The sequence below is a fragment of the Eubalaena glacialis genome, chromosome 3 (assembly GCF_028564815.1).
Source record: "Eubalaena glacialis isolate mEubGla1 chromosome 3, mEubGla1.1.hap2.+ XY, whole genome shotgun sequence".
Classification (NCBI taxonomy): Eukaryota; Metazoa; Chordata; class Mammalia; order Artiodactyla; family Balaenidae; genus Eubalaena; species Eubalaena glacialis.
The window spans coordinates 140,693,087-140,801,408 of record NC_083718.1 but is presented as its reverse complement, the minus strand read 5'-3'; the positions used below and the strand labels follow the sequence as shown (position 1 = coordinate 140,801,408).

At 39.4% G+C, this 108,322-nt stretch overlaps 2 protein-coding genes across 2 annotated transcripts; both read left to right on the top strand.

Moving 5' to 3' along the window:
* Positions 1–16,468: 16,468 nt before the first annotated feature.
* On the top strand, positions 16,469–17,924 carry FOXD3 (forkhead box D3). Its single transcript, XM_061186490.1, has one exon. It carries the CDS (start codon positions 16,469–16,471, stop codon positions 17,912–17,914), a length of 1,446 nt encoding a protein of 481 aa, XP_061042473.1. The 3' UTR covers positions 17,915–17,924.
* A 30,423-nt stretch (positions 17,925–48,347) lies between these two features.
* Positions 48,348–106,506, top strand: ALG6 (ALG6 alpha-1,3-glucosyltransferase). Its single transcript, XM_061186488.1, has 15 exons — positions 48,348–48,458; positions 52,426–52,697; positions 68,644–68,728; positions 73,867–73,956; positions 75,104–75,192; positions 76,977–77,059; positions 78,036–78,100; positions 81,357–81,542; positions 82,114–82,249; positions 84,988–85,073; positions 86,489–86,573; positions 89,767–89,837; positions 98,931–98,999; positions 99,132–99,330; positions 105,557–106,506. Exons 2-15 carry the CDS (start codon positions 52,616–52,618, stop codon positions 105,752–105,754), a joined length of 1,524 nt encoding a protein of 507 aa, XP_061042471.1. The 5' UTR covers positions 48,348–48,458; positions 52,426–52,615; the 3' UTR covers positions 105,755–106,506.
* Positions 106,507–108,322: the final 1,816 nt, after the last annotated feature.

Below are 108,322 nucleotides of genomic sequence, written 5' to 3'. Positions count from 1 at the left end.
GCTCATGCAGCTCAATATTTAAAAAAAAACAACCCAATCCAAAAATGGGCAGAAGACCTAAATAGACATTTCTCCAAAGAAGACATACAGATGGCCAAGAGGCAAATGAAAAGCTGCTCAACATCACTAATTATTAGAGAAATGCAAATCAAAACTACACCAATTAGAATGGGCATCATCAGAAAATCTACAAACAACAAATGCTGGAGAGGGTGTGGAGAAAAGGGAACCCTCTTGCACTGTTGGTGGGAATGTAAGTTGATACAGCCACTATGGAGAACAGTATGGAGGTTCCTTAAAAAACTAAAAATAGAATTACCATATGACCCAGCAATCGCACTACTGGGCATATACCCAGAGAAAACCATAATTCAAAAAGACAAATGCACCCCAATGTTCATTGAAGCACTATATACAGTAGCCAGGTCATGGAAGCAACCTAAATGCCCACTGACAGACAAATGGATAAAGAAGATGTGGTATGTATGTATACAATGGAATATTACTCAGCCATAAAAAGGAACGAAATTGGGTCATTTGTAGAGACGTGGATGGACCTAGAGACTGTCATACAGTGAAGTAAGTCAGAAAGAGAAAAACAAATATCGTCTATTAACGCATATATGTGGAATCTAGAAAAATGGTACAAATGAACCTGTTTGCAAGGCAGAAATAGAGACACAGATGTAGAGAACAAATGTATGGACACCAAGAAAAGTAAAAAAAAAAAAAGAATGTGCTTCTTCAATTCAATTACTTCTCTAGAGTCTAGATAGTGTTTTATCAAACTCCTGGTTGCAACTCATTAATGGGCCATGAAATCGATTTTGTGGGTTATATCAAGCATCTTTTTTCCCAGAATAGGAAAAAAAAAAATCATAGTACAATACACATAGTGTGAATTTTATTCTATGAAACGTGTGTTTCATGTATGTATATGAATCTAGTTACATGTATTTATATACGAGGACATGTATTTCTTACCATGAGTCAAAGATAAAAATACCAAGGAATCTTCATATGTTGGGGAGGAGTAAGGGGAGGTGTCACTTGTAGGTGCAAAAGTGAGAGAATAAGCTGAAATTTATAAATCAAAAAAAGTTCAATACTAAAACTTTTCCAAAATGGTAATCAGCTTATAGATTTTTGTTTTAATCATTTAAGGGGAGAGTGAGAAGCACTATGATGAGAATGCACTCACTTTTAATTCAGAAAACTGGTGCTCATTTAAAACAAACCTTAACTTCTCTCTCTTAGACCTAAAATGTTCTGTTCAGAAATAAAACTAAAGGCATGCTGAGTTCATCTTCAGGTTCAATTCCTAGCTTTAAAGTACTGTAATAACCATGAAGATTTAGCAATCCAAGATCCTTTGTCCCCTCCCAGGGAGAGTTGATCCTTCCTTCCTTTATAAAATAACAAGTGAATACCTAGGGCAAAGATTAACCTCATTGTAAAACAAAACAAACAAATGTTCCTACCTTAACAGTTGGTAAATTCAGGTTTCCCAACCTCAGGCTTCTTAATTCTGGACTGAAAAATTATTTGTAGTGCCTTATAAATATTATTTGAAATAGGAGCCCCTGTATCAGGAAAGTCATTTCTTAGGATATTAATTCACATCCTTTGAATGTTATTTATTTACATGGCTTTAAAAGCAATTAAGACATTTAGGGAACACATTAAACCACAGATTAATGTACATTTTTCTCTTGGACAATCTATCATTCAAAGGCTTACCCCTACCCTTTTCCACCCAGGGAGATAAATGTTTCAGAACCACAGAGGCATATTTCCTTTCTGTCTGGTTTCTTAAAATTCATTTAAACATGCTTATTGAAATTTCCTGTCATGCAATATTTTAGCAAGATTCCCCCAATATATACAGCAATGCAGACTGTAAATACTGCATGACAAAATTGCTACCAAGTTTTCTTCCTTAGGCAAACAATACCACAGTCAAAATCCCCTACATAAACAATTCCAGTCAGTATGTAAATTAGATTAACATAATAAAAGAGTAAGTATGGCTGTTTTTCTCTAAGTCTTTTAAATACATAGGAGTGAATATTCAAAAACTGTAAATGCCCTGGGGGCATCAGGGCTCTTTGTGAGTTATCACCACAGATCTATAGGAGGACAAGAGGACCGCCCATCTCCAAACTAAAGATGACTTTCTCCATACAACACCCAAATCACAGCTCAAAGAAAACTGTTTTCTCTTTAAGGTACTGTGTTCAAAAATTTTTGAATTCCTAAGAAGTCCCAAGGAGTTACAGACTGATAAGACTACCAGAGACAAATTTTAGGGCTTTTCTGAGACCAATTTCCTATTCCTGAAAAAGAAAGAGACATGTCAAAACTAAATATGACTCCCTTTAAACAACTGTAAAATCAAGACACTAAAAGTAAAGTTATCTAGGGACTTCCCTGGTGGTGCAGTGGTTAAGAATCCGCCTGCCAAAGCAGGGGACATGGGTTCGATCCCTGGTCGGGGAAGATCCCACATGCCGCGGAACAACTAAGCCTGTGTGTCACAACTACTGAAGCCCACGCGCCTGTAGCCCGTGCTTCGCAACAAGAGAAACCCCCGCTAGACGGAATTAGAGAAAGCCTGCGCGCAGCAACAAATACCAAACGCTGCCATTAATTAATTAATTAATTAATTTTAAAAAAGCAATTGCCCTCAATTTAAAAAAAAAAAAAGAATGTGAATTCTCAAAAATAAAAACGTAAAGTTATCTAAGCGAATACACAAAGATTCATTTCCTTAGGCCTCATAGAATGATCTCTTGGCCATGGTTTGGTATAAAATACTCTGGAAAAATAGATAAATATCAGAAGTAGTTGCCACCCTTTTAGCAGCTCATTATAGGTAAGGGTGGGTGAGAGGCTCTAGACTGACATTTTCCTCCTGTCTAGCTACCGAAAAGTGGCAAAGTAATCAGGCGTCTGGGGAACCAGCTCATTTCGTAGGCTGGAACTAGTTAGAGAAATTAGAATCTTGATCTTGTTTTAAACTTTGAGGTTTAACCTCCTTTGTTTTAAAGGAAAATAAACACTGAAATTTTGATTAAACTTACAATATTGGCTCCCACAAGAATTAGAGGCCTTGACCACCGTTTTCTGTTTATCTATATCCACTGGGTAGATATATGAACTCAACTAGTTTAACACTGAGAGCTAGTGAATGGTCTTTCTTTAGAAGAGTTCCTTTTACTCCTGCATACTGGTTAAAACACAGACTTTGGAATCATATAGGCTTGAGCTGGACGCCAGCTATATGGCCATGAACAAGTTGCTTAATCTAATCCCTCGATTAGAAAATGGGAATATTAATCAGTACCTGCTAGACAGGGTTGTTATGAGGATTGAGTAAGACAATTCATACATGTAACTGGTAGCTCAAAGAAGACTGAGAATCAGGAAGGTACCTATGCAGGAGGAAGAGGAGGAGAAAGGAGGAGGGAAAATAGGAAGAGGAAAAGGAAAAAGATAGGAGAGAGTATGGGGGCTAGTAAAAGGGTAAAGGGAGTAAAAGGGAAAGAGAGAGAGCCATAATTATACAGTCACTCCTTTGAAGAGTACACACACTGTACTTAGCAAACACATAATCACCAAAACCTTTTCTCCAGCCTTCACCTGAGCAATTGGTCCAAAAAACAAAACCAACAAAGCCCGTGTGTAGCAACGAAGACCCAACGCAACCAAAAATAAAAAAATAAATAAATACATTTATTTTAAAAAAAGTGGATGTATTTTTAAAAAACCAAAAAGGTCCTACTGTATAGCACAGGGAACTATATTCAATATCCTGTGATAAACCATAATGGCAAAGAATATGAAAAAGAATGTATATAAATGTATGACTGAGTCACTTTCCTGTACAGCAGTAATTAACACAACACTGTAATTCTACTATATGTCAATAAAAAATAAAAAAATTTAAAAAATAAAAAAAAACAAACAAACAAACAACCACACAGCCATGCTGATTGGGTTTCACTTTAAATTCATGACCACAACTAGCAACTGGTTTAAAAATAAAGAAAATTTGTTTTTCTGTCCTTGATTAATTCAGTTGCTCAATTATATAATGAAGAATCTAAGTGCTTCTCATTGTTTTCTTCTGCCAAACTCAAGAATAAAAGATGACAACTGCAAGTATCATGCAGACATACGCCTAGTAGAAGAAGAGGAACATTTCCTTCCTTAGAGATCGTTTTGTCAGCAAAGAAAACCTTTCCTGGAAGCCCCTAAACAATCTTCCCCTTCTTTTTCATTGGACAGAATGGTATCACTTTACCATGTCTTCATCAGTCTTTGGCAAGGTGGATGAAACCATCATAGCTGGATTAAGTCAATCAAGTTTCACCCCCTGGAATGGGGTTCATTTTTATCAATATACATGGCCGGGAGGATGATAGAGATACCTGGAGAATTATATTAGCAGAAGAGTCTATGGCCATACCACCCTGAACGTGCCCAACCTCATCAGAAGAGAAATATATTGTCAGAAACATCACTAGATTGGATGAAGCAAACAGTACAAAATGAAAAGAGGTCTTTGGATCCCCCCAAATTCTACAAGCAGCAAGCAGGTTAAGAAAACTACTTCAGCTGCAAACGTGTACTATCATCCTTCATGAGAAAGGAAAGATAACTTGGAGGGTGGAAATAAGAACCCAGAAGGTGGAGCCAAGAGCCACAAAGGATTATTTTCAGACATTGAGCCCTAATCTAGGAAACGTCAACCTGTGCATAACTGTATATCAGAATTGCTCTAGACCAGTGACTCTTGTGTGACTCCCTATTCCCCCTTTTTGAAGAAGAATGTCTGTATAGCAGTTATCCTATGCTTATCCTACATTGAGTGTATGTGGAGGAAGATAATTTGTCTCTTTGGTTCACAAGTGTTCTGAGAAAGAGGAACTGTACTCAAGGAGCTTATGGAACTACATCTGAGAAGTCATCTACACCTGACTTATATGATGAGATTCTGAATTCTGTGGTGATGCTGTAATGGAATGAGACTTTTAGGAACTTTGGGAGGAAGAAAGTACATTTTACATATGGGAGCAACATGAATCAGGGAGCAGAGAGTGAATTGTGGTAGCAGACCTCCGAGATGGTCCCCAACGATCCCCACATTCTGGTATTCACTCCTTATATAGTGCACTCCTATGCTGAATCAGCGTTGCTCTGTGTGACCAATAGACTCAGCAGAAGTGATAGCATGTGATGAGGCTAGATCATAAAAGACCTTGTGGCTCTTGCCTTTCTTTTTCTCTTATATCACTTGCTCTGGTGACCCACCTGCCATGACATAAGCAGTCCTATGAAGAGGTTTCTATGGCAAGGAACTGAGGCCTCCTGCAAACAGCCATGTGAGTAAGCCCCAGTCAAGTCTTCATATGAATGCAGCCCAGTCAACAGCTTATCTGCAGCCTCACGGCAGATACAGAACACAAATCACCAAGCTATGCCCCTTCTGAATTCCTGATCCACAGAAACTATGAGAAAATAAGTATTTACTATTTTAAACTTCTAAATTTTGGGATAATGTAGTGATAGATAATAATTCATGGTGTTGTTATTAAAAGTGCTATAATATTTTTTTCTTAAAGACTGTCTGTTCTGAGACATTCTCAAAACCAGTTACCAAGAAAGTATTAGGGTCCCTTCCCTTTTAAAAGAAAATAGCACAAAATGGTTGATACATATCTTCATCCCAGAAAAGAGCAAAATATCAAACTCTGCAGTAACGACTAGACAATAAAGATCTCTGTTCTTTGTGCATCGTCTTCCATAATTCAAATGATTAATAATAATATTATAGAGGCATCTAATCGATATGCCCCCATTGAAAGGTTTAATTCAGTTGTGTGTGACAGTAAGAAAACCATTGGGGATGAGGAAAGGAAAGAAGGGCAGATGAAAAGAAAGATGATATTAGAGGGCAGTGCAGTGTAGTGGTTAAGAGCCAAACTGCCTTCAAATCCTGTCTGAGTGACCTTCCTCATTTGTAAAATGGGAATAATTACTGTTCGTCCTCACAAGATTGTTATAAGGATTAAATAAATACATGTAAAGTACATAAGAGAGCACCTAGCACATAGCAAGTACTTAATAAAATCACTTACATCATCCTGGAGGTGTGGATGGGATGGGAATGTATAGATTTATTTTGGGTCACAAAGAAAATTCAGTCACAGTCTTACTTGTCAGGTTATGCTGCTTTAGTTTCCTTTCAGAAAACCTCAGGAGAGTGCAAAGAGAAGCCCTGATCTAACTGGGAGGCAATTAAAACTATAGTTAGTGGCACCTATATTTGTTTTAAGCGCCTCTCTATCCATCAGTAGAAAACCTCCTGGACAGCTTGAGTATACTCTAAGTGTTGAAAGTTACGTCTACCATGTATGGGGTGACCAAATACTTTATTATCCAAACTGGGACACTTCTGAGAATAAAATAGGCCCTAGATATAATTATACGTGAAAAGTAGGCTTAAACTGGAACCGTTCCAGGCAAGGAGCAATGAACATTTTGGTCATTGTGACTGTGGCACAAGTTCATAGAAAGAGGCAATATGCATGTTTTAATGAAATCAAACAATAACATTTTGCAACTATGCACAGAATGAAGAAATGGTATCTACTTTCAATAACTGCCTTGCCGGAATTTGAATAATTCCTTTCAGAGAAGGCCAAACACTTATAATAATATCCATATAACAATTACACATAATAAAAATACATCTCAGAAACACTTGACCTTGTTGACAACTTTTATCTTCTCAAAAGTCCCTCTTCCTTGCTTCCCATGATCATACTTGCTCCCGATTTAAGCTCTATTTATTTTCTCACTTTCTTTTATGGGCTCTTCTTCCTTCTCCCCTCTCTGATATTCCCTTGGCCTTTTTCTCATTGCACACACTCCCATTTGCTGAGCTTACACACTCTTATTGCCTGAACTATCACACGTGAACGCTGATGACTCCTAAGTCTTTATTTGTAATCCCAACTTCTCTCTTAAGCTCTAGACCTGAGCTATCCAGTATGATAGCCATTAACTACTTGTGGCCATGGAGCACTTGAAATGTGGCTAGTTCAAATTGAGATGGCTGTAAGGATAAAATACACATCATACTTGAAAGACTTAGAAAAAAATGAATAGAAAATATCTCATAACTTTTATATACATTGTATGCTTAAATGACAATATTTTCAGGTACACTGGGTTAAACAAAATGTATCATTAAAATCAACTTACCTGTTTCTGTTTACTTTTTTAAATGTAGCTCTTAGACATACCTAACTAACATATATAAAAGTACATACATAACTCACATTTGTAGCTCACATTATATTTCTGTTAGACAGCACTGCTCTAGATTCCTATCTCCTACTAATTATCTCAACTCTGAAATTCCACCAGCACCTCAAATTCAGTATGTGCAAAACTGAACTCATCAACTTCTGTGTTCAGTCCATTCTCCACATCAATGATAGAGTGATATTGCTAAAACACATATCCAGTCACATCATTTCCTTGCTCAAAGTTCTACAATAGTCACTTTCAAGATCAAAAAATAATAATCTAAGCCTCTCAATCTCTACCTTCAAGGGCTTACAATGTCTCCTCCCTTACTTTTCACAACTAAACTGAAAGCTCCAAGAAGGCTGGGACTACGTCTCTCAATCAGAAAACAGGAAAAGGCAGACTTCCCTGGTGGCGCAGCGGTTAAGAATCCGCCTACCAATGCAGGGAACACGGGTTCAGTCCCTACCGGGAAGATCCCACATCCTGTGGAGCAACTAAGCCCGTGCACCACAACTACTGAGCCTACGCTCTAGAGCCCGCGAGCCACAGCTACTGAGCCCGTGTGCCACAACTACTGAAACCCGCGTGCCTAGAGCCCGTGCTCCGCAACAAGAAGCCTGCGCACCACAAAGAAGACCCAACGAAGCCAAAAATAAATTAATTTTAAAAAAAAAGAAAAAGAAAACAGGAAAATGCATCACAAAGACAAAATTCATTTTAAAAAAAATTTTTTGGAGTGATTCTTAAAACTATGGGTCAAACCCAGTTCTAAGTGTTTTGGGTATACTTAATCCTTACAACAATCCCATAAAGAAGGTACTATAATCTCCATTTTACAGATGAAGAAATAAGGCACAAAGAAGCCTAAGGGATATGCTTAAGGTCACACAACTGGTATATAATGGAGTTCATAGTATGTCCTGGGAATGGAATACAGTCCCATGGGGCTACAGCATGGAGTGCAAATGAAACTAGAAGCTAAGTTGGAGCCAGATCATGGCACGCCTGAAATGCTTTCCTAAAGACTTTGAATTTTCTTGTATAAACAATGAGGTTTTTGATCTGGGAAGTGATTGGCATGCTCTGACTGATATTTAAGGAGGTAACTTGGGTAATCATGTGGATGGCTGAGGAGCAAGAGACTAGAGTGTTCCTCCATCTGTATTCTCCCTCTCCGTACCGACATTTCCTCCAGACGCCCAAATTTCCTATGTGAGAGTTACTGTGAACTCCTTCTCCCTTATTAATCAGACACTTAGTACTATCAAGTTTACTTTCTAAATTTTTCTCCAATTCATCCCCTCTTCTCTAGTCCCACTGCCTTTAAGTCACATCTTCATCACCTTTTACTGAGATAACTGAAATAGCCTCTTTACTACCTCCAGTCTTACTCCCTCTAGTTTATCCTTCACATGGCCCCAAAAGATTGTTGCAAAATTTTACTCTGATCGTGCCAATCATAACGTTAAAACCCTTCAGTGGCTCCTTATCAACTTCAGGCTCTTTAGCACAATATTCAGGAATCTTCATGATTTCACTCTTGTCTGCCTCTACAGCATCAACTCCAGCTACCCGCCCCCTCCAATTATTAAACGATTAGCTCCTCCTCTTGTATTGCATACCCCTGTGTCTTGGCTCGCTGGGTTCTCTGCCAAGAACTCGGTTCCTCCCTTCATCCACCTAACAGCAGTTAACTCATCATTCAAGACAGCTCAGGCTTTATTTCCTTTGGGAAACCTTCCTACACACCCCTCTTTTCCAGGCAGAGTTAGGTGTGTCTACTCTGAACTCCTGTAACATTCTATGATAAATATTTATACAATTAATTATACCACATTTTAACTATAAACTTTCTTTAATAAGTCACTCATCAGAGTGAGGCTGTGTCTTACTGATTTCAGTTACTGAACCAATATTTATTGAGTGCTGCCAGCACGCCCCCCCCTCGCCCCCCGCCAACCCCACCCCCCACCCCCCACGCCAGACGGAGAGTGCTTGGCTAGAGCATCCTCTCCCGCTAAATTCAGCTGTATGACTTCCATCCTTCTCCGGTGCATTGTAGGGAGATCTACAAAAAGAGGTAGCCAGAAATATCTGCTTTGGACCCAAGGTTAAGAAAGTCCTTTCTTTAAAAGCGTTAGAAGGAGAAGAATTTAAATTTTAAAAGTGCATTTAATATCCCAGGTCTTGTCACATCTGTATGTGTACCTTTAGTATGTAACTTTTACTTTTTTTTTTTCTTGTAAATTCAGTTTGCCCTTCTGAGAGAAAAAGTATGTATTATGATGGTGTTTCTATATGTTATCCAAATGGGTCCCTTCCCTGGGATGTGACTGGGCCAGTGGCATAGTCTTCTTGAGATTTTGCCGAGGGAAGACTGGGCTGAAACTGAGGAGCCAGTTTAAATGTAAGTATCCTGTTGCCCTTGTTCAGGAGTAGAGAGGAGAGAGGATTCCTGCATGAATACAAAAATCATAACCTTTCTGAAGGGCAGAGTTGTAAGGCGTCTTCCAGGTCACCTGGGTGCTCTGGCTCATGCATAAGTAGGAAATGGACCCAATACTCCCCGCAGAGAATCCTTCCCTTGGGACCGAATCCTCCTCCACACTCCCCTCCCCCACCCAAGACTGACCCTCTTCGCAGTGTGTGTGCAGGCGCGGTGGCGACTGCTTCTAGAACCAGCCCTCTCAACCTCCCTCTCCTAGCCAAGCTCCAGAGATGTCAAAGATTCTTAAGCAGGGGTTTTCCAACCTGCCACTGAGGCTAGGCAGGCGGGCCCAAGCTGCGATGTAGAGAATTCGATGTCCTAGCGACCTCCTCGGAGGAGTGGATCGAGTTAAATATAACCGCGCGAATGGAATGGCTCTAAAAATAAGGCAACAGCTGGCCAGTCCACAGCCCAGTCCCGGGAAGGGCGGGGGCCTGAGTGGTCTTGCGCAGGAAGGCCGCTCCGGGGCCGGGGCGAGGAGGCAGCAGCGTCCGCGGGCCCGGGCCGGAAGGCCAGCGGGGTGGGCGCGAGCTGCCCAGGGCCTGAGAACCTCCACCCGGCGCGGACCCCGGGGACTGGACTCAGGGTCGCTCGGTGGCCTGAGGGGGAACTTTTGAAGGACTCAGAACCCCGGCGAACTTGCCTGGACGTGACGAGGTGTAAAGGCTGGGCGCTGAACTCCCGCTCGCCCCGCCGCCAGGGGGAGCTGAGCGCGAGCGGAGGAAGCCGAACCCTCGAGGAGGCCGGGGCGTCGCCGGAGATCCAAGTGTGGGGGACGTGCGGCGGCGGCCGCGCGCGCACACACGAGGCTCCTGCGGCGAGTGGCGCTCGGCCTTCGCGCCCCCCACGTTCCCAGAAGGACCTTCCCGCGCGCGCCCCTCGGCCCTGCGCGCCCTCCCGCGTCAGCGCCCCAACCATCAAGGCAACAATTGAAACGTTTCCAAAACGGGCTATTTATTTGCTCCCAATAAATCGATCCGCAGTGATTGAGAAATCGATGTGGCCTGGGTGGGCGAGTCGCTCTCGGGGAGGGAAAGGCGCTTCCGCCCGGCGCCCGCGGGGAGGCTGAGGGCGGGTGCCGGCCCGGGAGAGGTCCCGCCCGGGCCACGCCCGAGGACCCGCCACCTGGGCGCGCGGGCCCTGCCAAGCCGCGTTCCCTCGGGCGGCGAAGGGCGCGCGCCCGCTGCCCGCTCTCCTCGGCCCCTCTCGCCTTTCTCCCCCGCGCGCCCGGGAGGCTGTGGTCGCCAGCAGCCGCCTCGCCGCTCCAAGGCTTTTGTTGCTCCTCGTTGGGCTGAATGGGGGTTTTGTAAAGCGGGACAGATAAAAATAAGCGGCATCATATTGTTTGACAGAATGATCCCATATGATGAAGTGTCGGCTCCGAAGGGGGTGAAAATGGTGAATTCCTAAAAACCCAGCCCTCGGCTCCTCCGCGAGCTGCCGGTAGCCTGGAGGGACCCAGCGGACAGCCGGGCCCGGCCGCATCGCACCAAACCGCGTCGAGAAGACTCGAGCTTTCAATGCCAAGTCATTTTTAAACCCCAATCCTGCCCAGGACCTTTCTCCTCGCGGATGAAAAGAACAATTTTCGAGAGAAAGGCTCGTTTTGATTAAATCTGACATGCTGCTGATAACTCCATGCTAATGTGAAATAATTAACATAATAGCCATAATTAAAAGCACGCTAACAATGCCATAAATTTATCACACAATTTTACTAGCTTTCTGCCCCTAACTGCTCTCTCATCGTTAATTAAACGTGTTGCCTTTTACAGAATGGATGTTTATACATTTCCAATATAAATAAATTCGAAGCCGTCCTCTCTCTCTCCCTCTCTCTGTTCCTTTCCCTTTGGTCTCTCTCGCCATTACAAGGCACTTCTTGGCACGGGCCTTGAGTGGCGGACACCTTGTAAATAAATGAAGTTTTGAGATGCAAATCCAAACATGTACATTAAATTAATCTTTTCCCCCCATCCCAAAGAGATCTGGAAAGGTATACAAGGGTGGAAATAGAAATAACTTGGATGCGTTGGGGACCCGGATATCATCTCAGCCCTTCCCACCTCCCTTGGTGGCGGCCATCCAGGCAGAGGCTGATAATAGTTTAACACATCTGTGAAGATTGTCAAGAAAGAGCCGACTTTGTTTTTTGCGGGGTGGAGAGAGGGGTATATTCCAGATGGGCTCCACCCACGTTTTGTTTCCCCTGCAGCAGAGGGAGGGTGGCTGCTCTCTGTGGGAGTCGCGCCCCTCACTGCGCTGAACGTGGTCCTTTCTCCCCGTATTGCAAGAAAAGCGCACACGCGCCCGGGCGTAAAGATTTATCTCACCTCGGGCCAACGATTTATTCAAACCATTGGCATAGTCTCTGACTTAAAGGAGGAGGAAGAGGGCACCTGGGTTCGGTTGGGCCTGGCGAGGGGTAGGTGGGCCATTCCAGCCTTCCGCACGCACACTCTGACCGTGCCCCTCGTCCTGTGTTGACTACTTAAGAACCCAAATTGAATTGTAATTAATTTCCCCTTCTCCGTCATAAACTGTTCCATCCACTCTGTCTCCCCCACCCCCATCTCACCCCCCAGGACACACACTCTAAATCTCCCCTCCCCCGAGACGTCTCAATTTCCTTCCAATCGATCCGAACTCCACTTTTCCTGTTTCCTGTTGCTAGAACCTCGGTCCGCTCCACCACCACTACCAACCCCCGCCCCCAACGGCCCCGGTCCCGGCGGCTTCCGCAGCTGGGTACCACGGACTCTGCCCGCCCCAGGAGAAACGGAGGGAGCCTCATTACATTCTCTTTGGCTGAAACGTTTCAAACATTTGAACAGGTGAGACAGCTGGCTGCCATCTTCTTTAAATCCCTCCGGGGAAGTTTGCTTGTTGTGACCCAAGTAGTCACTCTCACTCATAGTAATTGTTTGTGCGTGTGTGTGTTTTCATTCTCCCTCTTTCTACCTCCCCAGTAACCCTCTGAGACTCAGAAAATGTTTATCCACATTTCTCTTTCCTTCCCCCCCCCACTAATATTTCCGTTCCCTCTATCACATCTTTCTTCCCCCCACAAATGTGTCCCTGTCTTTCTGTATCCGTCTCACATCTCCCATCTCTGTCTGTTCTAAAGTTTGGCGGTAACTGACGACCTGTGGGCTTTTGGCTGCAAGCTGAGATTACGCGGCAAACAGGATTCACTTAGCCCGGAATCCAGTCGGCCTAGGACAGGACCCTGCACCTCGTCGGGCTCGGGCCCTTCCGCCCTGGCGGCGTCCCGCGGCGATGGCAGCGGGAACCTTCCTGCCTCCCACCTGGGCTGCCGCTTAGCCTCCTTCCAACCTCGGGAGGTTGCGCGGCGCTACTGTCCGCCCGGAAGGAGGAAAGGGCGGCCGGCTTCCTAGCCTAGAGAGGTCGCGGGAAAATCCGCCGCCTCCGCTGGAAATCGATATTCAGCCGTTGGGCCCGCACGGGTGCAGGACGTCGGGGCCACAGCCAGTAGGTCCCGCACGTCTCATCATTTAGCTAATCGAGTCGAAAAGTTTCTGTAAGGGCCAGACCCGGCATCAGATGGTAACACTGATTGAACAAGAGATTAGCACAATAGATCGCTAACCGAGGGGAAGCGTTGCTTTTCACGCTACGCCCCGTAATTAATGGTATGAATCAATTAATTTGACTTTTATTGTGTCGAAGGATAAAAGCGCAACAAATGGAACTGGCGGCTGGGAGTTGTTCACCTCCCACCCCTTCCCCCAGGGAGGTTCCAGAGACACCGGGGAATGGACGGATTGGGCCAGGTCTTGGCCGAGGGAGGCTGAGAGGCAGAGACAGCGGCGCCGAGGGAGTCCTGAGAGCCATCCCTGGCGGGCAGAGAAATCGAAATTAGGCTCATTTGGAGGATACTTCAAGAACACTGCGGAGGGCAGCCCCTGGAGCCGCCACCCTCCCGCACGCACACACACACACACGCGCGCGCGCGCGCGCGCACGCGTCCACGCGGGCCCAGCCGCCTAGGCTGCGTTAGGGCTCCTGCTGCGGCCCGCGCCTGCCTCTGGGGCTGTACAACCGAAGCTGAGCAAAAGGGATTTGTGAATTTGCGAATTTCGGTCTCTTTTTCGTGTCCTTTCGACCTTCCTTTTGTAATTATTGGTTTACTGGGACAGTTGCTGCCGGGACCTCCGCTGCCGGGGGGGTCGGTGGGCAGCCAGCTCGCCGCTCCGGTCGGTTTCGCTGGAAGCTGTCTAGGTGGTATTGTAAACGGTTCGGAGCCTGCGGGCCACAAAGCGGTGCAGCTGCGGAAATGAACCCAGATGCATTTTAGGGTCAGGTGCAATCGGGGTTTCATTTAGATACAGAAAAACCTTGGAGTTTCGTGGGCGTCTCAAGTTGGAGTAACTGCCCCAGCTTCAACCAGGAACATCCTGCGAAGTGGGGATCCAACGTGCTAGTGTTTTAACCGGGAAATTATCTAATGAAAATTAAAGTCAATCTGTGTGTCGCACTGCCTATAATGAAGCGAGTTTACGTGTGTGTCTAGGCTAAGGAAAGAGGGGGGTCGTAGGTGAGAGACACAGGGAATCAGAAGTACTACTGTCCGCCAGGAAATGTATCAGTTTCTTAGTGTCTTCTGTAAGTATTTCACTATTTTCTCTCGGACCATCCGCCCTTGTGCTCCTTCTTCTGGTGAGGCCCGCACTTCCCTCGCAGGCCTCAGCGGCCAGACTGGGCTTGGATTCCAAGAGCCCGCCACACCCGGTAGGCACTCGCGGCTCGCAAGGAGGCTGCCGAAAAATGCGGGAGGGGAAGAGGCGGCGCATCGCGGATTCACCCGATCAGGAGCACTATTCTGAAGCGCGAGGTCCACGCGCCCCAGCAATGCAACGCACCCGGGTAGGTTTGCGCCCCCGCCACATCCCAGTTAAATGCCCACAGTCTTTCCTACCATCACTGACTTTCCTTGCCAAAGAAACTCGGTGCTCACTGGCCGCATCCTCGCCTCCTCCTCCACCTCCTCTGTTGCTGGTTTCTGAGGAAGTTAAATCTTGGAGGGTTTGTCTATGCCCTAAGAGGAAAAAGAATCCACGTTAGTTAGCACCAGTGAGAGCCTAGCCCGCTGGCAAGCTCGGGGCCGGCCCTGCTCCCAGGAGGCTGGGCCTGGGCGCCTGCGAAGTCACACCGCCCGCTCCCCGCGTTGTCTGCCATCGCAGCCTGGGCGCGGCGTCTAACCTAGAGGCCCGAAGCCTCTTCCCGGCCCCACTCGACTTACCCAGGCCGCTGACAATCCCGGCTCCTTCCCCAGCGCCTCATTTCCGACTTTTTCACATGCTAAATCGTTTAACAACTCCGAGCAGCTAGTTAGGCTTCTTTATTTATAGGTTCCCTGTTATTTTACGTCTTTTTTATTTCTCTCGGCAACTATTCTAATAGATTAATCAATAGCCATTTTCTGACCTTCGGGAACCCCAACTGATGCTGCTGTGGCCGAGCGGGAAAAATATATATACATATAAACACGCCCACATCGAGCCAGGAAAGCGAAGGCAGGACCGGGTGGTTTGACTTTAGGGGGAGGAGGAGCGCCTCCCCTCAGTAGGTGTCTCCGCCGACTAAGCACTGAGGCAGGAGGGGCTCTTAAGTCTAATTAGCAAGACAGAGCCGGGGCGCAGCCCTTACTCTTTAGAGCTAAAAAGAATCAAACAAAAAACAAAACAGAGACTACTAAGTTTTTCTTTAAAAAAATAAATAACAACGGGATGGGAATCTTGTCCTACGTTCTACGCCCAGTCCTTGCCTAGGGAGTGTTGGCGAAGGGGGGGAGAAGGGAGAGGGGGCGGGGAGGGCAGGGCAGCGGAGCCTCGGGGTTCGGCGGACGCTCACAGGCCCACACCCTCACTCGTTCACACGCACCCATCCGCACTCACACCCACAGGCTCCCTCGACCCCCCGCGCCGGGCTCCAGCCCAAGGTGGGGTCTCGGGGAGGACCAGGGCGCCCTCGGGACCCGCGGGATGCTGGCGCACGGTGCGGCGCAGAGTTGCGCGTCCCTCGTCCCTTTGTTGACAATTCTCTCAACCAACTTGAGTTTGGCCGGCTCAGCGGCGGCCCTGACGTCACGCACGGTCACGTGGCCCCGCCTCCCGCTGGATCTTTAAGTAGAAAGTAATCTATCAGGCCAGTCCTTAAAACGCGACTTTCGACTACGGGGGCTTCAGCGTCCCTGACACCCCCCTCCCCCCGTTGCCCCTGCCCGCGCCCTCGCGAGCTGCTCGGCGCCCGGCGTCCCGCGCCCGCCAGCACTGCTCCTGCTCCCCACGCCCGGGCCAGAGGCCGAGGAAGGCGGGCGAAGTGAGGGGGCGCGGCGTGGAGAAGCCGCCGGGGCCGGCAGCGGCAGCGAGCGCCTAGTACCGAGCGCCAGGGACAGCTGGAGTTTGCGGAGCGCTGCCACTGGGGGCGGACGGCAGAGCTCGCTCCGCGCGATGCCGGGCCGCCGAGTGTGAGCCAAGCCCGGAGGGCCCCGAACCACCTACGCCCCCCTCCCCTCTCCCAATCCCCCATCTTTCGGGGGCGCCCCAAACCCCTTTCCTGAGGTTGGCGGCAGCCCCTGAAGACGCCCATCGCGCACCGCTCCTTCCCCGCCGCCGCCACCAACCCCGAGGAGGGATGACCCTCTCCGGCGGCGGCAGCGCCAGCGACATGTCCGGCCAGACGGTGCTGACGGCCGAGGACGTGGACATCGATGTGGTGGGCGAGGGCGATGACGGGCTGGAGGAGAAGGACAGCGACGCGGGCTGCGATAGCCCCGCGGGGCCGCCCGAGCTGCGCCTGGACGAGGCGGACGAGGTGACGCTGGCGGTCCCCCACCATGGGCAGCCTCAGCCGCCGCACCAGCAGCCCCTGGCACTGCCCAAGGAGGCCGCTGGAGCCGGGGCCGGGCCAGGGGGCGAGGCGGGCGCGTCCGAGGCCGACGGCTGCAAGGGCGGCGTTGGCGGCGAGGAGAGCGGCGGGAGCGGTGGCGGGCCTGGCTCGGGCAGCGGTGCGGCGGGAGGCCTGGCTCCGAACAAGCCCAAGAACAGCTTGGTGAAGCCGCCCTACTCGTACATCGCGCTCATCACTATGGCTATCCTGCAGAGCCCGCAGAAGAAGCTGACCCTGAGTGGCATCTGCGAGTTCATCAGCAACCGCTTCCCCTACTACCGGGAGAAGTTCCCCGCCTGGCAGAACAGCATCCGCCACAATCTCTCGCTCAACGACTGCTTCGTCAAGATCCCCCGTGAACCGGGCAACCCGGGCAAGGGCAACTACTGGACCCTGGACCCGCAGTCCGAGGACATGTTCGACAACGGCAGCTTCCTGCGGCGCCGGAAACGCTTCAAGCGCCACCAGCAGGAGCACCTGCGTGAGCAGACGGCGCTCATGATGCAGAGCTTCGGCGCCTACAGCCTGGCGGCGGCGGCCGGCGCCGCGGGGCCCTACGGCCGCCCCTACGGTCTGCACCCTGCGGCCGCGGCCGGCGCCTACTCGCACCCTGCTGCCGCGGCAGCCGCGGCGGCGGCCGCGGCGCTCCAGTACCCGTACGCTCTGCCGCCGGTGGCACCCGTGCTGCCGCCCGCCGTGCCGCTGCTGCCCTCGGGCGAGTTGGGCCGCAAAGCGGCCGCCTTCGGCTCGCAGCTCGGCCCGGGCCTGCAGCTGCAGCTCAACAGCTTGGGCGCCGCCGCGGCCGCCGCGGGCACGGCGGGCGCCGCGGGCACCACGGCGTCGCTCATTAAGTCCGAGCCGAGTGCGCGACCGTCGTTCAGCATCGAGAACATCATCGGTGGGGGCCCCGCGGCGCCCGGGGGCTCGGCGGCGGGCGCTGGGGGCGCCGGGGTAACTGGGGGCACCGGGGGTAGCGGGGGCGGCGGGGCGGCGCAGTCCTTCCTGCGGCCGCCCGGGACCGTGCAGTCGGCAGCGCTCATGGCCACGCACCAGCCTCTCTCGCTGAGTCGGACGACGGCGACCATCGCGCCCATCCTGAGCGTGCCGCTCTCTGGACAGTTTCTGCAGCCTGCAGCCTCGGCCGCCGCCGCTGCCGCCGCCGCAGCGCAGGCCAAGTGGCCCGCTCAATAGGGACGTGCCGGTGGCCGGGATGCAGGGCCCGGCGGCGGCCTCGAGCGTCGGCTGCATTTGCAAGCTGCGCGCCCCGCCCCGCTCCTGGCCCCCCTGCCCAATCCTGGACTTTGCCTCTCTTCCATTTCCTCCCTCCAACCCGTCGACACCGACCCTCGGCGGCCTTCACCCGGTCCTGCACACCTAGGCTGGCGGAGCAAACTCTCACCGCGCACCCGCGGGGAATAGCTTTCCGTACAGGTAAAACCGAAAACCGAATTTCCGAAAATGTACCCCGACGGCGCCTGCTCTCAGTACCTTGGGGATGGGAGGGAAATTCTTTGTATATATTTGTATAAAAATTATTGACTTTCCTTTTGGGGTTTTTATTTTTTTAAGAAAAAAACAAATTCAGTAGATTTAGAGCTCTGAACTTTCATTTTTTCTGAAGGTTCACTCTCCGCAGTTTTATGTGAGAAAAAAATGTATAGAGATGTTGGGAGATTTTAAATATTAAAAGATTTTCACAAGGCGAATAGTGTCATTCTATTATAAAAGTCTGTTTATATATGAATGAATATATATGGTATTCTAAATGTTATTCCATCGTGTTGTACACAACTTTGTAAATAAAATTTTTAAAGGCTCAGCCTAGTGTTTTATTTAGGTGTCTGAGATAAATGACAAGATTTTAAAATAGTATTTGCATTTTATTTTTCCCAGATATTAGAGGAGTTTCAAGGACTGACCTTTTCAAACTTTGCTAATTCATAATTTGAGTGTAAGAAGTTTAATTAGAGAAAGAATATGCCTAATTTAAATTGTATTAATATTTTCTTTTAGTTTTCATATAAAATCGGGATGGTGGTGGTGATCTCCTTCCTATCAATTCATTAAATCTAGATGACTAGATATTTCTGAAGATTAAGTAAGCTGCCATTTAAAAAACCAACCTAATTCTAAACATCAGCACAATTTTAATATTTTTTAAATACAAGACTTTATCTTTCACAATGAAAACTTCCCAAATGAGAGTTCTTAGTCGTTTCAATTATCCTTTCAAAAGAATGTTAATTCCAAACATCTCCCTCATTTTAGCATTTAAAGCCTTGATTTTTCAAACTGTTTATTTTCATCCCCTAAGTGGAAGTGGTAATAAACCCAGTTAACTTTTTAAATATATGTATGGCATTTTAAATTTTGCAGTGGAGTTGTATTACCTATATTAACCTGATAGATGATACATAGTTGTTTTATTCTTTCATAATATTTTCAAATAAGATACCTCTTTTCTATGGCAGTAATCCACAACATAATTTCGATTTCTGAAGGATTCCTGTAGATGCCTCCTCCAACCCGCAGCTTTTCCGAAGGCCAAGAAATAGTGGCCTTAATATCCTTTTAAAAACAGATGCACATCACCCCGTTTTTTAACCTTTTTAAAAATACCTTAGGCTAGTTTAGTGTGAAATGCGAGATCACAGAGCAGGAATGGGGAGATGTCCTTGCGGATTATTTTTAATGTGCATTTCAGCTGTTGCAACCTTAAGTATTAAGGTAGAAATGAAACATCTAGACGCGGGAAGCCGGTTCCCATCACCAATAACATATCCTCAAATGGCATCAATTCTAATTATTTCGTAATTAATTTAGCTGTTACAATTACGTATGCGAAATCGGTTTTTAAAACTGGAGCGGGTAGCAGTACTGTCAGCTCGGCCCTATGCGCGTGCTGTTTGCAAAACACCGCCAGTCTCTGGCGCTGGCGTCCACCTCGCCTCCCTGGTCGCGGAGATGCCTCCCGGCTGCTGATCCGAGCCTTATTTCCCTGCTGTCGGCGTGGGCTAGGGAGTCGCTTCAAAAGACCCTTCCTCGCAAAAACCGAATCGGTCTTCCTGGTAAACAGTAAACATTATTGTGTCCTGAGTAAACATTCCTTCTGGATCAGAGTCCTAAAATAAAACAAGCTGCCGGGGGTGAGATCGTTTAACTTGATAAACAAGAACTTGATAATCAACCGCCACCGAGAGGAGCAACAGTTAACCTTCACGGAGAAGAGATTATGGACCACACAGTCTCCGGGCGGGTCCCTTCTAATCTCTTTTTACAAGGAAAAATAAACGGATCTAAATTTGTTTGTGTGTTGCAGCTATAAAAGTAACAAGTTGTTTCACAGTTGTGTCTGGCTAATCGGTTTTTACACAAACAGCAAATGGTACATGATTTGTGCAAACACATAGAGGTTATTTCTAAATTTAGCTGACACCCCTGGGAAAAGGGAAAGGCAGGGCTTCTTGAATTCACTTTTAGCCTCAAGAAGCTGCTGATCCAAGGCTTCTAAATGACATTGGATAACAGGGGCCTCATTCCATCCCTGATCCTTTGTTACTTATAAAATTACTCGCTCATATTTCCGCGCATAGCAGCAATACCGGCCGAGCCTGCGCCCGCAGCGTGACACTCGGCCACAAGCTGCCGCTTGAGATTCGCAGGGCTTCCCACCCCCCTCCCCCGATGCATTAGGCGTTGGAGTGTAGAGGAGAGATCCCCCGGCAACTTTCCTTCCAGACACTTATCAACCTTGAACTAGAGCCTGAAGATGGTCCCCTTCCTTTATTTCTTGGAGGGTAGGAGACTCTTAAACGCAGACCCCAAACCGACCAGCGGCTGTTTAAAGTCCCGGCAGATGTCAGGGAGATAGGCCTGGCCATACCTCAGCTGAAAAGCTCTTTTTGGTTTAAGCTTGCTAAACCACGAAGGCTTAGACCAGAAGGGAAAAATGCAAATATCGAATATAATGAACGCAAGCACTTGGGGAAGGGAGGGCTGGAAACCCACATTTGATATGAGCGGACGCGAGCAGCAGCGAGGAAAGGCGCTGGAATCTCCTTTTACACTGAGATTTAAAGGCAACACGACAGATATCGGCTTTTTATTTCACTTAGGCAGATTTATTTGTAATAAAAAGAAGAAGGGGTTTTTTTTTATGGGGAGGATTTTAGCTTTCGGCTACACACGAATTTAAACTGGTTTCCACTTCTTCCGGCACTCATTTCTAGAAAGTCCATCCAGTTCCAAGGCCTGTGGCTCTTAGAGTATCCCCTGGACGAAGTCCCTGAGTGGGGTCCCGGTACTCAGTTCCTCCGGGAATGGAGGGTGGATTCGGAGGTCCAGGGAAATGCGAACGAAGGCTAGAATACATGCACGGGCTCTGCAGGGCTCTTGTTGCGATGGCGGACGTGGCCTGTAGGGGGCGACGAGCAGATGGAAAACTTCCGCGTTTTGTCTCTGAGGGTCCACTCCCAACCCTGAGAGACCTCTGCTTCCCTCCCAGGCTCTGAGCACACTGACACCCTTCCTGTGCTCATCCTCCCGGCCTGGGACACCCAGGTCGAATCTCTGAAAAACTGTTTTTCTCGGCCTCTCTCCTGGAAGGGACAAAGTCCCGAGGGAAGTTTGCCCTAAAGATTGGGAAGCAATAAAGTTTAGTGATGAGGAAACATGGACTTGGAAGCAATTAAGAGTTATATTTGAGGTTATTTATTTTATATGGTTTATAGGAAGAGTCTTGGCAGTGAGGGGACTATGAAAGGCTGGTGTGTGTGTGTGTGTGTGTGTATGCATGTTTTAACGTGGGTTCCTTGAAGAACTGTACTGAAGAGACTATAATCTGAAGGAAAGCCAGTTCCAGAGCCATGTGTCTATTAGACACATGCTGCAAACTGCAGCATAATTAGTAAATGAATGCCTCTCTGGGAGGTGGATGGGGAGGTTGGAAGGTGTTCTCAGAATGCCCAGGTCGCGTGGTGGTGGGGGCGGTTGTGTGTGTGTCTATTTCATGGGAGGGAATGACAGGAAGCAGTGGAGTGAGACATGCCTTCCAGAGGGGGGAGGGCGTCCCAATCAGGGAATAGGTACTTCCTGACTGTGACCTTGGACAAACTGCTTGGTTTCTTTCTCTCCATTCCCTTGCCTCTACAATGAGAATGAGGAGTCTATTTGTCGCTTGGGCTTGCAGGATTAGGTGAGTTGGTGTCAGTGAAAAATGTTTTATAAACTGTAAAGACCTAAGGGGATGTAAGGAGTTTATTTGTTTGTTAATGGCCTCTAGAAAGACAAACAACTCTGTTACAAACACTTGCAGTGTTTGGCTTGTTTTTGAACAACTAGATTTTAGGTGTAAAAACATGGGTTTTTCTATGAGGGGTTGCATAACCTATTCCAGTCCCTTGCTATCTGAAAGGATGAAGCAAAAGAGAGGCAAGTCAGAAGGAGCTTTTCAAAGGTGGGGTCTCCCCCTGGTCTTGAGTCCTTCGGCCCGCCCTGGGCCTGAGGAGAAGCCCGCGGTGCCCACTCACTCTCAGTCTGCACTCCCTGCTCCAGAGGCCTGGCATATTTCTTTCTGGTTGAGCGGTCTCCTTTGCTTTTTGCCCCTTTGCTTCCACTGTCCGAGGCAAGTGGGGAAACCTGAGCCCTCCGCTGACAGACGCCCATTAACGCAACACGCAGTCTCGGGGCGAATTAAAAGCAACCAGATCTCAGACCCGCGTAAAAGACCACCCTCCCTTTGCCTCCCTCCAGCAGTTGGCATAGTTACACCCAGAGCCAACTTCTCTCTTAACCATCACTACACCCGCCCCTTGCCCTCTCAGGAATGTACCAGCCATTCTTTGCTCCCCGAGGGCAGCACCAGCCAAGGGGGGCGAGTACGCAGAACAAAATTTGAAAAGAAATGTTGCAAAATCAGCGAAGGAGTAGTAGAAAGCATCATCTTATTTTTATTTCCCGATGGGGTGTCTTACATCCGAATTTTTCAAAATAAGAATTAAGTTAGTCACCTCCCTTATTTTAATATAAACACTCGTACCAAAAGCCCTCCTTTTTCAGATGATTTTGTGCTTATGCACACAGCTCCGTCCTATCAGTGGTGAGGTGGGGAGGGAGAGCGAACACCTTCATTCCCTTGAGTCCTCTGGGGCTAAATTTCGGAAGCATCTTCAGAAAAACAGCCCTAGAGAGCACCCTTCCCTCTTTTCACACAGTTCCTGAAAGTTCAGTGACTTCCCCAAGGTCACTCAGCGGCCCAAGGGTAAGCCATGGAAATACTCAGCGGAGGAGAAATTGTTCTCTACCCAGGAAGGATGCCCCCCTTGAGGAAAGGAAAAAAAGCGAACAGTGGGGCAAAGAAGGTTGGGAAGAGTGGAGAGAAAAAAAAAAGACAAACGCAGAGAAACACTGGGTCGAGCGGGACTCAGCTCGCCGAAGACCAAGACCTAGACCCTGGGTGGCCCCGCGGCCCTGGGCGCCCGATCCGCCCCAACCCGCCCGGGCCTCGCCGCTCTGCTCGCCCAGGGCTGAGCGGTTCTCCGGGGACCGACGGCTAGATCTCCTTCTTGCCTCGGGATTTGGTAGGGGAAGAACGAAGGCGGGAACTCCAGGCCCGAAGCTCCGCTCACCCCGAGGGTGAGAGGTCCAGCCTCATCGCCCGGGTGTCGGGAGTCGGCCTCCATGGGCGTCCCCACCCCCTCCCACGCCAGGTCCACCTTTGCGCCAGCCACTAGGGCTCGGCCTGCGGGACTCCAGCTCCCTTTGCCTGGGGGTGAGGGAGGGGGCCAGGGTGGGGGGAGAGAGAATTTGAATTGATTAGGGAGGAAACCCATCCGTAAAACGACACCCGCCCCCGCGGCGCCCCGCTGGCCCGCGCTGTGTAAGCTCGCGACTGGAACAAATCTCCGCTGTGTGAACCAGGGCGGCCGAGACGCCCCAACCCAGGATCTCTGGGGAACCAGGGACAGCGCTACTAGGTTCTAGTTAAGCCACAGCCTTAAGGAGGGTCGTGAGAACTCGGGCGACAAGGCCAGGGTCTTGGGACGGGAGTGCCTCTCGACTTGGGCCTGTTCGCCCAGCCGCCAGCGCGTGGCAAGAAGTCTCCTCTCCGCCATCACCGCCCAGCTGCTCCCGCTTCAGCGGAGTGGGCATTTGGAACGCTCCTTCCCGGGATCCGGCAATAGGAGCTGCAGTGCACGTCTTATCGAAGAGGGGAGCTTTGGTTCTTTTCCTCCCTCCATTCCTTCCACTCTCTCCTCTCGACAGATGGTAAGCGAGACTCAGTTTTCTCCAAAAGACCAACAACACATTTTCGCCGTTACCCTTGCAAGAGGCGCATGCCGGGGATCGCAGCGACCTACCAACCCCAAACCTTAAATTTTCTCTTTGCTTTCAAGCTCCATCTGGGAGGCACCGCCTTCTCCGGGAAGCCTTCCTGAGCCTCCCAGCTCAGGTCGCTTGCGCCTTCTTGGAGCCCACGGTGCCAACTAGTGAACCGTTGTCTACGATGCCCTGTGAGCTCCTTACCGTCTAACATTGCTGAGCACAAAGGGGACGATCAAAAGTAATTGTCTAATAAAAGACAGACTAGGACCATGGGAGTGGGGATGAGGAATCTTGAAGGGTGCTTATTGATCGAATGAGGTTTCTGTCGAGTTTGGGGGACTGTTTCCTTCCCATTCCTTTCCTTCAGTCCCCCCTTTTTATAATAAATGCTTTTATAAACACCGTGTTAATTTTTTTAATGAAGGAATTTAAAAAGCATTTATTAGAGATTTAAAAAGTATAACACATTTCAACGTTCATAATATAATTGGATTTTCTGCGATATTTTTTCTGCCACTGTGAAATTAGTTGAAAACTCCTTGGCCTAGCCTAAAGTACCAGCAGACAGTTCCACCTCCAGCCTAATGAGGAAAACTCCTCTAGAGTACCTCGGGGTTTTCAGCCAGCCTCTGCTTCAGTTCTCCCAGTAGAAAAGGAATCGCTACCTCACAAAACATCCATTGCACACAGGGGCAGCTTTATTTGTTAGAATGTCTTTCTTTTATAGAACTTTTATTTCCTTAGTAAAATATAGAGAATTTGAGAGTCATTTGCTTAGATTTCAATACTAAAGATGTTATATTGTCGTGTGTTGGGTTTCTTTATCTTGACACACAAGGAATTCAACGTGGTTTGGCCTCTATGTTAAGACTACTGTTTGTGGAGAAAACTGAGCAAAAGCTATAGCTTTGAGAAAGTATCAGGATTCTGTATTCAGTATACATGTTCCAGGGCTGTCTATGGGGCCTGCTCTGAGATCTATTTGGAGATCCCTAGTTATTTACCACCTCTCCCAGGGTTGGGTTCAGACTATACTGGTGGTAAAATTTTTGTGGGATAGTTGTCAGAATCTCATTCTTTTTTTTAACGAGAAAAAAAAAAGGCATTTTTAAAAGCTTAAACAGTTATATAATTTACCCTTCATTGCTGTGAACATTGGCATAAACGTTAATCTCTCACCTGTCAGAGAGAGATTATCCAAACCCTTATCCAAACCATTCACCATACGAAACTAGGACCTTAGATGGCTTCCCTGAAAGATATTCATACAGATTCTAGTATTTAATATAGAGAAGAAGAAAGAAAATCCCAGATTATTTGGTCATTGCCCTCCAATTGGGATCAAGATAATATGCTCTTTAGTGTTATACACTTAATGCATTTTTTTTTTTGCAAATTTATATCTAGTTTGTGTGGTCCCTATTGATTTAGGTGTTTTTTTTTTATTACTGAAGTATAGTTGATTTACTGATTTAGTTTTTATATAGCTCAGTTAGCTTCTTTCTTTGCCATTGTTACAGATTATATCAGTAAACCATCTTTCAAATTCTACCATTTTACAAATGTAAATGTTGGTTACAAGAGCAAGGTGGTATCAAGATCAACACAAATTAATCACAACCACTGTGAAACATCTGCTTTATTGATGGTGCTTCAACAGCATCACCTTTCCACATACATCAGGAATTATGATTTTATGATAAAAGTTGCTCTTGCTGCTGGAGGGAATCGAGTATAAGAGTTAACAGATTGGATTAAAGGACAAGACTAGTTCTTAGTCCTAGGCCTGACATTGAACTTGGAAGTATCTGATGGAGTCTGCCCACATAAAGACCACTATTTTTTTTTATTATAGAATATTGGCTATATTTCCTGTGTTATACAATATATCCTTGTAGCTTTTTTTTTCTTTTCTTTTCTTTTTTTTAATTTGGCTGAGCTGGGTCTTAGTTGTGGCATGCGGATCTTTTAGTTGCGGCATGTGGGATCTAGTTAGCTGACCAGGGATGGAACCCGGGCCCCCTGTATTGGGAACAAGGAGTCAGCCACTGGACTACCAGGGAAGTCCCCTTGGGTTTTTTTGGATTTCTTTTTAAGATTTTTTTGATATGGACCATTTTTAAAGTCTTTATTGAATTTGTTACAATTTTGCTTCTGTTTTATGTGTTTTGGTTTTTTGGCCTCAAGGCATGTGGGATCTTAGCTCCCCGACCAGGGTTCAAACCCACACCCTCTGCATTGGAAAGGGAAGTCTTAACCACTGGACCACCAGGGAAGTCCCTCCTTGTAGATTATTTTATACATAATAGTTTGTACTTAATCTTGTACTCCTGTATTGCCCCCCCTTCCCTCTCCCCACTGGTAACCACTAATTTGTTCTCTTTATCTGTGAGTCTGTTTCTTTTTTGTTATATTCACTAGTTTGTTGTATTTTTTAGATTCCACATATAAGTGATATAATACAGTATTTGTCTTTCTCTGTAAAGACCACTATTGAAAATTTAGCTGAGAGAAAGAAAGGAAACGGAGGAATTATACTATTATAACTATCATTTCAACATTTCTGGTAACAGATCTTTTTGAGTACCTATTTAAACATTTAGAGATTTTTTTTAAACCTTAATTTCACTTTTGTCTTGATTTAAGATAGCTGATATTCCAAGATATCTGTCATTCAAGCCTCTGGCAGTTTGATGACTCCTTCCCTCTGATATTGATAGTGTATATTGTAGTTCAGGGGAGGAGACTGAATCACCCTCCTCTACCACCACCACCCATGGGGCCCCATGAATAAAGTGAAGAAGCCCCACAGGAGACTGAGCGAATCTGCTCTCTACTTTGGGAACCATCATTCTAGTACAGAATATTCAATACATATACTTAATGGGCTACTTTTTTTTTTTTTTGGCCACACAGTGTGTCACTTGGGATCTTATTTTCCCGACCAGGGATCGAACCCGTGCCCCCTGCAGTGGAAGTGCAGAGTCTTAAGTACTGGACCACCAGGGAAGTCTTAATGGGTTACATTTATTTATCTATTGCTTTTAAATATTCTTACATAAATGAGATGAAGTGTGAGAAAAAATATTAAATTATGAGAGCTAAAAACTTACTGTGTAAGAGATAGCTATACTGTATTTTCAAAATTCTAGGGAGGGTTTGAGACGCAGAATGATTATCTGGAAAGAGCATGGGCTTTGGATCTGATAGTCCTACAGTCAATCAAATCCTGGCTCTGTCATTTCTGAAATGTGATTTTGATCAAAGGTATTTGGTCTCTCTGAATCTCAATTTTCTTATCTATGAAATGGGAAACGTAATATGAAGATTTACTATGATAATGTATTTGGAGTGCTCCATAATGGTGGCTATTATTACTTTACAGTTTTGCTGATTTAATAGCAGTCATATTTTCATGAGGCTAGCTTTTTTTTCTCTCTGATATTATATACCCATGGTTGTCACATTTCATATTTTAAAATGACATTGCTGATACCACTGTCCCTTCCATCTGTTTGAGCTAGGTATCATTTTTGTGTTCTCACAACTTAACAAATGTGAAACAATTTACTCTGTAGTGCCACTTGGTAAATCACTTTTTCACTTTCAGGGTATTTTTCAGCCTTGTGGATGAGAGGTCTTGACAATAGTCATTAAAGATATGATAGCACTTTCACAAGAACAAGGACATGTGCCTTATGTCTTTGCTGAGCTCTGGTCTAGGTAGACTAATTTTAACATTTTTCTAGATCTACACTAAGATTATACTAAAAGAAGTTACTATCTGCCTAGATTGTATCTGATCAGGCAAATACCTAAATTTCAGCTTGTAAAGACTACTCAGTTATACTATCTGGTTAATGGGAGGATGTGATGTTGTATAGTTAAAAGAAGATAGGGTAGAAGTCAGCCGATTGACTTTTGCTGCTTGATGATTTTGGCTAAGTAACTTGAAACTGTAAACCTCAGATTATGATAATCTAGTGGGGACATTCTATGTCTATTTAGCTTAAGTTAAACCAAACATCACTTTAAAAGTATGAGAAAGAAACAGAGACAGAGAGAAAAAAGACAAAAGAGAGAATGAAAAATCATTTAAATGTGAAGTTGCCATGAATTCCATTCAATGGGCATGGACAGAGGGAAATGAAGAAAGGGTGACATGAAGTTGCTAGATGCAGTTAGTCTCCATTCCCTTATGCATTTTACAATGTAAGCATCTTGCTACAGAAAATGGGATGACATCTCGATGGTTAAATATACTGCCCTTATATTTTTGTACAACATGGACTCTAAACGCAAGCCAGCTCTTACATCTAGAGTTCAACCAAAGAGGTATCAACCTGTTCCAACAGTGGAAAAGCTGACAATTAGATTAAGGGAGCGATGGTATGCTTCTATACTGTAAGGGCAAATTTAAGGGAGTTTATGACTAATTTTTATTATATTTGATTTTTTTTTTTACCTTACATGTTACTTTAGTTCCTGGACAAAATGCAATTTCCATTGTAATATCTGCCTTACCGGGGTTGTTCTGGGAATCAAATGAGATAATATATGTTAAAGTGCTTTGCAAAATTCACAGTGCTATAAAATGTAAAATGTTTCTGTCCTCTGGACAAGACTTGGCCAGGAATCCACTTAAATGGTTTTATTCTGTGTTGCATACAGAAAGTGAATTGTGGTTGAGTACAGAACAATAAGCACAATAGTAATAATAATAAGGATAGGAGCTAAGAAGATGAGTTGACCACTTACCACCTGCCAGGAAATGTGTTTCCTTCTTCAAGTAGATTATCTCAATTAGATACTGCTTTGGGAGGAGTTTTTCCTCTTAGATTTCTATCCTTCTAGGCTCTCCTAAGGCTCTGCAATTTCAAGTATTTTGTACACTTTCCGGGAAGCCTCCACATTACTTGTGTGTGTGTGTGTATGTGTGTGTATAACCAGTTTTTTTTTTTCCTTCTTATATTGCTGAATTTAATAACTAAGAAGTGCTAGGTGAGAAAATACTTATTTCCTATTCAATATGTTTCCATGGGAAGGACTTTTTACTAGAGGACATGTGAGCCTTTCCCTCTTACTCCCTCCTCTCCTGAGGGAGGGAGGATGACTTCTCTCTTCGGTGAGTTTAGAAGAATGAACCAGGCATTTGTGGATCAGCCACTCCTGCACATTTTGGACTTGCCTGCTCACAGAGAGGATGCCTTCTGGCTTTCAGCGTCTGCCATGCCATGATCTTAGCAGAACATGGAACATGCTCTGTACTTGTGGTTGAGGTCTGCAACTGTTTAGTACTTCCTATGACTGGGTAGGAAAGTCTGACTAGTTCAGCAACTATAAGCAAGTCCATTTGGTTGCACATCATTTAATTTAGATTTCATTAGAAATAAAGCTAATACATCTTATCTCTGATTCCTGTGTCTACTTCTCAGTTGGTTTTAAATTTATGTAGGAAAGAGAAGGGTTATGAATTAACTGCTTAAAACCCTAACAAGAGACAGTATAAGGGAGTGAGTGGTTAAGGCCACAAGTGTAGAAATGAGATTGCCTAATTTCAAATTCTGGCTGCATTACTTTTCAGCTGTGTTACCTTGTGCAGGTTACTTAAACTCTCTGTGCCTTAGTTACCTTATCTGTAAATCAGGGACAATAATAGTACCTACCCTCATAGAGTTGGTGAGAGGATTAAATAAGTTAATACATGTAAAATGTTTAGAATTGTCCTTGGTATACAATAAGCATTCAACAAATGTTAGCTTTTCTTCTTATTATATTAATACTAGTAACCCAAAGATACAATCTAAAATTTGCAAATATTTTGCATTCAGCTTCTAACTTCCCACCTTAAAGATGTTGATTTACTGATTGTCTTCACAGGGGCTTTCTACTGGTTAATTCTCTAGGCTAAACATAATAATTTAGTCTTTTATCTCTACTTGTCACAATCTATAGCAATGTGACTCACAGTGACATTCCTTAGGGACACTTTTAGACTTCTTCCTTGAGGTCTTCAGGCTAGCCTGCTGTGCTTGCTCTTATTTCAGAGTCACTTTGCCTATCCTATACAATATAGCAATAAAATATGTGCTGTCATATGTAATGGGGTGCTGGATAGAGTAGAATTTTAAAAAAAGACAGAAGCACCTGAGTTGCCCTTCTTAGGGTACAAATGTGCTGCAGCTATTTGGGGGAGATGTTCAACATTTTGTCATGGAAAATTTCAAACATACAGAAAAGTTGAAAGACTTTTGCAATAAACACCTGTGTACCCATCATTTTACCATTAACATTTTAATACACTTGCTCTATCATGTAGTTGATCCAGCCATTCATTCTTGATCCATCCATCATTCCATTTTACTTTTCTGATGCATATCAAGGAGAGTGTTGCAGCAATATTCTGAAATGCTAACCATTGATTCTTTCCTTGAAATTTCCTGCAACTCCTCTATTTCCTCTCAGAGGCAGAAGCAGTGTGGCATAGAGAATGGATCTGAAGCCTGACTGCTTGAAATACATCCCTGCCACTTACTAGTCATGTGACTGTGTAACCTTACTGTTACTTAGTGTCTTCATCTGGAGTAAGAGGATAATAATAGTACCTACCTCATGAAGTTGTTGTGAGAATACATGTCAAGTGCTTACAACAGTGCTTGGCCAGCAAACACTTGTAGAGTACTAACTCCTGTTAGGCAATGTCTGCATTTAATTCTCTTCCATTTTGGTACCACCTAAAGTCCATGGGGTAGTACCATTATTATTAAATATATGGCATATTAGCTGTTATTATTTGTTATAGCAGAAAAAAATTCAGAGGGAAAAAGTTTCTGCTTAGTTTTGAGTTTTAAAACAGACATTTTGAAGTTGATGGCAAAAAGGAAGGAAGGCTTTCGGAAAGAAACTGGGCTCCTTGCCTGTCAAAAACCAAAGTACTGGGGGGGAGGGGGAAGTTTACATCATTAACAGTTGATTTTGGAACAATAGGTAAAGACTCACAGCTGGCCAAATGGTATAAATTTTCTTAGCCTTGGAGAGGAGAGAGGAGAAGCAACCAGGGAGAAGCTGATGGGGGTAAATGGGACCTTCCCCAAGCCAGGCTGATTCCAGAGTTGGGATAAATGTCCCTGTGGATGAATTTGGGGATTTGATAGCAGAGAATTTTGCTTCCTGTTAATATTTTGGACTCCTGAGATGTAATCTTTTATTTTTAAATCCCATCCCTCTCTCCAGTTCAAACTAGGATATCATCCACTGCCACAGGAAAAGGAAACCATAAGAAACAAAATGTTAAATATTTAGCTTTTGAGCACCAAAACCCAAAGACATGGCAAAACAAAAAAAAACGAAAAACATGTTTGGATGAGTACAGTTGTTTCTGGTTGCAGAGGAGATGCAAATTTTCTGGACTAGAAGAGAACTCAAGGACAGCCCCAGGCAAACTGGGACAGTTGGTCATTCTAGTTGGGGGGGAGTGAATCTTCTATTTTCAATTATACTTGATATTTAAATAATGAATTACAAATTTCCTGGACTAGAAGAGAGGAACAGTCCTAGGCAAACTGGGAGAGTTGGTCATCCTAGTTGGGGGTGGTCTTCTGTTTCCAATTATACTTGATATTTACAAAAAAAATTAAGTGTTGTTAGGGTACATTGAGGACTCTAATTTAGTATTCTACTAATAAAGGCAAGACTTGGCAATATTTCAGTGTTTCCATTATATATGACATAAGTAGATAGCTGGAACTCCCCAAATTTTTAGGAGGGATGCTTTATTCATGCATTACTGACTTGAGTTGGCTATAATTTTCAATTATTCCTATTTTTCCTTTTTAATTGAGAATTAGTTCTAAGCACTTTACGTGAATAAGGTATACAAATATAATTCATACATATTATTTTCCAATTGTTTTTGTATAACCATGTTTATTTACAACATAAATAAATTGGAAATGACTATAATAAGTAATAAGCTATGTTGAGTTAGAATTAAGAGCACAGGCTTAGAGCCAGACTATTTGAGTTTGAATCGTAGCCTTGCCTCTTACTAGCTGTGTGATATTGGGCAGGTTCCATTTCTTCATCTGCAAAACGGGAATTGAAATAGTATCTACCTAATAAGGTGGTGTGAGGATGAATTTAGTTAATACATGTAAGGTGTTTGTAACAGTGCCTGGCACATACTAGGCACTCAAGGATTGTTAGGTGATTTGCAAGTTCTTTTGCCCTATTAATGAAAACTTAAGAGTTTATTTATCGCTAATTATTTTCATAATTAAGACTTCACTAAGAGTTGAGAAGGCAGGTGAAATTGTTTTTCTGAGATGACATATTGTTTTTTGGGGTTTTTTTTGAATTTTTGAATTTTATTTTATTTATTTTTTATACAGCAGGTTCTTATTAGTTATCTATTTTATACATATTAGTGTATACATGTCAATCCCAATCTCCCAATTCATCCCACCATCACCACCACCCCCCCGCCACTTTCCCCCCTTGGTGTCCATACATTTGTTCTCTACATCTGTGTCTCTATTTCTGCCCTGCAAACCAGTTCATCTGTACCATTTTTCTAGGTTCCACATACACACATTAATATACAATATTTGTTTTTCTGACTTCACTCTGTATGACAGTCTCTAGATCCATCCACGTCTCTACAAATGACCCAATTTCGTTCCTTTTTATGGCTGACGCATTGTTTTTTTCCTAACTTTTCATGAGGTTGTGCTGTGGACTGCACTGTGTCCCATTCAAAATTCATGTGTTAAGTTGTAACCTCAAAATGACTGTATTTGGAGACAGGGTCTCTGGGAGATAAAGTTACATGAGGTCATAAGGGCGAGGCAACAGTCACCCAAGTTTTCTTTCCCCATTCTGCCCTACACAAAGGTGCCTGATGGAGCAGAATGATGAAGTAGAAAGAAGGCCTGACATCTTGGCCCAGGCCTGCCCCTCATCAACTGAGTGATTTGGTGTTAAGTCTTTTAACCTCTTCATGTCTCAGTTTTTTCCTTAATATAAAATGAGGTGCAGGAGATTAGTGTATTAATTGGGTTGAATTACACATCTGAATTGATGACAAGGCTGCGATGAAGGAGAAGCAACAATATAGAGACCAACAACTTGGAAGACAAAGTAATTAGAGCCAGAAGCAGCTTCCATGAGGACAAGTACATAGGTTTTTTCAGTAATGTTGGAAAGGGCATTGGATATTCCATAGCAGGTGGAGTGGAAGTTTGAGTCAATTTTGCTTGGTCTTAAGAGGCAGGGAGACATTGGCTGCCATCTGGGTTATGAAGAGCTTTTGACTAGAAGCTCTATAACTCGTCTTCCAACTCTTGGGTTCTATTAGTTAATGACTATAGGGGGTGAAAATGGAGCAAAGAGCGAGGATGAGGTCTCATTTATGTAAAAAATGAAATGAAATATATAATTGGTCCCCAAGTTCCCTTTCACTCCTGCAGGCTACAGGGGTCTGTCTTCCTTCTTTCACATATGTTTTTCTCTACCAGCCCTTGATATCCATTTTAACTTGACTGAAGTATCTTGTCTGGGTCCTCAGCATTCCCTGGAACAGCCCTGGTCCTGTAGGTCACTAGGGGCAGTGCTATCCCCTTTCACCTCACTTCTCATCTATACTTGCAGCGTGTATATTAGATTAGGGCTAGACTTCCCAGATAAACCTTGAATTCCAGCTCTGCCACTCACTACCATGAGCAAGTCACTTAAGCACTCTATGCTATATGGCATTTTATGTTTTAATCTATTAGGTAGGGATAAATAAAATACCTATGTCATATCGTGGTTGAAAGGATTAAATGAGATAATACTTGTAAACTCTTCAAATATTAACTGCCTTGGGAACAGGAACCGTATCTTTCTTTTTCTCCTGCCTAGCATATAGTAGGCGCTCAGTAACTGTTTTTTGAATGAATAAAAATGGCTTAGCCTGGTGTCTGGAACATAGTAAGTGCTCAAGAAAAGAACGCTTTATGTATCACCTTCTCTAGTAATCTTCAGTTGCTTTTGCTGCCCAGCATCTATTTGCTGATTTTCTAGTAGCAAAGCCCCAGTTCTCCTTTGTGAAACTTCCCCTCCCTTATTCTCAGTTCTTGAGGTTCTGGTGGGGCTGACCCCATATCTCTGCTCCACGAGTTGGTATGTGGCCCAGGCCTGGCCCAATTTAGGACAGTGAGAGTCAGGCCAGATCTTTTTCTGGACCTAATGTGAGAGAGATTCTCTCTTTCCATCTAGGCTGCAAAGTTGGTAAAAGGTAATCTTGAAGCTGCTGGTGGCCATCTTGTTCTATGTGGAAGAATCTGCCGAGGAATCATGTTAAATCTTGCACAATGAAAACAATGTACCAGTTAGAATGTGTTCAGTTGCAAGAAAATGAAAACCCAGTTAATGGTGACTTAAGCAATGAAGATATTTTACTACGTAGAGGTATACAGCCCAGGACTGGTACTGTGATTCTGTAATGTCATCAAGCATGCGGGCTCTTCTATCTTTCTGTTTTATCATCCTCAGCTTTTGGTCATTATGCATATTACTTTCGGTAGAGAGAATAAAACTCCCCAAAGATGTCCACATCCATATACTCAAAACCTATGAATATATAACTTTTAATGGCCAAAGGGACTTTGTAGATGTGATTTAGTTAAGAATCTTGAGATGGGAAGAGTAATCTGGTTTATCCAGGTAGGTCTAATGTAAACAATGGTCCTTATAAGAGGGAGGCAAGAGAGTCAGAGTCAGAGAAGGAAATGTGTTGAAAGAAGCAGAGGTCAGAGAAACAGAGAGATTTGAAGATATTATGCTGCTGATTTTGAAGATGGAGGAAGGGGCCGTGAGCCAAGGAATGCAGGCAGCTTTTAAAAGGTGGCAAAGATCTAACTTCCAGAACTGTAATATAATAAATTTGTCTTTTTTTTAAGCTACTAAGTTTGTGGGGGACTTCCCTGGCGGGCCAGTGGTTAAGACTCTGCGCTTCCAATGCAGGGGGTGTGGGTTCAATCCCTGGTCAGGAAACTAAGATCCCACATGCTGCACGGCGCGGCCTTAAGACAAAAAAAAAAAAAAAAAAGTTTGTGGTAATTTGGCAATAGAAAATTAATACATCACCCATGGTTGCAAAATGGCTGTCAGAGCTCCAGGTATTTTTGTATTTAATGCAGGAAGAAGAGATAGGAGCTAGAAGGGCAGAACAAACTGCATTTATCCCTTTTGTTAGAACAGGAAAAAACATTCACAGACGCCCTACCAGCTGACTTCCCCATACACATCACTGACCAGAACTTGGACACAATGGTTACTTGTACCTGCAAGGGAGGGTAGGAAAGTATCTCACTTTCCAGCTTCATTTGTTTTGTAGATGGGTTCAGTTCATTATTAATGAAAGCATAAGAGGTTATGTTGGGGTGTAGAACCTGGGAGTATATGATTGAAGGTGCCTTTCATCTGGGAGCAAGGGCCGTGGGAACATCTTGGTCCTATGTGCTGTGTGTCATTCACCCACAGCAGCCTGAGGCACAGTGATGGAGTGTCTCAGAAACTGGGCTTCTCATAATCCGGGGTTCAAGTATTTTTGCAAAATGATAATGGAGAGCATTTGAGAGCCTTTGGTTGGGGAGTACTGGTGTGTGCCTTGAACCAGAGCACGGGAAGCCTGTGTTCTTCATAAGTAGATTCTTCCCATCAGGCATTTGTGGAGAGGGTCAAGCCTGCTCCAAAACTGTAAGAAAGAGTGAAAGCTGAAAACTTAGAGTCAGAAGAAGGGCCCTAGAAAGCACAAAAGAAGGTGAGAGCTGGAGTGGAGAGGGGAAAGAGAGGTAAAATCAAGTATCCTATTAGGGATATAATGCAGAGAAATCTAGGTATGATTTTTATCAGTGTTTACCTGCTTGATAGTTCTCTTGTGGGGACAGGCTTTCCTCAGTGAGAGGCAGTGATGAGACTGGTGATCATAGTCAGAAGCTTAGATAGACTCCCTGGCATACAATGGATGTCTGGGCAAAGGATATGGCAACTGCAGCTTTTGACAAAAGTTCAGAAGCCTGCTGTGGTATACCAGAAGAAACACACAGCACTGAGAACAACAGAGTGACTTTGACAGGGAGATAAAAGCTAAAAAAAAAATTAAGTTGGCTTTAGTAGGGATCACCCTCATTGGCATTGACCGGACAGTAGGATTGCCTTACTAGTCCTGCCTGTTGGATAGAATTTTGTTTGTTGGTGTGGACTTTCCATGTATCTGAGTGAGGGAGTACCATCCTCGATCCCCATCCCCACCTCCTAAAGAAATATAGGTATACCTGTATGCATAGATGCATATGTACAAAGATGATCATTGTATCAATGTTTGTAAATAACAAAAAAGCAGAAACTGCCTAAACGTCCATCTGAAGGGGACTGGTTAAATGAATTATGCTATATTATCCATATAATGGAATGCTCCAATGCTATTTATATGGCTGGTATAAATTCCATATTATATTAAAGGAATCAAGCAAGATGCAGAGCAGTGTGCAGAATATGCTCCCATTGTGGGGACTTTGTCTCTGGGGATGGGGACTCAGGCTTTTGGGAGGAAGGAAGACATATTTTTGCTTGTTCTGATTTTTTTTTAACTGGAGGTATTATACCAGTTATCTATTGCTATATATAACAAATCACTTCAAAACTTAGTGACTAAACAACCATTTTCTTTGGTAACAATTCTAAGGGTGAGCAGTTAGGGCTGGGCTCACCAGGTAGTTCTCCTGGTCTTCTCTTGGTCATGTGGCTGCAGGCGTCTGGTGACTGGACAAGAGCTGGGTGATTTAACGTGGACTCATTTAGGTGTCTGGCTGTGGATGCTGGCTGTCATGTGTGCCATCTGCCTCTAGCAGGTCAGCCTCAGCTTCTAGATATGATGCCTGTGTTCAAGGAGCACAAGAGCTGAAGTTGCAAGGCCTCTTGGGGCCTAGACTCACAGGAACTCACACAACACTTCTGCCATATTCTGTTAGTCAAAGAAAGTCACATGGCCAGCCCAGCTTCAAGGACTGAGGAAATAGACTCTATCTCTTACAGGGAGGAGCATCAAAGAATTTGTGGCCAATTTTAATCTACCACACACACATATTACTCTTTCCAATAAAAGGCTACTTAATCAAAAAAAATAAGTATGTAAACAAGTGGGACCTAATCAAATGTGTAAGCTTTTGCACAGCAAAGGAAACCATAAACAAAATGAAAAGACAACCTACAGACTGGAAGAAAATAATTGCAAACGATGTGACTGACAAGGGATTAATTTCCAAAATATACAAACAGCTCATGCAACTCAATATCAAAAAAGCAAACAACCCAATCAAAAAAATGGGCAGAAGACCTAAATAGACATTTCTCCAAAGAAGACACACAGATGGCTAACAAATACATGAAAAGATGCTCAGCATCACTAATTGTTAGAGAAATGCAAATCAAAACTACAATGAGGTATCACCTCACACCACTCAGAATGGCCACCATCAAAAAGTCTACAAATAGTAAATGCTGGAGAGCATGTGGAGAAAAGGGAGCCCTCCTACACTGTTGGTGGGAATGTAAATTGGTGCAGCCACTATGGAAAACAGTATGGAGGTTCCTTAAAAAACTAAAAATAGAGTTACCATATGATCTAGCAATCCCACTCCTGGGCATATATCCGGAGAAAACTCTAATTCAGAAAGATACATGGACCCCAATGTTCATAGCAGCACTACTTACAATAGCCAAGACATGGAAGAAACCTAAGTGTCCATCAACAGATGAATGGATAAAGAAGATGTGGTACATATATATAATGGAATATTACTCAGCCATAAAAAGAATGAAATAATGCCATTTGTAGCAATATGGATGGACCTAGAGGTTATCATACTAAGTGAAGTAAGTCAGAAAGAGAAAGACAAATATCATATGATATCACTCACATATGGAATCTAAAACATAGTACGAATGAACTTTTCTGCAAAACAGAAAGAGACTCATAGACATAGAAAACAAACTTATGGTTACCACAGGGGAAGCGGGGGAAGGGATAAATTGAGAGTATAGGATTAACAGATACACACTACCGTATATGAAATAGACAACAAGGATTTACTATATAGCACAGGGGACTATATATATATATAGTCACTTTGCTGTACAACCTGAAACTAACACAATATTGTAAATCAACTACACTTCAATAAAAAAAATAAGTATCAATGCTATTTGTAGTAAATTTATGGTATTTTAATAATTTGGTGGAACTTTGGAGATTAGTATAAAAACCGTCTAATTGTATAAAAAAGGAAACTGGTCAGAAAGGTAAAGTATTTTGGATAAGATAACATAGTAACAGCATCAGGATTAGAACCAGGTCTCTGACTTCCAGCCGTGTACTCTTAATTCCACAATAGGATTTCGTTTTGCAAACAAAGCTTATTAGTGATCTTTGCTCTAGAGAACCTGACAACATAGCTCTACTGCTTTTATACTTAAGAACTTTAAAGGTTATACCTCAACAAAGCAAAGGAAAAGACTAAAGAAAGAATCCAAGAAACAATTCTGAGAAAAGTAAAATGGGAATTTGAATTATCTAGGTTATCTAGTCTCATTGCTCCATTTTTTTTTTTTTTAAGAAACATAACCTTAGTGTATCTGTAGAATAAATAATTCACCAAGTCATAAATAACTTGGTTAAAATTGCTTTATGAAATGTTCAAATGGGTCTAGATGATTTTTCCTCTTGGGATATTTTTAAAAACAAATATACTGGGACTTCCCTGGTGGCACAGTGGTTAAGAATCCACCTGCCAATGCAGGGGACACAGGTTCGAGCCCTGGTCCAGGAAGATCCCACATGCCACGGAGCTACTAAGTCCCAGCACCACCACTACTGAGCCTGAGCTCTAGAGCCCGTGAGCCACAACTACTGAGCCCGCGTGCCACAACTACTGAAGCCCGCGTGCCTAGAGCCCATGCTCTGCAACAAAGAGAAGCCACCACAATGAGAAGCCCATGCACCGCAAGAAAGAGTAGCCCCCACTCGCCACAACTAGAGAAAGCCCACGCACAGCAACGAAGACCCAGCGCAGCCAAAAATAAATAAATAAATTAATTAATTAATTTTAAAACAAACAAACAAAAAAACAAATGTACTGTCAAGTATATTCAAGTTATTCTTGTTGATTCCACTGGGAATTTAAGCATTCTCTAACAGCTCTGCTTAGTCTTTAATTAACGTAATCTTTATTATTAATTGGTTGGTTAATGAATTTTTTAATTAATTCAGCAAAATGTTTATTGTGAACCCACTAATTCAAAATATTGTGCTGACAATTGTAAAGAATATAAAATAGAATAAGGTATTTACTCTCCTCTTAAGAAGCTTAACTTCTTGTTGGGGGCAAACATGTATATAGTTCACTATAACACAAAGAGGAATGAATTAGATGCTGTAAGGGAGATATTAGCAAAGTGGAATGAGAATACAGCAGAACAATTGTAGTAATGCCAGTTGGGCAGAGTGGTAAAGGCTATATCATTTGTGGCAGAAAGGAAGAAGAACCAAAGGCAACTTTTTCTATATATAGAGTGGTTAATAGAATTTCTTCACAGGAAGTGGAAGTTGGGGAATTTAAAAGGTTTAAATGCTTAAGATGCATGTCTGGGTTACTGGGAACCCTCAGAACAGATAGTCATTTTTCCCCTATAAGGGGATTTTTTGGGTACATAAAGTTCTGAATTGAAGAATCCCTGTAATCATTATTACGTATGGATATCTGGATTAGATGGAGTCTACCGAACAATTAAAATCAAAGTTCTGGCATGCCAAGGAAGCAAAAGCAGGTAAGTAGCCTTTCTAACAGAATTCTCCATTAACAGACTTACTTCTTTTTGGGTTTGCTAACACAGTACAATAGATTGTAAACTTTGATGAAAGAGGGGAAGACACATGAAGATAACTTCTTAATTTATGTAAGTATTTTTAATTTTTATATTAAAGGTTTATCTTATGTTCATTCATTGACATTTTCTTTTGTGTTCAAAGATCACCTAAATAAAAAGGTAAACAGCCAGGCAGAAGTTCCTTAAAAGACAACAACAAGAGAAAAATGCTCAAGTTGGCCCAAGTTGCAGTAAGAATGAGTGGTAAAATATTTCTGTTCATTAGAAGCCCATAAACTACTCCTTTCAGAGCCTTGAAATCCTGAGAACAAGTTGAGTTGATGTAAGGATGCAGTTTTAATCAGTTATTGTTGCTTTTTTGGTTTAAATAAGACTTGGAGTCTCATTTTAGGAGTGCCTGTGTTATTTTTTCAACATCTGGTCACTTTATGATATGCAGCAGCTAATGGAGCACAGGATGTATATCATTGGATAAATAAGAACACTGTATTTTTCTTGAGGGACAACACATATTCTTGGGACTTTTATTGAGTTATGTTTTACTAGTCCTAAAATATTTAGTTATATACTTAAAGATACAGAGCATAGGTATTACATCCACAGAAAGTATTTTAGTCAGTGAATGTTCAATGTAGCAGGTAGAGATGAACTTAGCACGTCTTGTAGACTGAACCGGGAACAGACTCTTCAGCCATAAAATGCACTTAACAGTCTATTTAATAGTGGTGAGGTCCTTGAAAATGCAATATCCATGCTAATCTCACCTTTTTCTAAATCACAGATGAAAAATAGCTCAGTTAGGCAGAGCCTTCTCTTTCTATTTAAAGTGTGACATTTAATCTATTTAAACAACTACCAAAACTTTATTAATTCAATGTAAGATAAGCGTGCTGAGAAAGTAGAGAAGTTTATTAAGAACACAAGGTTTTCCAAAATTTGATCTGGATGTCTTAGGTTTTAGGACTCAATAAAAGTCTCTACTTGGTGGTTTTGATCAAATCGGTAACACCAAGGAGAGACCAGGAAAAAAGCAAACCAGAATGTAATTAAATCTTGCGCTGTGAAATGGCTTAAAGGAACTGAGTATTTTACAAAAAGTAAGAGGCAAAAATTAAAAAAGGAGCCTCCAGAGAAAGACTTTCCACTTCCCTGATGCCTCTAGGGAAAATTCATTTGGGAAGAGAAGTATACACAGACAGAAAAGCTTCCAGCAGAGAACAAACCAAGGAGTCAAATTAGGGCTTAATGTAACTAGAAACCAGCCTTGGTGCATTTCATTTAAACCACAGTGTTCTGTAGAAGTGTATGGAGAGGAAAATGCAGGGTATCTGATAAATCGTAATTGCACTTCACTGGGGTCTATTTTGGAGAATGACTGTTCACACTTTTCTTCTCCAGCCCCCTCATTTATTTGAATAGAATTTAGTACTCTGGCCCCAACGTCGCAATCAGCCCAAATGCATACCTAGGGTAATGCAATAGTTCCAATCTTTCCCAAGAACAATTATAAAGAACAAGAGCTCCATTATTTGGATAGTAAACACAATGATACTCTACTACAGCTTTGTATAGGGGTTTTGGGAAAAACTTGCGGCTGTTTTTTGTTTGTTTGTTTTTAATTTTTCTTATCATATGTTCTTGGGTTGCAGGTGTCAACTGAAGGGAGAGGATGTTTTCCTTTTCCTCGCCCTCTTCTCCAGATTCTGAAAGAAATCCTAGAGGAGAAAGGGCACCCAGAGGTTATGAACTGACTACTGTGGATTCAATAATAGTTTAGTTCTGTTCAGTTCAGCTCTTATTCCAGAAAACTAACTCCATCAATTATGGAAAATAACTTTTTATAGATAGTTTTTTCCAAACCTGCCTTCACTGCATATCCAGAAAAGATTATTTTCCTTCACACCATCAAAGCACCTAGGTTCTTCCCTTCATTTTATGAGAATCATTCAGGTGATATGTAGTAGCTACTATTATTGGGCACATGTGGTATCTCATTTAGATTTTTAAATCCAAGTTCCTAGAGGCAGAGTGCTACTACTGACGATATCTGCCATCTCCTTTCTCATTAAAACCAAACCCAAAACCCACTGTAAAACAAAATGGTGATAAAAAAAAAAAAATCACACCCTACGTATTTTGTGTCCTGCCCCTCTCCTCAGAGCTCTTTTTTAGTTTGGTAATCTTTTTTAAAAATTGGTGAGCAAAAGCTAGGAAGCAAAGGCTTTATTTTGTGACTTACCTGTTTTTCTGGTATGGACTTTCATTCTTTACTACAAATAAAAATTTACTTAAAAATCTGACTTTAAATCTTGATGTATTTACTGTAAAATTTACAAGTTGGAACTTCCTACCATCTTGATTTATATGATTTTAAAACGGAGTTCTTATCATTTTCCTCGGGGAGACTTTTTGGTTTGAATAGTTCTTACTGGCAGGTTGCCTCCTTTATATTTAGTCCAAATTTTCATTTTCAAAGACCATTTTAGACAAGTACCATTATAGCTCTAGCCAATGGATCTGTGGGCCACATAATAGAGTGTGACAATCCACTCAGTTGTGAAAGACACTGAAGATAAAGTAATAAAGTTGCATTTGTGTTATCACATTGGCTTTACAAATCTACTTAAACATTGGCCCATCAGTGTTTCTCATTATTGGAAATTATAGATGTTTATAATTCTCCAAAATATGTTGGGCTAAGTTATATCATATATTTAAATTTAAATTCAAAGTCCTGGACTGAGAGAGATGTAGATTTGTGACACTCCTTGGAGGTTTGGGGGTCCATGAACCAATGAATATATTGCATTGCCACATTAAAGATCTCTTTTTATCTGTAAAGATATAAGCACCATCCTATATTTTAATAACTTTTAAAAACAGAATTTTAAAATCTTATGAGTTTATAAAGCTTAGACTTCCATACCAAATTATATCTGTAGACCTTTATATATTTATATTTCTTCTGACTTATTTAAATAACATCTGGATAAAAATAAAGATATAAAAATGATGTTCTTAGAATTGTTCCTAGATTCTGTGACAATAACACCTTTCCAACTATATGGCAGGAACATGTATTATTTCTTTTATGGTCCAAATTGACAAAATTATATGTATGATTATGTACATATACACAGTTGAAAAATCTGTATTTGTATGAGAGTAATTCCAAGTGGCATCTGAAAGTGACAGCAAAAATAACAATAATTTATATTCTCCTGGGCTGTATACAATACTGGTCTATAAACACCTTAAAGGCAGGTTATTTATTCAAAAACTATTTGTTGAATAAATGAATATATCCATAAGTAATTATAAATGAACTTGATTAGCTTCATTTAAGCAGTAAAGAAATTTAAATAATTATACTTTCACAGTAAATAATGCAGTTTTATGTTGATTCCACTTTGGTCTCTTTCAAATAGGGGCTTAGTTTCTGAAGTTCCCAAAACAGTTCATCTCATCTATAAGGCAATTTGGTGGTTTGAAACAAGGGTGATTCTGTGCGTGTGTGTGTGTGTGTGTGTGTGTGTGTGTGTGTGTGTGTGTGTGTGTGTAAAAAGGGAGAGGGAAGGGGAGGGAGAGGAAGGAAGAGGGGGAGAGGGAAGAGAAACGTAAGTTGAATACTCTATAAAGAGAATCTTTCCCGTATCAACTATTTGGCTACCCACCGGAATAATTTATATAACAAAGACAGAATAACTACTTGACTCTTTTTCTTTATTTACCAGTTTTCAAAATAATGAGTGGTTTGCTAGCTTCCTCCATTGGTGACCTTTTCTTTTTTTTAAAGTATCTTTACGAGTGCATGGACAATGTGACAGACAATTCACGTTTGATGTGTTTCAATCCATTGTAGTTATTATACTTACTGATGCTCAATGTGTCCCATCCGTGGCCCTCGGGAGTCTCTTCAAGATGGCTCTGGAGTCTTTCTGACATTGACCCTAGTAGTCTTTGATAGTTTCCTTGATACCTGGTGAACAAAAGTTTCCAGATTTATTTTTATGTATTTCTTTTCCAAACCTGTAATTAGCTACTTCTCCTGTGATCTCCCTTTCCTTTTTAGTAGAAATGGTGTTTCAAGACTACAGTCTGTATGCTAAGGATGCTCATTGTTATTGAATTGGTCTTTGTTTTTAGTCCTTTCAGTAAAAAGAGCTAGGAAATATTTCCTCCCTCCTTCCCTCCCTCCCTTTCCCTCCCTCCTTCCCTCCCCTTCTCTCTCCCTCCCTTTTTTCTCTTCAGTAATTAGGTAAAATAAATCATAAGTTCATATTGATACTTAACTTCTATCTTACACCTTTTACTCCTTTCCCACACCAAGAATCCTGGTATCAAAGTACCGGGATGGTAGAATCTGAATATCACATAAATCTTCATTTTCTTTACCCCACTTTACACATACAGTAGTCTTAGAATAATAACACTAATCCTAATGCCAACAGCATGAGTTACTAACAACAATTATTTAATTTTTTTTAACAGATCTTTTTTTTCTTAGGGTATATTGCACTTGGGATACATCATTAAATTACAGTGTTTTAAAGTCACTTGGGGGAATTCCCCAGTGGTCCAGTGGGTAGGACTCCACACTTCCACTGCTGGGGGCCCGTGTTCGATCTCTGGTTGGGAAACTAAGATCCCTCAAGCCACGCAGCATGGCCAAAAAAGAAATAATAAAGTCACTTGGAACATTTATTCTCTGTGTAGTTGAGCCACCAATTGGGTACACATTGTATCCAAATTTCTTTTGTTTCATTCTATTTCTGGTTTTGGGGGATTTATTTTTTTCCACTTAATTTTGTTTTATAATTAACTTAATTTTCAAAGTTCATAATCATACTAAGGACAGTCTTCATCAATATTTTGTCTTTTTTTCGGGGTGCAAAAAATGAAAATGACTTGAAAATGAATGAAAGTAACTAAGATTCATGTTTAATTATAGTCCTGACATCTATTTGCTGTATTCCTTAGGGAAATTACACAATGTCTCAAACTAGCGTTTCCAGCAAGTGTGTTTTATGAACCACTCTGTAGGGTGGGCTGTCAGAGTTGGGTTGGGGTGTGGGGATAGGATTTCATGGTTAATGTCTGAAAATTCTGTATTCTCTTGGAGAGTCATGACTTATAACACACAAAAGCCTCTGAGAAAACCTGGAGTAAAGAATCCTTTTTTAGATTTGTGTACCCCATTGTTTTCAAACTTATCTCTGTATCAAGAGATCGTCCCCATACTTTTCTTTTACCTTTTTTTTTTTCTTTGACAATAGGTATCACACTGAATGACAGTTCTGTGGAACATACTTTGGGAAATGTTGATCTCAAGTTTTCTTGTATGTCCAAAGAGGATAATAATACCTGTTCTACCATTCTCAGGGTTATTGTGAGGATCAAGTGAATTGGATATGAACAACTTTTAGCATATAAAAGAGAACACTATTTTGCCAATGGCTATATGGAAATTTGGAGGTTCACGCTGCTTAGGTGGACTTATTCCCCGGAGGAGGCAAAGGTATGATGAAACCTGGAGATTTCAGAAGAATGGCAAATGACATATAAGGGTCAATTGAGGAAGATGTACAGAGAAGAAAAATTATTTCAGAAAACAGCTATGATCAGATAAATGGTTTTCACCTAGAATCAGGGAAGTCCTGGGCTTGATATAGAAAAGGGCTTGTTTTCTTAATAAGTGGAAGTGATCTAGGGACAGGACTAGAAACTACTATAAAAGTATGATTTGTGTGAGGAAGTTTGCCTAGTACACTGAGTATTCAGAGTACCTTTGATAAGGTATGTACTAGTTTATTAGGGCTGCCATACAGAAAACCAGAGACTGGGTGGCTTAAACAACAGAAATGTATACTCATACTTCTGGAGGCTAGAAGTCCGAGATCAAGGTGTTAGTGGGGTTGGTTTCTTCTGAGACTTCTCTCCTTGGCTTGTAGACTGCCATCTTCTCCATGTCTTCACATTGTCCTCTGCACGTGGGCATGTCCGTTGCCAAATTTCCTCATCTTATAAGGATACCAGTCATAATGAATTCGGTTCTACCCTAATGACCTCATTCAAAATGCATTTACTGAGCATCTGTTATATATAGGCACTGGACATTCAGAGGTGATAGTACCTAGTGGAGGGAAAGAGCAGGAGTAGGTATATAGATGTAGTGGTGGGGCAGTTCAGGTATGAATTAGAGGCTTTGACGTTCCTTCCACTATTTATTCAATGAACATTTTAAGCATCAACTTTGTTCTAAATACTGTGTCAGAAGCTATTGGGTTGGGAGGCAGAAAGGAGAGACTGATACCAACTGTCATCATTTGAAGATATATCTTTTAACACGTATTGATATTTCTGAAATTATATGTGTTTTACAATCATAGTAAGTTTAGATGGTAACTTTTGTTTCTCTCTCAGTGGTGCATAAAATAGTGGTGCTTCTTACAACTGACAGAGCCAATTAGATTTAATAAAACATGATTTTTGGTCTGCCAAACACAGTTCTTATTCACAAGATGCTTAATATTTATGATCCTGTGATGTACTGGATTTCCTCCTACCCACGTAATATCCTTCATCAGCTTGCCTTTTTCCTCTTGGCCTTAAATATGTGTGTACTCAAGTATGGTTGTCTATTTTCTTTTTGTGCTGTCTCCATGTTTCTTCAGCCAAATGAAAGGTGTTCATATCTCTATCTTCAGCCCCAATTTCTTTCCTGGGCTCTGATTCAAAACTGGTACTTGAATATTACTACTTTGTTGTCTTGATGTCACCTTGAACTTAATACAATCCATCGTATTTCCCTCCAAGCCAGTTTCTCCTTCAGGCTTCTCTAGATCTTTCAGTTCTTCTGGTAATTCAGACTTGACACCATGGGAGCCATGCTTGACTTTCCCCTCTCCTTTGTTTCACTTTTACATATCTACGGTGTTACCAAGATCTGTATATTCCTCCTCTGGCATTGATCTCTTCCTTTCCAGTTCCACTATTACCATCTCAGTTCTGGCTCTTGTCTAATCATGCATGGACTACTAAAAAGATTTCTACTTCTCCCTCTGATTTATCTTATCCCTTATTACTACTTTAAATTTTCTCTAACACTTTACTGTACACTTGCTAAAAGTCATTACATGCTAAGTCATTCAATGGTCCCTTACTGATCACTGAATAAATTCTGAACACCACAGCCTAGTATTCAAAACTCTCCACAATTAGTCCTTTCCAGCTTCATCACCCACCATCTCAACTGGAGGAAATGTTCTGCACTTTTCAACTGCTACAACTTTGGCTTGAACCATTTCCTTTGTCTAGAGTCCTACTCCCATCCTCCTGGCTTATGAAGGCCCAGGCTTTCCTTCAAAGCTCAGCTGACTTCTCCAGGGAAAGCATTTCCTGATAGTTCTTAGTTTACAGTGAACCCTCTTCTCTGAACTCCTACAGTACTTAATGCATATACCAGTAATCTGACATTTAGCATCTGTTCTTCTATCCTTTTATGCATGAAAATGACTTTCCAATGAGAATTAAATCTCTTGAGGTCAGGGACTTGGCCATATTTCTTCATATTTCCAGGGCCGATGGTCTTTTAAATATTGTAGGATGAAATTTTATTTTTGGAAGTTTACCTAGCCCACTCACTCATTTCATAGATGAAGAAACCGAGATCCAGAGAGCTGTTCAGATCCACTTAGTATAAAGCCATAGCCAAAGCCAAATATTTGCTGGTAGTTAACGGATTACAGAGGGGTTGGCTTTTACAGAATGGCAAGATTCAGAAGGGGGATATGAGGGCATTCTTTGACTAAAGGAAGGGAATGTGGTTATTATTTGCAAGTTTGGGCTTAGGTGATCCAAGCTGACTGATGGGGATTGTGTGGTGGCTACTAGAGGGCAGGGCTGCTCTTCTGCATCACCAACAGTCTCTCAAAAATGGCTGGACGTTCAGTACTCTTTCTTCCATGAAGTGACTTCCCAGCCTTAATACCTTCTTCTTGGCAGGCATGTAGCTTGAAGAAAGTAAAGCAGGTTGGCTTTCTGGCTCCTCGAGGGCACAGGTCCAGAGGAAGATCTCCTGCCCGCTGGTGAGGACTAGCCATGGGGCTGTCCACTGTGGGAAGCAAGCCAGGACGCGCCCCTGACAGGAATCCGTGGACTAAGCAGCCGCTCAGGCCTTGGCCGCGATCCCAGGAAAGAAGAGCAAGGGGCTTTCCACCTGCCCCAAGCCTCACCCGGACGCCGGGCCTCTCGGGTTCCAGCCGCTGGTGCTCCGCCTCCGAAACCGGCCTCCTCCTCTCCGCGCCTTTCCCCCGCCCCTCCCCTCACGCTCGACGGGCTCGCTCCCGCGCAGGGCACGCGGGCGGACCGCGAGCACGCGGACGCGGAAGGAAGGCCGGCGGGGCACTCTGCCGCGGGGGCGAGCGCGCAGGCGCCTTCCTGGGACTCGCTGCGGCGCGAATCCCCACGTTACGCGGGCGGCGGGGTAAGGGGTCGGGCCCCTGCCGTTCTGGGGCGCCTGGCCGGGGTGGGGGGAGACTGGGGCTGGCGGCCCGGCTCCCGGTACCGCTTCGCTCAGAGGAACGGCACGCGAGGCCTCCGCAGACCAGCCCGCAGGCTCGCTTGGGAGTCGGCTGGGGGACGCGGTGACGGTGGGGGGACCCTGGGCTGGAGCGGCTTGGCACCCTTGTTCCTGCGGTCCTGAGGGTCTGGCCCGCCGGAGAAAGGGAGAGACACATCAGGAGGGGTCCCTTTGGCGAGACGTGCTCACCTGGGATAGCAGTAGTCCCTGGCTGTGGTGTCCACCTGGGGGAGGGACCTTTCAGACTGAAAGGAGCAAGTTCGGCCCTGGGACGTGGACGGCAGACTTTTTTTTCTGTCCAGACGCACCCTCGGGGCAAAGTAGGACGGAAAACTCCTCTGCTGCCCGCGTGGCAACTTCGTGGCGCGAGGATGGGTTAGGAAGTTACTGTGCTTTGCTTTACAGATGGGAAAAGTAATAAACCTTTTTACTATTCAAGGAGAAGAGATCGGTTAAAAGTCTCACATAATATCTTTAACCATAAAGGACTCAGTAAAATTAGGTACCTCCCTTCACACACGAAGATCTCCATTCAGCAAATATAATACTTTATGAGTACCTGCTTTCTGCCAACATTGTTCTAAGCGCAGGGAACCGAGCCACGACTAAGGTAGGAGGATCCCTACTTGCCTGGAGCTTATATTCTAGTTGGCAAATAAATGTAATTTCCTTTATACTTTTTAATTGGAATATAACATGTACAAGAAAATACTGTACACAAATCATAAATTGTAACTAGTTGATTTATCATTAAGTAAACACATCTTTTAACTACCACTCAAATCAGGAAGCAACATTCACAGCATCTTCTCAGAAGACCTTCCTGGAGACCTCTCCCAATCGCCATCCCCTTTCCTCCCTCTTTCCTGATTTTTAACACCACAGATTAGTTTTGCCTATTTATGAGCCTTTTGTAAATGGAACCATATGGTGTGTATTCTTTGGTGTCTAGCTTTTTAAACTCAAGATTATGTTTGTGAGATTGTTTCATGTGTGAAAATATAATTTCTGATAGTGAAAAGAATTAGGAAGAAAATAAAAGAAGGTAACGGTACAAACAGTAAGAAGTGGACCTTAGTAAGGGTGGTCAGGGATGAACTTTCTGAGGGGATGACTTGAGGTATAAGATGAATGACAAAAGATTGGCCAGTGAGCTGGATTAAGAGCATTCAAAGCAAAGGGAATAGAATTGGAAAGGAACTGAGGTATGAATGAAATGGGCAGGTTCTAGAAAGAGGGAAGACCTTGTGGGAAAGTGGAGGAGATGAAATTGGAGAGGTAGGCAGGATCTTATGGCTGAGGTATTTGGATCTTATTCTAAGCGTAATAGATGCCAGGAAGAGTTGTTTTTGATGTCCTTCAGTTTCTAACATGAGCCACTTGTGGAGGATGCGAAGGCCTACCCATTTTACTCATTGAAGAAACCCTACAAAAGTGGCAATACTTGTCACTTACTGGGGATTAGGACACGTTGGGAGACGAAATCATCTTTTGTATTGTCAGGATTTATATTAATTTAGACACATAATATGCATCCAAAATCAGATTTAAAACACAGTTTAGAAATCAGTTATCTGTTCTCCACTCTAAAAATATTCTTTTCAAGTTGTTGCTTAGCTTCTGCTTGAACCTTTCAAAGAGGAACTCCTTTCTCAAGAAGAAGCTTATTTAATTTTTGGACGGCTCTAGTTGTTAGAAAAGTTTTTCTAGTATTTAATCTAACATTGGTCATCAGTTCTGGGTCCATACAGAACTGTAATTATCATCTGTTATCTGTTGCTTCCCTTTAAATACTTAAGCAGTTGATTTTTGTTGGTTTTTTTCACATTTAAGTGCAGAACTTTGAATTTATTTGAATTTATCCCTGTAATGATTTCTGGAGTTAGATTTGGTCCATCATAGATGTTGTCCAAATCTTTTTGGATATGATTCTTTCATCTGTCAGCTGTTCCACCTTTGTGCTTCTTTTTTTAAAATTTTTTAATTTTTTAATTTATTTGTTTACTTTTGGCTGCGTTGGGTCTTTGTTGCTGTGCGCGGGCTTCCTCTACTTGGGGCTACTCTTTTTTTGTTGTTGTGGTGCGCGGGCTTCTCACTGAGGTGGCTTCTCTTGTTGCGGAGCACGGGCTCTAGGCACACAGGCTTCAGTCATTGTGGTTCGCGGGCTCTAGAATGCAGGCTCAGTAGTTGTGGCGCACGGGCTCAGCCGCTCCGCGCCATGTGGGATCTTCCCGGACCAGGGCTCGAACCCATGTCCCCTGCATTGGTAGGTGGACTCCTAACCACTGTGCCACCAGGGAAGCCCCACCTTTGTGCTTTTAACAAACTTGATCAGAAAAGTACCCTGGTGGCCTAGTGGTTAGGATTCCTTGCTTTCACTGCCGGGGGCCTGGGTTCAATCCCTGGTTGGGGAACTGAGATCCCGCAAGCCACGCGGTGCAGCCAAAAAACAAAAAAACTTGATCAGCATATTATTAGTTAAGCATTATGTTTTTTTAAAGTTTATTATGATTATTAAATGTCATTGGTTGTCTTATTTTTGTTACTTAAGGTTCCTGGGGAAGTACTTAAATATGATTATCTGGAGCTGTGGATTATTGATTTAACTTGTTTGTATTAGTGATTTAAATTTCCAAGATGGAATATTAGTTAAGCTGTATTTTTAAATCCAGGAATTAGCATTTGTAAAGTCAATTTTAAACTTGATATCTCAGCAGAAAATAGAGTGTTGTATTGCAATTCTGAAATATATAGTGCAATGCGTTGTTAAAAGGGGCTTTTCGAGTTAGACTAAAAAAGGATTTGAAAAGTTTATGATGGCCTATAAACTGTGTCAAACCTGAAATCAACATCGGAAAGTGATTTAATTTTAATTTCTCCTCCTACCTTGCCTCTGTGGTAGAATTTCTAATGAACAGTGGAATGATCAAAGGTGGATGCAGTAGGAGGGAAGAAAGAAAAAGGGAATTTATATAAACCAAATTTGAATAATATATTCACATAGCCTTATTAAATGCTTTGAGTCATTCTACCTGATTGAGATGCTAGACTTATTAGTTCTAGAGTTGTCCCTTGCTATTTTTAAGTAAGAAAATACTTTTTTGACCTGTAGGTAGAATATGCCAATTTTTCCCTAAAATTTTCATTTATGTATTAATTGCATTTTTCTGAATATATGTAAATTAAATTATATCCTGTGGTTAAAACGGCCCATGATTCTTCAAATCTTTGAACTTTTAGAACCCCGACCCAATAGGGAAAAAGTAAAAAAAAAGAAACATGTAAGTGGTTAATTGTATTTTACTGCTTTTGTATTTTCTCTTAAGAGTTGGGGCTATTCTTATTGCTTCTTACAAAGGTTCATTCTCTAGAACGGAAAGTTGGTGTAGTTAGTTCAAGTATATTTTGGAAGAAAAGAAAAGTCAAACTACGTAAATTACTTTAGTGGAAGATTTTCTCAAGCTGAATAGAAAGATAAAAGTCCTCTTTCTGTCTACACCAAAGGTAAAATCACCCCTTTGTTTATCTTTGTGATCTTGTTTTTACCTGTAGGTGAAAATTCTCTGTTTAGAACTGACCTACTATCTACATATCTCTGCTGTTTTTCTTCACTCAGAAATATTTCCTTGTGAGAGCAGATCCTTACTATATCTTTAGATATATTGAGTCACATTTAATAGGGAGAGCTACCTTTTGAGGTACATTTCCCAACTAGAGGACTAGGGGATAAGGAACTTAAAATTATCCCCTTTCCTCGATTCCCTGCCTCCGCTTCTCCCACTTCTCCATCACTCTACTTGGTTTAATGGGTTTGTTGTTGTAGGTACTATGCTCAGCTAAATCTTGGTATCTTTTTTCTTTTTTCCTGCAGACTACTTCTTCATAGACATAAAAATCAATATTTAACTGGAAACGAAGCATCACTTAAAATCCTCTCAAATTCCTAATTCCAAAGAATTGATAACATTTCTCTGATCAAGAAAAGAAGTGATTGACTGCGTGTTAAAAGTATTCCGGCATTGGTCCTGTTATTTTTCCTCTCCCTAAATTTGAGAAGAAATATGGAGAAATGCTACTTGATGACAGCTGTTGTCTTACTAGGACTAACAGTACGGTGGACAGTTTCTCTTAATTCTTACTCAGGTAATGCATTTTTCTTTTAAGATAGGTAAATAATTTTTTGAATCATTTTTCTTGTTTGTTTTTTGAGGTTTTTAGTTTTTGGTAATAGTTTATAGTCTTCTGACTGGGACAGAGAAGAATTTTAGGTTTTATTGGTGTAGTCAAGAAAGTACACTTAAGCATCTAATTCTAATAAGTAGAATTTGTATAAGAGCTAAATAGAAGCATGGGCTTTGTGATAATGATAAAACAAAGATGTGTTTTAACTGGGAAGATGACAGGTTGAGAAACAATTATCTATTAGGCATTGAAGAGAGAAATGAGCTAGTACTTCAAAGGGGGAGCAGAATCTAAAGAGGCTTTTTTGTTTGTTTAGGGTAGAGAAGGCATGTTACTACATTGAAAAGGAAGAGACCAGTGGAGAATAAGATTGGGAACGATGTGAGAGAAAGGGAGGAGGAATGGATGGAGTGTGGTCCTGGAGGCTGGGGATGGGATTAAATTTAACCTTGTGAGTATTTATTTAATACTTGTCATGTTCCAGGCATTATGCTAAGTGCTAGAAATTCCAGGTGAATACTTAAATACTTAATGGCTCCAGTACTTAAAGAGTCCACATTTTAGTAGATAAGTAGTCACAATACAATGTGATAATTATAATGTTGAAGTATGTGTGAGGTTCAAAGGTAACATAGAGAAATGAGTGATCAGGATGCATTGGAAAAAACTTTTCAGAGAAGATGATTTTTGAGTTCAAGATTTGAAGGATGAGTTGGAATTTGCTAGGCAAATGAAATGGGGAAGATATTCTAGACAGCAGAACATGTGCAAAGACATGGTAGATGGCATGAGAGCATGGTTAGAAGTGTTTGGTATTGGATAGCATAAAAAGAAGGAACGAAAAGGGTGGGGAGGGATGGCTAGAGGTTTGGCTATACAGTTAGCTCGGGAAATTATTTGTGTCTTAGAAAAATAACTTTCATTGTAATTAAAAATGATTGTAGCAAGAAGGTTGGGTGTAAAGAGACAAATGAGACAATCTTAATAATAGAAGTAAGAGCTACTCTTTAAGTATTTACCAAATGCTAGACACTGAGCATTTTACTTAATACCACACCACTGAAGATAGGTATTATCTCTAATTTACAAGTGGAAAATGAGACAACCAATAAATGACAACTGGGACTCAAATATAGTTATATTTTATTCCAGAGTCAGTGCTTTAACTCTGCTCTGTGGCCTCTGAGAAAGAAGTCTTGAGCTAAGGGAGTTAGTTGAAAGATGGAGAAAAGAATTTAAGGAATATTGAGGAAGTAAAATCACTTGAATGCAGCCATAGACTTGGGTTCAAATCTTAGTTCTTTCACCTGTTGGCTGCCTGATCTTGGAGAAGGTTCTTAATCTTCATGAACCTTATGTACTTCTTCTACAAAGTATGAATATTAATATGTACTTTAACAGAGTTGTTGTGAGGATTGAGATAATATGTATGGATTGTGCTTTATTTTTAGTAATGTAGGAATATAATCAGCACATTAGTGGTTCATAACTGTTTTCTCATTTCATCCTGACATCAGTTCATTTAACTCCAGAATATTTATTGAGTGTCTGCTGTGCAGCAAAAATAGGTCTTGCTGGTGATCATATCTTTAGGTCTGGTCTTTAGGGTGACCAAGAATAATACATGGTATGTACCTGTGATATTGTGATTCATAATAAGACATATATTTGGTCTTCATCTGTGGTTTTGGCACAGAGCTCCTAAAACCGCTGGAATTTTCTAAGTGAGATGATAAAGTTGTCTTTTGTTATGTTAATGAGGTGGCTTTGGGTCCCCCACTTAAGGATGGAGCCTGGTTGCCAGGCGAACCAACCTTATGCTTAGAGGGTGGGAACTTTCAGTCCCACCCCCTGATTTCTGGTGAGGGGAGGGGAAGGGTTAGAGATTGAATCATTGCCTATGGCCAGTGATTTAATTAGTCATGCCTATGTAATGAAGCCTCTATTAAAACCCAAAAGGACTGGATTTGGAGAGCTTCTGGGTTGGTGAACACGTGGAGATGCGGGTAGAGTGGCATGCCTGGAGAGGGCATGGAAGCTCTGCACTCCTTTCCCCACACCTTGCCCTATGCATCTCTTCCATCTGGCTGTTCCCAACTTACATCCTTTTATAATAAACCAGTAATCTAGTTAAGAAAAATGTTTCTCTGAGTTCTGTGGGCCACTCTAGCAAATTGATCGAACCTAAAAAGGAGATTGTGGGTACCTCTGATCTATAGCCTGACAGTCAGAAGTATGTGTGATAACCTGGATTTGCCATTGACACCCTGAGTTGGAGGGGGCAACCTGCAACCTGTAGGCAGTAGGTCTTGACACTGGTGTCTGAAGTGGGGGTGGGGTGTGGGATGCAGTCTTGTAGGACTGAACCCATAACTTATGGGATCTAATGCTATCTCCAGGTAGATAGTGTCAGAATTTAGTTGAGATATAGGATACCCAGGTGGTGTCCAGAGAATTGCTTGCTGGATGTGTGTGGGAAACCCCCCCCAAAATGTTGTAATTGGGTCTTAGAATCACACTTTTACTTCCCTAGAGAAGTTCACAGTCTAGTGGGTAGGGCAGACATGTAGATATATATTACATTAAAATATAGTGTGGTATAAAAGTAGACTGGGAGCACAAGGGACTTCTAATTCAGATGAGAAAGGCTTAGAATGCAGTAAGTTCCCTACATACGAACCTTCAAATTGCGAACTTTCAAAGATGCGGACATGTGTTCGCCTGTCCAATCACATAAATTAGTTCACGTGACTGGCGTACCTTGTCACGTGTGTGCATCCTCTACAAGTGGTTGTGCTTTTGTGTACTTTACTGTACAGTACTGTATAGAGTACAGTAGTACAGTATCTTTATTTCAAGCCCAGTATGTCCAGAAGCAAGCGTAAAAGCAGCAGTGACATAGCTGGTACTGCTAAGAAGTGCCAGGAATTGGAGGCCCAGAGAAAGGACGAAGAGAGACAAGAGGAAGAAGAAGTAACTGAAGAACCGAAGAGATTCACGACGCAGGAAATGGCAAGGGGATTTTCTTTATTTGAGGAGGCACTGTTAGTTTTGAGGCACAGGACCGGAACGTAGAATGGTACACGAAGGTTGCAACAGCCGTTCAGAATGCAATTCAGTGCTACTGTGTCATCTATGACGAGAAAAAAAGAGCTACTGCCCAGACATCACTGGATTGTTTTTTCAAGAGAGTAGGTAGAATTGAATCCAGCAAGGAACCAGAACCTGTGCCGTCAATGTCAGGCCTGAGTGAAATTGCAGCTTGCCCTCTGTCTCCTATCGCTGACGATCCTTCAGCTCTACCATCTCCCACCTCCTCTTCGTCCTCCAGTCAGTAACTCTTCTTGCCTGTTCACTTGATGCCAGCCCCTGTATGCCGGCTGTTGTACTGTACTACTGTACTTTTCAAGGTACTGTACTGTAAGATTAAAAACGTTTTCTTTATTTTTTGTGTTCGTTTGCTTTTTATGTATTATTTGTGTGAAAAGTATTATACCTATTACAGTACAGTACTATATAGCCGATTGTGTTAGTTGGGTACCTAGGCTAACTTTGTTGGACTTACCGAACGTGCTCTCGGAATGGAACTCGTTAGTGTGTAGGGGATTTGCTGTATAACATTAAAGTTTGTTCTAAAAGGGAGGGAAGAATTTTACTAGGCAGAAAAGGAGGTGAGGAGAGTATTCCAGTAAGAGGAAATAGCATGACCAAGGGATGAGAGTTCTTTGAGGTTTGGTGAGGATGTAAGTGTGACTGGAATACAGGGTGCATGGTAAGTGGAACAGTAAGAGATGGGGTGGCAGAAATAAATTTGAGGCAGACTGTGAGCCAAAGTAACGTGTGAGGGATTTATCTTTTGGGCAATAGAGGTTTTTAAGCTGGGAATTCACATAATCAGATTTGTTTTTTAAGAAGACAGCTGTAGAGGCAGCATGGCGTTTGGAGTAGAACGTGTAGAGACTGATGGTAGCATCTATGTGCAGTGGCCTCATGTATGTTTATAATGCTTATTTGAAGTTGTTACGCATAGCTGGTTTCAATGGTCTTGGAAAAGGATGATGAGGGCCTGGACTAAGTGACTAAATTTGAAAGCCATATTAGGTAAAAATGTGACTAAATTTGAGGGCCACATTAGGTAAAAATCAGCAGAATTTAATGACTAATTGTATTCTAGGATAAATAAGAAGGAAGAGTTTGAGAATGGTCTGGTTTCTAAGTTTAGAGATACTGAGACTGAAAACTGAGAGGTAGGGCAGATTCAGTGGGGTAAGGTAATGAATTCTCTTTTGGTTATGTTAAGATTTGGGTGCATTTTAGTCATATAAAAAAGCGGGAATTTTGGGAGATGCAATTTGGCTGGGGGCACAGGAACACATAAATCCATCTTCAGCTGGTCACAGAGAACACTTTGTTATTAGAGTTAGTTTCTAGCTTCATACTCCAGTGCAGCCTGGTGGTGACCTTAGCAGGGCCAATAGCAGGACTTCTTTTTTCTTGGCTAGAATCAAAGTAGGCAGATCCTATTTTGTCCAATTTCTCTTTAAGCTCGTGCCTAACCTCAGAGCTAGAACAAAGCAAGTGCAAGAGATGAACCAGAAATCATTTGTGCCAATTCCTAGAGCCAATTTTATGTAGGTGGTCCATTCTGAGCCTTTCTAGTATTGAGGCACTTCCCAAGTGGGAGGGTTCCTATTACTCCACATTCTTCACAGCATTTGGTAGTGTTAAACTTCTGAATTTTTGCCAGGCTGGAGTGTGTGAAATGATATTTTATTGTGATTTTAATTTTAATTTCCTTCATTGCTGAATTCATTTATTTATTTTGAATTTCATTTCTAAAAGATTGAGCATACTTTTGTGTTTATTAGTCATTTGCATTTCCTTCTCTGTGATATTTGCTTATGTCATTTGTACATTTATATTAGTTTTTTTCTTATGTATTCTATATTTTGGCTTTTGGTTTTTTCCTATGTGTTCTGTATTCTGGAAGCTAACCTTTGTACAAGTTGCAGATATCTTCTCCCACGTAATGGCTTATCTTTTCACACTTTAAGGTGTCTTTTGGTGAACAAGAGTTTTTGACTTTAAAATAATGAAATTTATCAATCTTTTTCCTTTACAATTTGTGCTTTTGTATCTTTAAGAAATCCTTCCCTACTTCTGGGTCACAAAGATATTTTTCTAAAATTTTCTTCTAAAAATTGTAAGATTTGGGAATTCTCTGGTGGTCCAGTGGTTAGGACTCTGCGCTTTCAATGCCGAGGGCGCGAGTTCAATGCCTGATCAGGGAACTAAGATCCTGCAAGCCGCGTTGCGTGGCCCACAAAAAAAAAAAAAAAAAAAAAAAAAAATTGTAAGATTTGTCCTTCCTGTTTAAGTCTTTATCTCCTTAGAACTGAACTTTATGTATAACATGTGAGTTAGGGAGCCATTAAAAATTTTTTTTTTCACATGGATAAAAACAGTTGTTTCAGCTCATTTATTGAATAGTCCATCCTTTCCCATAAATCTGTAGTACCAGCTCTGTCTATATCAGGTTTTCATACACACAAGGGTCTGTTTCTGGCTCTCCATTCTGATCCATTGGTTCATCACTGCCATGTCTTATTACTATAATTTTACCTTGTCTTGATATGTTGTGAGGCAAGTTCTCCTACCTGATAGTTCCACTTCACTGGTGTCTGAGCTATTCTGGGCTTTGCTCTTTCATATTGTAGTAGGAAGAATTTCTTAAATGGTCCCCCAAAGATGTCCTGCCTTAATCCCCAGAACCTGTGAAAATGATGAGATCTATTTGGGAGTGATTATGTTATGTCATATGACATAATTGACTTTAAGATAGAGAGATTGCATTGGATTATCCAGGTTTGTCCACTGTAATCACATGAGACCTTAAAAGCAGAGAACTTTCTCCAGCTGACAGTAGAAGGGAACCCTGGAGAGATTTAGATCATAAGGACTCAGCACTTTTGCTGGTTTGACAATGGAGGGGGCCATGTGAGAAGGAATAGGAGTGGCCTCTAGTTGCAGAGAGTGGCCCCCAGCTGATCGTCAGCAAGGTACAGCGACCTCAGACCTGCAGCCAATCGCCTGAATGAACTTGGAACTGAATTCTTTCCCCAGGCCTCCAGGTAAGCATCTAGACTGGCTGACACCTTATTTTGGCCTTGTGAGCCCTGAACAGCGAACCAAGTTATGCCCACCCAGACTTCTGACCTGTAGAACTATTAGATTACAAAAGAGTATTGTTTTAAGCTGCTAATTTTGTAATAATTGTTATGCAGCAATAGAAAGCTAATACACACATGTGTCTTTTTTTTTTTTTGGCTGGTGGGATCTTAGTTCCCTGACCAGGGATTGAATGGCAGTGAAAGCGCCGAGTCTCAACCACTGGACCATCAGGGAATTCCCCATATATGTCTTTTTTAAAAATCAGATTGTTAAAGTCCTATGGAAAACCCTGTTGGGATTTTGCCTGGAATTATATTCTATACTATTGATTAATTTGGGTGGAATTGACAATCATTACCATAGTAGGTAGGGCTTCTGATTCATTAAGATGGTATGCTTCTCCATTTATTTGTCTTCTTTAATGTCTTTCAACAAAATTTTATAGTTTTCTACATGAAAGTCTTATACATCCTTTCTTAGATGTATTCCTAGGTGTCTTAAATATCTTTTCTTCCTCACCATTGTAGATGGTATCTTTTAAAAAGTTGCTTTTCTAAATGCTTTTTCCAGGGGTATAAAAATGTGGTTTATTTTTTAATATTTGGTAACTTTCCTAAACTTGTAATTCTAATAATTTCTCTGAAGTATTTTTTGGATCTTCTGTGTAAAATAAAGTGATCCATGAATAATGACAGTATTATTTCTTCTTTTCTACTTCCTACCCTTTTTATTTCTTTTTTCTTGTCTTCTTAATTCTAGGACCTTATTACAGTGTTGAATAGAAGTAGTGATTCAGGCTTCTTTCTCTTGTTCCTAATTTTAATAGATGCTTTTAATTTACCATTGAGTATGTTTTTGTTCTTTCTAGCACTGCACCAACTTTGCATTCCTAGAATAACTCTATTTGTGATATATTATCTTTTTTTAAGGTATATTGATAAATTTGGCTTATTAATTTTTTATTTATGATTTTAGCATCCATGCTTACAAATAAAATTGGCCTGCAGTTTTACTTCCTTAAAATGCCTTTGTCAGATTTGTTATCAAGGATGTGCTAGCCACATAAAATGAATTAGGGAGTATACCGTCTTTTCCTAAAATCTGGAATAGTACTCAAGACTGGAATTGTTTTTGGTTTAAAATATATGTTCTCCAGTTTAATAGTCTGCATATATCCATTTACTTAATATCAGTTGTTTTGATTCAAATTTTTTATATTCTTACTGATTTTTGCCCAGTTGATCTACCAGTTATTGAGAGAGCTGCAGTTTCTTTTTGTAGTTCTGTCAATTTTTGTTTGAATATTTTAAATCTATATTATTAGGTGATTTAGAATTTTTTTCCTTGTGACTTGAATTTCATGACATTATTGTCATGTCCCTGTTTATTTACAGTAATGCTTTTGTCTTAAAGTCTATTTCCTCTAAAATTAATATAGCTTTACTAGTTTTCTTTAGGTTAATTTTTGCTTGGTATATCTTCTTCTATTCTTTTACCCTCTACCTCTGAATCCCTATGATTTAAATATGTCTAACCAATTCCCCTCCCTAATACCATTTTCTCTCCCCTACTGATTTGGAAGCTATACTTTATTTTGTTCTTTCAGGGCTTACTCTGGAGATTTTCACATACATATTTAACTTAACAAAACCTAAAATTCATATTTATATCCTCTTTTTGAACAGCACTAGGACCTTAGAATGTTTTAACTCTAGTTACAAATCTTCACCTCCTGCCCCAAATTAAAATGGTATTATTGCCTAGGATTTCAGTTCTTTCATGATTTTAGATGTTAGTCACTGTTATTTTATACAATTTATAGTTATCCAGTTTTACCCTCATTTTCTTTGTTTACCCTTCCTTCTTACATAGTACATCTTCCTTTGAGATCATTTTCTTTCTTCCTGAAGTACATCTTTGGGAGGGTTTTTTTTTTTTTTTAGTGAGAGTCTGTTGCTGGCAAACTCCATTTTTGTCTGAAAATACCTTTATTTTGCTCTTTGTTGTAAAGTTTTTCTGGGTATGGAATTCTGTATTGACAGTTATTTTCTCTTAATACTTTGAAAATCTTCTCTCATTGTTTTTTAGTTTCTGTTGCTTATGTTCAGACATCAGCTGTCATTTTAATTGTTACTCCTTAGTAGGTGATTTGTCTTTTCTCTCTTGCTGCAGTTTCACTATGGTATATCTACATGTGAATATTAAAAATTTTATCTTAGGATTTTTTGGGATTTCTGACTCTAAGGAATGGTACCTTGTGTCTGTTTAGAAACTGCTCAGCCAACTGTCTCTTCTCATACTTTTTCTTCCTTGTAGAACTCTGGTTAGATATATATTATATCTTTGTTCTTTTAATCATTCAGCAGGTGTGTGTAGGACACTCACTTTATGCCAAGGGTAGGTGATATAGCAGAGAATAAAATAGACAACAGTTTCTTCACCTCATAATTTTGTTATCTCTTCAAATATTGCATCTCTCTCATTTCTATTCTCCTCGTGCAGACTATGTTGGGTCTTTTCATTCTCTCTATACCTCATAATTGCTTGTATTTCCCTTCTCATAGTTTCTTCATACTGCTTTCTTTATAATCATCAGATCTGTCTTCCTGTTCATTACTTTTCTCTTTAGCTGTGTTTAATCTGTTTTTTTTACCCGTCTATTGAGTTTTCAAATTTCAACTATTACATTTTTAATTTCCAGAACTTCTACTTGTTTCCTTTTCAGATCTTTTTGATCATTTCTGATGATCTCTTGTTCTTCAACATACTCTTAATGTCTTCTTTTATATCTTTAAACATACTAAACATGCTTATTTTATATTACCTATCAGAAAATTCTAATACCTGCAGTCTGATTTCATAGTTAGTTGTTTGTTGTTGACTCTTGCTTATGTTATTTTGTTTCTTCATGAGTTTAGTGATTTTTTAAAATTGTGAGCTCATGTTACTTAGAACTTTTATCTGTGGGAATTCTTTGAGACCTCAGTTTACTGTGTATTTGTCCACAGAGGGTTTGGGTTGCCTCCTCCCAGGCACCTGGGGCACTTTTAACAAAAGTCAAACTAAATTCTCATCTTAAGATTCCTTTGGCAAATACTTGATGTGAATTCAGGCCCCAAACTGGGTGAGTGCAGACTTATGGTTAGGAATTTTTGGGAGACTTCTTTTTTCCTGTACTACCAAGAGCCAAGGCAGAGATAAATACTATCTTCACCATCTCCTCAAAGGCTTTGTATTTTTAATCCTAGTAGAGATTTTTCTGACATTGAATTCCTACTTGTTCAAGTACTAAGGCTTTGCCTCCTTACTTATGGCATAGAGCTTTTCAGTACCTAGGGTATAGGCCACCGAAGATCATTGGATTCCCTCAGGACAAATGCTTACTCTTCTGGGTCTACGCTTTTTTTGTTGTTTCTGGCCTCTAAGGAATTCTCTTATTTTGCTGCTGCTTCAGCCATATATTAAAATTGTACATGTATAATATATAAAATAAATAATTAAAAAATATATACTTTTCCTGTATTGGAGGTGTTTTTCTGACCTTCTGAGTCTGCCATGTTGCTGGAAAATAGTTTCATCTGTATTTTTTAAAGCTCCACAGGTTATTCTGATTTTTACAAAAGGTTGATAGAGATGATGGTTGAAGCCACAGAGTTGGGAGCATCTGTAGTACAGAAGAAAACGGATTTAACCACTGATCATCTTCACAGAGAAGGGGTAATGATTAAAGGAGACTGAGAAGAAATCATGTAAGATTAGAGCCTGGAGAAGTTATTATCCTGGAAGCCGGGGAATTAGAGAATTTTAAGAAATAAGGACTGGCCAACAGTGTGAAGTTCTAGACATGTCAAGTAGAATGAAAATTTAAAATAGACAAAGGATCACTAGGAGGCCATTGTGAGCTTCCTAACTACCAGACCATAATGGACTAAATGGGAGTTAGTAAGTGGACATAGCAACTTTTAGGAAGTTTGTTAGTGAATGGAAGGAGGGAGTTAATTGGTAGCTGGAATGGGATAAAGAAGGGCTGAGGAAAAGCCCAGTTAAAAGTTGTCATATGAAATATGTAATTTGTGTTACCTTTGCTTTCAATCCATAACTGGTCCTTTGGATAGTCATTCCCTTTTCTTACTTCAGGCTGTATTACTCCTGATCATTATTTAGTTTGCAATCCTATGTCTTCTAATTTTCCTTTAGTCTTCTAATTTTGACAGATATATTATTTTCTTTGCACTCTTTATGTCAAGAGAAAGTTAAATTAATATCAGGGTATAGGGTTAAATAATTTTTAAAAATCACACCATTTCAGTATTACTAGTGTACATAATCAAATGCTTAATGGGAATCAAGTAGAGGACAACACGCATATATAATACTTTTCTATTCCTGTGGCTTACATACATTACTTATTCTAACATTTCTCTCCTAAAATCTGAGTTTGCTCAGTTACTTCCCTCATCTGAAAACAGGACTCCTGTTACTTATTTATTTATTTTTAAAAATTATTTATTTATTTATTTATTTTTGGCTGTGTTGGGTCTTCGTTGCTGCTGTGGGCTTTCTCTAGTTGCAGCGAGCGGGGGCTACTCTTCGTTGTGGTGCGTGGGCTTCTCCTTGCGGTGGCTTCTCTTGTTGCAGAGCATGGGCTCTAGGTGCACGGGCTTCAGTAGTTGTGACACGCAGGCTCAGTAGTCGTGGCTCGCAGACTCTAGAGCGCAGGCTCAGTAGTTGTGGCACACGGGCTTAGTTGCTCCGTGGCATGTAAGATCTTCCCGGAGCAGGGCTCAAACCTGTGTACCCTGCATTGGCAGGCGGATTCTTAACCACTGCGCCACCAGGAAAGTCCTGTTACTTATTTTAGACCTTACTCTTAACAGTATAGAGTTTACTTAAAAAACTAAAAATAGAGTTACTGTATGATCCAGTGATCCCACTCCTGGGCATATATCTGGCGAAAACTATAATTTGAAAAGATACATGCACCCCAGTGTTCATTGCAGCAGTATATACAATGGAAGGAACCTAAATGTCCATTGACAGATGAATGGTTAAAGAATATGTACAATAGACTATTACTCAGTCATAAAAAAGAATGAAATAATGCTGTTTGCAGCAATATGGATGGACCTAGAGATTATCGTACTAAGTGAAGTAAGCCTGACAGACATATATCATATCGCTTGTATGTGGAATCTAAAAAAATGATACAAATGAACTTACTTATAAAACAGAAATAGACTCACAGACATAGAAAACAAATTTATGGTTACCAAAGGGGAAAGGGAGAGGAGGGATAAATTAGGAGTTTGGGATTAACATATACACACTACTATATATATATAAAATAGAAAACCAACAAGGACCTACTGTATAGCACAGGGAACTATACTAAATATCTTGTAATAATCTATAAGGGAAAAGAATTTTAAAAAGAATAGATACATATGTATGTATAACTGAATCACTTTGCTGTATACCTGAAACTAACACCGCATTGTAGATCAACTATACTTCAAAAACAAAAAAGTTAAACCTTACTCTTAAATTGTCTTCTAAGAAAGTCAACAGAACAAGAGTATTTTTGGATTACTATGTAAGAAGAGTATTGTTATTGCATATTAAAATATTTGTAGCATCTTTTGTAGGTGGTTGTTACATATTTTTGTCATTTTTCAGATGAGAAAAATAAAAATGCTAAATACTAAGAAAAATGGTGATTCTGTCAGAGTTCTCAACTCCATCGTAAACAGTGTGACATTTAGTGTTCACGTGTGACGAACTTCTATATCATAGGAGGCTGGGAGGATTACTGAATGAGTGTAACATCTGTGATTCCGTTGAGATTTTTTTCCCTCTATTAATTAAAATACTTATTTTGGTTATAATTTGTTTTTAACATGCTTATTTTAGTTTGCTTTTTGTTTTTCTTGTTTTAAGATCGTAATTAGGAAGCACTGGCGTGAGGAAGCTCAGGTGAGCTTGCTTAGTATTAGTCCGTTATTTCTTCTTTGGAAATGCACATACTGTATAGTTTCTCTCAGCTTACCCATTGTTATTTGTAATGTTTCTTCTCACTCACTAAGAATATATAAAAGGGGGATTATTATGGAAAATTTTAACCAAATTCTCTTCCCTTAGAATGTTTAAAGTTTCAATGTAAAGGCAATTAGTATGTATTGTTATCAAAGAAACTACTTGTTTTTTAAATTCTAACATAATTCTGAATAGTTCAGCAATTAATAAAATGAACATTTAAGTGGTGCTTAAGCCCATTTTCCTAAGAATGAGACAAAATTGAAGCTTTGTAAATGTACATTAATACGTTTTCTTTACGTAATTCTGAATCTCATGTAAATGAATTTGTAGAATTAATCACAGTAGAAAGAATCCATTTTGCCCTTCCCAAGTGAAGCTCCCATAGGTACAGTTGGGTTGCTCTTCTGGGTTGCTTTAAGGGCACTTTAGCAGTTTTAAAAACTTAAGTACTAACTTCATAGCCAGTGTCAGCTGAATTTATTGAAGTAGGTCAGACTCTGGATAGAAACTTGTTTCTCAACCCTGAAGAGAGTCATTATCCATTCTTCTGTTTGTTAGAGAACGGTAATAAATTCTTCCACACTGACCCCAAGTCTAGAGCAATTTCAGAAAATCTAGATAGCTGGATTTTTTCAGGTGTAGGAAACTACTTAAGATCCTCTATGACTTAAGTAGTTTCCTATGCCCACTGTATAGGTATTATCCCAGTGGGCCAAAAACAAGCAAACAAAAGCAAAAGAAAAAAAATAAAAATCAATTCCTTTCTCCCTGTAGACAGCAGCTGTATCACCAAAAAGAGAAACTGCCCCCACAGCACACACACATCTATAAAGTGCACGCGTAAAGATGCAGTTAATTCAGTGGGAAATTATTTTCCTTCTTTAAAAGAATTGTAAGTTAATCTCCCCCTTCTGTTCAGTTAACTGAGCAAGTTTTAACTGAAAGTATGTACTATATGCCTAGCAATATGTTTCCTGTGAACTCTGGAAAAATCACATTCTATGTCCACTGGAATTAAAATTCTTATTTGGGTAGCTATTAGAAAATAGTATAATCATGTGACAAAATATATGATACTGAAAATATAAGTATTATGAGAAGTCAATAATTTTTTTTTTCCTTTTTAAAACCTACTTGACTTACCTATTTTGATTTCTACGTTTTTTCATATGCTGTTTATTAAACAGAAGGAGGAGATATAGCTCTGAGATACTGTGGTAATGGGTTTTCAATTCACTAAACAATTGATATACTTCAAGTTTGGTATTTATTTTTTGTTATGGCTATTGTCTTCTATTTCCTATTCAAATCGTGGCTCTACTGTTTACTCTCTGACAAGGACACAGGTATTGAGATTAAACGCCAGTGGGTTTGAATGTTACTAGCTGTGTCTTATTGGCTGTGTGACACTGGGCAAGTTATTTTAAAATTTCAGTCTCAGTCTCCTCATCAGTAAAATGTTGGTAAAATCACAGGTTGCAGATCAAATGAGTTACATCTAAAACTCTTGGCATTTTATTTTGCTCTTAAGTACTTAATGAAGTTTTCACTACTGCAGTTGCTAATAATTCTTTTTCCTTAATCACTCTGACAATCCCTAGCCTAATATGAAGAAAATAAGTATTTTAACACTTGCTTGTTAGACTTACGGTAATGAATAATAAAATAATATATATAAGTATGATGTCTATAGTTTGCCCGTAATAAATATTAGTTCTAAGAAGTCAATAATTAATGATCAGTATGTTTTTAATTTATAAGGGAAGGTTTTGTGGAGAATTTGGCAGTTGGGATGGTTCTTAAAGGTTGGATACGAGTTGATAAAAGAGGTGTATGAATAGGGAGAGGAAGTAAGCAGCATGAGCAGAGGCTTGGAATTTCAAAATGCCAGATAGTAACTTAAAGATGTTTTGAGACAAGAACCAGTATATGGGCATTGTGTTAAAGTAGCCTTCGCATAATTAATTGGTCTGCCATCACAAACTGCTTAGTGTTGCACAGTCAGTAAGTGGAAAATAAGGGACTCAAAAATTCAAATCTTTTTGAACTTAAAATCCTTGCTATATCATACTGATAATATTGACATCCTTCCTACATCATCATTCACTGAGAATCTGCTAGGTGCAATTACATACTGAGAATGCAAAAATGAATAAGATACGGTACTTTCTAAGAGAGAGACAGGGGTAGGTTTGTGTGTATACATGTGCCTGTACTGTGGGTAATTTTTTGCGGCAATCACTCAATGTGTATATGCTTTGGAGATGTTAATCTGCTTTTCCCATGATTATCTCATACTGGGAGTATCTCCTTGGGTGGAGATGCTAGCATTTAAAGAATAGTGGTATAATACAGCTGTTAAATGCAGAAAATCTACTTAATGTAGTGTTCCAAAGCTGGAGAACGTCTGGGTTAGAGTTCAGTGATTGATAACATATCATTCACCAATGTGGCACACCTTCCCAATGGATTAATAAATATATTTGACTATATGTGATTTTCACTTGCTGATTAAGAAACCTGTGTCTGTACTGTACCTATTTGGGCCTTCTCACAGTTTTGTAGTCAACTGTTAGCTAAACAGTGGTTGGTTACTATTTACTAAATGGAATTACCTTTATATCATTTAAAATGATTTAAGGTTAACAACCTACCTTAACCAAGTTGTGAGGCAATACACAGTAGGAGCCAAGAACATGGATTATGGAGCCAGTCTGCCTGGGTTCCAGTCCAGACTCTGCTATTCATTACCTGGGTGACCATTGCCTCTGTTTTGCTAGCTGTCAAGTGGGGATGATAATAATACCTGCTCCATTGTTGTATTTGGCATGTAGTAGACACTGTCAATTGTTAGTTATTAAAGATCCATTATCCCTTATTTGCAATTTTGAAGTAAAAAAAAAACTATAAAGTGGCAGTTTTTATATAACTCATTTGACATCAAAGCCTGACCTAACCAATGTCTTTGCAATATATAGTCCGTTTTTGGTTCTATACTTGACCTTAAGTTATTTATATTTAGTTTGTAAAAGCCCTTGGTAAAATATAGACATTTGTTATTATTATTGTTTTATGATACTTATTGGACAGTATAGTTGACAGTCTTTCTCATGAAGTAAAAATAAACTTGGATATCTTATGATTAGTATTATCAACTAATTAATTAAAAACTAATTAAGGGACTTCCCTGGTGGTCCAGTGGTTAAGACTCCGTGCTTCCAATGCAGGGGGTGCAGGTCTGATCCCTGGTTGGGGAACTAAGATCCCACATGCCGCGTGGCATGGCCAAAAAAAAACCAAAAAAAACTAATGTTAATAACTAATTAATGTTAACAATATTTATTGAATGTTTATGTGTGCCAGGTACTATACAGGTTATTTTATGTTCATTATTTTCTTTATTCCAACAGTCCTTGAGGTGACAGTATTGATTCTGTTTTTAATGTACTGAGGCTTAGGGAGGTTAAGTCATTTGCTCAGGGTTACACAGTCACTCAGTGTGCTAGCAGTGCCAGGATTCAGACCTCATCTCTCTGACTTTTTGGGTAACTTCTGTGTTCTTTTCCTCCTCCTATACTATCTCTATAATTTAGAAAATTTTCATAAGGAAATTTTCATAAGGATTTTATTTCATAAGGAAATAAAATCACTGATATACTAAAGTGTATTTTTATTTTGCTTTTTTTACCTTTCATCTTAGGTGCTGGAAAGCCCCCTATGTTTGGCGATTATGAAGCTCAGAGACACTGGCAAGAGATTACTATTAATTTACCGATCAAACAATGGTATGGATAATTTTAACTTGATTTTATTGTTTATCGGTCAGTTAATGTAGATTATTTGAAGACACTTAAAAGGAAAATATGCTATTTCTTCATCTTCAGAATCCTCATCTTCCTGTATACTGATGTCACATATATTACCCTGCATATTGTTGGCTCATTTTGAACTTTCATCCTCCTGAAAGTTACCCATATATTTAGTTACCAGCTGGAATATGGTACTGAACTAGAACTTTGAGGATAGGACACTGTATGCCATGGAAGCTCCTCAGGACATAAACTGTGGAAGTTTATGGACTAAGAGTATTTCTTGTGGAGGTTTCGCAAAATTTCTCCTGTAAGGAACATATGAGATGAAAAAAAAGCAGTAGCTTAGTGGTGAAGAGTGTAGGGCTAGAGTCAAACTGCCAGACTTCAGATCAAGGCTTGTACTCTTTACTAGCAGTGTGAGCTTTTGCAAGTTATTTAACTATCTCTGCCACAGTTTTATCACTCATAGAATGGAAATAATAGAATACATATTTCACTGGGTTATTGTGAGGATTGAATAAAATGATTCATTTAAAGCACTTTAGACCAGTGCCTGAAGTGTAATGAGTTCTCAATAAATGTTAGCTGTAGTTATATCTCACAGAAATCCATGCACTGTCATTTTTGTTGAACACATTCTGATAACAATTGATGACAGTATTATTTTACTTATTAGATGCCTGGTAGATTACTTGATTAAACCTGGCTATGCAAACTGTTTATATTGTTCTGTTGATTGCTTTGGTCACTGCTTTTATATAACTCCTTTCTGAGAGAGTTACATACAAGAACTTCATATTGAACTCTCTATTAATAGGTTGGCTGTACCCTAGTCCCAGTTTGGAGTATTTAAAATAGAGGTCAGCTAAATATTTGATACTGTTCTTTTTTTTTAATAGGTGTGTGCATGTTTGTTTATTTATTTATTTGACCTCACTGTGCAGCTTGTGGGGTCTTAGTTCCCTGACCCGGGACTGAACCTAGGCCATGGCAGTGAAAGTGCCGAGTTCTAATGTTTAAATGGTGTGATTTCTTTCTTTTCCCCTAGTTTGAAGTTTGTTGCTGTATGATTCATAATGACTATCATTGAAAAAGGTATATCTCAGTGGCACAGTTTATAAAAGAGAAAATATATCCTTGGGACAGGTTCACTATTATCAACAGTGGATATAAATCTATATTGGAAATAACATTTCTAATATTCTGAATTTTTTGGCTAATTTTGTCAAATTTGATTAGTTTGCCATTATTGTTACCTAGCAATGTGGCTGAGGAATGGTTTCTCATTTTTTAACTTCAGTTTTCCAAGAGTGGGGACTTCCCTGGTGGTCCAGTGGTTAAGACTCTGCGCTCCCAATGCAGGGGGCCCCTGGTTCAATCCCTGGTCAGGGAACTAGATCCCACGTGATGCAACTAAGAGCCCACATGCCGCAACTAAAAATCCTGCATGCCACAACTAAAGATACCGCATGCGGCAACTTAAAACGCCGCACAGCCAAACAAACAAACAAACAAACAAATAAATAAATAAATATTAAAAAAACATTTTTTTTCCAAGAGTGAAATCTTTCTGCCTTCATCTAGAAAGTTAGCTGTAGTGTAGTCAAAACTTTCAAGTGACAAAGTTGTCTAAAATGTGAAATCAGGATCTGTGAGGTAAACTTTAAAAATGTCAGTTTTGGGACTTCCCTGGTGGCGCAGTGGTTAAGAATCCGCCTGCCAACGCAGGGGACACAGGTTCGAGCCCTGGTCCGGGAAGATCCCACATGCTGCGGAGCAACTAAGCCCATGCACCACAACTATTGAGCCTGCACTCTAGAGCCTGAGAACGACAACTACTGAAGCCCAGGTGCCTAGAGCCTGTGCTCCACAACAAGAGAAGCCACTTCAGTGAGAAGCCCGCGTACCGCAACGAAGACCCAATGCAGCCAAAGATAAATAAATACATAAATTTGTTAAAAAAAAAGTCAGTTTTATAATTCTAAATTGAAACACTTATTTATTCCATTTCAATATACATAATTGTAAGTAATAGAGGAAAATTGAACTTTTTTTCTTTAATTTTATAATGACAATTCCTTATGTGTGAAGTCAGGAGTACTTTTGGCATCAAGTAGTAGAAAACCTAAGTAATAGTAGTTTAAGCAATAAAATAATTGTCTCAATAAGTAGGTCTTTGCAGGGCTGGTAAACTGGCTCAATGATAGCAATCAAGGGACTTCCCTGGTGGTCCAGCGGTCAAGACTCCGCACTCCCAATGCAGGGGGCCTGGGTTTGATCCCTGGTCAGGGAACTAGAGCCCACATGCCTCAACGAAGATCCTGTGTGCCGCAACTAAGACCCAGCACAGCCAAATAAATAAATAAATATTAAAAAAATAATAATAGCAATCAAGGACTCAGGCTTTTCCATTTTTCTTCTCTTTCATTCATTCTTCTTGGCATGTTGGCTTTCCATCCTGAGGCTTTTCACCCCATGATCAATAGATGACTGCCAGGGCTACCAGCACTGTGACTTTGTACAACCATGTTCAAGGCAGGAATAATAGGAATACCTTATTTTTTACCTCTCTTTTTGTTCAGGAGCAAAATCTTTCCTACCCTTAAAGCAATCATTAATAGAAAGAAACGCCTGGCTCAGTGCAGGCATGGTTTATACCAGGGCTAGGAGAAGAGTCCACCTACCCTGAGCATGTTGCTTTTTAAAAAAAAATCACAGGTTTATAAGTCAGGAATTGTGGGAATGACTTTATTTCAGCATTGTTTATAATTATGAGAAGCCTGAAACACTCTAAATATCTTTTAGTAGGTGAATGATTAAATAAAGTACATTTCTCCTGTGTACATGTGTACATGTTTTTCCTAGGTAGATTCCTAGAAGTGGAATCTCTAAAGTAGCCAGTTTTAATGGATACCAACACAAGAATATCTCTTTCCATATACCCTTACCAATATTTAATAATAACAACTAACACCAGACTTCTAAAATTTCCATTTCCTTGAGTACTTGTGTTGTTGAGTATCTTTTAATATATTTACTGACCATCATATTTTTTCTCAAATTTGCATATTTATATATTTCCCCCATGTTTCTGATGGATTGCTGATCTTTTTTGTAATGATTTATATGATTTTAAAATAAACAATTATGTTAATTTTCTATGTTGTGTTTACAAGTGACCATAAATGGTACTTACTTAAACACACATTTATTATTGTAGTTTCTTTAGGTTAGAAGTCTGGGCACAGCTTAGTTCAATATTATGATCAGGGAGGGTCTCAGGAGGTTGCAATCCAGTTGTCATCTGAGGCTGCAGTCTAATCAGAGGCTCAACTGGGGAAGGAACCATTTCCAAGTTCCCTCAAGTTATTGGCAGAATTAATTTCCTTGCATTTACAAGACTAAGGGCTTTGGTTTCTTGTTGGTAGCTACCCTTATTTCCTAGGGTCTACTTGCAGTTTCTTGCCATGTGGCTTCTCCAGTATGCCCACTTACTAAAACATGACAGCTTGATTCTTCCAAGTCAGTGAAAGGGAGTCTCTGTAGCTTAGCCAGCAAGATGGAATCTTACATATACATAAAACATAAGCACAGGAGTGACCATCCTATCACCTTTGTCGTATTTTGTTGTTTACAAGCAAGTCACAGGTCTTGCCCACACTTGAGGGGAGGAGATTGATTGTACACACTTAAGGCAGGAACACCAGGAGATGGGTTCATGGGGATGACCTTAAAGTCTGTCTGCCACAGTATTCAACAGTATACAATAGTATTCTATATTTTAATCAGTTTTTGGTGTGTGTATATGTATATATGTATATATATATGTGTGTATATTATATATGTATAAATATCTTCTTCCTGTTCTTGTCTTTGAATTTTTCTTATGGTGTCTTTTGTTAAATAAATTTTTACATTTGATGTACAGAAGCTCTTTGAACTGTTCTTGAAACTTTTAAGTTTGGAACTATTTTATTTATTTATTTTAAAATTTTATTTATTTATTATTAAAAAATTTTTTGTTTGGCTGTGTTGGGTCTTCGTTGCTGTGCACGGGCTTTCTCTAGTTGTAGCGGGCGAGGGCTTCTCTTCGTTGCAGTGTGTGGGCTTCTGATTGCAGTGGCTTCTCTTGTTGCAGAGCACGGTCTCTAGGCGTGCAGGCTTCAGTAGTTGTGGCACGCAGGCTCAGTAGTTGTGGCTCGTGGGCTCTAGAGTGCAGGCTCAGCAGTTATGGCGCACGGGCTTAGTTGCTCTGTGGCATGTGGGATCTTCCTGGACCAGGGCTCAAACCTGTGTCCCCTGCATTGGGGACTATTTTCATAATTTAACCACTGTGCCACCAGGGAAGTCCTGGAACTATTTTAAATTATAGTATTTTTTTGTAAAAAGCAAAAATACCCATGATATGTTAGAAAAATTACATTTTGAAGTTAATGATAACACTCTTGAATATAATTTCGTTCCTTCCCATTCTGACCAGTTAGAGGAGCCTGTTAAGTTATGAACATTAGATCTAGTTTTCTTCCTTAATTCACAGAATTTTGCATGTAATAGGCTCTCATTACATGTTGGTTGAATTGTGTTCAAAGTGTTATTAATAAAAGTATACCTGTTTCATGCAATATTTCTTTCTTTGTAAACCAAATCTTTATGTGGTCTTTGACATTCATTTTTTATTTATTTAAATTGTGATTTCATATTGTTTCTTTAATTTTTTAGACTGTCAGAAGCAAATTCTCTTTTTGTTGCATATTTTCTTTTGTATAAGTGTTGGTCATTAAGTTTACTAATAGTAGAGGGATAACAAATTCGGTTTGCCTGTGAGAATCTTGGTTTGCCTCTATTGTTATGGCTTAATTATTTATAGCTTCTTTCACTCTTAAGAGTACCTTGGTTTAGACAATAAATTATTTAGTCACACTACTCAATAACAACTTTTGTGAGTTCACAAAAATTTTTAGGAGGGGGGAGAAAAGTTTAGATGAATTTCTTTTTTAACCTTGTATAACATTTTTTCATGTTAATTAAGTTAAATGAAGTGAGACGTTAAATATAAGTATTTCTTGAATATTGATTGTTGGAATGGCGCTTTCTTTTTCCTTTTTCTTCAGGTATTTTAACGGCAGTGATAACAACTTACAGTATTGGGGATTGGACTATCCACCTCTTACAGCTTACCATAGTCTTTTATGTGCATATGTGTAAGTTTTTCTTCCTTAACATAACTTTAAATATTTATGCCCTTAGCAGATGTAGTAAGGAAGAGTTTGTTGAATAGAGGAGAGCTCGTTTGTAGCTACTATTGTATTATGGTTTGTAGAGCACCATACCTTTATAATTGGATTGTAGGAAAGTTTATCAGAGTTTGACTATTTTCATAATTTTTTTGGAGGAAAGTCTAGAAAGAGATGCAAAAATCTAGCTTTGTTTTGAAGTAGAGATGTTACCAATTACGCATGGATTACTGAGAAATATATCTAATACGGTTAGTTGTGCATAGAAAAGCTTTTTTCCTGGAATGGCCCAAAGTAAATGAGAAATAAAGGTCTAAATGGTTTTCTGACTAACCTGTCAAGTAAGAAACTAGAAGTACCATAGTGTTTCACTTATGATTTAAGATCGGGATTGGAATTCCTTTTTCTTTTACAGAAATGGAATGGTTTATAGAAGATTAGGTGCTTCTATTTAGTGGAGAACCAGTTCTACTCTGTCCTGGTATTCCATTTCAGATTTGAAGTGTATCAGCAGAAATTTGAGGAACTTCTTCACATTATCTTCTGACCTCATTTTATTTGTTCTATTTCATATTTTGTAAAAATTAGCTTCCTAGATTAAAAATAAGTTTCCAAACTTCAGGATAATCAGATATACTTTGCAGTGTTCTGGAGAATGTAATATGATTGAAAACTTAATTTATCTTTAATAATTATGTTCAGTTTTATGCAATGATTTACGATTAATAGCTATTTATTGTAGCCTATTATGATAACTGAAAAGATTATAAATTATAAAACTATGATCCTCTTGTCAATATTAGTGTATTGCTCTTTACAAAGTATATGTTTAATAAATGAAATGTGACATCAGATTGTTTTCACACTGGAAGAATCATGAAGGTAGGGCTTTTAGTTAACACGCTACATGGGTTTGTTGGAAGATAAGCATGGCAGATTCTGATAGCGTTAGTCAGTTTCACATGGTTAAATACAAAGAGTAAAGCTTAAGCCTTAACTCCATTGCTTTATAGGAGCAGTGGCCACTTCTCAAAATAGATTCATATGTCCTCAGATGTCCTTATTGCTAAAAGTAATGGGGAATAAAGTGCATGTATATATGTTTGATTTGCAGGGCAAAGTTTATAAATCCAGACTGGATTGCTCTCCATACATCACGAGGATATGAGAGTCAGGCACATAAGCTCTTCATGCGTGCAACAGGTAAAAGAGCAATAGGCATTGAGTGTAAAATTTGATTAAAATTTTTTTTGAACTGATGACAGGTTCTATTATTGTCCTTACTTTTATAGTTGTGTAACTATAAATATGCATATATATGTATAATATGTGAGCAAATGTATATGTAAGCTAAAAAACAGAAGAGTAGAAACTAATAATTCTGGGTGCTTTACATTTACTATTATCTCCCTTAATAATTTGGACACCCAAATGAGGTAAATACTGTTGTTATCCTTATTTTAAGCTGAGGAAACCGAGGCCTAGTAAAGTGAGGCTAATATTAATAGCTCACCTGAAGTTGGTTAGCTCTAAATTGAAGTTTTATTTGTTTAGGCTGTTGCTTTAATAAATCCCTTTCACTTTTACAGTGAATTACAGCTGTATGTCATATATTGTATTGCTGTGCAGTGTTGCTAAATTAATCTTTACAACAAATGTTTATTGAGCATTTATTGTGTGCTGTTTAAAAGTTGAAAGTAATAAGCTTAAATTTCTTTAAAAGCTTTATAAGACTTAGGCTTTAATGCTAACCTGGGTCTTTTCCTTAATTAGTCTAAATCTAGTCAGGGTTTGTTCTCTTTACTATTCATCCAGTCATGGAATATCAGGCCCAAGAGATAACCTGTATTGCCTGTCTTTCCCTCTCCCACACCACTCCCTCTTCCCAAACACTTTAATGCTTTAATCCTTTTTGAACCACATACTCACCACATGATATTTAGCTTCTGAGCCAATACCTGCATCTGCAGGGAACTTACAACTTTTAGAGACTCTATTCTATTTTCAGAGAGCCCCAATCATTAGAAATTTCCTTCTTATATTGAACCTTCACTAGTCATTTTAGGTTCTGTTTCCTTGGGCTACATAGAACAAGTCCGATCCTTTATATACCTAACACCCTTCAGACATTTGAAGTCATCTCCTCTCGAGGTTAAACATTCGTAAATAATTTAGCTGTTTCTTAGATGACCAGTTTCTTGAATGTGATTATGGTTTTGAGGCCTCTGGTTGTGCTCCTTCAAATATGTTCCAGTTTGTCAGTGTCATCTAAAATGTGGCATCTGGAGCTGAAAATATGATTGCATGCATCTAACACTGACAGTTTACTATCATTTATCTTATTCTGGACACAAATATATGTGTGGTACAAGAAAAAAATAGGCTTTTTGGATAGCTATGTTGTACTGTTGAAGAACTTAATATATTAGTTTTTATTTGTTCTAAAAGGACTGAACATTCAGAATTATGAATTGCTTTATTTTTTTTCCCACTTTTTTTCAGTTTCCTCCTCACCTGGGCCTCTCAAGCTCTTTGTAGGCATTAATTAGCAAAAATTTATGAATTTTTATAAATATTCACATTAACAAAGATTCTCCTATGCATCTCCACATTTGAGGTATTGTTCACATCAGAAAATTCGGAGTATACAGATATTGAGGGGAAAATAAAAGTTTCCTTCCCTTGCTTTAAGTATTCTTAATTTTTAAGTCCAAGTCAGAGCAAAGAGAGAACTGGTTTTAGATACAGCTAATTGATTTAATGTGTGAATTTGTTAGAGAAAATTAAGAGACTCTGTAGTACTGTATCAGTTGAAATTAGGCACAGGTGAAGGGAATGGAAAGGGCTCAACGTGCAAAGGACTTGTCCAGAGTGGGTAGGAACCTCGTGTTAATAGAATTCCCACTCGGGGTTGGAGGAAGGCTGTTAATAGGTTATAGTAGATCCTGATGGACTCAACGCTTAAAATCATTTGCTTGTTTTTTCAGTGTTAATTGCTGATTTGCTGATTTACATACCTGCAGTGGTTTTGTACTGTTGTTGTTTAAAAGAAATCTCAACTAAGAAAAAGGTAAGTTTTGAAGTAACCTGACATTTCATCTCTGAAATGTTTTATTACCTTAACTATTAAGTATAGAGCTTAAGGAAGTCATGCTTTTGGGAATAGATAATAGGGAACAGTATATCTTCTGTCAATTAATTTTCATTTAGAAACATTAACTTAGAGTAATTATTTTAATGTCCAAATATAGTAATAAGATGCACTGAATTTTAGAAGTTATATACTGCTGAATTGCACAGCATGCTAAATTTATTGCTTAACTGGTAAATCTGAATTTTGAGTTGGCTTGTGAGAATGACAACTGAAAGTCAGTTTGAAAAGTTGCTATATATTCTCATATTCACAGTTAACGAATATGCTCTTTTTTTAAAAAAAATCAAATGGTTTGTGTTAGAATTTTATTTATTATTTATTGGCTGCGTTGGGTCTTCGTTGCTTTGTGCAGGCTTTCTCTAGTTGCGGCGAGCGGGGGCTACTCTTCGTTGCAGTGTGCGGGCTTCTCATTGCGGTGGCTTCACTTTGTTGCAGAGCACGGGCTCTAGGTGTGCAGGCTCAGTAGTTGTGGCTCGTGGGCTCTAGAGCGCAGGCTCAGTAGTTGTGGCTCACGGGCTCAGTAGTTGTGGCTTGTGGGCTCTAGGGCATAAGCTCAGGAGTTGTGGCGCACGGGCTTAGTCGCTCCGCAGCATGTGGGATCTTCCCAGACCAGGGCTCAAACCCGTGTCCCCTGCATTGGCAGGCCGATTCTCAACCACTGCGCCACCAGGGAAGCCCGCTTTTAGGGATGTTTTTCCTTTTTACTGAAGTATACTATGTTACCTCCATGAAGACTTTAGTGTTTAAAGAGTTGCTTTATAAAAATGGAGTATTTCGATAAATAGAAGGTAAGAGGGGAACATTTGCTACTGTGTTAAATGAAACTACACTTTTACCAGGTTTGATTCAAGTAACAGATTACTTTCTTATTTCACAATAATTTTCTTTACAGATTGCTAATGCATTATGCATATTGCTGTATCCAGGCCTTATTCTTATCGACTATGGACATTTTCAGTATCCTTTACTAATTTAGAAATGAAGTCAGATGCATATCATGAAATCTAGGCTCAGTTTGTATAATGTCATCTAGTAACGTCTTATTTACTAGGGTTCTTGCTTATATAAACTATTTTTAAAATGGTAAAAGAATCTCTTCAGCAAGTGTTTAGTTGAAGGGTAAAGTACAAATTAAAAGTAACAATGTTTTTTCACAAGTATTTGGATTGGGAACAGGATGTTGGTAACTGATTAGCTGTTCTGGAGCTAATTCTGAAAAGGTGAAACATTTTCTATCTTTTGTAAATGTTATCTGACACTGACAAAAACAATCTTCCAGTTTTTGAGTTTTAAAACAAAATGTTTCTCTAACAGATAGTGGTAGCTGGGAGCTTCAGGAAACTGAATTGAATAAATCTATGTGGATTTTATGTGTGTAATTTTTGATACCTAAAATAAGGAACATTCAAATAAACAAATTATAGAGGAAAGTTGATAAAATCTGTACATGGCTCTCCAGTTTGTCTTGTAATGTACTAAATATTACTGTCTGTCCCAAAGGAAAAAAAATAATCCACACCATGATTGCTTAATTAATATTTTTTCCTTTTGGTGCCAATCTGTTTTAGTTATAAAATTAAAATGTGTATCTGTCAAAAGACTTGCAAAAGATATTCAAATAGGTAGTTACTTCCATCATATTTTTTATTCAGTCCTCTTTCCTAATTGAGCCCTTTTTTTTGGCATTATAGGATCATGGCTTTTAGATAGTTTGATAATATCAAGAACACTGATAATAAAGAAAAGAAAAAAGTTGTTTACAAGATTTTTTAATACTATATTTACTTTGAAACATTAACACTTATACAGAGAAGTACACAAAACGTAAATGAACTGGCTAACTATTATCCATGTCGAGAAATAGAACATTGCCAGTATCCAAACCCACACCTGTACGCATCCCAAGTAGTTCTCCCTCCTCCTTTCTCAAAGATAGCCACTTACTGACTGCTAGTACTATAGTTTGGTTCTCCCCCTTTTTTGAACATTCTATAAAAAAGACAACACAGTAGGTATTCCTTTGTGCTTGGTGTTTTTGGTTCAACATTCTGTTTGTGAGAGTTATTCGTGTAGTTGTATGTAGCTGTAGCTCGTTCTCTTTCATTGCTTTATAATATTCCATTGCATGAATACACATGATTTTATTACTGATAGACATTGGAGTGTTTCCAGGTTTTGGCTATGATGACTATGTTGCTTTGACCTTTCTTATAAATATCTCTTTGTACACATGTAAATATATTTCTTATGAGTGGAATTGCTGAATTATAGGGTGTGCACTGCTTAATTTTAGATATTCCCATATGGTTTTTAAGCGTGATCCACCAGTTAATACTCCTGTTAACAATGGTGTAGGAGTTCCAGGTGCTCACCTTCACCAGTTGTCAGTTATTTTCCTTTTAACCATTCTGGTAAATTCGTAGTGGTATCTTCTCTGTGATTTGAATCAAACTCTTGAAGTTTTGGGGATTATGTCAGTTTGTAGGGACACCTTTTTTTAACCACTATTTACTTTACTTTCCTCATTTGTAAAATGGGGATGATAATAACCCTTACTTTTTAAGCTTTTTGAGAATTAAATGAATTCATATTTGTAAAGCATTTAAAGCAGTACTTGGGAGGTACTAAGCACTACGTTAAGTATTTATTGCTATTATTATGTGTTACTGCTGCTGCTTTTGTTGTTCCTGTTTGTTACTTTTCGGGCTCTGAAATTTTATGATGATTTGTTTGGGCAAAGGTATTTTTGACAGTTGTTTTGGACACTATGGGTCATTCATTTTGAAGACTCATGTTCTTCAGTTCTGGGAAATTCTCATAAATTATTTTTTTTAATTCTCTCCCTTCTTTCTTGAGCTTATTAGACAGATATTAGATCTTTCAGCTCCATCTTGAGCATCTCTTTGTCATTTTGTTTTACAGTTTTGAAGACTGTCTTGCTTTATGAGTAACACTTCTATTAAATTTCATTTGTTCTGTTAAGCATTTAATATCTTAAATTTCAGTTTACTCTTTTTTTTCCCGCACTGTTCCCTGAATTATTTCCATTCTCCTATGGTCAGTCTTTTCTCCTCTTCACTTTGGTCCTTTTTCTGTCATAGGTGTTCCTTATATGTCTATTTGATCCTGGTGTATTTATTCTAAGAATAAGGCAGAAGAGAAAGCTGCATGTGAGCTTTCTATACATTTGGTCCACTATAGGGTACATGGCAGGATTCTGGCCAGTACTCTGGGATCCTTAAATGTTACAATGTGGAGGAATTTGCACTATAGTGTTGACTTCGACACTAGTTGCCCAGATAGTTTATTCCATTTCTTTGGAGAAATATGCCTTCTTTTGTTGCCTGGTAGTAAATGTTTTGGCTGCCAGATAATCTTTGCAAAGGAGTGAGGTGGGATTTGACATCTCCATCTAGGAATTTTCAGTGAATCCTCTTGTTTTCTCTTCAACATACTCAAGCACTCCAACCTGATTGTTTCCAGAATTCTCTGGGGGCCTGCAGGGTGGATTGGCTCCTTGCTAGCCTGAGCTTCCTCTGTGCATTCACTAAGCTGTGGCTCCTTCTAGTTTATTTTATTTGTTGCCACTTCTCTGTCCTCTTTCCATCTTCTAGAAATGTGTTGAAATCTTCATCTCTTGTAATGCATCTTCCTGTTCTCTTTATGGCTGTGAATTTATACTTTAAAAAATTCCCTATCATTTTAAGGGGGTCTCAGGAAGGAGAGGAGGTAAACATGAGTACTCAGCTCACCGTTTTCAACTGCAAATCTAGTTGTGGTATTGTTTTCATATAACAGTGTTATTAGTTTCTAATCAAGCACATATATTAATTTATATTATTGATGCATATTATAGAGGAAAAATAGTGATATCAGTAAGTTTGGTGTTTTTTTTTAACTTTTGGAGCATCGATTTTGGTATGTGTTATAGTAATATTGTGAAATAGCCTAGCAGAAAACAAAGCTATGTGTTAACTATTTAGAGCTCTTTTAAACCTAAACAAATCAGTTGCTCTGTTTAGTAGTAGATTTAATATATTTGAAGCCACTATATATAATTTCAAATTTGTTTATCAATTCAATACTTTCAGCTTTTATTTAGAAATCGTTTTCATTATAATATATTATTACAAAATCACATAAGAAAAATGTTCTACAAAATGCAAAATCCATCTCTTTTAATTATTGAGATAATTCCTTGACACAGGAACATATATAATTCTGTGAGTCTCGGCTTTGCCTTGTGGGGTGTTCTTGGAGTATCTTACGACTGGGACCTGCTGGGGTCCCTGGCGTTTTGCTTAGCTATAAATTATAAGCAGATGGAACTTTACCACTCCTTGCCATTTTTTTGTTTTTTACTTGGCAAGTGTTTTAAGAAAGGCCTCAAAGGAAAGGGGTGAGTAGCTTTTAAACAACAGAATTCAAAAAATTACTTCAGATAATTTATTTGGCATACTTACCTTTGCCTTTTGGTGATTTCTTATTAATGTGTTGGTGGCTATGGAGTAAATGGAAAGAGAGATCAAGTCATGTTCTATATTATTGTATTTTAAATCTTCCTAACTAGAGAAATATTTTGATTGATGTATATTTACTGGAGGTAATGTGAATTAGCTTGTTAGAACATTGCTGTAGGATTTCATCCCTTTAGAGCATATTACATTATATACTTATTAGAAATACATCCCAATTTGACATTTTTCTTCATAGCTGCATAGGAATGGCATCTAAGTTAAATGTTAAGAAGGATGGTGATAGTCTTCTTGTTGGGGAATTGCACATCTTAATAGTTGTGAATGTCTTAACTCTGATTTAAGTAGACTCTCATCTTAAACCTGTATTGGTGGCATAGATTTATCATTGCTATACATTTGCATTTATTATATTTATAGTAATGAGACGCAGATTGATTTCTCAGAATTACTAACCTCTCCCTATCTTACCGGTTCCCTTTGTTTTTGTTCTAGGCTTGTGTTGTTGATTAAACTGGCTTGTACTGTTGTGGCTTCCTTCATTCTCTGCTGGCTGCCATTCTTTACAGAAAGGGAACAAACCCTGCAAGTTCTAAGAAGACTCTTTCCAGTTGATCGTGGATTATTTGAGGCATGTTTAAAAACTTTTCTCTCGCTCCTTTCTGTTACAGTGCCTTCCCTGTGACCTTTGGGGATTTCATGTAGAAGCACTTCAGCTGCTCTCCTCCTGCAGTCATTCCTTGCCAGTTATTTAATCCGGTACATAAGCTATAGCTTATCTGGCATTTTCCAGTACATTGTACAAATAGGTAATATTTATGCCATCATGAGATCCATAATTCAGTTATACATTTTTCTAATGAAATAGGGTTCATAATGAAAGACAGCATGAGAAGTTGCAGCTACAAAGGTAACAGCTTTGTGGTTTTTTTGGTTTATATTCTCTTTTTAGTCCTAGGAAATTATTTATTAAACTAATAATCATGTTTGCTTCAGAAAGATCTCATAATTCCTTATGAGGTATATAGCTTTCATCCATAGTAATTTTTAATGAGAATCATTCATTTCATTTCATTTAATGCCAGCTTAATCACTCTTGTTAAATTTTTATTGCATGGATAATTTGATTTAGAGTTAGTAATTAAATTAAACAAACCATTTTTCGGAAACAAAAAGGTCTTTTAATAAAGTTAGACAGAGACAACATATTTATAGATAATTTGCTTTTGAATAAACATTTCTTTTAAAAAGAATTAGAAAAGCATATATGTCTTTTTGAGTATATGAAATGCTATAGAGTATCTTTCAGTGGATCTGTGGGAGGATGGAACCAGCATTTTGAAAGAGACTAAGAAAGAATTTGGTGTTGCGAAGGAACAGAAATGTGTGCCCTGTATGTCAGTGGGGATGATGATAGTGATAGTACTGATAATCATAAATAATCACTCTTGATATCACCACCACTTTCTTACTAGGTACCAGGCACTTCACATGTAATTTTATTTGATCGTTAACCATAGTGCTGAAGTAGCTGTTATACCCACTTTACAGATCAGAAAACTGAGGTCAGAGAGTCATATAGCTTTTGCATGGCAGAGCTGTAATTTGTACTTTGATGATTGTGCTCCTAACTTCTTTATATATCCTCTAACCTTAATACCTATATAAAGAAAAGTTTAGTTCTCCATGTAAGCTGCCTGGTTATCTGCCTTGCCTTCTATTGGGTTGGCCAAAAAGTTTGTTCGGGGTTTTCCATAATATTTTACAGAAAACCTAAATGAACTTTTTGGCTAACCCAATATTTCAGAAATGGTATTTATCATGATAATTATAAAAATGAGTGTCATACACTTTTGATGGTGCTGTTGGTTACCTACATTCACTTGTTGCCCTCAAAATCTGAAGAGCAGTTTCATTGGCCCGGCAGAGGGAGGTAGGATGGTACAGTTGCCGATGATAGTTACTTTCTTTTTATTTATTTATTTATTTTTAATTGGAGTATAATTGCTTTACAATGTTGTGTTAGTTTCTGTTGTACAGTGAAGTGAATCAGCTATATGTATACCTATATCCCCTCCCCCTTGAACCTCTTTCCCACAATCCCACCCATCTAGGTCATCACAGAGCACTGAGCTGAGCTTCCTGTGCTTTATAGCATATTCCCACTAGCCATCTGTTTTACACATGGTAGTGTATATATGTCAATCCTAATCTCCCAATTCGTCCCACCCTCCCCTTCCCCCCCTGTGTCCACATGTCCGTTCTCTATGTCTATGTCTCTATTCCTGCCCTGCAAATAGGTTCATCTGTACCATTTTTCTAGATTCCACATATATGTGTTAACATACAGTATTTGTTTTTCTCTTTCTGGCTTACTTCACTCTGTATGACAGACTCTAGGTCCATCCACATCTTTACAAATGACCCAATTTCATTCCTTTTTATAGCTGAGTAATATTCCATTGTATATATGTATCTTCTTTATCCATTCATCTGTCGTTGGATATTTAGGTTGTTTCCATGTCTTGGCTACTGTAAATAGTGCTGCAATGAACATTGGGGTACATGTGTTCTTCTGAATTATGGTCTTCTCTGGGTATATGCCCAGTAGTGGGATTGATGGGTCATATGGTAGTTCTACTTTTAGTTTTTTAAGGAACCTCTATACTGTTCTCCACAGTGGCTGTATCAATTTACATTCCCACCAACAGTGCAAGAGGTGTCCCTTTTCTCCACACCCTCTCTAGCATTTACTGTTTGTAGGTTTTTTGATGATGGCCATTCTGACTGGTGTGAGGTGATACCTCATTGTAGTTTTGATTTGCATTTCTGTGATAATTAGTGATGTTGAGCATCTTTTCATGTGCCTCTTGGCCATCTGTATGTCTTCTTCGGTGAAATGTCTATTTAGGTCTTCTGCCCATTTTTTAATTGGGTTGTTTGTTTTTTTGATATTGAGCTCCATGAGCTGTTTGTATATTTTGGAGATTAGCTAACAGATTACTCTGATTTCAGGTGTGTGGTAAAATGGGTCAAACAATATGTGTTCTACATTAGAGGAAGTAAAGATTTCTTAGAAAAATTTCCAAAGATGAATAACTTCAGTATTTAGGAATAATGTGCTGCTCTTTGAAAAATAGTAAGCATTTCTTGGGCGCATCTAAATTATGGTTGGCTAGATCACCTCCTATTACGAAAAATGTGTGTGCGTATGTGTTCCTTAGAGAGTTTAATCAACTTAGTTATGAAATTGTGAACAAGCGCTTCTCATGACCCAAAAGTTTATTTAGAGATTATGGGCTGTACTTCATGGAGTTTAATATTTCTTTTAATTATACTAGAATGTAAAACTAACAAATTTCTTTTAAGGATAAAGTAGCCAATATTTGGTGCACCTTCAGTGTCTTTCTGAAGATCAGGGATATTTTGCCACATCACATCCAGATAATGATCAGGTAAGAGACACCAAGTTTGTATATAGTGTTTTATAAGCTACTCTAAAAGTGTCATGGCAATACCTCATTTATCTGGCACCATAGGGAGTAAGGTGGTCTTCATTAGTGAATATTCCACATAATGTAAACTCATTGCTCTGTATAACAGAACTCTTTTATTTGAAACATTTTATGTGAAAGTTATTGTTACCTACTTCTGTCTACCTTAAACAGTATATTAAACATGATTTAACATAACCTTGAAGAGTCATGATTTTCAGAGGTGTATCAGTCAGGGGCGACCAGAGAAGGAGAATGAGTAGGAGATCACTGTGTGTGTGTATGTGTGTGTGAATTTATTATGAGGAATTGGCTTATACAGTTGTGGGGGGCTGGCTAAGCAAACTGAATGCCAGTCCACAAGACAGACATTCAGGAGGGGCTATCTAGAGGGAAGGAAGAGCTGTACTGACCCCACTGCTGTTTGGAGTCTGATCTCAGGGAAGGCCTAAGCCTTCTTTTAAAGGGCTTCCAAGTGATTCAGGCCCCACCCAAGGCCGCACCCTTTTGATTAACTTAAAATCAATTGAATAGGGACTTTAATTACATCTGCAGATCTCTTCACAGCAGCACCAACATTAGTGTTTGAATAACTGGGAGGTGTGTGTGTGTGTGTGTGTGCTGCCTTTCTCTTTCCTCCAGTTCTTTTGGTTGGAGAGTATCCTTTGTAGCCCACCATAACAGGAAGCAGACTAGTCAAGCTGAAGCCACAAAGCCACCGCAAGTGGGAAAATTATTGTTTTGCATTATAATACTTGTTTTCAGGGCTTTGAAAGACTGTTTGCCCTGGTACTAAGTGGCTCCAGACTGCTCTGCTTGTTGAGTTCTTTTTTCCTCCTTGCCCATTAACCATCACAAGGAGAAGCACTAGCAACTTCCCACTCCCTTTCTAGCTTGTTCTTTCTGATTTACCGTGAGCTTGAAAATCAGATAATCAACTTTTGTGAAATTGAGGGCCAAAGAGGTTCTCTTGTGAGTAACTTTTGTGAATGTTTGTGTTACAAATACAGCATTGTCTCTTTATACCTGGTTATGTTTTCTTGTTTGAGTGTTTGATAATTGACTTTTAGCTATCTTTGTATCTTTTCCATAATTGATACTAAATACTAAAAAAAATAAGCAATATTTAGTTCTATAATATTTTGTTCTATTTTATATAATCATGTATATTATTAAAGTGTGTACATATTTCAGTGTATGGATTTTATTAAAATGTTATTTGGTCTTGAATTTATTATTTAATACATAAAAAACTTTAATTTGAAATCAACTTAAGTTGATAAGTAATGTGATCCTTACATTAAAAAATTGTTTCTTTGTTTTAGCTATATACGTTTATAAAGAAAACAAATGTTTAATTTTTATTAATTTTTTAGCTTTTGTTTTACATTTTTGAGCCTGCTTCCTGCATGTATAAAATTGACACTTCACCCCTCTCCCAAAGGATTCAAATTTACTCTGGTAAGTTTCTCATTACTTTAGATACTTAATTCTTGCTGCAATTGATCTTTTAAAAATACAGATAATTATTTTCCTGCTTTGAACAGGATTTATTGGATTGAGACATAAGACATTCATTTATTTGGCAAACACTTACTGAGTGTCTGACATACTTAGGTGCTGTTTTGCACTAGGCTGAGCAATCAGAATCTTTCAGTTTAATTCAACAACTATTTAATTTCTTTGTGGTGGTCAGTGAGGGAATACAAAGAAGAAAACAGTGGTGATACACATGTTTAAATTATTACGCTATAAAGCAGATGGTATTAAGTTCTGTCAGGTACAATGGAGTGCTGTGATAGTGTGGGAAAAGGAGATATTACTTTGAGGGCAGATTTTAGACTATTTCTTAAAGCAAGTGGAATCAGAGCCAAATTTTGAAAGCTGGGCAAGATTTGGAATAGGTGGTTATATAACAGGAGAGTTCGAGACAGGAGGAAGCGCTTGAAGGTACAGATGTGGGAAAGGATAGGGAATGATCTGGGAACAGCTATTAACCAATGAAATTTGTGTAACTTTTATGTGGGTATGTGTGTGTTGAGGTTAGGAGAGGATATAGTGAGAGAGAAGAGTCAGAAAGAATCAAATTATGTAAGAGCTTGAATGCTGGGCTGAAAAATTTGGAGTCTGATTTGTGTGCAAGAGGAGCAAAAAAGATTTTGGACAAGGAGAGGGAACAGATCTCTGTTTTAGGAACATGACTTGTATCAGTTGGAACATGGATTGGGTATATATTTTATATTTTAGCGTTTCTCTGCGTGGGTTTACAGATTCCTCCTGGTTGTATTTCTGTGGTATTTAGAATTTGTTCCTGTGTACCTTGGTCTATAAAATGACATTTAAAGAATATCCTTTTAAAATATCAAGAAGAGTTAGTTTATGAAAACAGTCAGTCTTAGTGGACTTATAAAGGGACAACCTTTTATTTTTTATTATTTTAAAAAAATTTTTGGCCATGCCACGCAGCTTGCGAGGTCTTAGGTCCCTGACCAGGGATTGAACCCAGGCCCTCGGCAGTGAAAGTATGGAGTCCTAACCACTGGACTGCCAGGAAATTCCCTAAAGGGACAACATTTTAGAAATTGGGGTTTCAATTCTGGGACTGCCACTTATTTATATTGCATTCTAAAAACAAGCCAGAACAGAGCATGTCAGTCAAATATTTCAAAAGTGCTTATTGGTTCCACAGTGCAAAAAGATTCATGTTCCTCTTTTTTAAAGTTACCTTTTTATTGGTGATGTCTGTTGTTTCATTCTGTGAATGAACTCTGAGCATAGTAAGTCCTCTATAGTTAATATTCTATAGAATGTTTAGGATAGGAGAGGTGTGGTTAGTAATATTCTGATGTCTTCAGTAGCCCTAACTTGAAATATTTGCAAGCTTATGTAAAATGGTTATTTATCATGCTAAATAAAGGTATATTTCAAAGATGATGGAATGGAATTTCAGAGTTTCGGTAACTAGCAGTGTTAGAGATGATTACTTTTAGGATTATAAAGCAGAAAAAGCGTTTTCTTTCTCTTAATTTCCTTATTTTATTTTGTTTGTTGTGGTTTAATACCAGACATTGTGTTTAAAAAATAAAAAAGACATATTAATGACTTATTTTATTTTTGTTGATAATGTTTTAAATTCTTATTGAATACTTCTGAGAGCTTTAAAACATTTCCCGTTATAATTATTTTAAAGTGTTTTTTCCTTTCAATTTAGATTGAATTATTTCTTAATATAGGTCTATAATTAAGGTAATTGATAGTATGAATACTAATATATCTATAGCAGCAAAGTTACTTTTATCTGTATCTTTTCAAGTAGTATTTGTTAAGTGCCCTCTAATGTGTCAGGTCCTCTTCTAGGAATTGGCATATAAATGAATGACAGCTAATATCCCTGCTCTCTTAATTGGGGGACATTCATGCTAGTGGCAGGAGAAGAACAATAAACAAAATAAATCAGTTAACAGGAAAATATCTGGGAGTGATGAGGACTATGAAGAAAATAGTATTATGTGAAAAGAGGGCTGGTGGGGTTTGGTTAGGGGGGTACTACTTCAGATTGAGTAAGGGAAGGCTTCTCTAGGGAAGTGACATTTCATCCTGGAACTGAATGATTGATTGATCAGAAGGAACCAATTACAAGAAGATCTGGGCTCTGACTTGACAAAAGCAAGTTTTTCCTCAAGGCAGGAACACATTTGGCATGTTCGAAGCATTAAAGGGACAAATATGAAGTGGCTGGTGTGAAATGAGTGAGGGAGACAGTAAGAAAGACTGGAAGAGGAAGGCAGGACCCAGATTATGTAGGAGTTTGGATTTTATTCTAAGTGTAATGGGAAGCTATTGGAGGATTTTAAACAGGGAAATTACATGATCTGATATGGTGGCTAAATGGAGAATGGATTGTCGGGGGCAGGAGCATTACCAATTAGGAGGTTATTGCAGTGGTCCAACAGAAAGATGGGCATGGCTTAGACCACTCCTCTGCCACCATCAGCAGAGGGGAGTGGAGAGAAGACAGTGGATATTGTATTTGGGAGATGGTGTAGATAGGATTTGCTGATGGATTGGATGTATAGCATGTACAAGATAGTGATCCAGGTTTTTTGCTTGAGCAACTAGATTGGATGTATATAGATAAATGTCTAATATGCAGAATATAAACTCCTGAAAATAGATCTAAGTAATTATTAATTTAAAATCCCAAGTAGCAAATGATTACTTTATAGAACATTGAATATATTTTATTGAAGTGCACGTTTTAAAAACACTAAAATGGATTTACTTTGCCAGTTTTAGATTTTGACTTTCTTGTCCTTCATGCTTTTTAATTTAAATTGTCAGAGATTCCAAGGGAGGATGAAGGTATGATTGTTGTGTCTGGATTATTTAGTAGTTTTGTTATTAATAACTGAGACTCAATGAACTTGTAGATGGTTAGGTATAGCTTTATAATAATTATTTTTCAAAATATTTTGATTATTAAATTTGAATAAAATATTATGCACATTAGAGTTGTGTATATATTTTCCTTCTAGCTACAAGCTATATTAAACTTTAAAATTTTACTTGAAGTGATTTTTAGTCAGATTCATAATTAAATTAATATTATATTTTGTAAGTTGTTGTATCTGATTTTGTCCCCTTTTTCCTTAAGGTTAGCTGTGCACTGTCATTCTTTCTATTTTCTTTCCAAGTACATGAAAAGTCCATTCTTCTGGTATCATTGTAAGTAAAAATGTTTCAAGTATGTTTTATTTGTTTATTTATTATGATGTGTTTATAATATATAAATAAATTTATTACTTACATTTAATCACCTAAGTGCAAATCAAAACTATGCAAATGTTACATAACTGCATAAAATTATTTCATAAAATCACATTTTTTCCAGAATGATGATCTCTTACAATTTTACTTCTTTATGATATATTTTAAACTGATAAAATTTTATAGAATTTCTGACATCTTATTTCTTCCTATTTTTTTCATTTATATTTTCTATATGCTAATAAAAACTGTCTTCCAAAGAGGCTCTACTTAGGTTGGAGCCTGTTTGTCTTCTTTGCCTTTTTCATTTCATTCATTTCCACATCTATTCAATAGCCTGTTCTCTCCATCAACCTCTTTAGAGGCTTTTATATGTTGCCTCCTTTCTAGTTCTTCTGTCAAAACCTTTGTTTAGACCCTATTGGCAATCCCTAACCAGACTCCTTTTTTTTAGGAGCATTAAAATTTTTTCTGTTCTTCATAGAAATTGAGTGGCAGTTGGGGGTATATTATCCCAATATTAAAATAGTATTTGCCCAGAACACATTGGAATACTTGAATCCTGCCCAAGATCAATCCCACCCATGCCTGCCGCACCCCTCACCCTGTGTTTGCTAGGTTCCTGTGGAAGATGCATGTATGAAATGACTAATGACAAATGGAAGGGTGTATTGCTTTTATTAGGTGGAGCTTTGAACTAAAACCTTAGTGCAGAGCTTTATAGTAGGTGGGGCTGGCCTATGGGGAAGCCTTCTTTCCTCCGAAAAAAATAGTCTCGTACCATTGCAGACTGGGAGGGCAGCTTAATTTCATCCCCTAAAGTCTAAACTTGAGTTAGATCTGACCACTGTTATGTGAGGCTAGGCTGACCCTATGCAAATCCCTAGTGCCAGGGGATGGAACTATGGAGAGGTATTGCTTTCAAACATGTATAATTTTCCCCAGGATTCCTACTCCAGAGAAAGGAGCTCGATCAGTGAGTGACCTATTATCTGACCATTCAGATTAGCTCTTGGGCCCTGAATTTCTGGAAGTTCATACTCTACAACTGTACCTAGATTATTCATAACAGTGCATGACTTTAATATAATTTTGATCAAATATTTTAAAGTTCCTCTTGATCTGGTTCCAGCTAAGCTATCGTTAAACAAATATTTCACCCAATAAATATTTATTGAGGGCCTACTATTTGCCAGATACTGTTCTGTGCACCTGGGATATATCTGTGAACAAAACAGACAAAAATCCCTACTTTCTTAGCTTTCATTCTCAAGGACAGACACTAATAATTAAATAAAAATAAGAAATTAAATAATGCGTTAGCAGGTAATAAAAGTCACGAAGGATACATAAAAGAGGATAAGGGAAGTTGGGAGTACTGGAGCTGGGGGTACAGGAGTAAGTGCAGGTTGCAGTTTTAAACAAGGATGTCAAGGTAGGCCTTGTCGAGGAGATACTTGAGTGGACTGGAGGAGGTGAGGGTTAGCCAAGTGGACATCTGGGAGAATAACATTCTAGACAGCCAGTGCCAAGGCCCTAAGATGGGAGTATGCCTGATATGTTTAGGGAACAACAGAATGGCCGGTGTGGCCAGAGTGCAGTGGTCAATGTAGGAAGTAATAGGAGGTGAAGTTAAAGAGGTAACAGGCATGTAAATTATATAGGATCTTGTAGGCCATATTGGGAACTTTGGCTTTTATTCTGAAGGAAACGGGGAGCCATGGAAGGATTTTGAGGAAGACGCGTGATCTGACTTGATGTGTTTCTTTTGTTTTGTTTTGTTTATTTATTTATTTTTTATTTTTGGCTGCGTTGGGTCTTTGTTGCTGCACACGGGCTTTCTCTCTAGTTGCAGCGCGCAGGGGCTACTCTTTGTTGCGATGCATGGGCTTCTCATTGCGGTGGCTTCTCTTTGTTGCAGAGCACGGGCCCCAGGGTGCGTGGGCTTCAGTAGTTGTGTCACGCGGGCTCAGTAGTTGTGGCGCGTGGGCTTTGTAGCTCCGCAGCATGTGGGATCTTCCTGGACCAGGGATCGAAACCCGTGTCCCCTGCATTGGCAGGCGGATTCTGAACCACTGCGCCACCAGGGAAGTCCCCTGACTTGATGTTTTAAAAGGATCACTTTGCTTATCAAATTATACATGTTAAATATGTACAGTTAATTGTATATCAGTTATACCTCAATAAAGCTGTTAAAAAATAAAATGATCATTCTGGTGGCAGGTCAAGAACAGATTGTACAGAGCAAGGGTAGAAAACACAGAGACAATTTAGAAGGCAGTCACCATTATCCAGGTTGAGAGATGGTGGTGATTGGGACCAAGATCGTAATAGTGGAAGAGGTGAGAAGTGGTCAGTAGAGCCTGAAGGTTTCCCGATGATTTGGATGTAGCATGTGAGAGAAAGAGAAAAATCAAAGGTGTGTTCATGGTTTTTGGCCTGGAAGGGGAAGGATGGAGTGGCCATTGACTGAAATGGGGAAGATTGCAAGTGGAGCAGGATTACACTAGATGTGAACAAGGTGGGAGGTTCCCAAGATCAGTGTTGGACGTGTCTTTGGACATCAAATGGAGGTGTTGAGTTAGTATTTAAATACAAGTCTGGGTTGGATATATGAGTGGAGTCCAGAGAGAGACTGAGCCAGAGACATAAATTTAGTGATTTCTCAGTAGAGATGACATTTAAAGTCATGAGACTGGATGAGATAACCAAGGAAGTGAGTATAGACAGAGAAGAATACCAGAGACTGAGTCCTGGGCCACACAATATTAAGAGGTCTGGGAGAAGAGGCAAATGGGAATGGCCAACTAGGTAGGATGCAAACCACAAGAGTTGGTGTCCTGGAAGCTGAGTGAAGAAGGTATTTTAAGGATACAAGGTCCCCTGTCTTACACCACTCACAAAAATTAACTTGAAATGGCTTAGACTTAAATGTAAGGCCTGAAACTGTAAAACTTGTAGAAGAAAACATAAGGGAGAAGCTCCTTGACATTGTTCTTGGCAATGATTTTTTCGATATGACACCAAAAGCAGAAGGAACAAAAGCAAAAATAAATAATTGGGACAGCATCACACTAAAAAGTTTCGGCACAGCAAAAGAAATATCAAAGTGAAAAGGCAACCTGTGGAATGGCAGAAAATATTTGTAAATCATGTATCTGATAAAGGGTTAATTATCCAAAATATATAATGAACTTATACAACTCAGTAGTAGAAAAAACAAATAATCCAAAGGACCTGAATAGATATTTTTCTAAAGAAGACATACAGATGGCCAACAGGTACATGAGAAGGTGCTCAACATCACTAATCATCGGGGAAATGCAAATCAAAACCACAGTGAGATATCACCTCACACCTGTTAGAATGGCTCTTATCAAAAAGACAAGAAAAAAAAAAAAAAAAAAAAAAAGACAAGAGATAACAATTGCTGATGAGGATGTGGAGAAAAGAGAACCCTGTGCACTACTGGTGGGAATGTAAATTGGTGCAGTCACTATGGAAAACAGTATGGAGGTTTTTCAGAAAATTAAAAATAGAGCTACCATATGACCCAGCAATATTTCTGAAGTAAATGAAATTACTGTCTTGAAGAGGCATCTTTACCCCCGAGTTCTTCGCAGCATTACTTGCAACAGCCGAGACATGGAAACATGGAAGTGGCTGTTAACAGATGAATAAATACAGGAAGTGGCGTATTACTCCCCACTCCAACACACACAGAGGAATATTATTCAGCCATAGAAAAGGAAGGAAATCCTGGGGACTTCCTCCAGTGGTTAAGACCCCATGTTTCCACTGCAGGGGGCACAGTTTCGATCCCTGGTTGGGGAACCAAGATCCCACTGCCATGCCGTGGCGCGGCCAAAGAAAAAAAAATGGAAGGACATTTGCAACAACATGGATGAACCTTGAGGGCATTATGCTAAATGAAGTAAGTCAGACAGAGAAAGACAAATACCGTATGAGCTCACTTAAATGAGGAATGTTAAGACATAGAAGCATCGAAACTAAACTCACAGAAACAGAGTAAGTTGGTGGTTGCCTGAGTTGGGGTGGGGGGGAAATGGGTGAAAGTGGTTAAAGAGTACAAACTTACAGTTATGAGATGAATAAGTTCTGGGGATCTAATGTACAGCATACACTGTAGCTGGCTGTAGTTAGCAAAAGTTAACAAGTCCCCTACATACGAACCTTCAAGTTGCGAACTTTCAAGGATGTGAATGTGCGTTCCTTCAGCGTCACGTGTGAGTGAAATTGCAGCTTGCCCTCCGTCTCCTATTGCTGACGATCCTTCAGCTCTACCATCTCCCACCTTTTCTCCGTCCTCCAGTCAGTAACTCTTCTTGCCTGTTCACTCGATGCCAGCCCCTGGATGCCGGCTGTTGTACTGTACTACTGTACTTTTCAAGGTACTGTACTATAAGATTAAAAATGTTTTCTTTATTTTTTTTGTGTTTTTTTTAATGTATTATTTGTGTGAAAAGTATTATAAACCTATTACAGTACGGTACTATATAGCCGATTATGTTAGTTGGGTACCTAGGCTAACTTTGTTGGACTTACAAACAAATCAGACTACAAACGTGCTCTCACTATGGAACTTGTTCGTATGTAGGGGACTTACTGTATTGTATACTTGAAAGTTGCCAGGAGAGTAGATATTAAAAGCTGTCACCACAGACACACACAAGGGCACACACACACACACAAAAGATAACTTTAAGTTGATGAATGTGTTAATGAACCTTATTGTGGTAATCATTTTGCAACATATACCTATATCATCACATTGTACACTTTGTTCACATTGTGCAATGTTATACGTCAGTTACATCTCAATAAAACTGGGGAAAAAAGGACATGACATGATCAGTTGTATCAGATGCTGTTAATAGGTCAAATAAGATGAGGGTTAAGAATAGACTGTTTGCCATAGTGAAATGGAAGTCACTGATGAAAAGTGTTTTCTAAGTCACTTAGAAAAGGCTAGTGTTGGTAGAGTGATGCAGGGAAGAGCCTGATTGGGGTGGGTTTAAGACATAATGAGAAGAGAAGAATTGAAGATAAGTATAGATGATTCTTTTTAAAAAAAAAATATATATATTTAAGCATATATTATATATATGTATATATATATAATGGTGAAATACACTATTAGTACATTCACAATGTTGTATAACCACCACCACTGTCTACTTACAGAATATCTTCATCACCCTAGAAGGAAACCCCATACCCAGTAAGCAGTCATTCCCCATTCTCCCCTTCCCCTAATCCTTGTAACCACTAATCTACTTTGTCTCTGTGGATTTGCCTGTTTTGGATATTTCATATAAATGGAATCATAAAATATGTGGCCTTTGTTTCTGACCTGTTTCACTTAGCATAATATTTTCAAAGTTCATCCATGTTGTACCATGTATCGGTACTTCATTTTTATGCCTGAATAATATTGCATCATATGGATATACTACATTTTGTTTGTCCATGCATCAGTTGATGGACATTTTGAGTTGTTTTCACCTTTTGGCTATTGGGAATAGTGCCACTATGAACATTCATGTATAAGTTTTTGTTTGAACACTTGTTTTCAGTTCTCTTGGGTCTCCAGGAGTGGAATTTCTGGGTCATATAATAATTCTGTAAACTTACTGTGGAACCACCAAACTAATTTCCACAGTAGCTATACCATTTTACATTGCCACCAGTAATTATAAGTGTTCCAATTTCTCTACATCCTTGTCAGCACTTGTTATTGTCTGTTCTTGTTTTTGCCATCCTAGTAGGTATGAAGTGGTATCTCATTCTGGTTCTCATTTGCGTTTCTCTAAAGACTAATGATGTTGAGCATCTTTTTATGTCCTTGTTGGCAATATGTATATCTTCTTCAGAGAAATGCCTACTACTTAAATCCTTTGTCCAATTTTTAAGTGGTTGTTTCTCTTTCTTGTTGAGTTTTAGAAGTTCTTTTTATATTCTGGATATTAAACCTTTATCAGATATATGATTAACAAATACTTTCTTCCATTCTTTGGATTTTCTTGATAGTGTTCTTTGATGCACAGAATTTTTAATTTGATGAAATCCAATTTATCTATTCTTTCTTTTGTTGCTTGTGCTTTTGATGTTGTATCTAACAAACCATTGCCAAATCCAAGGTAATGTTTACCCTCATATTTCTTCTAAGAACTTATGGATTTAGCTCTTATATTTAGGTCATTGATCCATTTTGAGTTCATTTTTGTATATGGTGTGAGATAGGTAGGCAGTTCTTTAGATGAGTTTTGCCAAAAAGGAGAGCAGAGAAATTAAGCAATAACTGGTAGAGAAAGTGGGGTCAAAAGAGGTTTGTTATTTGTTTTAAGATAGGAGAGATAATGGCATGGGAATGGTCAGTAAGAGGGAACATTGATGATACAGGAGACGTAAGAGTTGCTGGAGCAGTGTCCTTCAGAGACAGAGGTGGGAGTAGGGTCTAGAGCACAAATGGAAGGATTGGCTGTGGACAGATGCATGAATCGTTCATCTTAATAAAAAGAGGGAACACACTGTATCAGTACAGATGCTGGGAAGAGAGTAGATGTGATGGTGACATCTGTGAAAGTTCTCTTTTAATTGCTTTAGTTTTCTTATTGAAATGGAAGGCAAAGTCATTAGGGAAGAGTGGGTTAGAGCTGTTGGGAATATGAGAAGAGAGGAGAAGGTGGAATTATCTTTCTAAGGAGACACAGAGTATGAACAGACTAGGGAAATATATACTAATTGCTGGACACTTGAATATCATGATCATGTATTTAAAGTGAGAATAGTTAGTGTGGGTAAATGTTTTCCTCCAGAGCAGTTGCTCAGTAAGGCCAGAGTAAGTGCAGGTGGAGAGTTGGGTATTTCCAGGTTTATGGTTTTGTCTAGTGAGGATAACTCACTTGCTTGGGATTTGAGATTGAATACATGGGAGTGATTATAATGATTGATCTTAGAATTTAACCTGGGTAAGAAGGGAAAAGGCCATTAAAATAGCGAGGCAAAGTGAAAATGTGCTAGGAACAATGGATCGAAGGTCTTGGTGGAGATTGTTGGAGTACTGAAAAGGTAGGAGATAGTAGTCAGAGTGCAACTGATGAGTTGTGATTATGGAGGGCTTACAGTCTAGCATATGACCCTAAGTGTAGGACTGAAGATGAGATCACTAGAAGAGAAGAGTTCCAGCAAATGAGAGGTCTGGGTGTTGGAAGATCATCTATGTGTATGTTAAAATTGCCAAGAATTGAGATGAGTAGGGTTGTAGACAGTGATAGTGTGTAAGAAGTTGAAATTATTGAGTAATGAGTGAAGTGATCCTTGAGGCTGGCGGATGATAACAAAGATGAGGAATAATAGGGGATACACAGCCAGACGACAGGAGATTCAAAGCTGGAAATTGTTAAGGTGGGGAGAGGGAGAGTAGTGTGGAAGTAGTGATGAAGAGCAAAGAGGTTATCTCCCTTCTCAGGGCCTTTAAATTGTTTGAAGGCTGTGGAAACAACAACAATAACAAAACAGGCACAATTGACAGGGCAGAGGGGCAGCATTTTCCGTAGTGGGAGAGAACCAGGATTTGTTTTGAACAAGGTGGTGAAAGGAAGGGTTCAGAGAAGAGGTTGAGGTTGTAGGCGATTTTGCAGCTTGATTATAAATATTAAGTACCTAGAAGTTAAGGGCTGAGTTACATTCATCACTGCATTCCTTTCAGAGCAGTGCTTTTACATACTACATTTTCAATAAATGCTTATGTTCAGTAAATGAATACCGAATGATTAAGTGGGAAAGAATTAAGACCTAGAAAGAGAAAATAATGTTTATTGAACACCTACTGTGTGCTTGTAATGAACAAAAATACATTCCAATTATAAAAGCATAAAGCAATGAAATTGAAAGTCCTCTAGTATTTTCTTTTAGTGCAGTAGTTTTCAATCAGTTTATAAACCCAGGCCTCCCATCTCATATTCTAGCTGACATGAGGAAGAGTCATCCTTCTAAGAAAGGAGAATACTTAAACCTTTTAAAATAAGGAGACCAATAATAATAACAACAAAAATAATTATTCAACAACTACCACCATTAGTAAAAAGTTATTTTATTTTTGTTTTACTAAAAAATAAACACTAGATAATACTTGCAGAAGAGTTCTTTCAACTACTTAACAATCCAAGGTATTGTTATTATTTCCATTTACACATAAGAAAAAGGTTAAATTAATCACTTGTTCAAAGTCAAACAGTAAGTAAGTGGCAGGGATGGGACTAGGTAGGACTTAAGTCTTCTGACTAGACCCTTCTTTTGGAGCATTGCCACAGTTGAATCCAGAAGGTAATGCAACCAGGGGTGGTGCTAAGGAGGTCACAGAGCTTGGACCTATGACCCTACACAGCTTTCTGATAAAGCCAGTGGTTCCATCTACTGGTGTTACGCTTCCTCTTCCTATACTATTGCTCTTTTCATGTAGCCTCTTCCTACTCATTTTGTCCTTTTTTCTTTTATTCTACCATCATCAACCCTTTATAATTCTTCCTTGCCTCTGTTGTCCTCTCTGCAGTGGCAGATGACGATCCTGTCTTTTAGTTTTTAACTTAGCTGAGCATCATGTCACATGGAAGATCATAAAAAAGAAGTTTGAAAACCAGTGTACCAAGTAGGATATTCATGTTTACCAAGTAGGATGAAATATGTGAAAAAGCTCTTTTTCTCTGAATGTTCAGTTCTGTTTGATCCTTTCTTTAAGCTACTGTTTGTATGATAGGGAAAAAATGTTTCATTAATGGATACTGGAAGAAGCAGTTTTCCAGTTATTATGAGGAGTTGACACCTTCTCTGTGTCTAGATTCATTTAGTTTGGATTGATAGTTATAAAAAAATGAATCAGTAGTCCCTATGGAGTATTTTGTGTGTGTGTGTGTGTGTGTGTTTTTTAACTACCTCAAAAATCAGACAGGTAAAATGTATTCATATTTTTACATGTAAGCATTGAAATTATATTCTCTAAGATTAACATATTTTTCTTTGTCATTTTAGACCAGTCTGCTTAGTTTTAAGGGAAATTCCTTTTATGTCTACTTGGTTTTTACTTGTGTCAACATTTAGGTGAGTCAAACCAATTTCCAGTATAATATTTTCAGTATCGTACTTATAAACTCATTTAAAACTTTTTTACAAAGTGATTATGGTTTGAATTGACAATTCTCTTTTTAACGTTTTTTCTGTTTTCCCATATAGTATGCTGCCACTTCTATTGAAGGATGAACTCCTAATGCCCTCAGTTGTGACGGTGATGGCATTTTTCATAGCTTGTGCAACCTCCTTTTCAATATTTGAAAAGACTTCTGAAGAAGAACTGCAGTTGAAATCCTTTTCCATTTCTGTTAGGAAATATTTTCCATGTTTTACATTTCTTCCCAGAATTATACAACATTTGGTAAGTTGTTTCGTTTTTAAGGTACTATTTAAAAAAAAAAAGTTATTATAATATCTTTTTTCTTTTATAGCATTTTTGAGATATAATTCCCATAAAATCCACCCATTTAAAGCATGCAACTCAGTGTTTTAAGTATGTACACAGAGTTTTACAACCATCGCCCTAACCTAGTTTTAGATTATTTTCCATCACCCCAAAAAGAAACCCTGTGCCCTTTAGTAGTCATTCCCCATTCCACCCTCACCCCTAACCTCAGCCTTGGACAGCCACCCAGTTACTTTCAGTCTCGATAGATTTGCCCATCTGGACATTTCATATAAATGGAATGTATTAGTCCCTTAGGGCTGATATAGCAAAATACCACATCAGGTAGCTTAAACAACAGAAATTTATTTTCTCACAATTCTGGAGGCTAGAAGTCCAAGATCAAGGTGACATCAGCATTGGTTTCTGGTGAAGCCTCTCTTCCTGATTTGTAGGTGATCTTGCTGTCTCCTCATGTAGCCTCTTCTGTGTGTGTGTGTGTGTATGTGTGGAGAGACAGAGAATTCTTTGGTGTCTTTTTCTCTTCTTATAAGGACATCAGTCCTATCAGATTAGGGCCCCAGCCTTAGGACTTCATTTAACCTTAATTTAATCTCATCTCTAAATGCAGTCACACTGGGGCTTAGGGCTTCAACATATGAATTTTGTGGGGACATAGTTCAGTCTATAACATGGAATCATACAAAATGTTGTCTTTGATGACTGGCTTCTTTCACTTAGCACATTTTTTATTTTCATCTGTGTGGTAGCACGTATCAATACTTCATTCCTTTTTATTGCCAATTCCATTATATGGATATATCACATTTTGTTTATCTATTCTTCAGTAGATGCTTGCTTCCACTTTTTGGCTGTTATAAATAATGCTGCCCTGAAGATTTGTGTATTAAGTTTACCAGTGCACATATGTTTTCATTTCCTTCAAGTATATACCTAGGAGTGGTAATTCTGTGTTTAACATTTCGAGAAACTGCCTGTCTTCCAAAGTGCTGCATGATTCTACATTCCCCCCAGCAATATATGAGGATTCCAGTTTCTCCACATCCTTGACAGCACTGGTTATTGGCTTTTTTTATTATACCCCTCCATTATTATAGCCGTACAAAGTGGGTGTGAAATGGTATCTCACTGTGGTTTTTGCATTTCCCTAGTGACTAATGATGTTGAGTATCTTTTTGTAATTTCTTTGCAGAAATGCCTATTCAAATCCTTCTCCCATTTTTTTTTTTTTGGCCACACTGCATGGCTTGTGGCATCTTAGCTCCCTAACCAGGGATTGAACCCAGGCCCTTGGCATGAGAGCACGGAGTCCTAACCACTGGGCCACCACGGAATTCCCATCCTTTGTTCATTTTTAGTTGAGTTGTCTTTTTTTTTTTTTTGAATTGTAAGAGTTCTCTATACATTCTTGATACAGGTCTCTTACTAAATTGCAAATATTGTTCCCCATTCTGTGGGTTGCTCTTTGACTTTCTTGATGGTATTATTTGTAGCACAAAAGTTTTCATTTTTATGAGGTTTAACATATCTAGTTTTTCTTTTGTTGTTTGTGCTTTTGGTGTCATATCTCAGAATCTATATATAACCAAAGGTCATGAAGATTTACTCTTATGTTTTCTTTAAGAGTTTTATAATTTTAATTCTCTTTAGGACATTGATTCATTTTGAATTAATTTTTGTGTATGGTATGAGGTAGGAGTCCAACTTTATTCAGTTGTTCCAGCACCAATGAATTGTGTTTGCACCCTTGTAGAAAATCAACAGATCCTAAACATAAGGGTTTATTTCTGGACTCTCAATTCTATTTCACTGATCTATATTATCCTTATGCTGCTACCACACTGTCTTGATTACTGTGGTTTTATAGTTAGTTTTGAGATTGAAAATTGAGTCCTCTAACTTTGTTATTCATTTTCAAGATTGTTTTAGCTATTCTGTGTCCCTTGCATTTCCATATTCTTTTTAGGGTCAGCTCATCAATTTCTCCGAAAACCCAGCTGAAATTTTGATAGGGGTTGCTTTGAATATGTATTTAAATTTGTGGAGTATTGCCATCTTAGCAAGATTTAGTCTTCCAAACCTATGAACATTGGATGTATTTCCATTTATTTATTCTTTAATTTCCTTCAACAATGTTCTGTAGTTTTCAATGTACAGGTCTCGCACTTCTTTTGTTAAATTCATTTCTAAGTATTTTATTCTTTACGATGCTTTTGTAAGTGGAATTGTTTTCTTAATTTTGTTTTCATAATGTTCATTGCTGCTGCATAAAAATACAATTGATTTTTTTATTCTGAACTTGTATTCTGTACTATAAGTTTTTAGTGAATGCCTTATGATTTTCTATATACAAGATCATGTCATCTGTAAATCATGATAGTTTTATGTCTTCCCTTTAAAACTGGATGCCTTTTATTTCTTTTCCTTGCCTAATTACCTGGCTAGACAGCTCCAGTACAGTGTTGAATACAACTGGCAAGAGTGGATATCTTCGTTTCTTCCAATTTTAGGGGGAAATCATCCAGTCTTTCAACATTAACTATGATGTAGTTGTGGGATTTTTATAGATGGCCTTTATTTGGTTAGGGAGTTCTCTTCTGTTCCTAGTTTGACTGTTTTTTCATGAAAAGGTGTTGGATTTTGTCAAATGCTTTTCCTGTGTCTAATGATATTATGTGTTTTTTCCTTTATCAGTATGGTATATTACATTGATTGATTTTTGTATATTGAACTAACCTTGCATTCTTGGGATAAGTTCCACTTGATCATGGTATATAACCTTACTTACATGCCACTTGCTCGGGTTTGCTAGTATTTTGTAGAAGACTTTTGCATCTTATATTCATAGGGGATATTGGTCTGTAGTTTTCTTTTTTGTGATGTCTTTGTATGGTTTTGGAATCGGGCTTAATACTTGCCTCATGGAATGAGTTAGGAAGTGTTCCTTTTCTACTTTTTGGAAGAGTTTATGAAGGACTAGTATTAGTTCTTCTAGAAACATTTGGTACAATTTACCAGCGAAGCCATCCACCTGTTCCTGGACCTTTCTTCGTGGGATCTTAAAGATGACTTAATTCAGGAGGGAGGGATAAAATAGGAGTATGGCATTAACAGATACAAACTACCATACATAAAATAGATAAGCAACAGGGATTTACTGTATAGCACAGGGAGCTATATTCAATATCTTGTAATAACCTATAATGGAAAAGAATATGAAAAAAAAAAATATAACTGAATCTCTTTGCTGTACACCTGAAACTAACAATATTGTAATTCAACTGTACTTCAATTAAAAAATGATTAATTCAATCTCTTGTTATAGGTCTATTCAGACTTTCTGTATTTCTTGACACAATTTCAGTGGTGTGTCTAAGAATTTGTCCATTTCATCTATGTTATCTAATTTGTTGGCATACAGTTGTTCATAATATTCCCTTATAATCCTTTTTATTTTTATGTATGGTAAGGAGTGATGTTCCTTTTTCATTCCTGACTTCGGAAATTTGTACCTTCTCTCTTGGCCTTGGTCAGTCTAGCTAAATTTTGATAGTTTCATTGATATTTTTGCAGAACCAACTTTTGGTCATTGATTTTCTCTCGTTTTTCTGTTTTCTATGTCACTGATTTTGGTTCTAATTTTATATACCCTTTTTCATGCTTGGGTTTGGTTTACTCTTTTTTTAAAAATATTTATTTATGTATTTGGCTGCGCTGGGTCTTAGCTGTGGCACGTGGGATCTTTAGTTGCAGCATGCAGAATCTTTAGTTGCAGCATGTGGACTCTTGGTTGTGGCACGTGGGATCTAGTTCCCTGACCAGGGATCGAACCTGGGCCCCCTGCATTGGGAGTGCGGAGTCTCAACCGCCGGACCACCAGGGAAGTCCCTGGTTTACTCTTTTTTATCTAGTTTCTTAAAGTTCAAGTTCAGGTGGTTGATTTTAGACCTTTCTTCCATTTTTATATAGTCATTCAAACCCATATATAACCCCTGTGCCATTCTTAAGCAGTATTCCATAAACTTTGAAATATATGTTTTTTAATTTAGTTAAAAATATAGTCCATTTCTTCTGATTTCTTCTTTGGCTCATGAATTATTTAGGCATTTGTTGTTCAGTTTCCAAATATTTGGGGATTTCCTTGACTACTTCAAGTTTTTCTATTCTAATTTAATTCTAATGTATTTAGAGAACATACTTTGTATTATTTCAGTATTTTCAAATGTATTGACTTGGTTTTGTTAATTTCCCCTTCAGTTTTGAAGGGTATTTTTGCTATTTCTTTCAGCAATTTGAGTATCGTCCATCCTACTGCCTTGTGGCATCCATATTTTCTGATAAGTCAATTGCTAATCTTATTGAGGATAGTTTATATACATATATATATATATATATATACACTTAGTTTTAGGTGCTTATTAGATACCCAAGTGGAGATTTTAAGGAGAACTTGGATATATGAGTCTGGAGTTTAGGGGAGAGGTCCAGGCTGGAGACAGTAATTTGAGTCTTCAGTATATAGACAGTGACTAAAGTCACATCACTGGATGAGCTCATCAAAGGTGTGATTATAGATTGAGAAGGAACCAGCGAAGTTGTCTGAGAAAGATTAACTAGTGAGGTGGGAGAAAACCAGGAGAGTATGATGTCATGGAAGCCAAAGGAAGGGTTTCAGGATGGCAGTGATGTATTATTTCAAATGCTGCTGAGAGATCAAATAAGGCAATAAGAATTGACCACTGGGTTTAGTTTAGTGGAGGTCATTATGGATCTTTCATTGGAGTGACTGGAGTGAAAGCCTAATTGGTGCAGGTTCACTAATGAAAGGGAGAATTGGACACAGCAAGTTATAGTTCACTCTTTTAGGAAACTTTTTGCTAAACAGGAGCAGACAAATGGGGTAATGGCTGGAGTCTGACACTGATTCAAGATCATAGTATCATGACATTTCATTCAGTCCCATATTTCTTAAGTTTGAAACTTTTGATTTGATTTCACTTCAGAAATTTTCATTCCTCACTAAGATTGACTCATATTTTCCCTTTGGAGGATATTTGCAGCCTATTTATACCTGTTTGTAAGCCTTTTTGGCTTCCATCCTTCCCATTCTTCCGTCTGGAATGATCACTGCATTACTCTCTTTACAGGTCTTACCAATTCTGTCATAATCTAGCCATTAAAGCATCTTTCAGGGTTCCATTTATGTCCCACTTCCTTCATGAAAGTCACTACTGTTTCTCACTGCTTGTTTTCTACATTTACTTAAGCAGCTTCCATGTCCTTGTCTGGCTGGTCCTTGTCTCACAGTCTACAGCTATATTGTCCAATATAGTAGACACTAGACACACGTGGATTTAAGCTTAGTAAAATAAAAAATTCAGCTCCTCAGTTACAGCAGGCGTATTTCAAATGCTCAGTAGCCGTTATGTGGTTAGCAGCTACTCTTTTGGAGTACACAGATATAGAACATTTCCATCATTGCAGAAAGTTCTACGGTGCGGTGCACTGGTCTAGAGAAGGAAACTGACTGCTGCACAATTACAATAAATGCAGTAATTATGTCTACTGCTCATCTTGGCATTTAATAAACTGTGACTTTGTGATTTTATTTAACTAGTTCATTCATTCCCCTAAATTGGAAGCTCTTCGAGGCCAGAGGACATTTTCTTTCACGTGCCCCACCATGCTTTACTACAGCACTGGCTCACTGAATGTGTTCAGTGAATATGAAATGTAGTTTTGCATTTGCTGTAGAAAAATTTTTCATAGATGAACTCTTAGATTAACTTAGAATTTTATATCCTGTAGGGCCCTGGAGCATGCCATGAATTTCACCCTGACTAGCAATATTATGTTTCAGATTCCTTTTTTCAGTGCTTGGGTGATAAGAAGTATAAGATAGGGGCTCTCAGGCTTTGGCTACACTTGGGAATCACTTGGAGAGCCTACCCCAGAAACTCTGATTTAATTGGTCTGGGATGTGGTCTGAGGACCGAGATTTTTTTAAAACCCCCAGATGACTCTTCCATACAGCCAAGGTTGAGATTCATTAGTAGAAGAGATTGAACCCCCAGCTCTCCCCTTCAATTCTGCTCATTTACAACTATAAATCAATGTTACCAGTACATTTAAATGTTATCTTTTATCCTATGCAGTAACATTTTTTTTTCCCTCCTTATAGTTTCTTATCTCAGTAATCACTATGGTCCTTCTGACACTGATGACTGTCACACTGGCTCCTCCTCAGAAACTACCGGACTTGTTTTCTGTATTGGTGTGTTTTGTATCCTGCTTAAACTTCCTGTTCTTCTTGGTATACTTCAACATTATAATCATGTGGGATTGCAAAAACGGAAGAAATCAGAAGAAGATCAACTAGCTATATCCCCAAAGAAATGTGAAAATGTTAATAGTGCTACAAGCTTTTGTGAAATTTTTGCCGTGTATAAAAAGAAATGATCATTTTGAGAATCATGGAATTATAGGAAAGGAAATGGTGAAAAGTCATTGTTGTCTACACAAAATAAATGTATATGGGGACCAAAGCAATGGAGGCTTTTATTTTCTAACTACTGAGTGGCCAAGAAATATTGTAGTTTTATTAAATTCACAGTTATTATTCAAGTGGGAAAATAAGAGAAACATGTCCTTAATCTCAGTGTTTACTTAGGAAATGTACTCTGTAATTTGTTGTCTTGAAAAAAATCTGCAAATACAGTGAGCTTAATGGGAGAATTTAGCCCCTTATTTTTGAAGGAAATCACTAATTTTGGTATTCAGATTTCGTTTTCCTTACATTTTAGAATGCTTTAGAAATTATATCTCAGGGGTTAAATTTGTGATAATCTTTTATCTTACTATGAGAAGGCAATTTAAACTATTTAAAGTTTGAACATGCCTCATTACATGTGCAAATTTGAATTTTTTTTAGCAAGGCAGAGATTAAACTGTGTTCTTATTTATTTCCAAGAAGTCTGATTTACCTGAATGCAATTAAACAATGAATTTTCCTAAATTTAAATCTAAGTGGTTTGAATGAAGTCTTTTTAATTACTTATGATCATTAGTTCTAAACTTTCAGGATCATTCTGTTTAAGTTAAGTGGCCTTATACTGGGTTCATCCTTCTGTTCTTCTTTGTTATGACATGGTTCAAGGTTACCAATGCCATATGCATTGATCCATATCATGCTTCATGTTAACTCAGTAGCCCTGTTAATACTGTATCACTCTCTATTAGAAGAAGCCCATCTTTACTATAGTATTCAGTTGGTAAAAATAATTTATTGTAGCCATGTTGTAGAGTCTCATGTAAAGATATGTTTTCTTTAGTCTCTGTAATAAAAATAACCATTTCCCCATCAACCTATGTTTTTAATGAATATATTTCTTTAATAAGCCATTAAAGCATAATAACTAAGTGGTGGTATATTTTAAAATAATGCAAGCCAAACACATATACACAAAGAAAATTTGGTTCTAGACACGGACACCTACAGGCTGATGCAACAACGTATATGTTTTTAAGTCTGATAAAGGAAGTGGGTTTAGACAAAGCAAAAAATCAAGAAGTATTTCTTTCTCAAAGCAAATGTGCATAAAGACTCAAAGGGCAGGTCAGCACAGAAAAGCAGCCTTGAATCGCTGCCGAATCAGCAGGAACATCGCTGTCCATGGTCACCATCTGTAATCACTGTGCCCAAATGTCAGCATCTTGGCTGGCTGGTGTAGTCTTATTTTTTGTAATAGAAAACTTGCATTTAATACAGGATGTTGATTTAATTCAATGATGAGGAAGTTCTGACAACTTCTAAATAGTTGGAATAGAGAAACATTATTTGAAAATGAAAGTATTATTTAAACATTAGTAAAATGGAATGCACCCATATTCAAGGTATCTTATAGGTGAATTCTAAATAAAAATACATTTCCAGATGATTTAATCTAGTCATATGGAGTAACACTGTAGCTTTAATGGAGACTTGTAGCAATTATAAGTCAAGTATCTCATATCTATTAGAAACCAGTTTAAGAACAGTCCACTTTGAACTTTGAGGGATTAAGTACCAAAATAACAAAAATGTCCAGTGATGAATTAAGATCAGAAATAGGCAATTCCAAAGCATTTCTCTCAGCTATATTCAGGATTACAGGGATACTTTAATATAAAGATATTTAGCTTATACAAAAAAATTAAAGACTTCTCACTTTATTCACTGATATACCTGTCAAAAAATGATCTCTTCCAAGTTATTTTCCAGTTCATTTTAGAGGGAAGGGCTGTTTCTGAAAAATGCAGTTTTCTTTGTTGTCAATAAACTTAGGTATGCATCTTAAAATGAAGAGAATAGGGTATATGTTCATGTATCAAATATGAGGCAACAGAAGTCATTTTGTCTTGAAGCCTTAGGGAGGGGAGAAAAATCCCCGATGTAGCATTCTGTCCAAATGATAAACCACAACTAAGTGAGTGAAACATTTACAAAAGTCAAGGCAGCCAAAGGAGCCTCTCTGTTCAAGGGAGAGAGAGTAAGAGATGGATAGGATGTAACTAAATAATGGTTGGAGTAACACAATGGTTTCAAGTCTCAATTGGTCTCTCTCTTCTGTTATGTTCATTGGAAGATCAGGGCCAAGTATATCCCCCCCCCACCCCCCCCCACCCCCCCCCCCCCCCCCCCCCCCCCCCCCGCCTTCTGCCCGCCCCGCCCATATAAACATTAGTTTTGTGTGTGGATCTTTCTGCTTTGTCCTTCATGTGGCCTCCAAGGGTGATAAAGCGAGAGTCATCTGATCTACAATGAATAGAACTGGGAAGGGATTCTTAGCCGACCCAGCTGTTGTGAAAGGCAAAAGCTTAGTATATCAAGAGGTCAAACATACAGTAACTGATTTAATAGCATTAAGCACATAGCTACATAACTTGGATTACATATGAAACCAATCTA

Coding starts and splice junctions, on each gene's coding strand:
- FOXD3 (XM_061186490.1), top strand. CDS start 16,469: ATGACCCTCTCCGGCGGCGGCAGCGCCAGCGACATGTCCGGCCAGACG.
- ALG6 (XM_061186488.1), top strand. CDS start 52,616: ATGGAGAAATGCTACTTGATGACAGCTGTTGTCTTACTAGGACTAACA. Junction 73,957..75,103: donor AGTCTTTTATGTGCATATGT/GTAAGTTTTTCT, acceptor TTTGATTTGCAG/GGCAAAGTTTATAAATCCAG. Junction 89,838..98,930: donor TCCATTCTTCTGGTATCATT/GTAAGTAAAAAT, acceptor TTGTCATTTTAG/ACCAGTCTGCTTAGTTTTAA.